The sequence below is a fragment of the Parasteatoda tepidariorum genome, chromosome 1, assembly GCF_982258835.1.
Source record: "Parasteatoda tepidariorum strain Cologne lab strain chromosome 1, Ptep-v5.0, whole genome shotgun sequence".
In the NCBI taxonomy this organism is placed as follows: domain Eukaryota; kingdom Metazoa; phylum Arthropoda; class Arachnida; order Araneae; family Theridiidae; genus Parasteatoda; species Parasteatoda tepidariorum.
In genome coordinates, this window is record NC_141755.1 from 123,431,190 (window position 1) to 123,575,368 (window position 144,179).

At 33.0% G+C, this 144,179-nt stretch overlaps 3 long non-coding RNA genes across 18 annotated transcripts; 2 read left to right on the top strand and 1 right to left on the bottom strand.

Moving 5' to 3' along the window:
- Nucleotides 1-1,900: 1,900 nt before the first annotated feature.
- Nucleotides 1,901-41,612, top strand: LOC147816868 (uncharacterized). 2 transcript variants are annotated; one of them, XR_015429387.1, is made up of 4 exons: nt 1,901-2,020; nt 2,621-2,744; nt 39,590-39,739; nt 40,094-41,612. It is a non-coding gene; the product is annotated as an uncharacterized LOC147816868 (long non-coding RNA). The 2 variants fall into 2 exon arrangements; XR_015429388.1 differs by lacking the exons at nt 1,901-2,020; nt 2,621-2,744 and having other exon boundaries at nt 29,341-39,739.
- A 1,727-nt stretch (nt 41,613-43,339) lies between these two features.
- Nucleotides 43,340-54,883, top strand: LOC147816869 (uncharacterized). Of its 5 annotated transcripts, none has more exons than XR_015429379.1 (5): nt 43,340-47,066; nt 48,779-48,808; nt 50,339-50,372; nt 50,995-51,039; nt 54,714-54,883. It is a non-coding gene; the product is annotated as an uncharacterized LOC147816869 (long non-coding RNA). The 5 variants fall into 5 exon arrangements; XR_015429386.1 differs by lacking the exon at nt 43,340-47,066 and adding an exon at nt 47,073-47,477; XR_015429381.1 differs by lacking the exon at nt 48,779-48,808.
- Nucleotides 54,884-126,358: 71,475 nt separating this feature from the next.
- On the bottom strand, nt 126,359-137,284 carry LOC147816870 (uncharacterized). Of its 11 annotated transcripts, none has more exons than XR_015429308.1 (6): nt 136,868-137,284; nt 136,296-136,431; nt 135,929-136,109; nt 132,807-133,005; nt 128,548-128,637; nt 126,359-127,528 (listed from the first exon to the last, which is right to left on the bottom strand). It is a non-coding gene; the product is annotated as an uncharacterized LOC147816870 (long non-coding RNA). The 11 variants fall into 11 exon arrangements; XR_015429300.1 differs by lacking the exon at nt 126,359-127,528 and adding an exon at nt 134,042-134,102 and having other exon boundaries at nt 128,291-128,637; XR_015429311.1 differs by lacking the exon at nt 136,296-136,431 and having other exon boundaries at nt 136,868-137,283.
- Between the last annotated feature and the right edge of the window lie 6,895 nt (nt 137,285-144,179).

Sequence of the window (144,179 nt, forward strand, 5' to 3'; positions counted from 1 at the left end):
GTAAAGAAAGCGTAATGGAATAATAAAAAAAAGGAATAAAAAAATTAAATTTCATGAGAAAGGTTCAAATTTCAAGACCCCCTAGCTCCCTTTAATATCCAGGTATAATTTTCAAACTCAGACCCTAGGTAGTGGTCTATGGTCCAAACAAGTCTACTGAAGAGAATTTTTATAGGCCAATATGGGGGTCACAGTGGGCCCCTAAAGGTATATTGCGAAGATGAGAGGAGAGAGCTTTTGAAGCGAAATTTTGTTTGGCTTCACGTATCACCGTGGACTGGAAGGTAGGCCACCAGACAAACAAGGTAGCTGCAGGAGGGAGGGGTCCTGGGTTTAAATCCCAGGAACGGTCAAATTTTCAACAAAAAAAAATTTTTTTGTTTATTTTAAATTATATTATTTTTTTTTATGTGTTTTTCGATATTCTGGAGGTTCCTGCATGCAGAAAAAAATTTTTTATTGGGAAAATGGGAAAAAACTGGATAAATCCAGGAAAATCAGTTAATTTTCTCTTCTTCGACTTCTCTTATAACATTTTGGATATTCTAGCATGCATGGGGTGTTTTCTGTGTGTGAAGTCCAGCAAAGAAAGCGTAATGGAGTAATAAAAAAAAAGAATAAAAAATTAAAATGGCTCGACAATTGTTCAAATTTCAAGAACCCCTAGCTCCCTTTAATATCAAGGTATAATTTTCAAACTCGGACCCTAGGTAGTGGTCTATAGTCCAAACAAGGCTGCTGATGAGAATTTTTATAGGCCAATTAGGGGGGTCACAGTGGGCCCCTAAAGGTATATTGCGAAGATGAGAGGAGAGAGCTTTTAAAGCGAAACTGTGGTAGGCTTCACGTATCACCGTGGACTGGAAGGTAGGCCACTAGACAAGCAAGTTCGCTGCAGGAGGGAGGGGTCCTGGGTTCAAATCCCAGGGACGGTCAAATTTTCAAAAAAGTTTCGTTCTTTTTTTTTGTTTATTTTAAATTATATTATTTTTTTTATGTGTTTTTCGATATTCTGGAGGTTCCTGCATGTAGGAAATTTTTTTTTATTGGGAAAATGGGAGAAAGCTACAGATGAATATGCAGATATGTGTGCACATTATAGAATATGGCTTATAAGATTCAGTTGAAAAACATATAACATAAATTAAACAACGTCATTTCAAAGATACATCCAGGTTACAATGGGATTCGAATCCGTTACCAATACACTACACATCGTTTGATGGAATGGTGAGATTGTGTATCCAGGGCGGATCCGCGTAAAACTATGAAAGGTGCTATAGTATGGCTAGGTGATGTAATGAGTAAGTATTATAAATAACGGATGCATAATAAAGCATAACTGAATGTTATAAATAAATTTATAATATTCTATATATAATAGTGTGTTGAAAAGCGTTAAAATGAAGAAATTCGAAGTGTACCCTACCAGAGGAAATAATTATAAGCTTAATAAGGGACCCACAAAGTCGTCCTATTGGCTACAATGTATGTATATATATAATAGCCTTAAAATGAAGAAACCCGCAGTGGACTGGTCGTTAAGACACGGTTCCTAGCAGATCACCGAAGTCAAGCATCACTGGCTGCGGTCAGTATGCGGGTGGATGACCACTTGGATCAGGACTTATCATCCACTTGGATTTATCATTAATCAATGAACATCTTTTCCTTTCGTTATCCCTCATTTGCGATGAATTTTAATTTAATTTATTTTAAATATTGCTTCGCCATCAGTTATCGCAATAGTACAGGTGTCATTCTCGCGTGAGAATGTTTAGAAACTACATGTAAGAGGATGTGCTCGTGCATTTGCAAGAAAGAGCGTAACGTGAAGGCCACAAGTATCGAGATTTCAGGGCCCCAGAGGTTCAAAGCGAATGGTTCAGATCCTTTTCATCCCGAATACAGCTCAACTCATCTCAATTCGAAAAATTACTTTCCCGCCTACGCGGTAAGCTGTTTATATTTACCTTTACTGGCGTGCTGGTAATAAGACGGTTTCTGTTGGATCTTTAAGGTTTAGCATTTGATTTTCCTGCTTTTATCATTTAAATTATAAATAACAAATTTTTTCAATTGTTTTTCTTTAAAGCGGCAATTTAAATATTATCTTCGTTTGATTCTGAATCGTGTAAATCTTTGCTTAACCCGAGGGATAGTTTGCCTTCAGAACTTCAAATTCTTTTTCTCAGGAAGATTTCTTAATTTCGGACGTTGAGAAAATTTTATATTTTTTTGGAAGATAAGAAAAAAAAGGAGACGCCCAGCATAATTGTACTTTTTCTAAGATTATAGCTTTTTCTAATCGTAGAAGTGAAAGAAATGCTTTCGAAAGTGTTTTAATATTTTACTGGATGTTATGTATACACATAGTTTTAAGTTAATTAGTAATTTATTGATTTTTAAACTATTCTTGATAGAATTTGAAATTCGTGTAGATTAATGACCATGGCTATTTATGAATGTCGCATTTCATTAATACTCTTTTTCTTTCAGGATTTATCTTGAATATTTGTCCTTTGACACTTCAGATTTTTAACTTGTTTTTACTACGGTTTGACATTTGTGTATAATTAATAAGATAATTTATTGTCAAGTATTATTAATTCTTTTTTAGCTATTTCACCCGGGACCTGATTCAGATTGACTTCAGTATATAACTTGCACTCTGCGTAGTAGAGCACAGCTGCTGAATAAAGACATCTATGAACTGCTTGTGATGTGTGGGGCTGGGTCATCGGGTGAGTGGCATTTTCGTCTCTTTTTGTTTTTCTTTCGCATACTGTTGATAAACTATAGTGCATTTATTGTAAAGTACACGATGTCCGTTGCGTTATTTGACCCTAGTTCATACACTTCTACTTCAGGGACACATGCATCCCATTTTAGCACGTGCGTGTCAGGTAGCTTTTGCTCCAAGGTATATGTATTTGTTGTAATATCTATTGTAGGAATTGTATGTATCCAACCTGCCAAGTATTGTGAATACATTGAGGTATATGGTGGCACGTATTTTTTAAAGCCTTTAACATGAAACTTAAAAACCCACCAGATTTTTGCTGAGTTCGAAAAAACCTTATTTAGCTATCTGGGTATAATGTTTTGTCTTTAGTCTGGTTAATGTAGATGTAACATCTCTAGGACAATCGAAGTCTGTGGTCAATTGTAGTATAAATTTGTAACTGTTTATGTTACGATAAGATTTATATTTTTCAAAGTACTCCAGTAATGAAATATAATATTTACTTTTGCGAGTGTTAAGTTGGAGACTAAAACTACTCATATGGAAAAATTTTGAATTAAAAATAGATCAGCATGTTAACTTGATTGTTTTCGTTTTAGTTATTTTTAGCACATGTTTTTCTATAATAGGTCTTTGACTGTAAATTCTTTGCTTATCTCAAAAGGTCTTTTTCCTTACCACTTTTTTTTAACTGTATGGTGAGGTGTTCTATAGCATCGTGCTTTTCAAAAACATTGAAAATAAAAACGTCATACTATTGAATTATTTTTAAAGTTTATTTTCATTGTTTAAATTGAGGTTTTGCTGGTGCTAAAAAACTATTCCTTCAGTTCTCAAGTAAACAAAAGGGTTTTTAGCGGTAAGACAGTAAGCCGCTTAGAAAATTCGTTTCTTGACGTTTATCTACTACTCTGCTACCAATCGTGCTAATATATTTTAAGTTTGAATAATATTCAATCCAACATTCGAAATTTTAAAATTATAATCTTTTTATGTTTTTTTACTTTCTGTTCAATTATTCGGTTTAATAATTCGGTGTGAATTACTTTGGTCTGGCACCATTTTTTGTGAAAGGGCACTTCGCAATAAAAGATTTGTGAAAGAAAACGCTAAGTTAAAATTTCCCCCGAAATACTTTAATACCAATGTAATATTTTATGCCAGAAAACGCATGGTAATATTTTTGAAAGCTAATTCGGTTCACAAGTGATAAACTGCAAAAAATTCCGCAGTTTATCTTTTGTGAATAGAGCTAGCTTTCATAAATATTGTCTGATCAAAAATGATAAACAGCAAAAAACTGTTATCGAGTTTACGAGGACCACTATCTTAAGTCTCAGTCTTCAAAGCTATTTATTAATTTATATTGTTAATAAAACCATTCGATTACAAATAATCGTATTTATTTTATTCAATTCAATTCACAATTCCACCTTTTGTAAATACTTCGAATTCTATTTACAATAACTTTTTTCCGTTATATATCTACGGTTACTCTTTTTAAAAAATAGTTCAACGTTTAATTAGGTAATTAAAACTGGGCATTTAAATAGTCATAAATTAATTCCTTAATTATTACTCATAAAAATATGATTGTACTTCAGAGCTCATTCTAGGCAAAAAAAAAAGGGCAGGGTGCAAAAGTTTAAAAAAAGGGCATTATTATTCTAAAAAGGCAATAATTTCTTTCCAGGGGCTTTACACGTTTTATTAAAAAACATTGTCTATTAGTAAAAGAAATTTTTTTTTACTTAACCAGAGTGCGTAGCGTTTGTAAAAAGTACTTAAAGGTGCTTTTTTGGGGATTTCGTTTTTAAAAGCTTTTAAAGGTGCTTTCAGCTGGCGTTTTGAAAAAGTGCTTTTTTTTTTTCAAATAATTTTTTTCTCCCTTCAGTGATATCTGGTGGATCCCATGCATTTCACGAAAAATTGGGAGTTTGCTACATAATCATTCACGCGGACTGCATGTCGTACCCACGTTATCACTTGCGCATGCGCCCGAGTGCTCCAATTCGAATAGAGAATATCAGATCCTTATGAAATGTTTTTCTTTTTAATTTATTTTAATTTTGTTCTTGTCTATTTTATTTTACTTCTTAACACTTTTTTTGACGTAGGGGGTAAGGGTATTTTTGTTCTGAGTTCAGGGTCAAGTTGAATTCACTCGGAAAGTACTGATTGTTTCGATTTATGCCTGTTTCTTTTTGGTTTTTTTTTTAAGGCTAAAACTGTTTATGAAAAGTTTTTGTTTTTCAATAATATTGATTGAATATGAATTTTTTGAGTGCTTGAAAATTTTTGTAAAGTGCTTGAAAAGTTTTTAAAAAGTGCTTATTTTTTATTCAAAGATTTGGCTACGCACCCTGTTAACTAAAAGTAGCAAAGCAATCATATTAATTACTAATTTTCATTAATAAATTAACATGTATCGAGCTAATTAGCTTGGTAATTTATTTAAAATGCATGCATATATTAATAAAATAATAAATGTATGTTTTTAAGTGTGTATAGATAGTTATGATTTAATAATTAAAATGATTAATAATAATTAGGATTTAATGATAGTGAAAGTAACTGCAAACTTTCAAAGACAAGTGCAACAAGGGGGTTTGTTGGCTATTTTTCCTTTTTCATATAAATCTTTGTATTGACAGCAATGACAAACTAAATAAAAAGAGTTAAAAATAAAAGTTTGAAAAATCCACTGTAGAGTTTGGGAAAAAAATAAAGAGTTGAGGAAAGAAAAAGCAAAAAGGGTATGGAGTCTTAATACATCAGGACACTAATTTACTTCAGGGGCAACAGGGTGGATTCTTTTGACTAAAAGGGCAGCAGGGTGCTGCGCCCTGTTTACCCTGCCTAGAATGAGCTCTGGTACTTATACACTTATCTTTGATATATTCTCGGATTTTGTCTCAAATTCAGGATATGTCTGTATTACTGTTTAGGGGATTAAAATAATCCTAATGGAATAACATTTTTTCAAACAAACATCAAAATAAAGTAATTTGTAAATAAACAAAGCATTTTCAAATGTTTATCAATTACTTTAAAATATTTTAATAAGATCATTTTTATTTAGAAAAAAAACAATGTTCTGTCCTTTAAATCAGTAGTTATAATGAATCGATCATAATTAGATATTTAAAAAAACAATATTCTGCTACAGTATTCAATTTAGTAAATGCATGTAATTATATAACATGTAATTATATATCATGTGATATAACATGTAATATGATACAGATTAATTATATACATGTAATTATATATCACTGTTATAAATAGTTAATCAATTATTAGCATTCTCTTAGGGCCTTAATCCTTTGAGTTAAAAATATTAACAAAAAGATATTTCAACTTAATACAATTTTTTAGGAAATACCAAGTAAGAGAAAGTTATTTGTATGTACAATATAATGAGTAATTATTGAAGTTTAGAACTGTATAAGTCTTAATTTGGTTTCTAAAAATAGAATGAGGAAGAAAATGTTTTTATTTTTGCAAGCTTTAAATAAATTTTATATTTTAATTTAAGGAATATCTAAATACATTTAGATAATTATTTAATTACTTTATTGATTTGATTTGGTAACTTAGTTAGGTTTGATTAACATATTTAGATTCAACAGCCTGATATGCATTTACACAATAGTTAGTGGGTGCTTTTTTCAGGTGATGTTTAATTTCAGTCAACAGTATATTAATGAGTTACCTGTCAAAACATGTTTGTTGTAGTTATTATTTTATGATCTTATTAATTTTGAAAGAGAAAGGTAAATGAAAAATAACATTTCTCTTTGAGAGATACATTTTAAGCATTTATTTTTATTTAATACTGTGCAACGTTTTTCATATTTGTTATGATACGAACATTACGGTTAGAGCAGAATTTTTTTGCTGGTTATATAGAGGTTATTTAGCATTAATGCAAATATTTAATTCTTAATATTATGACAGTTTTTCACTTTTCATTATTTTAATTGCATAAGTAGAGTTGAGGGAACATCATGTTAGTATGATCATTTGCAGACCTGCCAACTCTCCTGCTTTTGTCTCAAATCTTCGCCCTCAGGCCTTCAGGGTGGTTTCTCCTGCTTTTTTCTATTTAGTGCAAGATAGAGGAAAAAAACAACAATTTGTGCAATTTCCTTCCCAACTTGTGCTTCAGATCATGCTGGGCATTTATTTAGAAAAACCTTGCCCCGTAACATCACTAAAAATTATGGTGAGTGTGAACCAAAACAGCAGCAATAACCAATGAAATGGCAAAATTGGAGATATCTTGGACACCATTAGGCAAAATGTTTTTTTACTTTCTATAGATGCCAGTTTTTTTTTTTAAATAATGCTAAATCAGCAACATCTGCAGTTTTAAAACAGTAGCAGTTAAAAAAAAAATTAAGAAATTGCATTTATAAAGTATTGTATTCATTATTGACATATTTTGTTAGTTTTGAACTTCTTCCTAAATTTGAAAAAATCAAAAGATATGTTTTAATATAATTCTATAGAACATTATATTTTATAGTAAGAACACGTATCTTTATTAGTCAGTGTCAGAATCTTATTGTGGTCTATTTTATGTAATGTAAATAATATTTTTTGAAATAAACTTCTTGTAGGAAGTGTGAATCAGGTTTAATTTTCAATATTGCGCTATGTCGTGATACAGAAAGAGTCTCCTGCTTTTTTATTTTCTAAGGTTGGCAGGTCTGCATTTGCTATTTAAGAAAAAAGGAACAAAAAATAGCAGAAATGACAAAATATGTTTAATACATATAACGTATCTACCAACTTGTCTGGGAAGTAAAGGAGGTCTGAGCGTAATAATGATCACACCGCCACAAACATGGCGTTGGTCACGAAATTTTGAACCTTTTGACCTCTTTGGCTCAGCCATAGCCTTCGGTGGACTGTTACCAGAATATTTTACAGTTCTTTTAATTTTTGTACATAGCATAATAATAGTTTAAAAAAAGTATGACTGTTCAAGAGTTATGAATAAAATATCACTGTATTCAAAATAGAACAATAAAAATGCTGTTAAATAAGCTAAACTTACTGGCAATTACCATAATTTTATAAATTTGTAAATTTTTTTCAGTATTTGTTTATTAGCTTTAAAATAATGATTTAATTAACTTGGAAAATGTGTTTTATTGTAACGAAATGTATAAAAACGTTTCATAAGTCGAGTAGTAATCTCTCTTATTTTTCGTTCTTGCATCGCTTTTGCACTGAGCACAAGTTATGACATGTATTATAATTTTTTTTTTTGAGTAAATAATGTTGATTGCAGCTATGTAGATTTTTTTTTCTGCTTCTAATCGCAGTGATTCCTGTCATTATCTTATAATTCAAAGTTATTAGTTATAAAGCAATCAATTTTCTTCATTGTTTTTGCCATAGGAATAAGTAAGATGGTGACTGATACAGATTAAATCCGTCGAGTCGCTAAGCCCTCCATGTTCCCATAACAAATCAAAACCTCTGGGGGTACTGAATTGGGGATTGATCATTCTCTGATTTAGGTCAAAATTACAATCTGTGGATGAATGAACGGATGTATCAATAGGTTACACCCTATAAACGGGTGAGATGTATGGGTGTGGCAGAAGTCGAATTCTTGGCCTTAGATGGCATCACTGGAAAACAAGAACAATCTCACCCCTCAGCCTGAACAGGCATACGCCAACAACAACAACAAATTAAATTATGAAATGAAATTTTAATAGTCACCAAAATAAAAAAAAAAGAACGAAATAACAAAACAATTAAAAAATTAATATATTTTTACTAGGATTTAAAAAAAAAATGAAGTTGCATATTGTGACAGCTTGAAACTTAGATCTATAATTATGAATAAACTAATAAATAAGACTGTTAAGAATTTATTAAAATAAAAATTTCTTCATTTAAAATTAGATAACGTTTTTGAATATTTTTTTTTCATTCGTTTGAATTAAGAGTGAGAAATGGTCTCTTCAGTCCTTGTGTTAAGGTAAGTAGTCAGTTTTAGTTACCAAAATAAATTACATATCCTAATGTAATTTATTTTCTTTGTTTTTAAATAAATGTTTTGTTAAATTTTTAATAATGCACATTTAATTCGTTAGGTACTTTAACAGTATAATTTTTAAAAGTTGAATTGTCAGTACCTTATATATTTAAAATAGTTGGTTCCACTTTAAAAAAGGCTTTGGTTATCTTTATTATTGGAGGATTTTTAAATTTAATTTAATCATTGTACCTCTTTTTGGAACTTGTTACATTGTGGTTAGCCTTCCATCAGACGAATATGGATTGTCGAGAGCCTCCCTTCTCTACTACTTGTTATTCAAATGATCTGAATAGTTGTAATTTCAGCGAATTATTTCAATTGATTGATTACTCTAAGCTATTATCTCTATAGTATGTTTTATGTTGATAACTATAAATGCAGTCCCTGGCCAAATTATTAGACATACTATAAGATTCTATGTAAAATCTTAATTATCAGGTGATCCCTGTGGCAGAATCACAGCGACATTGTCGCAGAACATTACAAAGTTCTTGCAGAAAGATTTTCTTTTAAGAAGTAAAAAAAAAAAAAATTACTATTCTTTTCAACAAAAGTTAACACGTAATATTTGAATGATGCATTTAGGTAATCACTTTTTGACTATCTCAATTTACGTCGATAGTATCGTAAATAGATGTAATGTTTCGATTGTATATTATTGATTGTTGATTTTCACGTGGATTTAATATCCAGTTACATTTCAAACAATATGGAAAATTCGAATCGTGCATTTGAGTATTTACTTTTTAAGGCAATAATTCTATCGATTTTTGACAGTTATTGCTATTGATTTCTCCATAATTTTTAAATTCAATATTTTTTTACGGTATTATTTATTATAACAACCTAATCTCCAAACGAAATACGCATTTGAGAACTCTGTTTCGCATGATTTCGTCGTCAATTTTTTTCGGCTACTACTACTAGCGATTTCATGATTTTTAATTTTTTTTTATTGTGATGATTATTTACAAAATGCGAAGAAGGAATGATTTGTGCATTGCTCCCCCCCCCCCCAAAAAAAATATTTTTTTTTTGAGAATATAACCCATAATATTGGAATAAAAAATTATTACAAGTTCTATTATAAAGTTAAAAAGTTTTTTTTTTGTAAACACAGCGCTTTTGAGATTTTAAATCAGTAACATATTAGTAGTTATTATTAAAAGTATCTTGCTGAACGATAATAGTGCTAGAGAATTTTGTCGCAAATAGCTCGAAAAAATTCTGCCACAGGGCAGGTGATACTGTTTAACTGTATTGTTTTTATGTGACTGAAACCGGTTTGCACTTGTTTACGTTAGTGTATCAATGGGTTAAATTAGGCGATATATAATCTAAATTTGACGATAGGATAAATTAGACGATATATAATATAGAATGTTTATTATATTAAGCATTATATTAGTATATTATAATAGTTAGATCAAATTATTAGACGAGCTGTAGTTTTTAATAATGACATGATTTACACTAGTTTATAGGCAATACTTTTATATTTAAACGTACATTTAATGGGTTTTAATTCAGGAGATTTTTTATATACTTATCAGTGCTTTCATTACAGAAAAAAAATGAGAGAATTTCTCACCCTTTTTCTAAAACACGGTGAGATCTCAAAAAGATTTCTAAAAATTAAAAAAATGCGAATAGACTTGGAAAAAAAATATCTCTTTAATTATAATACATTTTTAACATCTTCTAATTTTTAAAGCATTGATATTGCTGCATCATCATATCGAAAACGTTCTATATCTACTTTTTCATCAGCTTTTCTCATTAGGTTGCTCAAATGTTTATCAGTCATTTCTATAAGATATTTTGTCTTAATTCGGTTTTGAGTGCTAAATGACCTTGCAACAGATGCTGAACAATTCGGAATCATTTAGTAAATTTGTAGCATTGAAAAAAATTTAGACGTGTTACATGAAGAAATCTTACCTTCCGTTAACATGTGGTTGCAGAAAATTGTGTTCTGCTGTTCGCACCAGTTCTGAACAATACTGGTAAATAGGGAAGCTAGATAACATGGATCCATGTTGAAAATAATGAAAGATCAAGGAAGAAAAGTGAAACGAATTTTATTCAAAATGGCAGAAGACTAATTTTTTTCCAAAATTCACTCATTTTGAATAATAGAGTGCACGATTTTCTCGCGTTAATAATTTTTTAATGTAATGCGCTGTAGTGAAAACACTGCTTATATACTTCCTATTTGTATTTATTTTTAACATATTGCATTACAATGTTGACCAAATGATACAAGGTCGTGAACCTGTTTCATCCGAGTAAACCCAATACAGCTGTATAGTATCACCTGATAATTATATTTTTGCATAGAATCTTATAGTGCGTCTAATAATAGAGCCAGGGAATGTAGATGTTTTAAATATCCTTACAAAAAATGTAGTTTGAAAAATCATGCATATTTGGTATTCGCAGCACAAAAATGCTTTTAATGTCTTGAGAAACTATGATTTTGTTTAATAACAGGAAGGAAAGGTTCTCTTGCTTTTAGCGTTCCAACAAGGAAATGTGAGGAGGATTTCAATGAAAATAACTTTTAGTAATCAATAAATATGTTTAGTCAGGGTGACCATCCACCTTGAAAACCTGGAATAATCAGGGAATTTTTTTATACTGAAAAAAAACCTGGAAATATCAGGGAAATTTGGATAAAAACCTGGAAAAATCAGGGAATTTTAAAGAAAAGCTGGAAATTTTTCTTTGATTTTTTTAATTTTACTAATTTAAATTATTTGCTAATTTTCTTAATTTAAATTATTTCATCCACTTTTTTTTTTAACGGAAATGTATCGCCAAACAGGTGAAATATCATCAATTTAGCGATACTTTGCTTGCATCAAAATTTGCTCCATTATAGTTCTGTTAAACTAGAATGCCATATAAAATTCTCCCACGGTTGCTAAACAAATGTGGAAACCTTTGACTGCTATGGGAATTTAGGAAAGATTTTGGTAGAAAAAGGGATTAGGATATGAGCTTCTGTTTTTAAATTCTGTCCTTGGGCTGAATCCATTTATGGCTCAAGTTTGTTCCGATGCTTTGGTGGTTATTTTTTTTTCTCTATTTTGACAAAATGTTTTTGTATTTTTAACTTTATAAATTCTCCAAAAATTAGTTGGTTATAATTTTATGATAATAGATTTTATATCGCACTCTTTTTCTGAAAGCTTTTCTACTCCCATTCAAAGAAATCTGTGAATTATTTTTTTTTGAGCAAACCAACCAATCACACATTTTTTTTACAATCGCTAACAGCAATGTTTGTTGACAAATTGTTACAATTGTTGCATTAATGCTAATTTTTTCTATTTCATTTTAACCTCTTTTAACATATTTTAATTTTTAAAAAAAGGCTCCTTTGTTGGTCAATATATGATTTTTGATTCAAAATTTTGTACCAAAACATTAAAAAATAAATAAATAAATTATTTTTTTCAAGATGATATGTTAAAAAAATAGCACTTTGAATAAAATATTTTATAATATAGACACTTTTTTTGTACACATCCTATACTTTATAAGAAAAAAGAAACAAAAACCTGGAAATTTTAAGATTTTTATCTGGAAAACCTGGAAAAATCAGGGAAATTTGAAATCTGATTTGAGTGGCCACCCTGTTAGTGGTCAAGGTAGGAGGTAGATATAAAGTTCAGAGTGGCAAGGAAGAGGGCTAATTTTTTGAACTTTGACCTTTACAAAAGTAGCTTTTTCACGTAAACAACCCAGATTCAACTGTCATTTTTTCGCTTACCTTGTTTTTAGAAAAAATGTCACAATATCGATTTGAAAAATTCACAACATTTATGCAGTTTTAATAGGTACTAGGTACCTAATTTACTCATAAGATACTTAGTTTCTATATCGGTACCAAAACTGCACAAATGACTGTAATAAAAGTAGTGTATATTCACAAAAATAGTTAAACATCATTGTCGTCAGTGTGGCGTTTTTTTTTCCCCATGTCTTTTAGACAAATTGGTACCATTTTTCCATTTCTTTTGTATTTTATCACATAACTTATGTTTTGTTTGAATAAATACCTATTGATAAAATAAAGATCAATAATAGTTTGACGATTTTTTTACCTTCTCTTAAATGAATTTGTGGCATTTCTTTTGGGTTTTTTTGTACAAGATTATATTTTTAATTTCAATTAGAAGCTATTAATAGTACCTATTAGCATCAGTGACATAAGAAATGGTATGGCAATTTTACTTCTCTCCTTTATGAATTGGTTTTATTTCTCCATTAGTATTTCCCATTATAAATTTATAAATTTTTAAATATTTTCCAATTATCTCCTATTGCCAAAATTAACCAAGCATCATTGGTGTCTGCAACTACATGGTGATTTTTTACGTATCTCCTGAACTAATTAGTACCATTTTCCCATTAATTTTGCCCTTTAGTACATAGATAACTTTTTATTTCAAATATTTCATATCACCAAAAGTAATAGAGTATTATTGGCGTCAATAATTAAATTTCAATTTCTTACAATTCTATTAAAAGAATTAATATTTCTCCATTAATTTTGGTTTTTAATACATATTTTTTTATTTCCTTTACCATTAGATTTTAAATTATTTAGTTTTATAATAAATTCGTAATAATAAAACGTAGCTGTAATTAAATATCAGTCAATAATCAGTGGATAGCTATATAAATAAAACTTTCATTAACATACTCAGCTTATACTACCGCGTTCAATTTTTTTCTTATAGCTATTGTTGAACAGCCAACTGAACTTTGAGTTTACGAATATCAATGTTAAACACTGAAGTCTTGTCATTTTGGACCCAATCCAGAAGACAAGGGAACTTTTGGACTAAGAATTGGAAAAAATTTGCCTTCAAAGTGGTTTTTTAATGACATTAACCAGGGTTCGCTGATTTAAATCACAATTTAAATCAAATGATTTTTTTAAAAAAAATCATTGATTTAAATCAACTGATTTATGTAAATGTATAGATATATATTATATTTATTTTAAAAGTTAAAAAACAGTGGTTTAAATTATTGATACTTTTATTATTTTCTTTTCTTAGTTTTAAAATTTATTTTAAATTAATTGCTGCGTTTATTAATTTTAGTTAACGAAATTACTTTTTTTCTTGGTGTGTGTTAAATTCCAGCACATTTGAAATTACATTAAAAATCTTTCGATTCTTGAGAATGAAAGTACAGATTAAAGTACACATTTAATGCTGTCTTAATATAGACTTGCATAGCTGTAGAAAGTTATTAATATACATGAATTTCGAAGGAAAAAAATGCAAATAATCTTAATTAAAATTCTACCTTTTGATTGAAATAGCTTGGAATTAAAATCTACATTATATTTTATTTGTGGAAAATGTATATTTCTAAAGCTTGAGGTTATATTAAAAGGAAATTACCCTAATATGCCAGAAATAGAAAGAAAAATAAAGGATAATGTATTCAGATATTTTTTTCCTGATATAGTGTCATTCTTCCCTTTCAAAGTTTATTTGAGGCAGTAGAGTTATTAACTGGTAACTGGTATTTTTTTCCTCATAATATGTTTACAGTATCTTTGACATCATCAGATTTTCTATAAGGAAATTTTGTGAAAGAAAATTCAAATGAGTGCGTAGATTTTTTAAAAATTTTTTTAAGCTGATCTATTTTGATATAGAATTAAAAATGAATATTTTGATATAAAAATGTATAGATTAAATATTTATTTATTTTTTGGTGAATGACTACATTTATAAACACAATCTGTTACATTTATTTTGTCATATTAAAAATCAAGAGAGAAAAATCACAATTTTAAATTAAAATTATGGTTTGCTAATTGAAACTTTAGTTTAATGGTTAAAGAGTCTGTCCAAGCCAAATTTGCTAGGATACCTTCACAAATTCAACTTTAGGAAAAATAATACACTGGTTATCATAAATTAAGGAAAAATCACAAAAATAGCGATAACTCTTTCAAAAGTAAGCCAAACCGTGCAAAATTTGCATATGTTGTCCACTAAGAGTAGCTGAGTAAAATTGCAATATGCAAATTAGTGGCGCTGCACTCGGCTTACGTCATCTGCCTGGAGCATAAAAGTCCAAGTTTGAGAGAAAGCACACAAATTTTACTGTGATTGCGACATTGAAAATCTGAGATAGCCAATTCGTAATAATGACCTCTAGACATCATTTGCCTGAAGAACTACGATGGAGAGCCATCGGGAGACTAGAGGCAGGGCAGAGTCAATCAGAAGTGGCCAGATGGCTAAATGTGAGTCCATCTGTGGTTCATAGACTTTGGAGGCAATTTCAAACCACAGATTCGGCATCTAGGAGGTTCAGTCAAGGACGGCCAACTGTTACGACCAGTGCCGATGACCGATATTTGACATTAAGTGCACGCAGGAATAGAACCGCTACTCCGACACATCTTAGATCCTCTCTTGCTGCAGCCACCGGAAGGTTGGTGTCAACGTCAACTGTGCGCAGAAGGCTCCACGAAGGTGGTCTGTATGCGAGACGACCAGCCATTTGCGTGCCGCTCACATCACGCCATAGGAGAGACCATTTGCAGTGGGCCCGACAACATGTCCACTGGACGTCAGATCAATGGAGGCCTGTTCTCTTTACGGATGAGTCCAGGTTTAGTCTAGAAAGTGACAGTAGACGTTATTTGATATGGAGAGAACCTGGGACCCGTTATCATCCATCAAACATCCGTGAAAGAGATGCATACGGAAGAGGCAGTGTCTGTGTTTGGGGAGGCATATCCTTAGGAGGGCGCACATACCTCCATGTCTTTCCAAGGGGAACCGTGAATGCTCAGGTTTATCGAGACAACATCCTTGATGCTTATGTGCGCCCATATGCCGGGGCAATTGGTGATTGCTTCCTGTTACAGGACGATAATGCAAGACCACACAGAGCTCGCATTGTTGATGATTATCTTCAACAGGAAACAATTACTCGCATGGAGTGGCCAGCTCGATCCCCGGACTTGAATCCTATCGAGCACGTTTGGGATGCTCTAGGGAGGCGTGTATCTGCCATCAATCCGCCCCCTCAGACCCTTGCCACGCTTGCAACTGCTTTACAAGAGCAATGGCTCTCACTTCCTATTGAACTGATAGACCGCATAATTGAAAGCATCACACATCGCTGTTTGTGCTGTATTGCTTCTAGAGGCAATCATATTCCATATTAAAGGTACTTTTTCTATTGCAAACCGATACTTCCAATTTGTTTATTTTATACATGTGCTAATTTCTATACTACTATTAATGTCTGATAATTTCTTTTTATGTTGTTTAATACCTTACTATGTGTTGTATATTGTGGGTAAGTTTCATAAAATTCCATGTGTAATTTCTTGAGTTATCGCGATTTTTGTGAATTTTCCTTAATTTATGATAACCAGTGTAGTTTCAAAAAATAGTTTTTTTAAAAATTCTATTTTTGTGTTTCGCAAGAAAGGAATAAATCTATATTTTTGTGTCGACCATTGAATATTATTTTTAATTTATTATGTCTAATTAATTACTTTTTAATTTATTATGTCTAGACACAAATTATGTCTAAATTTTCACAAAATAAGTACCTCTCAGAAAAACCTAGATAGACCCCTTTCATTAAATTCTCTATTTAATTTAGTCTTCAAATTTCAACTATGCATTTGTTTTAAAATGGTTGCTATGCATTCAAAACTATATATTATAATGAAAAATTATATTAGTAAGTTAGAGCTTCTAAAATATTGTTATAATATTGTTTTAATATTAATTTAATTTTGATTAAACATTTATAAAGTATTTTTTAATCATAAATGAAAGTTCTTACAGTGTGTTTGAATAAAAATCAAAAAAATCTGATTTTAAAAAAAAAAAAAAAAAAAAATCACGAACCCTGAAATTAACCCAAATTTGCGTTTAATGGAAAGGAAAAATTTGAAAACCTCCTACTGTTAGCCTGAAGGAGAGAGGACTCGAACATATGATCCGCCTATCATTGAGGATATTTTAATTGAACACAGTGGACGTTGCAAGAATTCGTATCGACCAACCATCGTTGGAATTTGAACTCGGGGCTCCTCATTTGAGGGTGAGTGCTCTATCTTCTGAGCTGCCACGGCTCTGGTATTTATCATTTAGCTTGTTAGCTATAACGAATAAAAAATTATCAAATCTTAAAGAATGTGCAATAAACTACTTTCGTGTATTTCTATGTTAAATTTCTCCGCTAATAACACATTTAAAAATAGGAGACAAGAATTTTGAAATACTCCTTTCGGAAGTTTGAAATATATTGCTCCGTTATGTGTTCTCAAAAATGTGAAACTGCGGACTGAATTTTGATAAAAAACTGGTTTCTAATTGGTCCAAGATTTCAGATATCTCCCCTCTATTGATAATTTAAATTTTCAGTAAATAAACATGTGATTTAACAAGGTATTAGAGAAACCCTTGTCAAAGAAAATAAGTTTTTAATGTTTTGAAAATATATTAAAATGCAAACGGGCAAAAAACTTTTCCATAAAAAGCCTTAGCTGTGGTCATGGAGAGGGGAATTATAGAGGCCTCTTAAGGCTCTAACTCTCTCTTTTAATACACACGTACTTGAGTTCTGTTAGGGCTCTCTCAAATTCAGCTTAGTTAAGGCTTTCTTCAAGTGAGCTCTCGGACTGGGGCTCAACCCACCTGAGCTGGAACTTGGGCTCTACCCAGTTTGTGTCGGTACGGGACTGGGTCACTACCCGGTTGTGCAGGTTCGGGGTTGGGCCTCTACATGGCTGTGTAGGATCGGGATTGGGCTTTCTCAAATTCAGGTTAGTTAAGGCTTTCTTTAACTGGGATTGGGACTCTACCCTCCCGAGCTGGAACTGAAGCTCTCTAACCTCCCGAGCTGGAACTGAAGCTCTCTACCCTCCCGAGCTAGAACTGAAGCTCTCTACCCTCCCCAGCTTGAACTGAAGCTCTCTACCCTCCCCAGCTTGAACTGAAGCTCTCTACCCTCCCCAGCTTGAACTGAAGCTCTCTACCCTCCCCAGCTTGAACTGAAGCTCTCTACCCTCCCCAGCTTGAACTGAAGCTCTCTACCCTCCCCAGCTTGAACTGAAGCTCTCTACCCTCCCCAGCTTGAACTGAAGCTCTCTACCCTCCCCAGCTTGAACTGAAGCTCTCTACCCTCCCCAGCTTGAACTGAAGCTCTCTACCCTCCCCAGCTTGAACTGAAGCTCTCTACCCTCCCCAGCTTGAACTGAAGCTCTCTACCCTCCCCAGCTTGAACTGAAGCTCTCTACCCTCCCCAGCTTGAACTGAAGCTCTCTACCCTCCCCAGCTTGAACTGAAGCTCTCTACCCTCCCCAGCTTGAACTGAAGCTCTCTACCCTCCCCAGCTTGAACTGAAGCTCTCTACCCTCCCCAGCTTGAACTGAAGCTCTCTACCCTCCTCAGCTGGAACTGGGGCTCAACCGTGCCGGGGCCGGGCCTCTACCCAGTCTGTGTCGGTACGGGATTGGGCCTCTACCTGGCTGTGGCGGGTGGGGATTATGCCTCTACCTGGCTGTGGGGGTGGGGATTGTGCCTCTACCTGGCTGTGGGGGGTGGGGATTATGCCTCTAACTGGCTGTGGGGGTGGGGATTGTGCCTCTACCTGGCTGTGGGGGGTGGGGTATATGCCTCTACCTGGCTGTGGGGGGTGGGGATTGTGCCTCTACCTGGCTGTGGGGGGTGGGGATTATGCCTCTAACTGGCTGTGAGGGTGGGGATTGTGCCTCTACCTGGCTGTGGGGGGTGGGGATTATGCCTCTACCTGGCTGTGGGGGGTGGGGATTGTGCCTCTACCTGGCTGTGGGGGGTGGGGATTATGCCTCTACCTGGCTGTGGGGGGTGGGGATTGTGCCTCTACCTGGCTGTGGGGGGTGGGGATTGTGCCTCTACCTGGCTGTGGGGGGTGGGGATTGTGCCTCTACCTGGCTGTGGGGGGTGGGGATTATGCCTCTAACTGGCTGTGGGGGTGGGGATTATGCCTCTACCTGGCTGTGGGGGGTGGGGTATATGCCTCTACCTGGCTGTGGGGGGTGGGGATTGTGCCTCTACCTGGCTGTGGGGGGTGGGGATTATGCCTCTAACTGGCTGTGAGGGTGGGGATTGTGCCTCTACCTGGCTGTGGGGGGTGGGGATTATGCCTCTACCTGGCTGTGGGGGGTGGGGATTGTGCCTCTACCTGGCTGTGGGGGGTGGGGATTATGCCTCTACCTGGCTGTGGGGGGTGGGGATTGTGCCTCTACCTGGCTGTGGGGGGTGGGGATTGTGCCTCTACCTGGCTGTGGGGGGTGGGGATTGTGCCTCTACCTGGCTGTGGGGGGTGGGGATTATGCCTCTACCTGGCTGTGGGGGTGGGGATTATGCCTCTACCTGGCTGTGGGGGTGGGGATTGTGCCTCCACCTGGCTGTGGCGGGACTGGGACTTTTTTTAAAAGCATGATTTTTCTTGTTGAAAATATGAAAATTGCTTAAGAAAATTGCTAAAAAGCTTAACGAAAATAGAAAACATTTACGACTTTTGCTCCGTTTTTTAACCTTTTTATTCGAAAAGTCTTATCTAAATTTCTGAAAAAACCTCTTAAATGTCCGTTGGCGTTACCATTAAGTTCTAATTTTTGTTCAGGAATTAGTGAAACGAAAATGAAATATTTGATAATGTTCTTTTTATAACAAAGTATTATAAAGATTTATTTTTCAATGCTGACCCCTCGACGTGCAAGATATTTAATCAACGATCCCTCTATTATATACCCCGCCCATCCTTGGTTTCACCATGACTTTAAAAATGAGCTGAACTTATTGAATTGTCATCCTACTTATGCCATTGCACATTAATTGCGTTTGACATGCGAGGCCTTTTGGGTAGGATAGCTCAATTGGAATTTTAGAATATACTATTTCCAAACCAAAACGAAAGGGGGTTGTACCGAAGGTGAAGAAAATCCCTCTCCCTGGGTGCAAATTTAATAATTTTCAGTCTTTCCCTCAATTGTTGAGTAATTTGATTGCGCAAACATTGGAAGAGACTAAAGTGTTTTTGAAGGAAAAATTATAGTCCATGCGGTTGATTATGGTTATGATTACAGAGCAGGCGAGTATAATTAGTGGGGTAGGCAGCATTAGTTTGCGAGAGATGTCCTTCCTTATTAGGGCTATATCCTCTGAATGGTTGAAAAGCGTGTGGCATCAAATATTATGCGTCAGTTCTGGCGAAATGCGCATGCGCCCGTGAAAAGATGTCGAACTTACGTAAGTGAAAATAAGAGTTTTTAAAAATCCTTAAGTTAAAAGCTCTAATGTAGTGGAATATCTTTTTAACTTGGACCACAAAATCAAAACAAGCATTTACAATTGACGTAGACTCTATTTCATTAAAGCTATTTCTTACAATTCCAGATGCTTTGCTCTACCCAAAATTGCGGATCTATGAGCAGAAAAATTCGGTAGATCAGGGTTGAAGAATGCAGCTTAATTTTATTATTATTAATATTCAAAAAATCTTTTAACTTCTATTGAGAATTTAACTAAGTTATATATTTAAAATAAATAAAATTTAAATAAATTAAATTCATACTTAGGGAACAGAGCACTCACCTTTCAAAGAAACAACCCAGATTAAAATCCCAGCGATGGTTAGTCTATACAAATTCTGTTTGCAAAAACAGTGGTGACAAAAAATTTCTGCTGTGACAAAATGGATCACAAGTTAGGATCCTCATGCTGTTTGACTAGCCGTCATAGGTTGTCATGATTTTCCTCTCGATATGATGCGATTTAGTTTCTTTGAAATAATCCTCTAGGAAGACTATACTTTACTCCATTGTTAGATCAAAGCGTTCCTTTAATCTCTGGGCTGAATTCAAAATTAAAAGGCAGTAGGGCTTAACATTGATGGCTGAAAGCCCTAAAAAAGGACAGACTGTTCAACACTGGTTATAAAACAATTAAATAAGATGAAACTCGCTAGATACTGTTGTATGTAATATTTTGTCTGAAAACCATATTTCTTACTATACATAAAAATCTATTAACTGTGTTGAAGTTTTCCTTTGCTGTCCGTGCATTTTTATTGGTCAGAAAATTGCGTGGCCGGTTCCAGTTTTTTCTTATTTATTTCCATGTTATTTTGGTTTTCAGACTGCCTAAAATTTATAAAAGTCATAAAGATAATGTTTTTCTATAAATATTTTTGTAACCCTAATTTAAAGTTATTTTTCCTGTACTGCTCATAATACAATTTTAATTAAAGAGTTTAAAACTAATAATTTTTTTTTTTTTTTTTTTTTAAATTATTATTAAAATATAATTCTGCTCTACATTTTAAGATAGTTATTTAGAAAGGTGGTCTAATCTTATTAACCGTTTTACAATCATTATTTTTGTACAAATAACATAATATACTGTTATAAATTACAGCTAGACCTGCTAAATGATTTAGAAAAACGATGAACGTCATTCACAATGAGAAGCAAGCAAAAATAGCTTTTAATATTTCTGCCCGTTTGGTGAGCGAAAATATAAAATTAGGGCTGTGAACTCATATTTGTTTGAACAATATGTTTTAAAAGAAATGATTGCTTAGAAAAATTACTTTTGTTCACCAACAGATCTAAATATTTATATTACTTATCTATATATAAATGAATGTTTCTGTGTGTGTGTCCTTTATAGACTTTAAAGCCATCTGACCGAAAACTATGAAACTTGGCACACAGTTCAAAGCACTAGGAAGGTCACTATTGACATTATAACATTCGACGACTAATCGTTCTAGCGGGGTGAGCAGAAAACGAAATGGAATTTTCTGATTGGTTAAGCGTTAGTCATTGTCTTAAATATAACTGTAGACGATTCAATTCGTCACATATTTTAAAGAAAACGTTCGTTATTATTTCTATCTTATAGTTCTATTTGTTCAAAAAATAATAGTTAATTACACGTATTTAAATACTCACTTTTAAATTCACTATGTCAGATGGATTCAATGTTCGACATTACGTGGTATCACGCGTGGGCTATGTTGCCAAATTTATAGTTTTAAAGTTTTCTGGTACTTGTTGACTTGTTCTTTTCTATTTATTAAATTTCTTTTGAAACATGTTTCTAAAAAATTTGTTTGTTTAAAATCAGCCTCAATAGAAAAAATACTTAGGTATTTAAAGGCAAAATTAATGGGAATGTGGCACTGTGGTACTAATTCGTTCAGTAGAAACATAAAAAGTCACCATATTTTTGACACCTTATTACTGATATAATTGAAGTAAAAGAAATAAGCCATGTACTAGAAAGCAAAAGTAATGGAATTTTTTTTTTCTTTTAAAGAAACCTCAGAAATCATCACACTATCATTGATTACAACGATGCTTAAATAATGTTGGTAAAATTTTAATTAATATAAAAAAATCTTATGTACTAAACAGCGAAATTAATGGATTAGAGATAGTTATTTTGGGAAGTTATAGAAAGTTACCGTATTATTATTGACACTAATGCTATATTGATATTATGTATTAATTTTTTTTTAAAAAAAAGCTATGTGCTAAAAAGCAAAGTTAAGGGAGAAAAGGTAAACTGGAAATTCATTTAGGAGAACTGTAGAATATCGCCATTCTAAGCTTAATTATTGTGTACTACAGACTACTTGGTAATTGGTGCAGTTTTGAGAAGAATTTCCATAGTTTCAGAAAATATTTTTTCCAGTGGTAGCAAAGACAATGCATTAGTATTTTAATGAATTAACAATAAAAGAACTTTTCCGCCACAACTTATATTTTAATAGTAAATAAAAGGGCTGATATAGAAATGGCCATGCTCCAAAGTCCTTTTCAAATTTTAACAACAGTTCTATTTTTTTAAAAAAAAAAAAAAAATTCAGATTTAGTTGGTTGCCACTGATGAATGTATTTTTCACTAAATTCAAATGTTGAAGGATTATGTAAGAAGTACCTAATATACTAATATAAGTATAAAATATTATATTGATAGATATATAGTTATTATTAAAACAGCGCCAATACTAAGCAATTTTAATAGCGATACTTTTAAAATAACTGTTTTACGGCCCCTCGAAAGGGATATGTTCATGAGAATATTACTTGCTATTATTAAATTTTAACTATTATGAGTTGACTGCGAGCAATAGTATCATGCCAAGTGATGCTAAAAACATTTTATAGTTATTCGAATGGGAAGAACTAAAAAAAACAAACTTAAAGCCACCGAAAAGGGCAACAAATATTAAATAAAAAAAATTAATTATTTCTAGCCATATTAGTTGAAAAACGTAGTGGAAGAATCAGGTAAGTGACTTTTTTAGAACGAAAAAAAAGATGTATCTGAACTATTTCCTTACCAATTTCTTAAAAGGCGGACTAATAATTTTTTGCTTCATTTTATTTACCACTGACTAACTTGATATATCAAGTTAATATGGGTTAATTATGCTAAGATTAAACTGATGGCAAAAACAGTTACATTAAACAAACCCATATTGATGCAACCACTTTTTGCTATTTTCTCTGAGTCACTAATAGCCCTAAAACTTTCTTACTCAGTTTTTCGGCTAATCTCTTTAATTATATCGGTATTGGATTTTCAGTTTTGAACTGGATTTCGCAGTGTTTCTCAGTACTGATTTATTGATTCTTTTTTTTTTAATCATCCCGAACCAAGAACGGGTATTCAGCTAGTAGATAATAAAAATTTGGACGAGGGAAGTAGAGGCAGAAGCTTAAGCAAACATGCCCTGGCCATATTATTAGATGCCCTATAAGATTCTTTGTAAAAATATAATTATCTGGTGATACTATACAGCTGTTTTGTTTTTACTCGGTTTACATTTATTTACTTTCGTGAATCAATTGGTTAACATTTCAATTTAATACGTTAAAAATAAATACAAATAGGAAGTATATGAAAATTCTCCTGAATAAAAACCCATTGCAGTACATTTGGAGTAGAAAAGTACATTTGGAATTTGCTTACGATTTTGCTAGTCAATTGCAATTTTTGTTACAATGCTTGCAAAATCTTAATGAATCACTTAAACAAGAAAATCCAATCATCAGCTGAACGATGCAATGTCACTTTCGTGGCTGCCGTAACAAAAATGTTAATTTTAGAGACAGAGGTTATATCACTCCTTGGAATAAATTTTTGTTGAATGATAGTAGTATCAATAATGAGGAAAAAAATCCATAACCAAAATAGAAACGCTACTGTATGAAATTCTAAATATGGAGGATTCAGTTTTCTCACATTAATTTTCATATGGGTTTGATTGTCAGCGGATGTGTAATAGTAGTAGGATATATAAGGTCTTGTGCCCTAAAATATCGCTATAGTACTTAATTTTTGTAACAGGCATTTACTGATAATTGAAGGCGCTTATTGAAAATGAGTAAATAAAAACTGAAATTTGAGTGATATTTCAAGTAAAAATAGGAGGTCATAATAAAGTTGTTATTATGTATTCTTTGTTTAGATGGTTAATAAGTAGTACATGGTTGTCTCTGTTTTAAAAATAACTTTGAGTTACGCAATGTCGAATGAAAAATACTAATTGTGAGGATCGAGTTAAATGTACATTTTTCTTTGCAGTGGGAAAAATCATTCGCTAATACTTTCGCCAAATTTATGATTTTATCGCATTTGGCGAGATGGCGAATGCTTAGCGGGGGCCCTGCTTATGGAAATGTACACCATACATTTATGGTAAGCTTATTGGCCATATTTTTATTCATGCTAGGAAAGGGTATGTTATTCATATAATTTCAAGGAGCAGAAATAAAAAATAATGCGTAATGGAAAGAAACATTAAATGTCAAGTTTTTATCAATTACATGTTCAGAAAACTACAGATTTTTAAAAAAAATAGATTAGCAAATAAAAAGAGCTGAAATTTTGTAAATATAATTCTTGATCAACAAATTTAGCTAATTCAGGGAAATTATTTAAAGTTTATATTCTTTTCATAGAAAGTGCTTCAGAATCATTTTAAATGTGTTCGAATTCATCTTTGTATTGCATTTTTTTTTCCAGTCGACAGTAGTTTGCTGAGCGTTCTGCCAAAATTGCCCAATGTTACGTACGTCACAGTACGCAACGAAACAACAAAAAACTCAATTTTAACCTGTATTATTAAAGATTTACTTAAAATGAAAAAGTAAAACAATGTTTCTGTAAGAGTTACTATTAAAAAAATTTCCTAAATTTATCGTAGTTATTGACAGCTAAGAATGCGAAAATTGTTTTTACAAATTGCTGTATTTCATGCAGTGAATTCGACGTTCATAAATTCCATATGTACCATAATTTCTGTGCTTTTTATGCATATTATTTTCCTTAATAATTGAAATCGAACATAATAAATATCTCTCTGGTCAATCATTCAAAGTTTCAGTATTTTTTATTTGATCAAGATAGGTTATTTTATAGCATATGGGTGTTCAATTTTCTTGAATTCCTACTATTAATGCATTGTTTTATTTCGGTAAAATGTAATACTGTCTTTATACACATCCTCTTTCAATTTAATTGTTAATTTATTTCTAAATTAAAAAAATATTTTTTTGAGTGATGATTTTGTTTTGTGTGGTCCATTTAAGTCGAATGTTGTGTTTTATATTTTTTAAATATCACCTTTTCTTTCTCCTTTTTTAATTTCTTTTCCGTGCTTGTAAATCTAACATTTTATCATTCTTGTGATCTTATAATTTATTGTATCCCAAACTACATATGCAATCGGGTCAGAAGGTTTGTGAATCAACTTTTTTTGGCTGTGTTGTGAACTTTCTTTTTATTCATTATCTATCTGTCACGCACGTTCAATACCTATCTTTTAGATTTATTCATTCGTTTCATATCCAGAAATCAAACATTTAAATTTTTCAAATTTCTGAAAATTTAAAAAACAGTTTTTTTTGTTGATTCTTTTAGCACTTTTCTTTCTGTTTGTGATATATCTTTTGAAAAGAACCTAAAATACATTGAGTATTTATGAATTAAAATCCCTTGTATGAAGTTTTTTGTTTGTTTTCAAAGTCTTTTAATTTACCCGAAAAATTCACCCTAACTTCTTAGTATACTACTAACTGAGCAGTTATTCTAACTACTTCTTATAACTTCTCAGATATTCATAATCTATATTTTGCATTTAATTTAGTAGTTAAATGAATTTGATTTTATCACATATTTAATAAACTTGGCAAATCTACCGATTTTCAGTGTTTTCTTTTTTGAAAAAGTTGCTTCAAGAAATTCGTTCAATTCCTTGAACAACTTTTTAAAACAACTTTTTTTCCCCCTAAATTTAAAAATTTATGTAATTGCTTATAAGAAAAATCCCATCTTTCCTGCAACATACGGGGCAGCTATTTAAAGTAATTTCAACAAAATTTCCTTAACAAAAATTTGTTTAATTTCACTTAAGCATAATGAAACAGCTTGTATAGTCGATTAACCATATCAAAATGAAATTTAATGGATTAAAGTTGAAATCGCACATTCTAAATCTTTTAGAATATCAATATTTGACAAACTGCTCAACCACTTTGAATTTTTAACAGTTGGAAATAACACATTTTTCTATTCATTCAATTCCTACTATTAGTTTACACTCTCCCTATATCTTGTATGCTCGACTCCAATGTTACTTAGCCTCACATCGACTGCAGTTGAAGCAATGCCTGTAAGCATGGGTGCAAGTTTGAAAAAAGGCCAAGACTGAAATTTTTTTAACTGAAATACCTAACATACACAATACCCCCTCGACATATGCAAACTGTCTAAGAAAGCTTTACCATAATACATCAAGTTTAAATACTGTACAAAAAATATTTATTCATCTGTCTTTTGATAAAATAACAACAGGACATAAAAAAGTAGACCAATAACGTAGACCTAAAGAATATTTTTATGGACAGAAAAAAAAAAATCCGATTTCCGTCTTCGAGTCAGTCTTGTTTCCGTCTTACTTCCGTCCGCGGACATTTTCGAAAGACGGAAATCCGTCCTGGGGACGGAAGACTTGCACCCATGCCTGTAAGTTACAGTGCTGGTAGCTCCCGGAGTTACTGCTCGGCTTGTACGTTGCAGTGCTGTATCTTCGATGGTGGAGGTGGTTTATGCTCGGCTCTAACGTTAATTAAAATATTAAGGAAAGAACTATTCGGCAGAATTTATTAAAACTTAATATAATACTTTAGAGATCCTTGCAAATATGTTACTGTACTAATAGTTTGAGTAATGTAAGATAAACTTTTTGTTGATATTAAAATAATGATTTTTCGATAAAATTAGATTCAGTATCATTAAAAAAAACTAAAGTATTAATTTCTGCTTTTGTAAAATATATCATAACTTTTTTTTTAATTACCGTTACATTCCGGTAAACATCATATAAAAGGTAATACCTCAATCAAAAGAATTTTTCACTTCAACATTTACATAATCTTACAGTTATGTAAATGTGGAACATACACTGTCCCAATTTGAGGATTATTTTGTAACTGCTTTTTGCTATAGCTTAAAAATATTGAATGAAATTGAATAAAAGATTCAAAGCAATTTTAAATTAATTACAAGATAATGATTTTAAAATTGAACAAAAAAAAATCGTTAAAAATTGAGCGAGATGTGAGCGTATTAAGTATTTATTTTCATATTGCCCATGCGCAGAAAAAAACAATAAAGAAAACTTTTTTTTCTTCAAAATTTTGTCGGAAATTGTAGTTAGCAACTCGTGAAAGAAAAACTGATTTGAAAATTTTCAAAAAATTATACTGCAAAATTAGGAAAAATTATTTTTGTCAGCGCAGGTGGGAAAGAACTACTTTAAAAATGTATGTTTTCCTCAATTTTAATGGAGTTTTTTTGTTGTCTATTTTTAACGTGCTTGTTGTTAATGAAAAATTGCTCCTAAAACTTTTATTTTATTGAATATATTTGATGTTTTAGGAAAAAAATCGTATAACAAAAGTTTTTATGATTTATTTATTTTATAAAAATTTCCGTATTTTCATAATATGCGAGCTAAGCTTACGAAATTTTATGCAACTATTACAAAAAAATAACACCGTCCTTTGAGTTAATAAATTTTTTGTTATAATTAAATAATTAATATACAATTTTATTATTGCAAGTGAAAAATGGTATGGAATGAAAAGCGAACACTTTTAAAATGTATTAAAAAGTTTGCTTTTAAATATTTTTATGCTACATTGCGTCAATCTTTAATAAGTTTGTTTTTTTAAAATGGTACTTTAAGACTACCTATGTGTAGTTTCTCTACATTGTCAAGAATTCAAAAAAAAAAAAAAAATTTGTGGATCTCGTAATTATGAAACATCCAATTTACAATTAAATTGCTAATAAATTAATATTAAAAAATGAGTGACGAAAAGAATGCTGTTCTTCGTCTTGTTCAGTTCCTAGCATGTGGCTGCAGGCTGCATTAAATCACACTAATTTACTAATTATGCTGTAAATAATCAATAAATTTTAATAATAAACACACTAAAAAAATTTCTAAAGAAATTCTATATTTAATTTACTTTATGTTTTATAAAGTGCTGAGAGCAAAAGGGATTAAAAATGTTACAAAATAAATCTACAATATTGATATTTTAATTACATTAAAAAAATATTTAAAAATAATAGCGTGGAAAAGAAAGCTATTTAAATATCCCGAATTTTATTCTTGTTTTGTAAAATCATAACATTTTGTAAATAATAGATATTAACGAAAACAATAAATTAATTTTTAAACGAATTATGATAAATAAGTTTTTAAAAATCACGCGGAAAGGAAAGCATTCTTTAAAAATCCCGAATTTTATTCTTTTGTTCAATTCATTTGTAGCAAGTTGTAGCAATTCTAATCACTTTAATCGCGATTTTTCAACTTTCTTGCTTCAAATAATGACTGCTTATCTATAGTTGTAGAAAACTTAATTCATCTCTTGTGCGATTTTCATTTCATAAACTCGTGCTTTACTTCATGTCTAAAGTGAATATGAATAAATGTAAATATGAAAAAAAATGAATAAATAAGATTAGATGTTACTAGTTATAAATGCTAACATATACATCGAAATTCTAATAATGCTGCCTGTAGAAAAATAAAACCCTGGATAATAAAACAGCTTCCAATTTGAGCTGTTAGAGTGATGTAAGATTATCGTTTTTCATCATTAACAAGTAAAATGTCTTCTCATCAATTATTATTTTTTATTGAATCAACGTGTTTTGTATTTCTAAGTTTAAATTTTTTTTTCAAGTATTGCTGATTTATCCTCAAACATATAAGGGCATATAAGCCCTATCCTTCAAACATATAAATCCTATGTTAATCTTTCATTATGCAATGATTAACATATTAACAAAATGTTCCTCTCTAGAAATATAAAACTTGCACATTTTATGAACAAAATGATAGTAATTTTTTATGAAGAAAAAAAAATCGACTTTTAATGTTAAAAAAAAATCGTTAGAGACAAGCTATCTCGGGGGTTGTAGAGCGGATCGATCTGAAGTGGTGTCCACTATTACATTAGAAAATCATATGAAGCCAATTTTAAAGGTTCAGAGACTCTCACTGTTCAAGTTGACCCTTAATATCATGTGTCGGAAAACCGAGAATAAAAAGTAACTTAGAGCAGTATTACTCGAAAATGATTTCAGCTAGCTTTACAACAATGTGAAAGCAAAGACGTTATTTTGAATTGCTCTGTTTGTTTTCTTTTAGTTTTGTTCGTCTATGTGCTTTACATTTAAATGTTATTAATTAAAATATCTTTTTTCATTTATAAAATCGAGTAGAGTTTCTTATGAAAGATTTAGGTGCTTGTAATTTATATAAATTCTCTATAAGAACACAGTCTAATCCCTGATATCGGAAAGAAGACACTCATCCAAATAAAGGTAAGGTCTTTTATTTACCTTTTCTAATGGTGAAAATTACCTTCTCGTGAAGTTGGAACATCATGCATTCAAAGTTGATGCTTTCCGACAATAAGGTGTCCCATAGTGGACTGGTTTTACAGAGTTCCGAGTAGAACACCGAAGTCAAGCATCACTGGCTGCGGGTAGGGTGACCACCTTGATCACTCTGCTTAGAGACCGAGAATGCGTCGTATCAGTCCTCGTTAAGCTGTTCTACCGTAAAGTTCTCGACTTAGGGTGCAGGTCGTCTGGTTACCGAAGGGGAGGTACCATTCCCTCTGCAGAAAATCAAAATTGTGAAGGCATGTCTTGCTGATCATCCTCAGAGATGTTTCCCAGATCCGTCGCCAATAGCCCATAAATTAACTACAACAACACCAATAAAATTTCCCCTATTAAAGCAACATTAAATTTAATATAGGCTACGATTGAACAAGCTAATAAATGTTTAGATGTGTATTAGACACATGTTTTAACTAAAACTCCATTAGTATGATTTTCGTTCTTAAAGGATACCCTTCTGAGTAGATGAAGCAGGTAATGTCTTTGAGATACAAATTTCTTCATCCATCTCTCTCTTTCAGACATACTGTATCCATTATTTTACTCGTCTCTTGGTCAGATCGAAGAATCCCCACACTCAAGGCAACAAATAAATGTCCATCTACACTGGTCATCTTTATTTAACAAACTTTTCTTCTTGATTGGCACATCATAGTTTTATAAATTCTCTTTTTTTCTTTTCTTGTGAAAGTAAACTGTTTTTAAATTGCAAAGCGTGCATCTTTTTTCCCTACCAGAACGCGTAACAAAGCGCAGTTGAGCGAAAAACGGTGGCACTGGGGAGAGAATCACGTCAATTTTACTCTGCAGGTAAAGGGTTAATTTGAATCTTCGTTCTAATTCACTTGATTCTAATCAGTTACTCAAATCATGTTATTTAGATAAACTATTCGAATCAAGAGATTCAGATCAACGGATCAATGATTCAAATTATGCGATTCGGATCAAGGGTTCAGACTATGCGATTTGGAACAATGATTCAAATTATGCGATTTGGAACAATGATTCAAATTATGCAATTAAGATCAGTGATTCGAATTATGCAATTAAGATCAGTGATTCGAATTATGCAATTAAGATCAGTGATTCGAATTATGCAATTAAGATCAGTGATTCGAATTATGCAATTAAGATCAGTGATTCGAATCATTATTTGGATCATTGATTCGAAATTAGTTACTCAAATAACTGATTCTTATAAGTGATTTGGATCACTATTCAAATCAAGTGACTCAAATTAGTGATTTGAATCACATGATTCAGATCACTGATTCAACTCATGTGATTTGAATCGCTTTTCGAATAAAATGATTCAGATAAATTATTCGAATCGTCATTTTCTTCAATAATTCGAATTAATTTATTCAAATCATTGTTTCAAATCAAATGATCTGATTATCAGATTCTTATGAAGTGATTCACATCACTATTCAAATTATGTGATTCGGATCAAATGCATCAAATAAATTTTAAATTTCAAAAAAATCGAAAATAAGTTTGCTTAACTACCACTATTTTTCTTTTATCAAATGTGTTAGAAAAAAATTTATTATTCTTTCTCATTAATGAACTATACGAAAATTATAATAAGTAAATAATTAAACTTATTATAGCTTTCATATAATTACATTGCATACGTTGTTAATTGCTATAGATACTTTAAACTATGGTAAATTTGAAGTAACTCCAAAAGAAATGTTTTCTTCAATTGGATAATCTTACTTCCTTAGTAATGAATGCGTTAGGTTTTACAAGAAATGTTTAACTTATGGCATATCATAGTGAAACAAAACAAACTGAAATTTAAAAAACAATTATCCATTATAATTTTAATTTATTTCGATAGAAACAACTGTTGATTCAAATCAGTACCAAATTCTACTGTCCAACACATGAATCAATCGTAATGCAAAGAATTTATAAGTTTTAAAATATTATATTTAAAGGGACTAGCTTAATATTATTTTTTTAATATCTGAAGTAAAGACAAATAAAAAAATTATAGAAACACAGTTTTGAACTTAAACGATATAACAACTTTTAATCTGTCCTGTTATCCATGCGAAGAGCACTTGATTACGTATTTATACGGATCAACTTAAAAAATTTCTATTTGCTATGCACGGTAACAGCTTCCGAACTCAATAAAATAAACTGTCTAATATTTTTACTCAAGAATGTCACTAAGATTGAATCCCGTAGGATATTTCTTGTTTGTGACTCGAAGATGTATAAATACTGGAACAATTTTGAGTAAAATTTAATGTTAATTCAGTTGTGCGAATAGAGAATTATTTCGAATTAGTATTCTTCATCAAATTTAAAATTTCTTTACAAAGTTCGTCAACAGATAGCTCTCCTAACTGATTTGAAAGACCAGTTATAGGAACATAAAAAGAGATATGAATTTAAGGCTGCTATGTTCTGCTTAGGGAAACAAAAAAATATTTTTATATTAAATTTTGAAATTTGTTAGAAAGTTCATCAATAAACAGCTAAGCTAGCAAAGAAAACTTAAGAACAATGTTTTCTGTTGCATATCAGAAAATTCTAAATAAAATATTTGTACAAGCGTTGTGTTAATTTTTTTCTCAGACTACCCAGCATTTTTGCTGCATGTGATATTTGTTTCGTAGTGTTAATTTTGATCTCGCGGACTTAGCTGCGTTGTTGTCGCGTGGAAATGATGGCCGCGTAGCGTAGAAATGATGGTGACTTAGAAAAAATAAATTGCTACACATAGATTGATGAATTTTGCTTAAATTTTTATGTGGTTTATTTTCTTTTGAGCTGAATAGAACGCTGCAAAACCTTAATTTTTTTTCTAATTCTGTTCGTCATTAAAAGGTTCTTTGAATTGCCGGTAAATTTTTAGGCGTCCTTTGCCCCATATATGTAACTCACGGTGTCATATGTATTACGGTGAATTAGTTTACAGTGTCACACAAATATTGGTGTTGTGTTTCTAATTTATACGTACCTGTTTTTGTGTGCATAGATGACGGTTGACATGGTCGGTAACAACTCTCCCCGCATTGGTGACCTTCGGGCGCGATGTGAACACGCCTACCTTGGCAGAAACGCCCACTACGATTTGATCACTCCTACTTCGATGGATGGTTCACACTGAACAGTTAACTTGCTATTTGTGACTGCGACATTAACCACATCCTCGTGCTGTTGCTACTCAGTTTCGATCATGCGCATATCAGCACTCAAAAGTACGGTGATCTTAATACAGCTCTCCCGACTTCTCACAAACCAGCAATGAATCACAGGTATAATACTGGTGGGGGAGTACTGTAGTGTATCTACCACTACAAAAATATAATTCCAATTCATTAGTATGCAAGACATGTTAACTCGATTCTATGATGGGGTACCTTTTCATAGATGAATTGTCGATATCTACTCTCCCCACATCCTCATAGACATTTCTTAGATACTCATGAACACCAGCTGTGTCCTCGTTTACCCATTAGTTTTTGAGTTCAACATAGTTTTGAAGACATTGTAAAGGAGATAATGAAAGACGAACCGAACTCAATCTTATTCTTACGTGGACCTAAATATGATCACATTCATAAATTCCTTTTACACTTTTTTTTTTAAAATTGGGTATTTATACTTCAAGAAGACCTCCCATATCCACGCTCATGACCTATGATGTCAGCGCCAGCTAATCTTTATCAGAAAAATGGCGTATTAAAGTCGAGCTAAGTTTCTCTACATGAGTTAGAATGTTAATTAACGATCAGTTAATTAAATGTAGGGCCGTATCACACATCAAATTCGTTGAAAAATCATTCTTTCTCGCCTACTTCTTTTACTTAACTTAGATCTATTACTTGTTTATGTATTTTATTGTAACTGTAATATATGCAACTGTAAATATATTTTTGTTTTGTGTACCTGGCAACTTTGATGCATAATTTGTTTGTTTATATTGCACATGGCCAGGTGCCTGTCTTTGTGTAACGCCTCTTTGTAAATATATAGCGAAAAAATTGAAATATTTAAGAAAGAATTTAGAATGTGCCATTGAAGAAAATTGATAGTTGACGGGCTTGACTTACTGGAAATATAATGAAAAGAGCAGTTGCTAACGTAAACAAATGGCGCAATTCAGTAACCAAGCAGGGTCGAGCACACTACATCACTTGCAGGTATCCCCTTTTTATTTTTAATTGTTATTGTAAGTTCCTGCTTCTACTATCACTTTTAACGGGGCTACATTTTCACTTAGTAACTTTCATCAACTAATTCTACTAGTGAGTTTTTACTCAGCTTTAGTTTTGTACTTTCTTTCTGTTTTGTTTGTTTTTCATTTACATTTCTACCATCCTATACCTACATTACTATTTGCCACTAAATTTTAAAATGTTTTATTACCCATTAGCAAAATGGGTGTTATGGGTTTGATGGCGTGAGGACCTTATTTGCACGTCATCACACTTCTCAACTGTGTTCAAGAGCAATAGTAAACAGTGCGCATGTGTCGTCATTGCATGCGGTGCCATGGAGACGACTGCTGTTTGATAATTTACTTTAGAATTCTTTTATTTTTTTTCACTTTTAACTTTGCATTAAGTGGATGAGTTTACTTTCGAGATATGGGGCCAGAGAAATCCCATAAATGCTTCTTGAGTTGTGAATAAAAGAGAATGTTCTCATTTGGGATGTATTTATGAGGAATGTTTTATATTCATAGTCACTCGAAATTCAATAAATGTGCAAGTATCAGTACATAGCAACTTTTGTGTGACTTAATTTTGTAATTCATTTTGTGAGAATGTAATTTTGCAATTCATTTCCTGAGAATGTAATTTTGTAATTCCTTTTGCGAGAATGTAATTTTGTAATTCCTTTTGTGAGAACGTAATTTTGTAATTCATTTGAATGTAATTTTGTCATTCTTTTTGTGTAAATGTAATTTTGTCATTCTTTTTGTGTAAATGTAATTCTGTCATTCTTTTTGTGTCAATGTAATTTTGTCATTCTTTTTGTGTAATTGGGTATAATATAAAAAAAACACAACTACTTCCACTTAGTAGGAATAACATTCACCATGACGCGATGCTAAATTCTATGCCGCTATCCACATAAATGCCACTATCCACATAAATCAATTATTAATCAAAAATCGAACTTCAATTACTTTTCTTTATAATGCAATAAAATCTGGCGAGCAGCTATTTAAACGATCAAACACTTCGTTTGTTTATTTGTGGCTTGAAGTTTGGCTCGCAGAAAATGCCGTTCATGGGTTAAATTTAGTAGGAATAACACAACCTGTGACGTAAGCTATAGTATACCCAATTGTAATTTTGTCATTCTTTTTGTGTAAATGTAATTTTGTCTTTTTTTTGTGTAAATGTAATTTTGTCATTCTTTTTGTGTAAATGTAATTTTGTCATTCTCTTTGTGTAAATGTAATTTTGTCATTCTTTTTGTGTAAATGTAATTTTGTCATACTTTTTGTGTAAATGTAGAAGAGAGAAAACCCAAGCACTAGTGTAGAGCTTATTGCTTCAGCAAATTTTGGCTGTTTGAATTGGCAGCCAAGTGTGTTGCCAATTGGTGAAAAACATTAAAGCCTGAAGGAGAAACAGAAAGAGTTGTTGGCAATTTCACCAATAATGAAACCCGTTGACCATGCTAATGAGAGAAGCCTTGCTTTGTTAGAGGCAATGTTTTACAGCCAGAGTAAAGAGATCAACAGTCTGAAAAAATGTTTCAGATTTGTTAAGTTCCTGGCCTCTACTTTTCACGGAGAAAGGATTCTTTCTGCATTTTAAATTGTTGACTGGGGTTAATATTCCAGAGCTCTTTGAAAAAGGCTTCAGAAACAAAAATTCCTAGAATCATTAACTTTTTTTAAATCTTTGCCTAAGAAAAAAAAAAAAACAGTATACAAGACATATTGAAGAAATTTGAAAATGATGATGAAACTTGCAATGAACTGTTCTTAGTCATATCTCTGCTTTTGGAGTACGTTAATTGAAAAAGGGAAGCAATTTATATTTCAGTTGACATAAGTATTTATCATATATTTTTCTATAATTTTTTTGTACATATTGGGCAAATCTCTTAATTTCAGACATCTTCCTATAGTCAACCACAATAAGATAAAATATTTGCAGTTATTGACTTACCTTTTTTTTATTTCCAAAGACAATACAAAAAGGAACAACAGTAAGGCTAAAGATGTACCAAAAAAAAATACTAGAAATTTTAGATCACAAAGGCTGACCGACGTCATTGCCTCATTAAAAGTAATCTTTTTCGCAATACAATGACTCCTCAAAATCGATATGAAGTGGTGAGTTCGATTCACTGGCCTTAGCGAATCAAGCAAATACAGATTATAAAGAGAGCAGTTTGGATGTTCTCCTAGACAGTCATTACTACCATAAGGCAGAATTTAGCAACAGTTGCGCAACATGAGTTGGGAATGGACAAAAAACTGTCAATTCTCTGCAACATAATTTGTTTAATATACAGCTTTACAGAATGGAAAGGTATTTCCTTCCTCCCAAAGTAGTGAGCTTGTTCGTTCTCATAAATTCTACAGTTGCCAGGTATCCACTGGTGTGCAACCCGCTTCTTTTTTAGGACCAATCTTTGCAAGTAATCTCGACATTGAAGGATTTCGTTCGATGAAGAAGCGCTATTTGAACTAATGACCTGGATTGCTGCTTGAAAATCAGAGAATAGAACCACTTTCGAAAATTTATCTTCAAAAACCAAAAACTGCTTTAGCGCAATGCGAATGGCTTCCACCTCTCCGTCAAAGACTGTTCTGTATTTCTCTACGGGAGCATCAAAAGGAAAATAGGTTCCATAAACTCTTGCTGTCATAATTGTTAGAGAAGGAGCCATTTGTATACACAAGTAGTCACTCAGAATCCGGAGGTGTCATGTAAATTGTTTCAAGGGCATAACATCTCAGCACAGCTGGAGAAGTATTCTTTCTTGTGCAAAGTGTCTCTAAGATATAAACTTGATTTGATCTCTACAATCTTCAGAGGATTTGCTGGCTTTGTTATTTCCTGAATATCATCAGATAACTCATATTCTTTCCGGATAATATTAACAAATTGAAAAAAAGCTGGATTTTCAAATTTCTGATGAAATTTGTGTAATTCGTCCAATAAGGATCACCTATTCTAATCAGCTTCTCATATAAAAGCAATGTTTTTTCTTCAACAGTAGCTGTAATAGATTTATGGTTTGTCAAATTGTTGCCGTTCTAAATAGTATTATTATAACTGATTTATCACTTTCCCATAAAGATACATCTAGTCGTTTTGAAACAGTTACCTAATTTAAAAAATGGCTTCAGACTGCATCTACATGTGACTTCCAGAAATTACACTTTCAACTTTTTAATATCTTAAAAATTTGATTATTTTAACACTGAGCGTAGGTTAAATATAGAATTTATAAACTGGAGAATAAATAAAATTTATGAAACATAACCAAAATTATAAAATTCTATGTTTAATGAAATTTAACTTCCTTGCAAGATAATGACATTTTTTGTTAAATTAATCTTTTAATTATTATGTCTGAGTTCTAAGAATTCTACATTTTCGATGGTAACACGTTTAAGTAAGAACACATTTTAAAAGTTATTGTATTTTTTGTATAAAAAATAAAAATTTGAAATTTCATCAAATCCATACTGTTATCAAAATTCTTCATTTAAAATATAGCCATTTGTTATTTTAAGAGCTCCTTACCTGCCATAAAGGTCGGAGATCTGGGCATAATGCCTAGTACTCCATGTCCAATTTCTTCTGGTAATTATAATAAAATTTTAACTTGTAGTACGTTTATTTTAAAAAATATATATATACTGAAATAAGTTTTGAAAAATTAAGTTAATCATTTAAAATTTGAGCAATCTTATTCTTAATGAAACTGAATTTTTAATTATATCTCAAATATTATAACATGCTTGTTGATAAGTGTGTTTAACTGTGATGAAATAATTATATAAATCAGTTAAAGTTATCTGATCTGCATTTTCCTTAGTTTTAAAATGAAAGAGCTTCATAAAATTCATAACAGCCTAGCTGTTTCTTAACGAAAGCAAAACTTATGTAGTTTGTCAAGAAAATATGTTGATTAAATTTCATGATTGGAGGTTCTTAATTAGTTTTATTGATTTGCTTATTTTTTTAAATCAATGATTAATAAGACTAGCTTAAAATATTAGGGTACCATATAGTAGCACCAATACAGTTTCATTGGTTGACACCACATTGACATATAGCTATAGAGTATTATCAGAAAGAGTATGCAAATAAAGTCTTAATTACATATAACTTCTAAATCATGCAGAAAAGTCAGCTAACATCAAAGCATCAGTATTATTGTACCTCAGTATTGTACATCAGTACACCCTACTTACAGTGAAGGTATTTCTTACTAATATAAAAGGATATATCTTGCATCTATGTTAGAGGCTCAGAAACACAATGCCAACATAGTTTTATTGCAAATAATACACGAGGCGCATCCAGAAAGTAAGTTTCCCTAATTTATAAAAAAAAAAGAACTCGCATTTTCAGGAACATATTTATTAGCAAAAAGTATTGCAATTTTTCAACATGTCCACCACAAGAATTGAGACACCTGCCGTATCGTGGAATCAACTTTTGTATCTCTCTGTCGTAGAACTCTGCCGCCTGTGAATGAAACCAGCAAGTGACAGGCGTCTTCAGCTTTTCATCATTGCCGAAATGCTCACAGGATTACAGGAATTTCTTGAGGTGCAAGAAAATGTAAAAATTGCTGGAAGCAATATCAGAGCTGTAGGCTGGATGATCAAACAACTGCCAGCCAAATTCCGTCAAAACAGCTGCTGAGTCTCGTGCCGTATGTGGGCAAGCATTGCCATGGAGGAGCGCAACACCTGCATTCCACGACTCTTGTTTTGAATGGCACGTCACAATTTCCGGAGTGTTTCACAGTAACAGTAGACGTCTGTCACACGCTGGTTCCATTCACAGGTGGCAGGATTCTACGACAGAGGGATACAAAAGTTGATCCCACGGTACGACAAGTGTCTCAATTGTAGTGGCGTCTATGTTGAAAAATAGCTGAAACATTGCTGTACTTGTTGCCAAAAAATATGTTCCTGAAAGTGTGAGTTCTTTTTTTTTTTTTAAATTCGGGAAACTTACTTTCTGGATGTGCCTTGTAGTTGTAACAGTTTAAAATAAAACTTGATGACATTTGTAATTAAACTAAGTGTAACTATAAGTTTTAGTTTACACCCAACCCCAAAAAAAAATCGAACTCGCCGCCGCGACATATCCCCCCCCTAGAGAGTGGAGCGCAAAGGCGCCCGACTCGGCCAAGCCTTCATGTGGCATTTATTAAAAACTCAAACATTTAAAAGTATGTCGGATGGCAACACCACTATAAAAAAGCTTTTAATGGATAGTAAAAGTTGAACTTGTGCGGTTACAGAAGTGACGGCATTAATTAAAAAATTTTATATTTAGGTTAAGCAATTGGTTCAAATTAAAAGCAGAATGCTTAATATAAATGCAATCTTTTCACCATCACTCAGCAATAAATAAGTGAACTATGTATTATTATAGGAGCTTATTACAATTATTTTCTAAAATATATATTTCATTTTTAGCTTTAAAGTAATCATTTTTGATAATATAATTGCATTATTAATTTCTGCTCAACTTTCAGGTGATGATTTTTTTGCGAACTCCTACATGGTTGCAGTCGACAATAAGGTCAAATGAAGAAATTCAAAGTGGCAAAAATGTTTGCTGCATACTACATTTTAAGCATTGAGTACGCTGAGATGGCTTGTAGAACCCTGGAGTTTATTCAAAGGTAAAAAATAAAATATATTCATTTTTCTGTTTTTATAAAGGATAGTGTTATTCGTAGAAATACATGGGTATATTTTCCTCAACGTAAATCTTTTAAAATTATTATTTTATTTACTTTGAGTAACTTTTTTATTTATTGAAAGCATAGTAGTAGTGGATAAAACATTATATACTGAAGGAAATTTAAATAAAAATTATTTTAGTTTGTCTAAAGACTGAAATTGCCAAATTTTGTAGGGGTAAAAAAATTTCCAAAACGCATACTATCAAGCAAATAATAAAAATTTCTGACTTTTTTATTAATAATTTTAAATCTGAACTTAATTAACAAAATGAATATTCATTTATTGTGCAGGTGTTTCCTAAAGGTGAACCCCGATAAAGGATCGAAGGCTTTAATGGATAGTAAAGAACGTAGAGAAAAAAAAGAACCGTAAATCCAAAAGTTTTATTGTTAAAAAAGCTAATGGACTTTGAATGGTGTCAATAGTGATTTTATACTGTATTTATTTGTATTTTTATTTTAACCTTCTTTATTCTTTTCTTATTTCCTTGCCATTCTATTTTTAATACTAATTTCGAAAGTATCAGCTATACAGGAATCAGTAAAAGGGTTTATAAGTTATAAGCATTTATAGTTTGCTAAAATGATTGGTAGCATTTGTAAATTGATTGTTAGTATAAAGCAGCATAAAATTACAACAAACCGGGGAAAAAAGGAATAATTTATGTAATGAAATCAGTAAAAAGAAAGAATAAAAAAAAAGGTGTACTTATATCATTTGACAAATTTTATAAATTCCTGTACCTACTTTAAAAATACATGCAAATTAGTGATTTTTATTGTTACCTTTCTTAAGTAGTGTAAAATGGTAAGAGCGAAATAAAGCAATAATGAAATGAAATCATTTTTTTCTTTTAATTTTATTCTTCCCTTTATGTTTTACGGAAGAAGTAAAAAAAAAAAAAGAAAGTTTGAGTTTTATTAATCATTCTTACATTGAAATAGAAACAAATCTGTCTTTAATCAATGTGAGATAAACCTCTTTTCTTTTCTTTTTTTAATTGAAATGTACCTAATAATTAATAAGTTTCTGTTAAAAGATTTTGAACAGACTAATCTGATCTTCAAAGGAAGAGGTGAAAGTCAAAATTTATTATCAAATGTTGAAAAAATATTCAACTGTTATTGATTAAAATTTAAGAGAGTGAGCTGCCCGATATCATATCTCAGCATTACACAAATCCACTGATCAAAAAACTGCAAAATAGTTCCATTTACTTTAAAAGTAGGGCACTAATTTGTATGAAATCATGTTTAAATGACAGATTATTTTATCCTGAATTAAATAAAATTATTGTTCTGAGATAAATATAAGATGATTCATTAGTCTTTAATGTGTGAATCGAAATAGCAGTAAAGAAACTATTTAGGTAAAAATATAAATGTGTACAACTTTTAAACGATTTTATTGATATTTTTGGTTTTCTTCAAAACTCTTAAATGATTTATTTTATAAATTATGTATTATCATTTAGTTAACTTTACATTGTGTGTAATTATATATGTATATATGTCATAATTAGTTTTTAATGTGTGAATCAAAATAGTGGTAAACAAATTATTTAGGTAAAAATATAAGTGTGCATAACTTTTAAACGATTTCATTGGCATTTGTGAAAATTTATGGTTTTCGTAAAAACTCATGTGATTTATTTTATCAATTGTGTTTCATCATTCAGTTTACTTTGCATTATGTGCATTATACATGTATATGTATCTTTTTTTTTTTAAACAATGCCTAGCAACTTCAGTTATTTGATATAATTTTGTAAACAATTATACATGACATAATAAACTTGTTCATTGCAAACATGTGGTATTTTGTTGTTTAAAAAAATAAATAAAAAAAAACAGATTGTAACGTCAATAATTCCACATAGTTTAAAAATAAAAACTTAATCAAATTTATACTATGGAAAAAAATTTTACTTCACTGATTAAATATTTTTCTGCGAATAGTTTAAAACTATAAGACATACATAATAAACTTGTTTTCATATTGTTAAAAAGAATGGTTCAAGTGATTTGCTTCACTGATTAAATGCATTCATATAAATATTTCAAAACATACAGATAAAACTTGTTCATTTTAGAAAAACTTGTTTTCATATTGGCTACGGATTTTCTTGTTTACTTTTGCGGAAAAATTTGTCCCTGAAACACCGTTGTGACTGCAGATTTTCTTTTTAAATTTTACGGGAAAAACTTGTTCTGTTGTGGTCCAAAGCTGTTGAAGGTACGGACTTCTTTCATAATTTTTACGTCGAAAACTTGTTTTTGTTTGGGTAAATACCGTTGTGACTATGGCTTTACTTTGTAACTTTTACGGAAAAAACTTGTACGCATTTGGTAAAAAGCCGTTGAAGTTACGGATTTACTTTTCCACACTGTTTTAATTTTACTGTTTTCCACAACTAACCCAACTGCCGGTTTAAAACCGTCAATTTTAAAGAATATTTTTTACAGTGTACATGTCACCGAAAAGGAAAAAACACGCATCTTTTCTGGATAATCTTTCTCCATTGAAGAGTTCGTTTGCGTCATTTTAAAGTTATGAATCACATGCATACTATGATTTGAGTGAGTGCCAGCTATCATTAATAATGCCACACATTCTGACATGCTAATCTCATAAAACTAATATATGTGCAAATTGTAACTATATACAAAATAACATAATGTATGATAATTTTTTAAGTCCATGCACAAATAAATAACTCAACTTTTATATCATCATAGAAGTAAAAATTATAACTAACGTAATATGGAACTTCGTTTAGCATATCTCAGCCAAAAAATTTTATTTTGTTATATTTTCTGGTAATTCTAATTTTTGTTTCTAATTTTGTCTCTCACTAGAAATTTTGGTAAATAATTCTGCTGTTACTATTAACATTTATGATCGCTAATTTTTAAATTTCATGACTTGTATCATGAGTTCATTATTTCTAAATCCAGAATTTTCTCGACATTTTTTTTATACTTCCATCATCTATTTTCTAAATCTACATTTTTCGTCTACATTAATCATCTAGATTATAATTTTTTTTTACTGGTTCGGGCGCAAAATTTTTCAACCCCGACAATGAGATATTTAATTTTACATCTCGGCATTTATTGTCCTAACTATCATGCCCCCAACATCGAGTTTTTTCTATATCTTTTTAAGTAAGTGTTTCAAATTCGCAAATTTTTCTTCATATACCGACTACTTTTTTGATCCATCATCATTTTTGTTAACGTTTTTTTAATTTTTTTATTCTTCTCATTTTTTAGACCCTCATATTTTAGTTACCGTATTTTTTCGTTGTAAATCTAGAGACTAAAAACTTTTTTTTTATACTTTTAGAGACTAGAGCACTTAAAGTTTGACCTTATATTTCTACTTATCTTTTGCCATCCAGCAAATCTTGTATCCATAAAATCGAACTCCCAAAGCACATGAAACGATTGGTTATTGCATTGAGGAGGGGAGATTCTTCAAACAGAAAATGAAAGTGTGTCAACCGGGTGTGACCAATTCGAAGACAGGTAAGTTTTACGTCTGCAAGCGCAGCACTGACAAATGGACCAAATTGGATTTTATGATCTTTTCTTTGTTATTCAGAGACTACCCTTTATTTGTCATTTTCCTTAGTATCTTCTTTAACCATCATTTTGCGTTTTATAACTCTACCTGCATCTTGATGTTTAATTCGTTTTTTGTTTTCTACTTTATATATAATGTCACTAGATGCTGGTATGCCATTTTCTCGCTGATTGGCTTATGTAGTTTACCTCCGCTTGTTTTTCCGTTTTCTTTTTCATCATGCTATCTACCAATGCTTCACTTTTAGCAAGCAAGTATGTACCTCTACATTATTTCCATATCATCCAGATAATACTTTAGGTTTTCTAAATTATACAGCAACCTGGTTTCCTATTTCTTAAACTAGTTTCATTACTAGGCGTTAATTTTCACTTCGATTTTTTTAAGCAAACTGTCGTCTCAACTGTTTTGGTGGATTTTCAATCGTTTTCTGCTTAACATCAGTTGTCACTCTGCAGCTATCAATTTTTCGAACAGACTATTTCTTGCATGGTACAGTTTTGTTTCCAAAACATTTAAAACTCCTCTCATCCTTGCGAAATCTATTTGTTTCAAGGTTCTTGTAATTTCAGACCATGCTTTAAGAACTTCATTTTTTGGAATACTGAACTTCTTCTCCTCACATAGATCTGCATGCTTTAACAATTTATCAAAATTTGATAAAATAGTAGCAATAGTGTAAGTTACAGAATAAGAGAATAAATTAAGATTTATCTTGTGCTGATTCTATCATTAAAATCTAAGGTAAATAGTAATTTTCTTTTAGCTTTATATCATGTATAGGTACACTGGTAAATTTATTACGGCTTATCAGTTTGAAGGTTTAGATTATAAAACTAACATAAATAAATTCGGTAATTATCAAGACAAATCTATTAAATTCCTACTTAATAAAAATGAACGAATTAACCCAAAACACAACCAGTTACTCAACACATCGTAATTTAGTTTTTACAAACTTTGTTTATATTTCTGTAAAAACCCAAATACTTGAAACAAAAAGAGACAGTTATTATAAGAGCCAAATTTATTTTATACCCGAACCTAATAAGAACATTTTACATAAAAGTTTTCTGTACTAAAACAAGCTTTAATTTATTCCTTGCTGAAATTCAAAAAACAAATAGTTTAAGTAAATTCTAAAACTTTTACTATTCTACTACATAATGTTGAAGATATTTTATCACAAAAATTCCGTGAACCCTTTTTTTTTGTATATTTATATCTTTTTTCATAGTTAATTTCTTGAGATTTTATGACTGATTTAACTTGCTTTAAACCAGACACTCTTGCTTGCCAACTTCAATATTTATATATAATAACAGGGCTACATCCTTGTTATCATTGCTGTATTCAGCTTGAATAATTCAGTCGTAAAGCACATACGTTCTCAAAAGGTTTATTCAAAGGTAGGCTGGTGGTTATAACAGTTCACATCCACACTCCACAAGGGAGGGGGTGTGGACAAAGCTCCGGATGGTTCGGTCAGATCTTACAAGGAACACATTATTCAGCAAGAAACATGCGAAAACCATCGTTCCCGCATTAAATACTAATAGAAAATGAGTAAAAAGGCTAAGTCTTGTAACCTTACGCATTAAGGAAAATCATTTAATGCTTCCTAATATGGATGTGAAAGAGGGACTATATAGGGAGGGAAATATAAATCCAATTATAATTCAATGGTATGTTTTCAGCCTTGAATATCTCTATGCTTATTCCTTAACAAAGACATTTTATGAAAACGAAAGAGTTTTAATGCTTTTATTAATACAAAAGTATTTATAATTCTTGTATTACATCCCCCCAAAAAAACAATTTTGGTAAGCCAAAAATAAAAAATTTAGAATACTTTAAATTTAAGGTTGGTACGACTGTTCCTTTTCGCTACTCGTTCAAATAATTATTTCTGTTTTTTTTTTTCCCCTTCTTTGTATCGTATTGCTAGTCTTGAATAAAAGTTTTTGGAATTAATAAGAAACATAAACTTAATATATATATTATCATTCGTCACTCTATTGATAAAAAGGTCAAAATATTCTGCCTTTTTTTTAACATGTCAGTTCAAATTTTTTTTTTTTGGAGTGATTTAAGTTTTGAAAAAGTAGATCCGGATTCACAGTTTGTTATGTGTATCACAAGATATACTTTAAAAATTTTGTGTAACTTTAGTATTTATGGGGCAATAGGTCTATATGGGAGAAATGTAGTGTAGAATCTACAAATAAAATGTTTAGATTGGTTCAGTCGATTACTTTAGGTAATTAGAACCTTCCTCATTGTCTGTGGAAATTTTTTACACACTGTTTTGGTCAAATTTATTTCTTAATTTTCAATATGATCTTTCAAAAATGAATCAAATTCTTTAATTGGTTAAAAAAAATTCGTTTTACCATGAAAGATTTCATTATTTCGAGGAAAGCAAGTCCTCTTTTTAGTCTAACATTTCATGGACAACACCATTTTTTTCAATAACTCACGTCAATATTTTAAATCAGAAATAATTTGCTTTATTAGTTCTTTTTCATTGAGTTATTACTTTTATTAGTATATTTATTCTGCCAACTACTCACTTCTACAATGTTTTCAAAATATTGCACCATTAATAAATGTACTATTAAAAAAGTTATTTGTCTATTACGAGACATAATCCTTTGTGAATTTCTTAACTATGAAAGCAATTTTAAATCGAGAAGTCTTTTCCGTAAACATAGGAGTCGTAAAATACTAAGCTGTTAGCAACAGTTTTTATCCTTTTTTTTTAATTTGTTCCTATTTTTAACTTCTCTCATATATTTTCTATTCATATTACTAACAGCAATAAAACTAAATTTTTTACTTTTCTTAAAGTTCCTATCACAGGATGCGTAGCCAAATCTTTCAACAAAAAATAAGCACCTCTTAAGTACTTTTTAAGCACTCAAAAAATATTTTTAAGCACTATATACATTAACAAATGCAAAATAATTTTGAAACACTTCAGATGATCATAAAATAACTAGTTCCTGACAAAGAACTCTTTTCTTAATTATATTACCCTTTATAAAATAATCAAGAGATTTTTCGGTTCATAGTGTCTTCCAATGTTAAGATGATCATGAACAACAACCATCTTAATGTAGGAATTCGGACTGAGTTGTGATGGTCTACCGTTTAAAAAAAAAACAATTGTTTTGATGATATATTGCTGTTGAATCAATAAGAATTCCCATTAAACGATCATGGAAATGCATAGTTTTTACCATCATGAACCATCACGGATCGTAGTGGGTCCATGAGAGTCAAACTTCTCTTGATGGTTAACCATTATAGTACCATTTTCCATCATGGAATGGATCTGACTGATTTATGATGGTGATTATGAGTAGCAACATTGCCCAGCAAAAACATAAGTTCTGGCCATCTTCGAAATTACTGACGGTACTGATTGAAAAGTGAAGGTGCAAATTACTGTCAGCTGGGTTGATTGCTGGGCCACCCTATGAACTTTTGCCAACATTGTAGGAAGTGTTGGGCCTGTACATTACAAACAGCCGCATCCCGTCAGTCTGAATCTACCCAATGGGCCACCAAGTTAAAGTTGTCTGCTGCCGCCAGTGAAGCGGTCGAGCGAGTAACTGTGAATTTATTGTTTAGAAAAAGAAGCACGTTGGATTCTTATAATTTTCAAAAAAGGTAAGGTTTTATATTTTTCTATTACATTGAAGTTATTATTTTAATCATTTTTGATTTACTATTGTTCAAATATGTTTACGACGTGCAGATTTCGGTTTACAAAGAACCGTGTTTGAAGTGCTGTTTTGGCGCTATGTTTTAGATTGGCAATCATCTTTATTCAAATAATACATCATAATTAACACCTTTCTAAGATAGAATAATAAAAAATATTAAATTTAATTCAATGAAAATGTACAGACAAATGTTTTATCAACACCAAGATCGCCGCCAAATTTTTAGCGACAATCGAGCAGTAGCACGCCAAAAACAAATATAAATTCTGTTGTATGATGACTCTTTAAGTGCAATTCATAATATGTTGTAGCATATGATATAAATCAGGTTTATCTAAGTATATTATGAAAATAGGTTTGTATAATAATCAAGAATTTTCATTAAAACTTATTTCTTTATGTTAAATAATATTTAGATTTTAGTTAACTAATTGCTGTTAGTAATATTAAAAATTGTTTCTGTTATATGTATTTCATTTTAATGAAATTTTTGAGCTAAATTCAAGTGTAAAAATAGGTAAAGGTTTAATAATTTATACTAAATAGTTTAAATTAAGATGAAAAATTTATTTGTACATGTTAATATAAATAATTGCGAAGAATCGTGCTGTGAATTCTTAAACAACCTAAAAAAAATATAGATTATGGAAAGTTTTTAAGCACGCAGTTGCTCATACTTAATTGTATATTGGCTAACCCCACTTATACAAAAAAAATATATTACAAAATTCTTTTATATTTTGAAATCAATGTTAAGTTACTTCATAATTTTTGTTAAGAGTTAAGTGAATAATGTTTTTATTGTGAATTTCAAGTTAATATTCATATAAAATAGTGCCCGATTTTTATAGGGATTACAAAAATATATAAAAGTTCAATACAATATGAAAACAAAATTCATACTCAATAAAAATAACAAACAACTCTTTTTCTATTAGTTTTAAAAATGTTAGAAAACCTGTTAGCGCTCTCCATGAATTTCTATAGGTTTTCTTATTTCTTGCTGTGTTTATTATTAATTTAATGAACTCGCACTCGTATTGGTAACATGCGATCAAAATTTCTACTTTTCGACTAGTTAGAGTACTAAAATCTACAGGAGCTCTGTACTTGTTGACAATTTAAATTACAATCATTTCCTGACCGCTATAGACAGAATATAATACCATTTTATTTACAAGTACAACTTCTTAAAAGGATGTTTGACCACTTTCGAAGTAGCCGAGGTGCTTCAAATTTAACTTGTATTCTATTGAGAAAACAAGTTATAACTGCTTCCAAATCACTGAAAGCTAAATTTATAATAATTTTTTGCAGAGAATCTTTCAGTGGAAATAAAAGTTTTTCAATTAACTCCTTGAAAGATTTTCAATGCTAACCTTATATTTTGTGATCCTAGAGCCGAACTTAGAAAATTTTGTTGTTTTATTGTTGACAATTCTGTTAAGAAAATTTCCTGACCTACAAGTTATTTTTCTCATTCTAATTTCTGAAAAATATTATTCTAATTTTCATTCAAACGTTTTGAGTGCCCGTTGTGTAATGCTTTTTAAATTTTTGCTGAAAGTTAAGCGAAATTTTTTTTACTGTATATCTCAAGTTAATATTCACATGAAAGTAAGACCTTTTTTTTTCTTTTACCTCTTTAAATGTTAGAAAACCTGTGCCAGTCCTCCATGAATTTCTGTAAGTTTTATTACTTAATGTATTTATTATTTATTGAATTATCTCGCTTTCATGTTTGTAACAATGGTAACTTGCAATTGAAATTTCTACTATTTTCCAACTGAGTGAAGTACTGCGTCTCTGTTCTCATCAACTTCACTTTCCAAGTAGCTGAAGTGCTCCAAATTCAACTCTTATTCCATTGACAACTTACATCTTATCACTTAAAGGAATTTTTTTTTTTCTTAAACTAAATATCAAATCCTTATATTGAGCTTTGTATGGAAGTGCTAGACTAATATAATTATTAATAATAGTTTATTAGACACAATATGCTTTAATATTAGATTCCATTGAACACTAATTTAAACGTAAATTAACGAGTAGTTTGAAACACGGCTTAACGAAAAAATCTAGCCGCTTTTTTTTATTGATAATTTTCTTATTTTATTTTCATAATCTGTTTTGGCTTGAGCTTAATAATAGTTTATTAGACACAATATGCTTTAATATTAGATTCCATTGAACACTAATTTAAACGTAAATTTACGAGTAGTTTGAAACACGGCTTAACGAAAAAATCTAGCCGCTTTTTTTTATTGATAATTTTCTTATTTTATTTTCATAATCTGTTTTGGCTTGAGCAAAATAGTTGTTGTTTGCCTGTCAGTCTGACCACAGCAAAGTGAGGGTTTAAACGCACATATTTTAAATTATTGTACTAGGGGGCGAACCATATGGAAACGACAAAAATTTGATTATAATCAATTTGAAAAGTTTTTTTCAAAATAAATTAAATTTCAAAAATGACTTTTATGTGAAACTGTTCTATTTTACATAAATTAAATTGAGAAAAGCAACTATTACCAACCAATTCCCCTGATACAAATTTTTAAATTTATTAATAGTTAAAATGATTTATCAATTAACTTATTTTTTTTTTCATCATCTGCAGAATCTTTGATGTGCATAAATAATTTAATATTATTTTGAGAAGTAATATTTTAATTATTATTATTTGAATTATGATTTTAAAGAAGGATTAAGGACATTTTAATGTATTAAGCGAATTCATTTATAAAGTACAGTGAATTCTCACTTATGCACCAGTCTTTGGGACCAAGAGAAAAAGTGTATAAGATTTAAAAAACAGTAAGTTCATGCAAATAAGAAGAGCTTCAGATTCAGCAAAAGCTAAATTTACAATAATTTTTTGCCGAGAATCTATTAGTGGGAATAAAAAAATAAATTTCAATTAACTCTTAGGAAGATTTTCAATGCTAACCTTATATTTTGTGTTTTTTTTTATTGTTGACAATTCTGTTAATAAAATTTCCTGGTCAAAAAGTTATTTTTCTCATTCTAAATTTCCTGGCCTACAAGTTATTTTTCTCATTCTAATTTCTAAAAAATATTTTAATTTTTATTTAATCTTTCTGGGTGTCCATTGGGTAATACTTTTTAAATTTCTGCTAAGAGTTTACCGTAAAATATTTTTACTGTATACAAGGTAATATTTACATAAAAATATGACCTTTTTTTTCCTTTTAGCTTTTCAACCTGTGCCAGTCCACCATGAATTTCAGTAAGTTTTTTAAATTTTATCATATGCAGAATCTGTACATAATTAATTTAATATTAGGTACTTTGAGAAGTAGTATTTTAATTATTATTACTTGAATTATGATTTTAAAGAAGAATTAGGGACATTTTAATGTATAAAGCAAATTTATTTATAAAGTGCAGTGAATTCTCCCTTATGCATCAGTTTTTGGGACCAAGAGAAAAAGTGTATAAGATTTTAAAAACAGTAAGTTCATGCACATAAGAAAAGCTTCAGATTCAGCGAAAGCTAAATTTACAATAATTTTTTGTGGAGAATCTTTAAGTGGAAATAAAAAAATAAATTTCAATTAACTCTTTGGAAGATTTTAAACGCTGACCTTATATTTTGTGATCCTAGAGGCGAACTTAGAAAATTTTGTTGTTTTATTGATGACGATTCTGTTAATAAAATTTCGTAGCCTGCAAGTTATTTTTCTCATTCAAATTTCTAAAAAATATTATTCTAATTTTTACTTAATCTTTCTGGGTGTCCGTTGTATAATGTTTTTTAAATTTCTGCTAAAAGTTTACTGAAAAATTTTTTTACTGTATATCTCAAGTTAATATTTACATAAAAATAAGACCCTTTTTTTCCCTTTTAGCTCTTCAAATGTTGGTAAACCTGTGCCAGTCCACCATGAATTTCTGTAAGTTTTATTACTTTTATCATCTGCAGAATCTTTGATGTGCATAAATAATTTATTATTTTGAGAAGTATTATTTTAATTATTATTATTTGAATTATGATTTTAAAGAAGGATTAGGGACATTTTAATGTATTAAGCGAATTCATTTATAAAATACAGTGAATTCTCATTATGCTTCAGTCTTTGGGACCAAGAGAAAAAGTCCATAAGATTTTAAAAACAGTAAGTTCATACAAATAAGAAAAGCTAGATAGAAAAGTTTCAATAGCTGAATAAAACTACAAATAGTCGTGAATAGCGGCTAAACCTTCTAATTGTTTTTAATGATATCGAGTAATGTTTTTGTCATCTCTGTTTTCGCGTAAACTGAGTAATAGTAATCGCTATAGCTTTACATTCCTTGACCAAAAACTAACGTTTTAATTGGTGGTGGGAAAGACACTGCTAGATAAATTTTGAAAGCATATGGGTGGTATATATGGTGGTTTCAATGTGGGTGGTGTGATAGATAAGACACCTTATTCAAATTCATATAAAAAAATGTCTTCCTAGAAACAATAAAGGTGAAAAAAATCCCATAGGGAAGAAAAATGAACTGTATTACTAGATCCAGTAACTTATTTCCTTTTATCTGTAACGAAGATTGTTTATTTGCTTTAAACTGAAAACTTTTTCTAAAAAATGGGATTATTTTTTTCTATTTAAACAAAAAATAAAATCAAAATTTTAGACTTTTAAAAAAAAATTGTGTGCTGAATTGAAATATTTATTTTCTGAATGATGCATAAAGAATTATAATTATTATTATTTTCCTATATAATGATCAAGGGCCTTTGAAAACCTTTGTATATATGCAAAAGGCACATAAAAGAGGTGGCGCAGAAGTGATTGGTCACTGTATGTAGTTTTATATTTTAATAATGGTTATTAATTTTCATTTTAATCGTTCACTTCCCTATTCAATGAAAAAAAGTGTTATATTTATAAATTTTATTGAGTACAGTAAGATTTTGATTGTGAAAACACAATCATATTTAAAAACCTACCTTGTTAACATAGCTTAAAAACGTGTAGGTTAAAGAGAAAAAAAAAAAGTAACGACAAAGTACTGATTTGAAGCATCTTGAAACTAACCTGTACAATATTGAATGCCTTCTAAGACATTATTTGGTAGAAAAAATTTTTGCGATAAGAACAATTTTTTAGTCCAAGCAAATAAAATGCCCCGTAAAAGTTAAAAAATTCTTAATAAAATGTGTAAGTAAATTTAATTTATGGTAACTAAGAAATAATGTTAATAACACCTACATTTCACTTATTTATCTATTCTTCAATAGTACAAAATATTTTTATTTGGCAAAAATATATACACCTACCTTTTTAAAAACAAAAAAGTTTTCTTGAAACAGAAGTTTAAAATGTAAACACATTAGGAATCTCTAAAATAACATTTAAGTGCGACAGAAGCAAAAAGATTATAGAAATCTTACGATTTTATGAGTTAAACGAGATGAAAAACATCAGAACCAGTTTAATTGCATATTGAAATGTTGAAGTTTTTAAAGATTCTTTTTTAACTTTCCGCCCTATAAACGGGTTGTGGTTGTGTGACGTGGGCGACCCTGCTTCACCACAGGTGCCCACTGGGTAACGAGAAGAAAGTAGTAGTTCTGGCATTCCTGTGGCCAATGGGACAACCCCCCAATGCCTGCAATTTAAAAAAAAAAAGTGAAAAAAGTCTATAATAAGGAAACGCCCATTGTAACGCTCCTGTCCTTGGGCAATCAAACAGGTTTAAATGTTTTCAGTCTAATTTTTCTCTGAATTATTCATTAGATTTAAATAAGTTTTGTTTCTTTTTATTTGTGGCCCATAATGTGTGTATCCTATTACAGAGTTTATTTGCTAGAATTCGAAAAGTATATGTTGAAAGTGGTTAATGTGCAACTCCTGCTATTCTAATCTACAGAAAATGACAACTAATTTTTCTGTATCAAATAAAAATGCAGTGTACCTCCTCGAGAAGGGCCAACCGTCCTCACTGCCCTTTGACGACACTGTCTGATAATATTCCTTTTAAAAAATTTAATGTGTAAATGATGATTACACACTTTTAAAATTATTCGTGTTAATAAGTTTGATTCAGATACCATTACAAATATTTACTTTGTTAATTCTCAACTGGTTAAATTTTTAAAAGATTTTTTTAGTATCAATAAGTTTATTAAAAGATTTTTTAAAAAAATTTGAAATGAATATTTTTTTTAAAAATATGTACCTTTCAATATTTATTTTTAATTAATCGTTTATTAGTTAATAGTTTAAATTATGGAAAAAGCCTTCAAGTATAACAATATTTTTTTCTATTGCACAATGTTTTCTATTGCACAATGATTTTCTATTAGCATGTTTTTTTTCTTTGTAAGCTACAAATTTTTCTCATTTTGATAATGGGTGAGAACTACTTTTTGAAATATACATGTAAAATAGTAGGTATAGGATGGTAATTTTACAGTCGTTAAGAATCGAATTCAGCTGTTACATAATAGTACACATTTTGTTAACTATTTACGGTGTTAATTAAAAGCCCTTTAAAAACTCGGTGTACCCTTTTTTTTTAGGAAGCACCTTTCCCTTTTTTATTCCTAGGCATAGTAATGGAGTATTTAACAAATATTTTTTGTTAAAAGAAGGAACTAAATTAATAAAAAAATTTGAAGAAAAGAAATTTCATCAGAGATGTAAACAATGTTATTAATATTTATGTAAACTTTTCATTTTTTGTCTTACATCTATACCAGTTATATAAAGACATTACGGAAATCGTGACATTGGTCAAATCTGTCGTTATTCTTATCTAGTTTTTGTGTTTTTTTTATGAGGAAAATATTAATTTCACAAAGCATCACCATTAAAGTAATTTAAGAATTTATTGATTTATAAAGTTATTACAGAATTGTAAAATTATCTGCCTTTTTAACTAGCAAATTTTGAGCAACCTTTTTTCATATGGTTTCAATTCAATACATATTATTGTTTTAATGCCTATTTTAATATGAAAAATGTTGTAAATTTTGAAATTTTTTTTGTCAAGGGTATACAATTAAAAATTTAATCATAAAAGTAAAGCGAAAAAGAAATACTATTGATACATTCGTGCATGTAAGTAATATATATTTAAAAGTAATTTTTCTTCTATACCTTTCCTTGAAACAATAATTTACATTAGAATATCATAATTGTTTTAAATATTAAATGCAATAAAATTGAGCACCATAAAATTAATGAAGAAAAAACTGCATGTTTTTTAAAATTAAATATTTTCTGAGAAAAGGTGAGCACAAAATTAAACACCCTGAATAACTTTTCATTTAACAGTTAGATTTTCATGTACTAGTTGTCAATCTTAATGGGTTCGTGAGTCAATATTCAATAATTTCATTCAGAAAGGAATTTTATGTTCAAAATCTTTCTAAATTATAAGACAGGTGTATGTTTTGCATGGTGTTACTAATTTGAAGACTAATTTGATGAGTCAAAATTTATCAATGAAATGATAAAAGCAAAAACTTTTCGATAGAAATTTTAGTTTTAAAAGCTCATTTTCACAAAAATACTTATGTTTTTAAAATATACGATTTGCATAATTTTTATTTTATTATCCTCTCTTTCAGGAGAACTCTTCTGTGCTATTCCAAGTGATTCTATGTAGACAAAGATATGATTTCTCTGTTGTTTTTATTATTTTTAAAATTAAATTGAAATTTGTGTAATATTTGTATTGATTAAGGTTATGTCTTTGTATTTATATGTCTTTGTATAATAAAATGTTTGCAAGAGACAATGTTGATTATTCATTTAACTAATTTCAGGGTACATTCAATTCATTACATGACTGGCTACATTAGTACATTGATGGTTTCTTCATCTTGAATCGTCACGAATTTCATCACAGTGTCTAAGAAATCCAACGTTGGAACGATCATGAACAACCATCCTCCTAATGTAGGAATTCGGGCTCTCATGGTCCAACATAAAAAAAATCCAAATTGTTTTAATGGCATATTCCTGAGAGCCAACAAGAATTCCCATTAAACCATCCATGGAAATGCATAGTTGGAACCATCACGGATTGTTGGTCCATGAGAGTCAAACTTCTCTTGATGGTTAACCATCAATAGTATTAAAGTAGCATTTTCCATCATGGAATGAAGGAAGTTTGTTGACATATCAAAAAACATGAACACGTAATGGAAAATGTTGGATGATGGTGACCATCAAATGATGTTGGACCATCATGAATCGCACTGAAACCAACATAAACCATGGGACCATCAAGAATTTTGACTTGGGATCTAAGACATTACTTGCCTTTAAAATTTAAGCTGATACCCACCAATTCTCACGCCATTTTAAATAGAACGGTAAATATTTTATTTAAGTTTATTTACTATAATAGAGATAAGATCTCATTATTTACAAATAAATTTGATCCAAGAAAGAAATTATTGCATAAAACCATCTTTAAAATTAGTGCCTAAATTTTAAAAATATGATGTTCTGAACGATAAAACATTACATGTTTTCACTGTTTTTCATTATAAAATGTGTAGTTCTTGATGTACAATGTCCAATAGAATATGTAATACTTTCCAATTTTAGAATAATGAAAAAATTAGAACCAGGCATTATTTATTCGGTTCCCGGGTGATAGAAAATAGAATAACGAAATGAAAAAAGAGTCACACCTTCATAATTTCTCACATTTTTGGCCGCCACCTCATGAAGTTAATTTGTAAAGAAATATAAGAATTCCGGCAACTTTACTTTCAAATATGCATTTTTTATTTGTTTATAAACACTGCTAAAACATTACTAAAAATTATGATATGTTTTAAAGTAGATTAAAATCTATGATCACAAGTGTTCTAAACATATAAAATATGCTTTGGCTTGTAGTGTATCTACCACTACAAAAATATTATTTCAATTCACTAGTATATAAGACATGTTAACTCGATTCTGTAATGGGGTACCTTTTCATAGATGAAGGTTGATATTGTCGATTACAACTCCACGCGGCACATTGGTGATCCGGACGTGATGTGGGGATCTACTCCCCTCATTGGCGACTTTCGGTTCATTGGACGTGTTCGAAACACGCCTACGTTGGCAGAAACGTCCACTACGATGTGAACATGCCTACTTCGATAGACAGTCCACATTGATCACTTGACTCGCTACTTGTGACTACGACGCTGTGCTGTTACTGCTCAGTCTCGATCACACAGAGCGTCGGCCTGTATACACTCATGGCAACCATGACAGTGAACTTTATATAGCTTTCACTATTAGCACTCAAAAGTAGGGTGATCTTAATATAGCTCTATGAAACAACTAGTCGTATTCGTTCGTCAAATTCTATCACAAATATAATACTGGTGGGGGAGTACTGTAGTGTATCAACCATTACAAAAATATAATTCCAATTCATATAAGGCATGTTAACTCGATTCCATAATGGAATACCTTTTCATAGATGAAGGTTGACATCGTAGATTACTGCTATATTCCCACAGTCTTTTGATAAACATGCTTCAAACATTTAGCTACTTAACAAGTTAAAAGAGGAAAAATATTTAGAAAACTTTTTTATTGCGTGATATGAAACAAAACAAGCTTAAGGGAACATAAAAACTGAAAAGCACGAACAAATCGCTAGAGATCAAATAGAGCAAAGGAGGGATTAAAAACATTGTATGTGTAGTTTATTTTAAAGTTTGACTTAAATAGTGCGGATGTTTTTATTTATTTTAATCGCCCTCTCTTTGTTTCCGACTCTTTTTCTTGGCTTTAAGCTTTCAAATGCTTTGGCGGAAAAGAGAGTATGAGAAATAATAAATTTTAATAATATGAAAACATTTAGCAACCATGTAAATTACTTCAAATTTTATGCTAAAATGTTAGGCTCGCGCCGACCACAGTGCTGACGTGAAACATCCTCAGTAGATCATGGGTTAGAGTCCCCTTGCCTTCAGGTTAACCGTGAGAGGTTCTCGTGCTCTTCCTCTCTATGTAACGCAAATGAGGGTTAATTCCACCAAAAAATCCTCCACGAAAGCAAATTTCTCCCAATATTTGATCCAGGACTTCTCTTGTCTTCTGGATTGGGTTCAAAATAACAATGCTACGGAGTTGAACATTAGTGGCCGTAACCTATAAAACTCTGTGGGGCTGACATTGCAACGAGGGAAACCATAGATTATCTGGGATTTAGATTGCATTATCAGCTTTCCTGGTTGCCTCACCTTGACTTTATCTATTGCAAAGTTACTAAATTTCAAGCTAAACTAAATAGAATCTCTGGGGGATTGGCCCGGATGTTCGGAAATTCATCTACCTAAACAGCACTCAGAAACTTATCTTCTATGGAGAGGAAATTTGGTTTTCCCAACAGGTAAGAATCATTAATAGATTGAAAAAAAAATGGAAAGAACTTCTTTACTATCTATCACTAAGGCATACAAGACTGCATCTACTGACGCTCTCCAAGTACTTGCAGGGACAATTCCTCTAGATATGGCAGTAAACGTAGAAGCTCAACTAAATAATATTTTTCAACGTGAAGAACATATAAACCAATACCTACACCTTATATTTATCATCCGGCTGAAGAAGTTTTACTTAAAGTATCAACTAAATTTACCTACTTATAAAGGACTAGAATTATTCACAGATGGATCGAAAATTTTAGTTAACAATGAATTTAAGACAGGATGCGCATTCGTGGCCTATCCGGAGGGAGAACCTGTTGAAAGAAAAACCTTTCGCATCTCTGATCACGTTTCCGTGTTTAAGGCTGAATTATGGGCCATTCTCCAGTCGATTCGTTGGATTAAAGAACAAAGAATTACAGACAATATCTCAATTTATATGGATTCCCTGTCTAGCCTGCAAGCTTTGGAAAACAGCAACTCTAAAGAGTATTTAGTCCTTTTAATTAAACAAGAATTCACAAACAATATTGTTTTACATTAGATAAAAGCACATGCAGGCCATATGGGCAACGAGGAAGCTGATAGGTTAGCCAAATTAGCCTGTGAGAGATCAACGGTCGAGCTGTTTGAAGATCCTAGCAGGCGGACTGCAAGAAAAACTTTGGAACGCGAAAAATTGATTGAATGGCAGGAGAGATGGAGTGACAGCTTTACAAAGGGAAGGCACACATTCGAGCTCCTCCCGAAAGTTCAAACGACGAAGATCATGGGGAATTTCTTTTTAAATCAATTCCCAGCTAAGCACATTAGAGAGAAATTTTTTCATTCAAAAACCACCTATGAGTTTATAAAGCAGCATTGGTCAAACCCTAAAATAAAAAAGGAAATTGAGGAAATAATAAGAAAATTGTTTGGTAACAAGGCACCTCCCTGAATCCTGATGGCCTTTTGCTGCCTCTTGTTAGGAAAGATACACTTTAAATCACGGCTTATTAATTTACCTGTTATGATTTGATTTTTACTTGAATTTTCTCTTAAAATGTTTTTTTTTGTGTGCTTTAGTTTCATGCTTTTGTCAATCTCTGCCCCTATGTGATTCCTCATTTTGAAAATTTTAATCACTTGTGTTTCTAGAATTTATATATATATATATATATATATATATATATATATATATATATATATATATATATATATATATATATATATATATATATATGTCTTTTTTGTTTAAAAAAAAATTCCTGGAATTTGATACTTTTAGTACTGTTGTGCCAGCCGTAAACAAGAGAAGTTCTAGATTAAGTAAAGGGACAACCTCGTGAAGAACTCACCCTCATTTGCGTTATACAGTGAAGAAGACCACGGAAATCTGTCGTGGTTTAGATAATGCAAAGAGACTCAAATTCGTTATCTGTGCAAGGCTGATTGTGCTCCGGAAAAAATCCGGATTTCCAGATTTTTCGCTAACAGTGATCCGGAAGTTTCCGGAGATCGAAGGTCCAGACGTTTCAAAAAATTATTGATCACGGAATCAAATTTTCAAAGGTGGAACTTTTACACAGTTTATTTTATCTGTTCGTAAGGGAGAGTCAGAGATATAAGCTTATATTCATGATTAATATTCATTTTTTATCACTAAATAGTTGTTATAATCATAAACTCAAGAAAGAAAGACATATTTGTACATTTTAATTACTTCTCCGGGTCATCATAGGTATGTGTAAAATTTTAATTATATTTTAAATAAACTAAGAAATATTGAGAAAAAGGAGAAAAAAAACTTGTTTAAAATTTTTTTCTAATTTTTCAGTTTAAACCGTTTTTTAAAAATTTTTTTACTCAAGAAATTTTCCGGAATTTTGACTTGGACTCACAATCACCCCTGTCTGTGTCTACCACTGAGAAAATTTAATTTAATCACAGCGATCAGGGCTAGTGGCCTAAGTCAAAATTCTTGATGGTCCCATCTGGTGGTTTATGTTGGTTTCAGTGCGATTCATGATGGTTCAACATCATTTGATGGTCACCATCATTCAACATTACGTGTTCATGGTTTTTGATATGCCAACAAATTTCCATCATTCCCTGATGAAAAATGCTACGTTAATACTATGATGATTAACTATCAAAAGAAGTTTGACTCTCATGAACCAACTATCAATGATGATCCGTGGTGGCTCCAACTATACATCTCCAAGATGGTTTAATGGAAATTCTTGTTGGTTCTCGGAAATATACTCCATCAGAAAAATTTGTGTGTGTTTTATAGGACTGTCATAAATCAGTCCGAATTCCTGCATTGGGATGGTTCCAACATTTGATTTCTAAGATGGAAATTCGTGATGGTTCAACCCGAACAAAGCAAGTTGGAGCATAAATCAGTCCTACATTGAGGGGATAATCACTTATGTTGGTTACCATCAAAAAATATAATGGTTCATGATAAGGGGATAGAGCCTTCCAATGCAGTGGACCGAGTTCAAATCCCAGCGACGTCTAGTCGATACGAGTTCTGCATTCGGCTTGCACCGACCACAGTGGTGACGTGAAATATCCTCAGTCGTAGACGGATCATGGGTTAGAGTCCTTTTGCCGTCAGGCTAACCGTGGAAGGTTCTCGTGGTCTTCCTTTCCATGTAAAGCAAATGCGGGTTAGTTCCATAAGAAAGTCCTCCACGAAGACAAATTTCTCCCAATACTTGATCCAAGAGTTCGTTCCATTGTCTTCTGGATTGGGTTCAAAATGACAAGGCTACGTAGTTGAACATTAGTATTTTAATTTTAGCCTTTGCATTTTAATTTTATTTTATAACCGTCGTTGAACAGCCGACCCAAGTTTTGGGTTTACGACTACCAATGTTCAACTCCGTAGCCTTGTCATTTTGAACCCAATCCAGAAGACAAGGAAACTCTTGAATCAGCACCCCCAGAGGTATGATTTGTTGCGGGAACATGGAGGACTTTGAGATTCGACAGATTTAACGTGCATCAGTCATCATTTACTACAAGGGGAGTCTTCGGTCGGAGGGGATCGAACCTACGACCTCTTAGGCATGGGCACAGTGCCCTACCATCCAGGCTTAGCACTGTGATTTTGAATTCAACGCAGAAGGCAAGAGAACTCTTGGATCAAGTATTCGGATAAATCAGCGTTCATGGCATAATTTTAGCCGCATTTGCGTTATATAAAGAGGAATAAATCGGAAATCATCCACGGTTAGCCTGACGGCAAGGGGATTCTTACTCATAAGCTGCCTACCACTGAGGATACGTCAGCACTGTGGTCAGTGCGAGCTGGGAGTAGACTGTTAGCCATCCCTTTGATTCGAACCTGGGTCAACTCATTATCATCAACTCATACGCGAGCGCTGTATCCCCTGATATAAGCATAGCTCGGAGCAAACTAATCATCCGTGCAACCTTACCAACTTCACCTGTTTTCGCGCCAACCATAGTTCATGTTTTCGGTTGAACCATAGTTCGAACCGAAAAATCTTTTTATGGTGACTTACATAATTAAGATCATCTTCTGAAACTAGTTATTTTAGCATGATCATGTAAAGTCTTTGAAAACTATTTTGCATTTCGTTATCGTGCATAGTGCTTAAAATGTGCTTATTTTTTGTCGAAAGATTTGGCTGGCAAGGGAACTCTAACCTATGATCCGTCTACCAATGAGGATATTTTACGTCAGCACTGTGGTCGGTGCGAGCAGGATGCGGAATTTGAACCCGGTTCACCTCATTGGAAGGCGAAAGCTCTATTCCCTGCAGAAGCGTATCCAGAGCCTGACTTAGGCAGGGACATAGTAGTTGCCTCGGGCCCCCAAATCGAGTAGAAATTTTATTTTACGTTCCCTTCTTTAATGAACTTTTTTTTAAACAAAATATCAGTATAATGTAAACTCCCGTCAGTCTTGCGTTCATTAATCTATCATATGAGCGCAAAAAATCTATTTTTCGTAAATCCATGGCTTCCTAGGGCGTAATTCAGCTAAATATTCGCAATTACTTCGGATAAATTTAGCCTATCAAAAGCTTGTATTTTTACGTATCGCAAAATGCATTAATCCTTGCAAAAATACGGGATTTTAATTGGCACTATTGAGCCATCGTAATTGCGAAAATTTTGCTGAATTCTGTTCTAGTGTCAGCAATGATATGTATTTTTCACAGCTAGATAACAATCAGAAAAACTGCATTCGACATGATGGACATGGAATTGTCAATCAATTAAATGGACGGAACGATTTTTTGTCTGACCATTGGAGGAGGGGGGGGGATTTTACAGCCATTTTAGGTTCTAGTCAATTTCCTTGTTTTGTTATCTATAATGAGGTGAAAAATTCAAATACCTCCATGAAGTTCGGTTCTTCATTACCGAAAAAGTGAAGCAGAGAGGGGGCCTCCCAAAGAAGTTTTTTCCCCGGGCCCCAATTAGGCTAAGTCGGACAGTGGGCGTATCTATGGAAAGAAGCGCCTATGCTTTGTATTTAAATAAAGTTAGATTAATAAATAAATAAAAATTAACTATAACAATAAAATTATCTCTTTTTAATTGTAATGTATTCAAGTGTATTCAAAATCATCATTGGTTAGAAATAAAAGTCTGTTTTAATCAGATTTATCTAAGATTCTATTGCGTTTTTTCAATTGTCAATAGAAATTTTGACAATTAGTTTAAATGAGCACAATTATATTTGTTCAGTTTATAAAACATTTCGCCGATAGATAGAGTGATATTTAATATCAATGAAAAACTTTTATTTTTACTTTAATGTTATTTAAAAAAAAAAAAAAAGATTCAGTTTTATTGATTGCCATTAGAATCAAAAGCAAATCGATATTGTTACTAAATGTCTAAATCAAGATGTGAATCGAATTGAAATAGTAAAATTCATAGTCTCATTTCTTGGTATTTATAATTTATACTTTCAGATAAATCTTTTTATTTATTTATTTTTTTTTTTGGCAGCAAGAAATCGCAGGTAAGCCTATTTTAATAACATTTCAAAAACTTGCCAATCGAAATATTTTAAAGTTTTACAAATATAATTTGGTAACAAAAGTACGCACACACGATAAATATAGCTCTGGGTTAAAAAAGACCTATAACATAAACTGATGATTACCCAATATTTTTAAAATTCAAATTGAAGGAAATTGATTTTTTTTTTAAAAATAATCATGCTTTGCTAACATCAAAACAATAAAATCATCGCGATGTAATAAAAATTTTTAAAGATCACAGTGTAAATAATTACGATTAGTTATGACAATCACAAGAAAAATAGTTACAGTTAAATGATATATTTTGGTTAGTTTATTTACTGTTCAATAAACAAAAAGTATAATTAAGTTTTATAAACAGATAATAAGAAAAAATATACACATAATTACATACAAAACGGTGGACTAAATAGTGATGATAATAAACTTTTATGAGAAATAAATTAGATGAAGTTGACGTTTTATTTTAAGAGTATCCAGAGAAATAATTAATTTGCTAACAGTGAAAAAAAAGGCACAAAATAAGGAAATAAATCAGAATACATTCGGATCTATTTAATAAAATCAAATTTTAAATGTACGCCGGGTTCATGTTCGTGGGTTCGAACCCCACCGACCGAAAACTCCCAGTGTAGTAAACTGGTGACTGATGCACTTTAAATCTGCCGAGTCGCAAAGTCTTCCATGTTCCCATAACAAATCAATACCTCTGGGGGTACTGGATGGGAGATGAATCGTTCTCTGATTCATGTCTAGATTACGATCTGTGGATGAATGAATGAGTCCTCCCTATAAACGGGTATGACTTATTGGTGTGGCAGAAGTCGAATTCTTGGCCATAGATGGCGCCACTCAGCCTTAACAGGCATACAAAGAGAGAAATTATGAATGATCCTCGTCGCATCACAATGGAACAAATTACAGATAAAGCAAAAATATTAAAGAGATGCGAATTATAAATTTTTAGACGTTCAGTGCGCGAAAAAATATTAAATAGAATAAAACGGACAACCCTGATAACTGATAACTTTTGATTAAATGAAGAGATCTCCACGTTCTAGGATTCATTCTTAAGGGGTGGGGGTGACTTCAAATGTGCTAATTAGTAAGTGCAGGGGTTATATTTAGTTTACGAAATCAGACACTAAAACGGATTTCTGAACCCCAAAATATAGGGGTTAGTCGTAATCTGAGAAATAATTCGAGAGCTTTTCAAGCGAATTGAAAAAAATTTTGGTCACAATTATGAAGATCGTTTATAATTGTGCAAATTGTCTAAAAATAACTTTTAGTAAATATTCATTATTATATATAATAATGGGGAAAAAAATTGAATTGTAAGGTATACCATTTTTTACATCGTTATAAAAGAAGGTAATTTAACAAGGTAAAAAGTACAAAATTTGAACGAAATTGATCGAATCAAATATCCTGAGATATCAAATTTTAAAATATATGACTTTTTAAAATTCGATTTTGCAGGAATTCGAACTATGAATTTAGACCAACCTGATTTAATAAATTTAGATACATAACAAGTTTTTTTTTTTTTTTATTTTTTTTTTTAACAAATTACATTATAAGAATATATATGCTTCTTATTTAAACAAGCTCTATTTTTTCTATGCATAAGATACTTATTGTTTTTTCTTTATATTTTTTAAAATAAAGTTAAAGATTTAATGTAAAAAATTACTGTTATTGTTCCTTCAATGATGCTACTTTTTTTTTTTCAGACACTAAACTGTTATAATGGTTGGTTATAAAATACATATTATAGCCTTAATATTATTTTATTTTCATTTTACTTTGAGTATAAGAAACAAATATAATATATCAGTAAATGACACGTTATGAACCCTTTTAAAAACAGTAAAACAATTTTTTTCAAGTAATGTAATATTTAATGATATAAATGTAAGTGATACAGATAGTAAAAGACTTATAAAATTTAAAAAATAGTAATCATTTGATCGAATTTTTTTTTCGAAAAAAAGAAAATGCAATCAGAAATAAAAGGAAAGATTACAAAATTTTGTGCTCGAGATGCTATGGAAGCGTGTTCCATAACTCAAAAAAAAAGTTTGAGAAATATTAAACAGAGATGATTGTGCTAAGGAAAAAATCCGGATTATTCGCTGACCGCGATCCTGAAATCCAAGGTCCAGAAGTTTCAAAAAATCATCGAATAAATTTATGTATAAAAATTCTTGTTTATTTTATTTGCAAATATTAGAGCTAGAATTTATACTTGGCATCTCTTTCATTTGTAAATATTTTTTCTGGTAGAATAATAAATGTGATCAGAGATATAAGTAAATTTCTGCATAATTATTAGTTTAAATGATGCTGCATATAATTTATTTAGAATTTCATGTTGTGAAAATATCAATGATTTAAATTTATAAAGACCTTAATTTTTTGAAATGCGTCATTAATGATTTTATTCGAGAAATTTTCAGGATTTTCGAGTTGGGCTCAAAATCACCCCTGATTAAATAAATGTAATTTAAAAATACTAAGCAAAATTTTTTTTATAAATTAAAAAAAAAATTTTTTTTCCTTCTAAATTGTAAGTAGAAGGATTATTGGAACTTATACTTAAAGCATTAAAATATCATATTTCTGTGGCTTTTGTGGAGGCGAATATATCCTGTTATGGAAGGATTTGAAATCAATTCAACAGATTCCGAAAACGTTTTTTCAAAGAGATTTTAACCCCTGATAAAAATTTGATGGAGATTTACAAGCCTTTTACTACTGACATACATTTTACTATCACATAATAATTAGTCTAGTATTAGAGTGGAACACCCCATGGTTTTCTTTGTTCTCTAGTCATCACCAAAGATCTATCTGTGCTTGAAGGGGTTCCATCCATTTCCTCCCCGGAAAATTGCACTTTGATATGAAGAGGAACAAATTGTTTATCTTGTCTCTTTGCTTGTGGAAAAATAAATAAATTAAGGATTTATTCGAGATTTATGGATTCTCTGCATTCTGGTCTCTTTTTTTTACATTCTGCATTATTTTGTTAAAAAAAATGCCCTTTCCGTCTGGCAAATCGTGGGTAGTTCTCGTGGTCTTCCTCTCCAATTCGGGTTGGTTTCATCAAAAAGTGGCTCGTTGGTCTAGGGCAGTGTTTCCCCAAGACGCGTTCTTATGCGAAATATCTTGCAACAAAAGAAAATTTTATTTAAGAACAAAGCTAGCCATGAAAATTTAAGCTTACGTATTTTTCTGTTGGCTATTTTTTGCAGAGTTAACATTTAATAATTAGGGGTATCAACAGCCAGTTGTGATTTTTAACTTTTGGGCAATCTTTTTGCAGTAAAAAATATATTAATTTTGTATTAATGGTACACAGCGTTACGAAAAATTTAGAAAGGGTACACAAAAGTCATAAGTTTGGGAAACACTGTTCTAGGGGTAATATTCTCGAGTAGGGTGCGTGAGGTTCCGGGTTCAAATGCCGTCCAAGCCCTACATGCTATGTTTTAGTAGGCCGGGACAGCCTGGTTGGTAGGGCACTGGGCTCATGTCCAAGAGTTCGTGCGTTCGATCCCCGCCGGCCGAAGACTCCCCGTGTAGTAAATGGTGACTGATGCACGTGAAATCAGTCGACTCGCAAAGTCCTCTATGCTCCCATAACAAATCAATACCTCTGGTAGTATTGATCCAGGAGTTCCTTGTCTTCTGGATTGGTTCAAAATGACAAGGTTACATAGCTGAACATTAGTAGTTGTAAACCCAATAATTGGGTCGGCTGTTCAACGACGGATTTAAAAAAAAATTATAAAATTCTTGGAATAAAAAAAAAAAAGGTTGATTCTGATCGATTTTCCGCCTTTTTGAAATAATGCACATATGGCATTCGCCATGCTTGCCGTACCCGTAGATACGCTACTGATTCCCTGAGCCATCACAGCTCCTGCACGTGCATTATCAAATGTCTTTAATTTTACTAGACATGTCATGTTAATATTCTGTATGCACAAATGTATCTTATTATTCCATTGCCGATGTTTGCAGGGCTTCCTTTTTCCTCTCAGTGCATTTTCCCCTCCACTGTCTCAACTTCAATGATACAGCAACTTCAAGTGGAATAAATTTAAAATATTACAACACTTTTAATGAATTTAAAGTAGTTTGCCAAGCAATAAACGTTATAGTGCCCAAAATTTATAATTAAATATATAAATTTGTTTAGCTACCTGTCTTATATTAAGTTCATTGTTATTTAGTTTTTTTTATGAATTTTAAACAATAGTACTTACCTGGCGCCGGGGATGCCTTGTTCAACAAGGAGGCTCCCCCAAGCTGACCGACTGTACGCTGAAATGGATTGTGAAAACGTTGAATGGAACAATGTGAAAAGCACGCTTTTGCATAATATGGGGTGAAAAGCGAACGAAAAAAAAATCTCATTTTTGAAAAGAGAAAATTAAGTACTTTTTAAAAACACTCAATGAAAAAAGCACCTTTAAGGGCTTTTAAATAACGAAAATAAGCACTTTTTAAAAACGCTACGCACCATGTATCAGTAGTTTTTAAATCGAAATTAGGATTTCTCTAGTAAATTAACTTTATCATATTGGTGATATTAAAGACGCATCCATCCAAAAACTAATAACTTCATTGAAATGCATATTACTTAACATGGAGGGTAGGTACCAGAGGGTTTTTTCTCGTTCAGGCAAGAATTGATTCGACATTGAAATTAAAATAATTGTCTTTTTTTTTTCGATCTCTCTCACTCCTTAGTAAACACTAACAAAATGTTCTAAGAAAACAAATGTTAAACTAAGACATTTTTATCATAAAAAGCCACAAAAGGGATTGCTGTAAAGCAGGGGTGTCAAACTCAAAAGCTAACTCGGGCCAAATAAACAATGCTTTACTTTAGGTGGGCCGCAAGAAAAAAAAAATTTATGTTCATAGAAACAAATATTTTTATTTTGAATAGTATATTGTAATAAACATATATAAAGTTAAATTATTGTTTGATACTTGACATCTCTTCTCTGCTACTATCTTTCCTATTTCGGGAGAAATTTTATTGGCCGAGACTACTTTCAAAATTGACCCAACGTGAGTGTTATTAATACAGTTTCGGACAGGAGATTTATTTCCATTCATAACAGAAAATAATTGCTCGCACTGATAAGTACTTCCAAACATGGAAATAATTTCATGTGCGAATTTTCGAGTATTTTCAAACCTTGCCGGTAAATATTTGTAAAATTCAGTCACACTAACTTCAATGAATTTTGCCTTCAAATTTGAGTCGTACTGAATCTCAATCACATCTATTTGCATATTACTGGGTACTGAGTCTATATTTATTGAGAAAATTGAAGAAAACAAACAAAATTTGTCTTCCAAAGAATTAAAATCTTTAAATCTTGTTTTAAATTCTGTTCTAAGATTTGAAATTTTTTCTGCTAATTTTTGATACGATGCAGTATCCCTGGAATGGCAGGTGCCGCAAGCCAATTAGAACTTTACATTTTCGCGCGTACAATTTAAAATGATCCGTATTGTTTATAAATAAAGTATATTCTAATTTTATATGCTAGTTTTCTTTCTAATTCACATTTCTATTTTATTTTTACTTTGCGTCGGATATATTGACTGGGCCGCAAAAATGTTCATCTCGGACTGCATGCGGCCCGTGAGTTTGACACCCCTGCTGTAAAGGGTTTTTATCAAATTTATTTTAATTCAGCCACTTTTTAACATTATTGTATATCGTGTTGGCCCTTGCAGGACCCTGAAAATCTCAGAATCAGAATAAAGATTTCGTTTCCTGCAAAAATGTACAGAAAACCGTTTATAGTTGCGCATTTTAGCACTTCATTGATTACAGTCGTCCTTCCATAGTTCTGATATGTGTGGCCCTAGAGTTATAATCGAAAATTATCAACGAATAATTGATGTGTTTGGTAAAACTGATAAAAATCTAGCTAATTTTTAATTCTCTCCTCACTTTTATTTCTGTTTCTAGTAGTAAAATATCATCTAGTGGCTTACGACATTTTCACTGTCTATCAGATAAAATGTTGCTACTCTCAATGAAATAATTTAGTCAGGCATTTATTATTTTTCTAATAATTTACACAGGCCTTAATAATTTACGAAAACCACTCTATTTGCCGATTATAATGTTACGAGTTTGAAGCAAAAGCCAGAGGACTATTTCAGCGGTCTGGTTCAGATTGGTGTTTGAACATAATAAAGTGAATATCGTCATGTCCAAGAGAAATGTTTTTGCCTCACTCTAAGGCTGGTATTAATTCAGTGGTGCATTGCATTCATCCAAAGATTGTAATGGGCTATTTAAGAAATTTTTTTCCTTCCAATTGTAGAATCTGAATTTATAATTTGACGTCATTTTCTTGACACATTATATTTAGGCCTTTTAGGTTTAGCTGCAAATGTTTCTTGCTGGTGCCTTTTTAAAAGTAATTAAATTTTCAAGTGTTGGTTGGCAACGCAACTCTCTCCAGCCACTCTTCTGCATGGCAGCCTTCCTTCATGACTTAGGGGATGACAGTTTGTTTTGAGTTACTTCTTCAGAGATAATATTATTTCGTTAAATGCAACAGTTGTGCTTGAGATGTGACAAGTTTGCTTCAGATGGCTATTAATATGGGATCATCCTTCATTGACTTTTACATCTATGTATCTCTTCAAGAGGGAAATTTATTCTATGAATACATCGTTGCGTGTTATAAACAAAAGCATACTTTTTGTGTACATTTGACACACACAACATGTAAATAAATTTTAAAGGCTATCTCATTTTATAGCCTTTTTCCCCCTTCAATTTGTGCATCTACAAAACTAGAAATTTAATAAGTATTTGAAATGTGAATATATTTCAGTTTTAAACTATCTTATTTTAGGTGTAAATAAATACTTATTTTTTTTCTAGATATATAAACTTATTCTTTGCTCTTAGAGAGGGATAATTTTGCTACATATATTGCTGTTTGAAAAATAGTTATTTATCTATTCGCTATTGTGTCTGTATTTTTTTCAATAATTAAGTAGATAAAAGTTAGCTTTAAGAGTGCTGACGAAAGGTTTGAAGAATTTTGAAAAGATCTATGAAAGCAATTTGGGGGTTGTAGAGCGATAGATAGCAGGGTGTGATAGCTACCTAGTCATATCATGAATAATTACAATTGTGCAACGGATAGTTAATTCGTAGCAACAGATGGCGCTACCTCTCTATCCGCAAAAACAATAGTCTTTGTTCTGACTCTTACCTAGTGAGATGACGCAAGATAGAGAAACCCAAGCCTTCCCTGGTTCCCGTTTTACCCCAATCAGTTTAATGGGTAAAACTTTAAGTTACTTTCTATTTTAGTCAATGTTATGTTGTTACTCATTATTGTAAAAATGTATGTGTAAATGTATAATTAAAATACTGAGCTCTTCTTGATGGTGTTCCCTTCCCTGATGGTAATAAAATAATGCACATCTAATCGCGTTTAGGTGTAACAGCGCTCTCTCTCTCTCTTTTTTTTTTTAATTTAGGAAAAATTCTTTTAAACATGTCCTGCATATTGTATCATCCAAAAAGAAAAATTAGTTTGACAGCATTTAGTATGAACTTAATATTATCAAACTGTCTTAAATCAAAATCACTTTAATTTCTTAAATCATTCTAGGCGCAGGAAATCGTATCCGTAATTCATATTCTTAAAAACATATTTTTTTTCTCCAACTACAAATTTGATAAAATTCTTTTTAATTTTAAATTTTTACTTTAGAGAAAACCGTAAAAATTTAGCTTCGGTTGAGCGCGAATTATATGACTTGCACATAAATATCAGTTATCATCATCATAGTTGGCCAGACAGCCCAATGCCTTCACCTGCAGATTTCTCCTTCACGACTTCTGATTTATCTTCGATCTCCAATTCTTTTCATTAATTGCAATAAAATCAGACTCTGCGACTTCCCCACTTTTTTGTCCCACAGAGTCTAAAGAGCGATATCTTATTTATTGTATTGACATCACTCATTCGAATCACATGGGCCATCCAATTCATTCTATTTATTTTTATGTATTTAATAATATCAGGTTGTTTATAAATCGTGAACAGTTTAAAGTTAAATCTCCAGTTATTGTTTTCATATTTCTCAAATATTAGTGATTATAATTTTCTTCCAGTTTTGTCATTGTCAGAAGCATATGGTCAAAATCAACCTGACAAGAGTTTTGTAAATTAAGAACTTTGTTTTTCTAGAAAGAAAATTTGATTTAATAAATCTTCTCAGCCCACGGACATCAGGCTATTAGCTACATCAAGTCGGTTTTTTATTATGTATATAACTTTTTATAATGTTACGTACATATTTACTATGTATATCAGCGTTTCTCAACCTTTCAGTATTCGCGGCCCAGTTTTCAATCATAATTTTCATCGCGCCCCCCACTTACAGTAAAATGTATACAAAAATAATGTATATTGAGTATTTTGAATTCTGTCTTTAAATTATTTTTAACTAACTGCCAAAACAAAAGTAAAATAAAAGCTAGCAGCGATTGAGATTGTAGAAACTGTGTTTGGAGTTAATTTTTCAAAACTATTACGGTCCATACCTCTTTCAAATGATACTGTTGCTTGTCGAATTGGTGATACAGCTGAAAATGTAATGTCAGCTTTTCTCGATGGTGCGTGACAAAATGTTTTCAATACTGTTTGATGAGGCAACAGATATTAATAAAGATGTTCATTTAATTGCCTATGTTTGATTTTGTGATAATATGTCAGTTGCAGAACTACTTTTCTGAAAATCCATAGAACTCAAAGCATCAGCGCTAGCATTATTAAATGATGTTATGAATGTGGCAAACATAGAATGCAAATATTGCATCGGAGTATGCACCGATGGTGCTCGTTCAATAGCCAGAATTTTCGAAAGTATACATGCACTTGTAAAAAACAAAAATCGCCACAATGCGTCTGGACACATTGCATAATCCACAAAGAAGCTTTGGCTTCGAAAGAAATGCTGGTTTAAATATTGTGTTAACTACGGTTGTAACCGTTGCAAATTATATAAAAATGAGAACAATAAGATCGAGAATCTTTTCCGCTCTTTGTAACGACATGGGTTCAGTACATTCAGAGTTGCTATTTAAGTGCTGGGCAAGATGTTTATCACGTGAGAAATTTTTGCAACGTGTTATGAATTAAGAGAAGAAATCGCCATTTTCCTAAAAGAAGATAACAGAACGGAAACCGAGAATTTTCACTATTGTTAATTTGTGATGAAATTGAGCTACTTGATCATCATATTCGAGAAATTAAATAACTTGAATCTTTAACTCCAAGGAGCAAATACACATATGTTGGATACGAGTGATAAAGTTAATGCTTTTTGTGGAAAATTTGAATTGTGGGGCAGAAATTTAAAGCAAAAAAACTTAACAATGTTTACAAATGTGGATAATTGTACTAAAACTTATAAGGCTGAAGAAGAACATGTAAAAGTTCTTTTTGTAACCATTGAAAATCACTTAGCCATGATGGCAAGGAATTTTAAAAAGTATTTTCCTGCTGACGACAAACTTATTGCAAGTTAAGAGTGGGTTAGTAATCTCTTTCATAAGACTCCCGAAGGACTCTCAATTGATGAGGAAGAAAAATTCATAGACTTCACGACAAGTGGCAAAACCAAAATACAATTTAGTAATAAATCACTATTTGAATTTTGGGCAGGAGGATGATTTTTCTGCACTAAAAACAAGGGCATTTCGCATTCTATTACCATTTTCAACATCTTACCTTTGTGAAACTGTATTTTCAGCTGTGGCTTCTTTGAAGACAAAATATAGATCATGGTTAAATATAGAAACAAAACTGAGAGTGACTATTTCTAATATTAAGCCTCACCTCAAAAAACTTTGCTCTGCAAGACAGGCCCAAGGAAGTCATTAAAAATTACTAATTTTTTAAAAACATTTTGTATGTTTTGATTAAGTAAGGTGGGTAAGCCAAAGGTGGCCAGTGTTTCTAACGTAATCCACCCCCCCAAAGTAAAATTAAATTTATTTTGAACCATAAGATGTCCCTGCTGCATTGTAAATCTTGTATCTGAGGTGCACGAGGCTGAAATGTAAAATATTTCATTGAATGGCCTCCATTGTATGAAGTGATTTAAGTTTTTGCAGATGTCGTTCTGATTTCCGGGTGAGAAGATATTGTAATTTATATGTGTTTAAATTCTTAGAACTTTGAGTTAGGATATGTTTTCCGAAAGTTTATTTCTTTTTCTTTAACCACATTACTTTAATTCAAATTAATCTATCAGATTAATAGTTTTAAGTCACCAAGGTGGCCCGACACCGGTGCCACCTTGGGGACACGTGGGCCACCTTCGGAAACAAAGGGAAATCCATAAAAGAGTTAATTATAAATCATTACGTAGCATATTATTTCTCAAAAAGGAATGATTGAATTGAATGCCAATTGATTTATTTCATTTTAAGCAAATGTGGAACTTTGGTATTTTTTGAACTTTTATAATATTTTGATGTTCTCTGCACTTTAGTAGAGTTTGCGATATTTTGTTTCAAGTTTTTTGTATTGTTTGCATTTTAAAGTAATTTTTTATTTTTGTGGTGATTATGAGTGTTTTTGTGGTCGATTCTGGTATTTTCTTGTAAATTTGAGTATTTTGATACTAGTTATGGGTTAGGTTAGTTAACTCTATTATGGTTATTTAATTCGTAATAGTTAATCCTTTGAAAAAATCAACTCAGAAATTCTTGAATAATTCTAATGAGTTAACTCAAGAGAATCGCTAGTGACTTCACACAACAACTATGTATATAATATAAATATGGAGATTTTATGTTAATTGCTAAATTAAATTTTATTTTAGGATATGTAATTTTTGGTTTGATTTGTTACATTATATAAACTAATTATAGAATTATTAATTAAATGTTTGATGACCTTTTTCATGTAACTCCACAACAATACACTATTAATATAATAACAAACCTTTATTAAAAAAGACTAATATTTCTTAATTAAAAATCTGTAAAATTCAAGAAGAAAAATAATTTTCACAGAATAAATACTTATTTGTTAATAAATTATGTAGTTAAAACATATTATTATAAGCTTCATTGATTATTATTAAAAACACCAAGAGGATAAATTAATAAACATTTAACGGTGTATTTGAAACATATAAACCTGGTTGCATTTTTTAAAAAGGTACTATTTTATTCATTTAAGCTAATTATTCCCTTTATTTATTAAATTCTTTGCTTTATATTGTTTAATATTCATATCAAATGATTAAATATAAAATTAACATTTCCAAGTATAACATTTTGTAATTTCTGTTTCAAATATCAGACCTACATTTTTTAGAAATATTGCATGTGCTAAATTAATACTTTAAAGTAATGTATTTCTTTAAAAAAAAATGCCATTTAATTTTTATAATCAAACAAAAAACTATACTAAAAACTTCACTCTAAACAAAAATTTTTGAAAAAATAGGCAAATAAAAAAATACTATTAGGGCATCATTTCTTAATACCTTAAAAAAATTATTATTTTTGAAAATTTTTTTATAACTGTTTTAAATTAAACCAATGTATAGGATATTTTTAAAATATATTTTTAGTTCTGAAAACCCTAAATAACTTTTTTTTTCACTTAGTTGTAACTTGAACATTGTTTTATTGGACTTAAATGTGATTTACTTTTAATAAAGAAAATTGAAGGTTATTTGAAGAAACTGTTTCAGAGATTTTGTATTTAGAAAACCTCCAAACACAATTGATCATGAAAAATATAAATAAAATAAATGAAAAAAATGACAAAAAACCATGCATAATAAAATAAAAAAATTTATTAAAAATTATAATTTATTAGCAACAAGAATAGGAAAAATATAGAACACAGTAAATAATTAAATGTTTAACAAATATAAATGAAAGAATGAAAAAATTATAAAGATTAAGTAAACATACAAGAAGGATTGAAAAAGTTGTAACAAGAAATTGTTTAAATTTATGCTCAGTATGTTGGGGAGGTTAAAACAAATTATAGTCAAGGAGTGGCTCTAATAGATTTCTTTTTTTTTATTTACTTAAATTGAAGGTAGGTTTTAGCTCATTTTTAAGTTGGTAAAAGACAAACTAAAAATTTTGAAATCAAAAAATGCTGCAGATATTTCATGCAAATATAAATAACTTTATACCATAAAAGGGCAAGAGCATTTAAATATAACATACCAAAATGGTTGCAACAGCTTAAGAAAAATTTCTTAAATATTTACAATACTAAAGGTAATAATTTTCAAATAAAAAAAAAAACAGTACAAGAAATAGATTACACAGAAATAAAGGAATATTTTAACTCTATTAAGGTGAAATGAAAATTTTTTTAAGCATTGCTACAGAATACAGGCAATTTTCAAACTTAAAAGGAAAGGAGAGTTACCCAGCACCTCAAAATTTTGGAAAAGTCACTAACTGAAGCAGATTCAACAATACAAATTTTGTTCATACAAGCAGATGTTGAAATCCATTACATTATTTTGTTGTGGTGTGATATCATTTGCAATTATTATGAAAAATAACAAAATTTTCATAAAAAGATTATTTTTATTTATTTATTCTCACATGCATTATTGTATTTTCTAAAGAAAAAAATGTTTTTTTAAGTTTGTTTTGAAAACTTAATTTAAAAAAATTACAAATAAATATTAATTCCAGGAGAGAATTCAGCCCATTGATCTTTTCTCAAGACTGATTTCAGTCCTTAAGACAAAAGAGTGGCAGGTGAGAGTGTAACAGGTGTGGTCAGTTAATTGTTTAAAACACCATAGCCAAAATTATCATACCAAATTTAATAATACCTTTAATTCATGAGAAATATAACTAAACTAGGATGCTTCGCCCCCTGCTCGCTGGCGCTCGCCAACCCCCGGAACTGCTTTCGCAGTTCATTTCGGATTGCTTCGCAATCCAAAGCTCGCTTTGCTCGCTCATTGGATACGTTCTCAACGTCTAGCTTTTACATACTTTTTTGAATACTGAAGTTCCGAAAACTTTTCACTGTAGAAAATTCTAAACCTGTACAGTTCAATATTAATCTGAAAATGCAATCAGTTCACATATTTTTCTTAATCACACTATTCTAAATTTCAGTTGTTGAGAAGAGTAACTGTTGTAAGTTTTGTTTCAAAGTCTTTCCCACCAGAGGGCTAAAGCCATGTGTTGTAAAACAATATGAAATAGTAGTCTGCCACTGAACGCCGGATGTAAAGCATCAGCTTTGATGAACATAATTTTGTATTTTTAATTTACTGAAGGGCGCCATCCTATTAATATGGAATTTGTAAAATAAATGTAGATATTTTTGATTGTTGATGAAGCCCATCATTTTGTGTTTTCATCAGTGTTCAGAAGCAGAACAACTATAAGTTTTTTATTTTATCACAAAAATATAAAATGTATAAAAAACAAAGAAAACAGTAAGAAAATGAGTATAGTCATAGAAAAAGTTAAAATTATAATATATTATTTGTCAGCTAAAATTAAACTTTTTGTTTAAGTCATTTCTAACAATCAAATTTCTCCGAGGCAATTCTAAAGTATAAATTAAGGTAGTATTGTTAAGTTGAAACACAATATTTTTAGTTTTGATGTCAACAATACAATTTAATTTTCACAAAAACGATTGCTTCCATTGTTAAATTCAATGTCAACAATTCAAATTTTTCTGAGGCAACTCTTAATCTCTAAATATTACTTTTTTATGTACACATTTCTAAACGTCAGTATTCAACCACAAAACTACTTAAAGTCCTCAAATTTAGCATGAAATTGTAAAATGTAATGAAAGAGGGTCATAGCAATAATAAAAGTAGAAGTAAAGTTAGTACTGTAAAATTAAAACAATATTTTTAATCAATGAGCCAAGTTCTTCAAGAAGCAGTTGTAGAAGTAGGTTGTTTATTTAAAACTTTTTATAGAATTTCTTTAAAAACACAATTGTTAATTTGGGCATTTGGCGATACAACACTTATAGAATTGAAGGATTTGTTACGTCAAGCGCTCAGGTATCATAATTTTGATCTAGTTGCGCTTCTATGTCATTTTGATTTATGTTGCTAAGTTGACTTTCAAAAAATTCTATGGCTGGCAACAGCATTTTTATTTTTTAAGTTGTTTATTTTTATTTCTTTTAGAATTTGTTATTTTTTTAGCTAAATGTTTTTTAACCTAACAGAATTCTTTGCCGACAGATACATGAAGAAAATAAAGTAAATATTTAAGTGTTGTGAAAAGAATCTTACTTAGCTGTACAAAGTACTTCAGCCAAAATTTGGAAGCCACGTAAGAGAATTATATATATTAGATCAGAAACACATCATTAAAAGGCAGAATGCTTTGGTGTTTTCAAAACGTAAACAAAACAAAGCAAACGTTGCCACCGGCGGAAAAGAAATACAGCCAAAATTTGGGAGCCACGTAAGAGAATTATATATAATAGATTTTAATTTCATTTTAGCGATTCCACAAATGTATTTTTAAATTTTTAAGATCATCTATTACCAGAAAAGCATAAGCAAAAGATGTAATTAGAATTTTTTTAAAGTTATGAACTGATAGAATAAAAACAAATTTTCTAAATAATAGAGAGAAAAAAATTGTGACGAATAAATAAATTAAAAAAACTTATTTTACTTATCTTGCAATAAATTTGGTAATAAAGGTAAGAATTATTGATACAACAAATCATGACTACCACCTCCTATAGACCGAAACAAGGCTCTACAAAGAAGGAAATAATTATATGGTTATTTAGCACTTAAAGCTAGCTCCATGGATCTATTTACTATTTGATGTAAATAGAGCTAGAAAGGGGAAAAAAGGTTACTTTAACAATTAAAAGCAACAACAAAAAAGTATATTTAAAATATTTTTTTAAATACAAGTAATTATTAAAGAATGTAAAAATTACTTTTAGCATTTCCTCATTTTAAGCAGGAAACAAAGACACTGATCCAAAAACCAGTTCAAAAAGCTTCAAGTACAAGTTAGATCTGTCCATATTTGCTCTGAAGAATATATAATGTTATGAAATAAGTTCACTTGTTTAAAAATAAAATGTGCAGAATACATATAAAAAATTTTTATACATGTAAAAAATATATTTGTTAATCACAAAACCTTACGAAATTCATTTTACAAAAAATATTTTAAACGAAATTCCTACTTAACAAATATACGTTCACATGATAAAAATGTATCATTTTGTTGTCTATCATCAGTACCCAAATGACAATTATTTGTTTAAACATCATAGAAAATAACTGATTATAAAGGAATTGAATATACAAAAAAATTGTAACATTTGTTCAATGACAATGCAGATAATGCTAAGTAGATAAGTGTTAATAGTTATGCTTCATAATAAGTAAATATATAAGCATTTATCACTTTTAATGTGGTAATTATTATTTTGTACTTTGAAAGTTCACCAGTACACATTTAATTTTGTGAGACACATATGTTAAAATAATTTTTTGCAAAAAAAAAAAAATTAAAAAAAAAGAAAAAGAATAAACAAAATTATTTGAAAAAGTTATCACAGTAAATATTACTTACATCCATTTCTTCCATTCTTTTTAGAACATATTCTACCAGCATTGTTGCAAATATGGGGGAGGTGGCAGTATTAGCAAGAGAAGAATTTGCTAGAATCTGAAATATAGACACACTCTATCTTATCAAACCAAAAGAGGTTTTGTATTTACAAAAATATTATGACTATAGTTAAACACTTTTAACTGATTGACTGTTTCACATTAGAACAAGTCTGCATAGAAATATATCGCAAACACATAACTTTTTCATTTAATTACAGAATAAAATAATAGCTGAAAGAACATTTTTAGTTACTTGAAATATTCACTGTTACATATAGTTTAATAATCTATACCATAATAATTATTATGAAGGCAATAAACATACTCGCAATGCAGGATTCTTGAAAATTTGTTCAACCATGTGCTGAAACAATATAAAGTTTAAAATTATAATGAATAGTATTTAAATTGTAATAAATAGCATTGAAATATTATAAGGCATTTAGAGCTTACCTGTATAGATGTTGAAAATACTTCTCTATGTTAATGGATGCATGTTACTGTGTTAATGGATGTATCATGGTATACTGAAATGAAATTTTATTTTAGACAATCTAAACAATCTAAAATAATTTTTTTTAATAAGTAATATATAGTAGAAGATCAATAAATTCAATTCTAAAAGCTCCACAAATCTCCATCACCTATATTAACTTTACATTATTTCTAATTCTCTTGATAACTTTAAATATAAAAGTGGATATTTTTGTGTTATAAAGTATTTTTATTTAAATACTATTGTACGCTTAGCGAGACAGAAAAGCGTAAATTGCAATTGACTGGTAACTCTGGCAACGAATGAGTGGAATAGTATCTAGATATTAGAAAACTGAATTCATGGTCTCCCAATTCAAAATAGGATAATCATTTGCCGCTGAGATATTCCTAGTTAAAATTTCTGATGGTTTTCCATTGATGGACCAACATAATCTTGATGGCAACCATCAATAATTCCATCAAGAACCATTATATTTTTTTGATGGTAACCAACAATTAGTAAGAATTCGGATCGATTTATGACGGTCCAACCTAAGAATAGCTGGTCCAACATGAACAACACACCATCAACTTGATTTGTTCATGTTGAATCTTCACGAATTTCCATCATAGTGTCTTAGAAATCCAATGTTGGAACGATCATGAATAACCGTCATCCCGCAATGAAGAAATTCGGGATGTTTCAACATAATTTTTGATGGTCCAACAAGAATTCCCATTAAACCAGCATGAACCACCACAGATCATCATGGATTGTTGGTTCAATGAGAGTCAAACTTCTCTTGATGGTTAATCATCATAGTATTAAAGTAGCATTTTCCATCATGGAAATTTGCACTGAGTGGAAAAAGTCACTGATTAGTTGAATTATTTTAAAGATTGTAGCCTTCCATCTACAGCTTTACATATTTGTTAAGAATAAGCTTTTAGTTCTTGTTGAAACTAATCATTAATAAGAGACTTTGCGAATTTGCATTTGCTTAAGCCGTTGGAGTAAAAATTGCACCAATTAAAATTCAGCTGCACTTTGGAATTTGATAAGTGCAATGTTTACACGAGTTCGGTTTATCACAATATAAAGAAAATTTGAAATAAAAAAATGCCTTTTTTGAGAAAAACTATTTCTTTCAGTATTAAAAAAAAGTAATATTGTGGAATTTTTATTAATTTTTGAGGCCCCCCCAGAAAGTGTGGGCCCTAGGCCCGTGCCTACAGGGCCTAGGCGATAATCAGGCACTGATTTTAGGCTAGGATTTTGTATTGTTGCTGAAAGGTGACTTAATAAAGCCCTCAGATATGATGGCTCAGCCGATAGAGCGGTTCACCTACTAATGAGATGAACCGGGCCCAGTGACGGCTGGATGATATATCTGCACTCGGCCCACAATGACCTCAGTGCTGACGTAAAATATCCTCAGTGGCAGACGGATCACGGGTTAGTTCCCTTTTCATCAGGCTAACCGTGGGGGTTTTTCTTCTCCATGTCACGCAAATACGGGTTTGTTCCATCAAAAAGTCCTACACGAGGGTAAATTTCTCCCAATACTTGATCCAGGAGTTCCCTTGTCTTCTGTATTGGGTTCAAAATTACAAGGCTACGGAGTTGAACATCAGTAGTCGTAAACCCATGAATTGGGTCGGCTGTTTAACGACGGTTAAAAAAAATTATGCTAAGAAATTTAAGACAAAAATATTAAATGCAAGCGCTTAGCAACTAAAAATTGAAATTCACCTGAAAAAATAGGCCTTATTTTGATTCCTTGTTCATTTATTTATTCTTTTTCTTGGGCACTAATAAAGTTTAAATTTTTAAAAGGCCTGGTTGATAGGATCATATCCAAGAGGTCATGGATTTGATCCTTCCGGTGAGTTCCATTCCGATCCGATGAGTGCTACCTTTGATAACTCGGAAACAGGTTTACTCTATGACGATCCAATTTCGCCTCTATTTATTTCAAACTTGCACAAGATTCGTAAAGTTCTTAAAAGAGTTAAAAAGTGATAGGAAAATAAAGTGTATCTTAAAAACGTTTTATTCGCCAGCACATTTAATTACTTAAATAAATATATCTAGTCTCAAAATGAGCTAATTTTTAATTTTAAGAAAAAAATTGATAGAAATAAATGCGTGCTTGTCACCTGTTCAGCATTTTTTTTTTTTTTTGTAATTAACTCACTTTGTCTTATAGCGTCTCTTTATCACCAGATTTACGGGAAGCGTCATTTTGACGCATTTGGAATTTTATAAGGAAAATTACAAAACCCGCTTGCATTTTTATTTATTACATTATTTTTGTTGTTTCTAATGTCACTTGCCTCACGGACAAGCCTGCTCGGTGAAACCGAGCAAATTTAAGGCAGAGTGTGCGCTTCTTGTTTTTCAGTGGCGCCATCGATGGCCTAGAATTCGACTTCTGCCACACCATACGTCGCAACCGTTTATAGGGCGGACCCATTCATACAACCATTCATTCATCCACGGATCGTAATTTTGACTTGAATCGGAGAACGATCGATCTTCAATCCAGTACCCCCAGAGGTTTTGATTTGTTATGGGAACATGGAGGACTTTTGCGACTCAACAGATTTAACGTGCATCAGTCACTTAAATTTAGTACGATAAACAGTCTTCGACCGGCGGGATTCGAACCCACGAACTCTCGGACATGAGCCCAGCGCCCTACCGACCAGGCTATCTCGGCCTGCATTTTTATTTTATCTCTGGTAATGACTTTTATCCATTGATTGAGGTAAATATATATTGAAGTCTATTTTCTTCAAAAGCGTTGAAATATTGAAATTCTCTTTGTGGTATAACTATCTCGACGGATATGCGTCAATTTGACCTTCGATCGTAATTTAGACAAAATTTTGAGTAAACATGCAAACACCACATTAATAATAAATAGGAATGTACCAACAGTACTTCGATCCGTTATCTCAAATGAAACAAGCGATAAACAACTGTTGCCGATGAGCAATAATAGGAAGAACAAACGCAGAATGTCAATTGATGTTAGATTTTGAAGGTTTCAGTTTCTTAGTTCGAGTATTGAAAAATAAAATACTGGAATATTTCATAAATATATATCTCATATTTTAATTTTTTTTCTTATAGTAAATATGTACAATGCCTTCTATGTTTAAGGGATACCAACTGCTCCGGACACGCCTAAAAATTATTTTTTAAAAAATCGGTAAATAACTACTAAGTAAAATTTGCAAATACAAAGAGATGAATTATATAAGCATGCGAATTATTTAGAAATAGTGGTGGATAAAAATCTACTAAATTAAATTTATAAAACCAAGAGTCACAATTGATAAACTACCACTTTAAAATATATATTTGCTGTCCAGAGTAAGTAGGCATCTTCAGTAAGTGCTGTTATATATATTCGTTCATGCGTCAAATTGACGCGTGTTCGTAGAGATGGGTATATAAGAAGCGTCCGTAAACCTAGTGCTAAAAGAACAGTTTGTTTTGAAAAAAGGTGTTGAACAATTGATTTATTGCTAAGATTTATCTTGCAGAAACAAGGAAGCTCGGTCTACCATAATACAATATAAATAAGTATGAAGCAAGTCATATTACCTTTATAAAGTTTAAGTCAGTGACTCCCTAAATGGTCTCTATCGACCCTCAGGGGTCAACGACAACCTGCAAGGGGTTCATGTCAAATGGAAAAAAAAATGGGGGTCAACGATAGTGGATCACATATGAGCAGGTCGTGACTTTTAATTTTGGTCTCTATCAGTGTAGCAGGGCTCGGAGAGTTCGTTTTGCAACTTAACTTTGCACATTAGAGTATTCTTAGTGTTGCCTTTGTCAAGTTAATAAGCTTCCGGGGAATACCAAATTCCTCCATTGCTTGCATACTACTTATTTCGTTTAATACTGTCGTATGCTGCCTTAAAGTTAATAAAAAGATGGAAAGTCTCAATACTAACCAAAATATAACAAAATATATACCAAATATAAATATTAAATACTTTTTTCTTTGATATTTTGTTTTCTCTGTTATTCAATAGATGACGCCACAGTAGAAAAAATTAATGTTACGAAATATAAATAATAAATGTTTTTTTTCTTGATATTTTGCTTCGTTTGTTATTCAATAGATGTCTCCCCAATGGAAAATATTAATATACTACAAAATATCAATAAAAAATATTTTTTCCTGGTATTTTGCTTCCTTTATTATTCAATAGATGCCGCCACAATAGAAAATATAATACTACAAAATATTAATATTACAAAATACAAATAATAAATATTTTTTCATGATATTTTGCTTCGTTTGTTATTCAATAGATGTCGCCACAATAGAAAATATTTTTATTACACAAAATAAATAATAAATATTTTTTCATAATATTTTGCTTCATTTGTTATCCAATAGATGCCGCCACAATAGAAAATAAAATATTACGAAAATATTAATATTACAAAATATTAATATTACAAAATATTAATATTACAAAATATTAATATTACAAAATATTAATATTACAAAATATTAATATTACAAAATATTAATATTACAAAATATAAATAATAAATATTTTTTTCTTTGATATTTTATTTTCCCTGTTATTCAATAGATGCCGCCACAATAGAAAATAAAATATTACAAAAATATTAATATTACAAAATATTAATGTTATAAAATATTAATATTGCAAAATATAAATAATAAATATTTTTTCTTAATATTTTGCTTCCTTTGTTATTTAATAGATGTCGCCACAATAGAAATTATTAATGTTACAAATTATATATATGATATTTTGCTTCATTTGTTATTCAACAGATGTCGCCACAATAGAAAATATCAATATTACAAAATATAAATAATAAAAGTTATATTTTTTTCTTGATATTTTGCTTCATTTGTTATTCAATAGATGTCACCACAATCGAAAATATTTATGTTAAAAAATATAAATTCCTCTTCTTCTTGGGCACTACAGCCCATGACAAGTCAAGGCGGACCCAAGTTTTTGCCATCTTGATCTATTCTGTACCATGGCCTTCCAGTTAGTTATTCCTGTTATATTTTTTTTGTCCCTCCCAACTGCGTCCAGCCACCTAGTCAGTGGACGACCCCTTTTCAAGTCTTCAGATCTATAAGGGTGTCCCAGCCATCTATTGCGATTGGTCTTAATAACACGAACTATGTCTGGTTTTTTTATACTTATTATATAACTCATGATTGTAAAGGGTGCGCCATTTGCTATTCTCATAGACTGCACCAAAAATTCTTCTAAGTGTTCCTCTCTCAAAAATCAGCAATTTGTTCTCCTCGTTTTTATTAAAAATCCAGCACTCACCGCCATATAGAATCACAGGCCGTAGAATCACAGGCCGTTTTGCATAGGCTAATTTTTGTCTTTTGTTTAAGAAATTTACTTTTCAGTTGACTTTTTGAATCAAAGTAGCACTCGTTTGCCATTGCTAAACGGCTATCGATTTCGGTATTAACATCATTTTTGTAGGTTACAGTAGTCTCAGGATGTTTAAATTTATCAACAGCTTCAAATTCATAATCATTCACATGCAAGGATATTGCCTTTGTGAGCCCACTGTTTATATCCATTTATTTAGTTTTGTCAGCATTAATGGTTAGTCCCATTTCATAAGCTGCTACTTCAAGAGCTTTGAAGTTCTCCACCACTGATTGTCTAGATCTTCCTATAATATCAAGAGCACCTGCATAAGCAAGAATTTGCGTAGATCCTTGAAAAATAGTGCCTCTTACATTGATTCCAGATGCTCTGATTACTTTTTTAAGTGCGATAATAAATAGAAAGCAGGTAAGCGCATCTCCCTGCCTCAGGCCTCTATCAGTGTAGAAGGGCTCGGAGAGTTCGTTTTGCAACTTAACTTTGCACTTGAGAGTATTCTTAGTGTTGCCATTGTCAAGTTAATAAGCTTCAAAGAAGTACCAAATTCCTATATTGCTTCATACTACTTATTTCGTTTGATACTGTCGTATTCTGCCTTAAAGTGAATGAAAAGATGGAAGTATCAATACTAACCAAAATATAACAAAATATATACCAAATATAAATAATAAATATTTTTTTGTTTGATATTTTGTTTTCCCTGTTATTCAATAGATGGCGCAACAATAGAAAATATTAATACAAAATATAAATAATAAATATTTTTTCTTGGTATTTTGCTTCTTTTATTATTCAATAGATGCCGCCACAATAGAAAATATAATACTACAAAATATTAATACTACAAAATACAAATAATAAATATTTTTTCATGATATTTTGCTTCCTTTGTTATTTAATAGATGTCGCCACAATAGAAAATATTTTTATTACACAAAATAAATAATAAATATTTTTTCATGATATTTTGCTTCGTTTGTTATTCAATAGATGTCGCCACAATAGAAAATATTTTTATTACACAAAATAAATAATAAATATTTTTTCATAATATTTTGCTTCATTTGTCAGCCAATAGATGCCGCCACAATAGAAAGTAAAATATTACAAAAATATTAATATTACAAAATATTAATGTTACAAAATATTAATATTACAAAATATAAATAATAAATATATTTTTCTTTGATATTTTGTTTTCCCTGTTTTTCAATAGATGTCGCCACAATTGAAAATATTAATATTATGAAATATGAATAATAAATATTTTTGTCTTTATATATCGCTTCCTTTGTTATCCAATAGATGCCGCCACAATAGAATATAAAATATTACAAAAATATTAATATTACAAAATATTAATGTTACAAAATATTAATATTGCAAAATATAAATAATAAATATTTTTTCTTAATATTTTGCTTCCTTTGTTATTTAATAGATGTCGCCACAATAGAAATTATTAATGTTACAAATTATATATATGATATTTTGCTTCATTTGTTATTCAACAGATGTCGCCACAATAGAAAGTAAAATATTACAAAAATATTAATATTACAAAATATTAATGTTACAAAATATTAATATTAAAAAATATAAATAATAAATATTTTTTTTCTTTGATATTTTGTTTTCCCTGTTTTTCAATAGATGTCGCCACAATTGAAAATATTAATATTATGAAATATGAATAATAAATATTTTTGTCTTGATATTTCGCTTCCTTTGTTATCCAATAGATACCGCCACAATAGAAAATAAAATATTACAAAAATATTAATATTACAAAATATTAATGTTACAAAATATTAATATTACAAAATATGAATAATAAATATTTTTTTCTTAATATTTTGCTTTCTTTGTTACTTAATAGATGTCGCCACAATAGAAAATATTAATGTTACAAATTATAAATAATAAATGTTTTTTTCTTGATATTTTGCTTCGTTTGTTATTCAATAGATGTCACCACAATCGAAAATATTTATATAAAAAAATATAAGTTCCTCTTCTTCTTGGGCACTACAGCCCATGACAGGTGAAGGCCGACCCAAGTTTTAGCCATCTTGATCTATTCTGTACCATGGCCTTCCAGTTAGTTACTCCTGTTATCTTTTGGTCCCTCCCAACTGCGTCCAGCCACCTAGTATTGCATGAACATTGCACGAGCATATAAATATGCCTAAATATTGCATGAACATTTGAGCGTAAAAAAATTGTTCGCGTTGGATCCCGCATAATCTGACAAACACTCAAAAAAAGGCTCGTGTCGATTGGTGCAAAGAAATGTTGGAAAAATACATTCAAGGTACATCAAAGGCTGTGTATAACATCTACACAGGTGACAAATCATGGATCTATGCATATGAGCCGGAAACAAAACAGATATCAACTGCATGGGTCTTCCAAGACGAGGCAAAACCAACAGAAGTTGTTCGAGGAAGAAGCACATCGAAACAATTGATTGCCTGTTTCTTCGGCATTAATGGTCATGTGGCAACAGTGGCGTGAGAGCAACGCAGGACGGTCAATTCTGAATGGTACACGACCATTTGTTTGCCAGAAGTCATCGGAGAAATTCGAAAAAAGCAGAAGAACAGGCGAATCATTCTTCATCATAACAATGCGAGCTCTCACACATCGACTCAAACAAAGGCATTTCTGACGGAGCGAAAGATCGAACTGATGGGTCATCCGCCGTACAGCTTTGATTTGGCACCCAATGACTTCTTATTCCCACACATCAAAAATAAATTACGTGGACAACGATTTTCGACCCCCGAAAAAGCGGTTGATGCATTCAAAACGCATGTTTTGGAGTTACCTCAATCGGACTGGAAAAAGTGCTTTGAAAATTGGTTCCAACGCATGCAAAAGTGTATTGATCATCATTGAGAATATTTTGAAAAACAATAAAACCAATTTCGGTCCTACATATTTGTTTTTTCATTATTAGGCCAGAAATATGAATAGCAACCCTCGTATTATTCAATAGATGCCGCCACAATAGAAAATTTTTTTATTACACAAAATAAATATTAAATATTTTTTCATAATATTTTGCTTTCTCTGCTATTCAATAGATGACGCCACAATAGAAAATATTAATATTACAAAATATGAATAATAAATATTTTTTTCTTGATATTTTGCTTCGTTTGTTATTCAATAGATGCCGCCACAATAGAAAATATAATATTACAAAATATTAATATTACGAAATATAAATAATAAATATTTTTTCATGATATTTCACTTTCTTTGTTATCCAATAGATGCCGCCACAATAGAAAATATAATATTACAAAATATAAATAATAAAAGTTATATTTTTTCCTGATATTTTGCTTCATTTGTTATTTCATAGATGTCACCACAATCGAAAATATTTATATTAAAAAATATAAATTCCTCTTCTTCTTGGGCCCTACAGCCCATGACATGTCAAGGCCGACCCAATAAGTTTTTGCCATCTTGATCTATTCTGTACCATGGCCTTCCAGTTAGTTATTCCTATTATCTTTAGGTCCCTCCCAACTGCGTCCAGCCACCTAGTCAGTGGACGACCACTTTTTCTTGTACCTTCTGGTTTAAAAAAGTTATTTTTCAAGTCTTCAGATCTGTAAAGGTGTCCCAGTCATCGATTGCGATTGGCCCTAATAGCATGAACTATGTCTGGTTTTTTATACTTTTTATGTAACTCATGATTGTAAAGGGTGCGCCATTTGCTATTCTCATAGACTGCACCAAAAATTCTTCTAAGTATCCCTTTCTCAAAAATCAGCAATTTGTTCTCCTCATTATTATTAAAAATCCAGCACTCACCGCCATATAGGATCACAGGCCGTAGAACTGTTTTGTATATGTTAATGTTTGTCTTTTGTTTAAGAAACTTACTTTTTAGTTGGCCTTTTAAAACAAAGTAGCACTTATTTGCCATTGCTAAGCGACTATCGATTTCGGTATTTATGTCATTTTTGTAGGTTACAGTAGTCCTAAGATATTGAAATTCATCAACAGCTTAAAATCCATTGTCATTCACATGCAAGAGTAGGCATTGCCTTAGTGAGCCCTCTGTTTATCTCCATGTATTTAGTTTTGTCAGCATGTATGGTTAGTCACATTTCACTAGCCGATACTTCAAGCGTTTTGAAGTTCTTCGCAACTGATTGTCGAGATCAGTGATTCCCAAAGTGGTCTATATAGATGAAAAAGGGGTCCCAAGATAGTGGATCGCTTATGAGCAGCTCGAGTCTTTTAATTTTGACATTTCATGAATGGAATAATCAACATACACTGATTGTACCTATTTACTTACATTAAACTACCTTATGATACAAAGACATCTATCTACATAATTTATAAAAGTTGTTATGAAGTAAAAATTTTATTAAAATTTAAGTTATCATTATAAGTAATTATTATAAACTAGTAGTTGCCTGCAGCTCTGCCCGCGTACGTTTTTATTTTCTCAGCGTGTAAAGTTTTATTTTGTAACTAAAAGTATTTTTCCGCGGTAAAACGTAGCCTAACCTGCGTCAACTCTTTAGCTAGCTAGACTTATAACTTTATCTGCGCGCAAGATCACGGACAAAAAAAAATCAATATCCGAAACTGAAAAACATGGCAAAGGGACAGAGAAACAAAAAAGTTCAGGAACCACTGGTTTAAGTGATACGAAAGAAAAAAAAATATTCACTTGGTATACAGATCTGCCGACTTTCTACGCTTTTGGTAAAAATGTATTCTAGTAGTGGCTAAGTAAATGCTCAAAGTTATTGTTTTTTATTCATTTAAACATATTTTCGGCACCACTACACATAAATGATTCAAAAGTTCATATAAAACACCACATTTTTCCAGACCGACTCAATCTTGAGTTCACGCCCTATCAACCAGACTATCCCGGCCAAATTTATTAGTTTATTTTATAACAGTCATTGCACAGCCGACCTAATTTCGAGTTTACGACTACTAATATACAACTCCGTAGCCTTGTAATTTTGAACCCAATCCAGAAGACAAGGGAACTGCTAGATTTGTATCCAGAGGTGTTTATTTGTTATGAGAATTTGGAGGACTTTGTGACCCCGACAGATTTAACATGCACCAGTCACCATATTTTATACATGGGTATTCTTCTGCCGGCTGGATTCAAACTTCCACTCTCACCAACACGAGTCCAACGCCCTATTAACTAGGCCAAATTTATGAGTTTATTTTATAACAGTCATTGCACAACCGACCCAATTGCGAGTTAACGACTACTAATAGTCAACTCAGTGGCCTTGTAATTTTGAGCCAAATCCAGAAGACAAGGGAACTGCTAGATTTGTATCCAGAGGTGTTTATTTGTCATGAGAACATGGAGGACTTTGTGACCCTGACAGATTTAACTTGCACCAGTCACCATTTTATACATAGGTATTTTTCTGCCGGTTGGATTCAAACTCCCACTCTCACCAACACGAGTCCAACGCCCTATTAACTAGGCCAAATTTATGAGTTTATTTTATAACAGTCATTGCACAACCGACCCAATTGCGAGTAAACGACTACTAATAGTCAACTCCGTGGCCTTGTAATTTTGAACCAAATCCAGAAGACAAGGGAACTGCTAGATTTGTACCCAGAGGTATTTATTTGTCATGAGAACTTGGAGGACTTTGTGACCCTCACAGTTTTAACATGCACCAGTCACCATTTTATACATAGGTATTTTTCTGCCGGTTGGATTCAAACTCCCACTCTCACCAACACGAGTCCAACGCCCTATTAACTAGTCCAAATTTATGAGTTTATTTTATAACAGTCATTGCACAACCGACCCAATTGAGAGTTAACGACTACTAATAGTCAACTCCGTGGCCTTGTAATTTTGAAATAAATCCAGAAGACAAGGGAACTGCTAGATTTGTACCCAGAGGTATTTATTTGTTATGAGAATTTGGAGGACTTTGTAACCCCGACAGTTTTAACATACACCAGTCACCATTTTATACATAGGTATTTTCTGCCGGTTGGATTCAAACTCCCACTCTCACCAAGACGAGTCAAGCGCCCTATTAACCAGGCCAAATTTATTCGTTTATTTTATAACAGTCATTGCACAACTGACCCGATTGCGAGCTAACGACTACTAATATTCAACTCCGTGGCCTTGTAATTTTGAACCGAATCCAGAAGACAAGGGAACTGCTAGATTTGTACCCAGAGGTATTTATTTGTTATGAGAATTTGGAGGACTTTGTGTTCCCGACAGTTTCAACATGCACCAGTCACCATTTTATACATAGGTATTTTTCTGCCGGTTGGATTCAAACTCCCATTCTCACCAACACGAGTCCAACGCCCTATTAACTAGGCCAAATTTATGAGTTTATTTTATAACAGTCATTGCACAACCGACCCAATTGCGAGTTAACGACTACTAATAGTCAACTCCGTGGCCTTGTAATTTTGAACCAAATCCAGAAGACAAGGGAACTGCTAGATTTGTACCCAGAGGTATTTATTTGTCATGAGAACTTGGAGGACTTTGTGACCCTGACAGTTTTAACATGCACCAGTCACCATTTTATACATAGGTATTTTTCTTGCGGTTGGATTCAAAATCCCATTCTCACCAACACGAGTCCAACGCCCTATTAACTAGGCCAAATTTATGAGTTTATTTTATAACAGTCATTGCACAACCGACCCAATTGCGAGTAAACGACTACTAATAGTCAACTCCGTGGCCTTGTAATATTGAACCGAATCCAGAAGACAAGGGAACTGCTAGATTTGTACCCAGAGGTATTTATTTGTTATGAGAATTTGGAGGACTTTGTAACCCCGACAGTTTTAACATACACCAGTCACCATTTTATACATAGGTATTTTCTGCCGGTTGGATTCAAACTCCCACTCTCACCAAGACGAGTCAAGCGCCCTATTAACCAGGCCAAATTTATTCGTTTATTTTATAACAGTCATTGCACAACTGACCCGATTGCGAGCTAACGACTACTAATATTCAACTCCGTGGCCTTGTAATTTTGAACCGAATCCAGAAGACAAGGGAACTGCTAGATTTGTACCCAGAGGTATTTATTTGTTATGAGAATTTGGAGGACTTTGTGTTCCCGACAGTTTCAACATGCACCAGTCACCATTTTATACATAGGTATTTTTCTGCCGGTTGGATTCAAACTCCCATTCTCACCAACACGAGTCCAACGCCCTATTAACTAGGCCAAATTTATGAGTTTATTTTATAACAGTCATTGCACAACCGACCCAATTGCGAGTTAACGACTACTAATAGTCAACTCCGTGGCCTTGTAATTTTGAACCAAATCCAGAAGACAAGGGAACTGCTAGATTTGTACCCAGAGGTATTTATTTGTCATGAGAACTTGGAGGACTTTGTGACCCTGACAGTTTTAACATGCACCAGTCACCATTTTATACATAGGTATTTTTCTTGCGGTTGGATTCAAACTCCCATTCTCACCAACACGAGTCCAACGCCCTATTAACTAGGCCAAATTTATGAGTTTATTTTATAACAGTCATTGCACAACCGACCCAATTGCGAGTAAACGACTACTAATAGTCAACTCCGTGGCCTTGTAATATTGAACCGAATCCAGAAGACAAGGGAACTGCTAGATTTGTACCCAGAGGTATTTATTTGTTATGAGAATTTGGAGGACTTTGTGTTCCCGACAGTTTCAACATGCACCAGTCACCATTTTATACATAGGTATTTTTCTGCCGGTTGGATTCAAACTCCCATTCTCACCAACACGAGTCCAACGCCCTATTAACTAGGCCAAAATTATGAGTTTATTTTATAACAGTCATTGCACAACCGACCCAATTGCGAGTTAACGACTACTAATAGTCAACTCCGTGGCCTTGTAATTTTGAACCAAATCCAGAAGACAAGGGAACTGCTAGATTTGTACCCAGAGGTATTTATTTGTCATGAGAACTTGGAGGACTTTGTGACCCTGACAGTTTTAACATGCACCAGTCACCATTTTATACATAGGTATTTTTCTTGCGGTTGGATTCAAACTCCCATTCTCACCAACACGAGTCCAACGCCCTATTAACTAGGCCAAATTTATGAGTTTATTTTATAACAGTCATTGCACAACCGACCCAATTGCGAGTTAACGACTACTAATAGTCAACTCCGTGGCCTTGTAATTTTGAACCAAATCCAGAAGACAAGGGAACTGCTAGATTTGTACCCAGAGGTATTTATTTGTCATGAGAACTTGGAGGACTTTGTGACCCTGACAGTTTTAACATGCACCAGTCACCATTTTATACATAGGTATTTTTCTTGCGGTTGGATTCAAACTCCCATTCTCACCAACACGAGTCCAACGCCCTATTAACTAGGCCAAATTTATGAGTTTATTTTATAACAGTCATTGCACAACCGACCCAATTGCGAGTAAACGACTACTAATAGTCAACTCCGTGGCCTTGTAATATTGAACCGAATCCAGAAGACAAGGGAACTGCTAGATTTGTACCCAGAGGTATTTATTTGTTATGAGAATTTGGAGGACTTTGTGTTCCCGACAGTTTCAACATGCACCAGTCACCATTTTATACATAGGTATTTTTCTGCCGGTTGGATTCAAACTCCCATTCTCACCAACACGAGTCCAACGCCCTATTAACTAGGCCAAATTTATGAGTTTATTTTATAACAGTCATTGCACAACCGACCCAATTGCGAGTTAACGACTACTAATAGTCAACTCCGTGGCCTTGTAATTTTGAACCAAATCCAGAAGACAAGGGAACTGCTAGATTTGTACCCAGAGGTATTTATTTGTCATGAGAACTTGGAGGACTTTGTGACCCTGACAGTTTTAACATGCACCAGTCACCATTTTATACATAGGTATTTTTCTTGCGGTTGGATTCAAACTCCCATTCTCACCAACACGAGTCCAACGCCCTATTAACTAGGCCAAATTTATGAGTTTATTTTATAACAGTCATTGCACAACCGACCCAATTGCGAGTAAACGACTACTAATAGTCAACTCCGTGGCCTTGTAATATTGAACCAAATCCAGAAGACAAGGGAACTGCTAGATTTGTACCCAGAGGTATTTATTTGTCATAAGAACTTGGAGGACTTTGTGACCCTCACAGTTTTAACATGCTCCAGTCACCATTTTATACATAGGTATTTTTCTGCCGGTTGGATTCAAACTCCCACTCTCACCAACACGAGTCCAACGCCCTATTAACTAGGCCAAATTTATGAGTTTATTTTATAACAGTCATTGCACAACCGACCCAATTGAGAGTTAACGACTACTAATAGTCAACTCCGTGGCCTTGTAATTTTGAACCAAATCCAGAAGACAAGGGAACTGCTAGATTTGTACCCAGAGGTATTTATTTGTTATGAGAATTTGGAGGACTTTGTAACCCCGACAGTTTTAACATGCACCAATCACCATTTTATACATAGGTATTTTCTGCCGGTTGGATTCAAACTCCCACTCTCACCAACACGAGTCAAGCGCCCTATTAACCAGGCCAAATTTATTCGTTTATTTTATAACAGTCATTGCACAACCGACCCAATTGCGAGTTAACGACTACTAATAGTCAACTCCGTGGCCTTGTAATTTTGAACCGAATCCAGAAGACAAGGGAACTGCTAGATTTGTACCCAGAGGTATTTATTTGTTATGAGAACTTGGAGGACTTTGTGACCCCGACAGTTTTAGCATGCACCAGTCAACATTTTATACATAGGTATTTTCTGCCGGTTGTATTCAAACTCCCACTGTCACCAACACGAGTCCAACGCCCTATTAACCAGGACAAATTTATTAGTATATTTTATAACAGTCATTGCACAACCGACCCGATTGCGAGTTAACGACTAGTAATATTCAACTCCGTGGCCTTGTAATTTTGAACCGAATCCAGAAGACAAGGGAACTGCTAGATTTGTACCCAGAGGTATTTATTTCTTATGAGAATTTGGAGGACTTTGTGATCCCGACAGTTTCAACATGCACCAGTCACCATTTTATACATAGGTATTTTCTGCCGGTTGGATTCGAACTCCCACTCTCACCAACTCGAGTCCAACGCCCTATTAACAAGGCCAAATTTTTTAGTTTATTTTATAACAGTCATTGCACAACTGACCCGATTGCGTGCTAACGACTACTAATAGTCAACTCCGTGGCCTTGTAATTTTGAACCGAATCCAGAAGACAAGGGAACTGCTAGATTTGTACCAAGAGGTATTTATTTGTTATGAGAACTTGGAGGACTTTGTGACCAAGACAGTTTTAACATGCACCAGTCACCTTTTATACATGGGTATTCTTCTGCCGGTAGGATTCAAACTCCCACTCTCACCAACTCGAGTCCAACGCCCTATTAACTAGGCCAAATTTATGAGTCTATTTTATAACAGTCATTGCACAACCGACCCAATTGCGAGTTAACGACTACTAATAGTCAACTCCGAGGCCTTGTAATTTTGAACAAAATCCAGAAGACAAGGGAACTGCTAGATTTGTACCCAGAGGTATTTATTTGTTATGAGAATTTGGAGGACTTTGTGACCCCGACAGTTTTAACATGCACCAATTACCATTTTATACATAGGTATTTTCTGCCGGTTGGATTCAAACTCCCACTCTCACCAACACGAGTCAAGCGCCCTATTAACCAGGCCAAATTTATTCGTTTATTTTATAACAGTCATTGCACAACCGACCCAATTGCGAGTTAACGACTACTATAAGTCAACTCCGTGGCCTTGTAATTTTGAACCGAATCCAGAAGACAAGGGAACTGCTAGATTTGTACCAAGAGGTATTTATTTGTTATGAGAACTTGGAGGACTTTGTGACCAAGACAGTTTTAACATGCACCAGTCACCTTTTATACATGGGTATTCTTCTGCCGGTAGGATTCAAACTCCCACTCTCACCAACTCGAGTCCAACGCCCTATTAAACAGGCCAAATTTATTAGTATATTTTATAACAGTCATTGCACAACCGACCCGATAGCGAGCTGACGACTACTAATATTCAACACCTTGGCTTTGTAATTTTGAACCGAATCCAGAAGACAAGGGAACTGCTAGATTTGTACCAAGAGGTATTTATTTGTTATGAGAACTTGGAGGACGTTGTGACCCCGACAGTTTTAGCATGCACCAGTCACCATTTTATACATAGGTATTTTCTGCCGGTTGTATTCAAACTCCCACTCTCACCAACACGAGTCCAACGCCCTATTAACCAGGACAAATTTATTAGTATATTTTATAACAGTCATTGCACAACCGACCCGATTGCGAGTTAACGACTAGTAATATTCAACTCCTTGGCCTTGTAAATTTGAACCGAATCCAGAAGACAAGGGAACTGCTAGATTTGTACCCAGAGGTATTTATTTGTTATGAGAATTTGGAGGACTTTGTGACCCCGACAGTTTTAACATGCACCAATCACCATTTTATACATAGGTATTTTCTGCCGGTTGGATTCAAACTCCCACTCTCACCAACACGAGTCAAGCGCCTTATTAACCAGGCCAAATTTATTCGTTTATTTTATAACAGTCATTGCACAACCGACCCAATTGCGAGTTAACGACTACTATAAGTCAACTCCGTGGCCTTGTAATTTTGAACCGAATCCAGAAGACAAGGGAACTGCTAGATTTGTACCAAGAGGTATTTATTTGTTATGAGAACTTGGAGGACTTTGTGACCCCGACAGTTTTAACATGCACCAGTCACCTTTTATACATGGGTATTCTTCTGCCGGTAGGATTCAAACTCCCACTCTCACCAACTCGAGTCCAACGCCCTATTAAACAGGCCAAATTTATTAGTATATTTTATAACAGTCATTGCACAACCGACCCGATAGCGAGCTAACGACTACTAATATTCAACACCTTGGCTTTGTAATTTTGAACCGAATCCAGAAGACAAGGGAACTGCTAGATTTGTACCAAGAGGCATTTATTTGTTATGAGAACTTGGAGGACGTTGTGACCCCGACAGTTTTAGCATGCACCAGTCACCATTTTATACATAGGTATTTTCTGCCGGTTGTATTCAAACTCCCACTCTCACCAACACGAGTCCAACGCCCTATTAACCAGGACAAATTTATTAGTATATTTTATAACAGTCATTGCACAACCGACCCGATTGCGAGTTAACGACTAGTAATATTCAACTCCTTGGTCTTGTAAATTTGAACCGAATCCAGAAGACAAGGGAACTGCTAGATTTGTACCCAGAGGTATTTATTTGTTATGAGAGTTTGGAGGACTTTGTGATCCCGACAGTTTCAACATGGACCAGTCACCATTTTATACATAGGTATTTTCTGCCGGTTGGATTCAAACTCCCACTCTCACCAACTCGAGTCCAACGCCCTATTAACAAGGCCAAATTTATTAGTTTATTTTATAACAGTCATTGCACAACTGACCCGATTGCGAGCTAACGACTACTAATAGTCAACTCCGTGGCCTTGTAATTTTGAACCGAATCCAGAAGACAAGGGAACTGCTAGATTTGTATCCAGAGGTGTTTATTTGTTATGAGAACATGGAGGACTTTGTGACCCTGACAGATTTAACTTGCACCAGTCACCATTTTATACATAGGTATTTTTCTGACGGTTGGATTCAAACTCCCATTCTCACCAACACGAGTCCAACGCCCTATTAACTAGGCCAAATTTATGAGTTTATTTTATAACAGTCATTGCACAACCGACCCAATTGCGAGTTAACGACTACTAATAGTCAACTCCGTGGCGTTGTAATTTTGAGCCAAATCCAGAAGACAAGGGAACTGCTAGATTTGTATCCAAAGGTGTTTATTTGTTATGAGAACATGGAGGACTTTGTGACCCTGACAGATTTAACTTGCACCAGTCACCATTTTATACATAGGTATTTTTCTGCCGGTTGGATTCAAACTCCCATTCTCACCAACACGAGTCCAACGCCCTATTAACTAGGCCAAATTTATGAGTTTATTTTATAACAGTCATTGCACAACCGACCCAATTGCGAGTTAACGACTACTAATAGTCAACTCCGTGGCCTTGTAATTTTGATCCAAATCCAGAAGACAAGGGAATTGCTAGATTTGTACCCAGAGGTATTTATTTGTTATGAGAATTTGGAGGACTTTGTGACCCCGACAGTTTTAGCATGCACCAGTCAACATTTTATACATAGGTATTTTTTGCCGGTTGTATTCAAACTCCCACTGTCACCAACACGAGTCCAACGCCCTATTAACCAGGACAAATTTATTAGTATATTTTATAACAGTCATTGCACAACCCACCCGATTGCGAGTTAACGACTAGTAATATTCAACTCCGTGGCCTTGTAATTTTGAACCGAATCCAGAAGACAAGGGAACTGCTAGATTTGTACCCAGAGGTATTTATTTCTTATGAGAATTTGGAGGACTTTGTGATCCCGACAGTTTCAACATGCACCAGTCACCATTTTATACATGGGTATTCTTCTGCCGGTAGGATTCAAACTCCCACTCTCACCAACTCGAGTCCAACGCCCTATTAAACAGGCCAAATTTATTAGTATATTTTATAACAGTCATTGCACAACCGACCCGATAGCGAGCTGACGACTACTAATATTCAACACCTTGGCTTTGTAATTTTGAACCGAATCCAGAAGACAAGGGAACTGCTAGATTTGTACCAAGAGGTATTTATTTGTTATGAGAACTTGGAGGACGTTGTGACCCCGACAGTTTTAGCATGCACCAGTCACCATTTTATACATAGGTATTTTCTGCCGGTTGTATTCAAACTCCCACTCTCACCAACACGAGTCCAACGCCCTATTAACCAGGACAAATTTATTAGTATATTTTATAACAGTCATTGCACAACCGACCCGATTGCGAGTTAACGACTAGTAATATTCAACTCCTTGGCCTTGTAAATTTGAACCGAATCCAGAAGACAAGGGAACTGCTAGATTTGTACCCAGAGGTATTTATTTGTTATGAGAATTTGGAGGACTTTGTGACCCCGACAGTTTTAACATGCACCAATCACCATTTTATACATTGGTATTTTCTGCCGGTTGGATTCAAACTCCCACTCTCACCAACACGAGTCAAGCGCCTTATTAACCAGGCCAAATTTATTCGTTTATTTTATAACAGTCATTGCACAACCGACCCAATTGCGAGTTAACGACTACTATAAGTCAACTCCGTGGCCTTGTAATTTTGAACCGAATCCAGAAGACAAGGGAACTGCTAGATTTGTACCAAGAGGTATTTATTTGTTATGAGAACTTGGAGGACTTTGTGACCCCGACAGTTTTAACATGCACCAGTCACCTTTTATACATGGGTATTCTTCTGCCGGTAGGATTCAAACTCCCACTCTCACCAACTCGAGTCCAACGCCCTATTAAACAGGCCAAATTTATTAGTATATTTTATAACAGTCATTGCACAACCGACCCGATAGCGAGCTAACGACTACTAATATTCAACACCTTGGCTTTGTAATTTTGAACCGAATCCAGAAGACAAGGGAACTGCTAGATTTGTACCAAGAGGCATTTATTTGTTATGAGAACTTGGAGGACGTTGTGACCCCGACAGTTTTAGCATGCACCAGTCACCATTTTATACATAGGTATTTTCTGCCGGTTGTATTCAAACTCCCACTCTCACCAACACGAGTCCAACGCCCTATTAACCAGGACAAATTTATTAGTATATTTTATAACAGTCATTGCACAACCGACCCGATTGCGAGTTAACGACTAGTAATATTCAACTCCTTGGTCTTGTAAATTTGAACCGAATCCAGAAGACAAGGGAACTGCTAGATTTGTACCCAGAGGTATTTATTTGTTATGAGAGTTTGGAGGACTTTGTGATCCCGACAGTTTCAACATGGACCAGTCACCATTTTATACATAGGTATTTTCTGCCGGTTGGATTCAAACTCCCACTCTCACCAACTCGAGTCCAACGCCCTATTAACAAGGCCAAATTTATTAGTTTATTTTATAACAGTCATTGCACAACTGACCCGATTGCGAGCTAACGACTACTAATAGTCAACTCCGTGGCCTTGTAATTTTGAACCGAATCCAGAAGACAAGGGAACTGCTAGATTTGTATCCAGAGGTGTTTATTTGTTATGAGAACATGGAGGACTTTGTGACCCTGACAGATTTAACTTGCACCAGTCACCATTTTATACATAGGTATTTTTCTGCCGGTTGGATTCAAACTCCCATTCTCACCAACACGAGTCCAACGCCCTATTAACTAGGCCAAATTTATGAGTTTATTTTATAACAGTCATTGCACAACCGACCCAATTGCGAGTTAACGACTACTAATAGTCAACTCCGTGGCGTTGTAATTTTGAGCCAAATCCAGAAGACAAGGGAACTGCTAGATTTGTATCCAAAGGTGTTTATTTGTTATGAGAACATGGAGGACTTTGTGACCCTGACAGATTTAACTTGCACCAGTCACCATTTTATACATAGGTATTTTTCTGCCGGTTGGATTCAAACTCCCATTCTCACCAACACGAGTCCAACGCCCTATTAACTAGGCCAAATTTATGAGTTTATTTTATAACAGTCATTGCACAACCGACCCAATTGCGAGTTAACGACTACTAATAGTCAACTCCGTGGCCTTGTAATTTTGATCCAAATCCAGAAGACAAGGGAATTGCTAGATTTGTACCCAGAGGTATTTATTTGTTATGAGAATTTGGAGGACTTTGTGACCCCGACAGTTTTAGCATGCACCAGTCACCATTTTATACATAGGTATTTTCTGCCGGTTGGATTCAAACTCCCACTCTCACCAACACGAGTCCAACGCCCTATTAACCAGGACAAATTTATTAGTATATTTTATAACAGTCATTGCACAACCGACCCGATAGCGAGTTAACGACTACTAATATTCAACACCTTGGCCTTGTAATTTTGAACCGAATACAGAAGAAAAGGGAACTGCTAGATTTGTTCCAAGAGGTATTTATTTGTTATGAGAACTTGGAGGACTTTGTGACCCCGACAGTTTTAACATGCACCAGCCACCTTTTATACATGGGTATTCTTCTGCCGGTAGGATTCAAACTCCCACTCTCACCAACTCGAGTCCAACGCCCTATTAAACAGGCCAAATTTATTAGTATATTTTATAACAGTCATTGCACAACCGACCCGATAGCGAGTTAACGACTACTAATATTCAACACCTTGGCTTTGTAATTTTGAACCGAATCCAGAAGACAAGGGAACTGCTAGATTTGCACCAAGAGGTATTTATTTGTTATGAGAACTTGGAGGACTTTGTGACCCCGACAGTTTTAGCATGCACCAGTCACCATTTTATACATAGGTATTTTCTGCTGGTTGTATTCAAACTCCCACTCTCACCAACACGAGTCCAACGCCCTATTAACCAGGACAAATTTATTAGTATATTTTATAACAGTCATTGCACAACCGACCCGATTGCGAGTTAACGACTAGTAATATTCAACTCCGTGGCCTTGTAATTTTGAACCGAATCCAGAAGACAAGGGAAATGCTAGATTTGTACCCAGAGGTATTTATTTGTTATGAGAGTTTGGAGGACTTTGTGATCCCGACAGTTTCAACATGGACCAGTCACCATTTTATACATAGGTATTTTCTGCCGGTTGGATTCAAACTCCCACTCTCACCAACTCGAGTCCAACGCCCTATTAACCAGGCCAAATTTATTAGTTTATTTTATAACAGTCATTGCACAACTGACCCGATTGCGAGCTAACGACTACTACTATTCAACTCCGTGGCCTTGTAATTTTGAACCGAATCCAGAAGACAAGGGAACTGCTAGATTTGTACCCAGAGATATTTATTTGTTATGAGAATTTGAAGGACTTTGTGATCCCGACAGTTTCAACATGCACCAGTCACCATTTTATACATATGTATTTTCTGCCGGTTGAATTCAAACTCCCACTCTCACCAACTCGAGTCCAACGCCCTATTAACCAGGCCAAATTTATTAGTTTATTTCATAACAGTCATCGCACAACTGACCCGATTGCGAGCTAACGACTACTAATAGTCAACTCCGTGGCCTTGTAATTTTGAACCGAATCCAGAAGACAAGGGAACTGCTAGATTTGTACCCAGAGGTATTTATTTGTTATGAGAATTTGGAGGACTTTGTGATCCCGACAGTTTCAACATGCACCAGTCACCATTTTATACATATGTATTTTCTGCCGGTTGGATTCAAACTCCCACTCTCACCAACTCGAGTCCAACGCCCTATTAACAAGGCCAAATTTATTAGTATATTTTATAACAGTCATTGCACAACCGACCCGATTGCGAGCTAACGACTACTAATAGTCAACTCCGTGGCCTTGTAATTTTGAACCGAATCCAGAAGACAAGGGAACTGCTAGATTTGTACCCAGAGGTATTTATTTGTTATGAGAATTTGGAGGACTTTGTGATCCCGACAGTTTCAACATGCACCAGTCACCATTTTATACATAGGTATTTTCTGCCGGCTGGATTCAAACTCCCACTCTCACCAACTCGAGTCCAACGCCCTATTAACCAGGCCAAATGTATTAGTTTATTTTATAACAGTCATTGCACAACTGACCCGATTGCGAGCTAACGACTACTAATAGTCAACTCCGTGGACTTGTAATTTTGAACCGAATCCAGAAGACAAGGGAACTGCTAGATTTGTACCCAGAGGTATTTATTTGTTATGAGAATTTGGTGGACTTTGTGATCCCGACAGTTTCAACATGCACCAGTCATCATTTTATACATAGGTATTTTCTGCCGATTGGATTCAAACTCCCACTCTCACCAACTCGAGTCCAACGCCCTATTAACCAGGCCAAATTTATTAGTTTATTTTATAACAGTCATTGCACAACTGACCCGATTGCGAGCTAACGACTACTAATAGTCAACTACGTGACCTTGTAATTTTGAACCGAATCCAGAAGACAAGGGAACTGCTAGATTTGTACCCAGAGGTATTTATTTGTTATGAGAATTTGGAGGACTTTGTGATCCTGACAGTTTCAACATGCACCAGTCACCATTTTATACATAGGTATTTTCTGCCGGTTGGATTCAAACTCCCACTCTCACCAACTCGAGTCCATCGCCCTATTAACCAGGCCAAATTTATTAGTTTATTTTATAACAGTCATTGCACAACTGACCCGATTGCGAGCTAACGACTACTAATAGTCAAATCCGAGGCCTTGTAATTTTGAACCGAATCCAGAAGACAAGGGAACTGCTAGATTTGTACCCAGAGGTATTTATTTGATATGAGAATTTGGAGGACTTTGTGATCCCGACAGTTTCAACATGCACCAGTCACCATTTTATACATAGGTATTTTCTGCCGGTTGGATTCAAATTCCCACTCTCACCAACTCGAGTCCAACGCCCTATTAACCAGGCCAAATTTATGAGTTTATTTTATAACAGTCATTGCACAACCGACCCGTTTGCGAGTTAATGACTATTATTATTCAACTCCTAGGCCTTGTAATTTTGAACCGAATCCAGAAGACAAGGGAACCGCTAGATTTGTACCCAGAGGTATTTATTTGTTATGAGAATTTGGAGGACTTTATGATCCCGACAGTTCCAGCATGCACCAGTCAACATTTTATACATAGGTATTTTTTTGCTGGTAGGATTCAAACTCCCATTCTCACCAACACGAGTCAAACGCCTTATTAACCAGGCCAAATTTATTACTTTATTTTATAACAGTCATTGCACAACTGACCCGATTGCGAGCTAACGACTACTAATAGTCAACTCCGTGGCCTTGTAATTTTGAACCGAATCCAGAAGACAAAGGAACTGCTAGATTTGTACCCAGAGGTATGTGTTTGTTATGAGAATTTGGGGGACTTTGTGACCCCGACAGTTTTAACATGCACCAGTCACCTTTTATTCATGGGTATTCTTCTGCCGGTTGAATTCAAACTCCCACTCTCACCAACACGAGTCAAACGCCCTATTAACAAGGCCAAATTTATTAGTTTATTTTATAACAGTCATTGCACAACTGACCCGATTGCGAGCTAACGACTACTAATAGTCAACTCCGTGGCCTTGTAATTTTGAACCGAATCCAGAAGACAAGGGAACTGCTAGATTTGTATCCAGAGGTGTTTATTTGTTATGAGAACATGGAGGACTTTGTGACCCTGACAGATTTAACTTGCTCCAGTCACCATTTTATACATAGGTATTTTTCTGACGGTTGGATTCAAACTCCCATTCTCACCAACACGAGTCCAACGCCCTATTAACTAGGCCAAATTTATGAGTTTATTTTATAACAGTCATTGCACAACCGACCCAATTGCGAGTTAACGACTACTAATAGTCAACTCCGTGGCGTTGTAATTTTGAGCCAAATCCAGAAGACAAGGGAACTGCTAGATTTGTATCCAAAGGTGTTTATTTGTTATGAGAACATGGAGGACTTTGTGACCCTGACAGATTTAACTTGCACCAGTCACCATTTTATACATAGGTATTTTTCTGCCGGTTGGATTCAAACTCCCATTCTCACCAACACGAGTCCAACGCCCTATTAACTAGGCCAAATTTATGAGTTTATTTTATAACAGTCATTGCACAACCGACCCAATTGCGAGTTAACGACTACTAATAGTCAACTCCGTGGCCTTGTAATTTTGATCCAAATCCAGAAGACAAGGGAATTGCTAGATTTGTACCCAGAGGTATTTATTTGTTATGAGAATTTGGAGGACTTTGTGACCCCGACAGTTTTAGCATGCACCAGTCACCATTTTATACATAGGTATTTTCTGCCGGTTGGATTCAAACTCCCACTGTCACCAACACGAGTCCAACGCCCTATTAACCAGGACAAATTTATTAGTATATTTTATAACAGTCATTGCACAACCGACCCGATTGCGAGTTAACGACTAGTAATATTCAACTCCGTGGCCTTGTAATTTTGAACCGAATCCAGAAGACAAGGGAACTGCTAGATTTGTACCCAGAGGTATTTATTTCTTATGAGAATTTGGAGGACTTTGTGATCCCGACATTTTCAACATGCACCAGTCACCATTTTATACATAGGTATTTTCTGCCGGTTGGATTCGAACTCCCACTCTCACCAACTCGAGTCCAACGCCCTATTAACTAGGCCAAATTTATGAGTCTATTTTATAACAGTCATTGCACAACCGACCCAATTGCGAGTTAACGACTACTAATAGTCAACTCCGAGGCCTTGTAATTTTGAACAAAATCCAGAAGACAAGGGAACTGCTAGATTTGTACCCAGAGGTATTTATTTGTTATGAGAATTTGGAGGACTTTGTGACCCCGACAGTTTTAACATGCACCAATTACCATTTTATACATAGGTATTTTCTGCCGGTTGGATTCAAACTCCCACTCTCACCAACACGAGTCAAGCGCCCTATTAACCAGGCCAAATTTATTCGTTTATTTTATAACAGTCATTGCACAACCGACCCAATTGCGAGTTAACGACTACTATAAGTCAACTCCGTGGCCTTGTAATTTTGAACCGAATCCAGAAGACAAGGGAACTGCTAGATTTGTACCAAGAGGGATTTATTTGTTATGAGAACTTGGAGGACTTTGTGACCAAGACAGTTTTAACATGCACCAGTCACCTTTTATACATGGGTATTCTTCTGCCGGTAGGATTCAAACTCCCACTCTCACCAACTCGAGTCCAACGCCCTATTAAACAGGCCAAATTTATTAGTATATTTTATAACAGTCATTGCACAACCGACCCGATAGCGAGCTGACGACTACTAATATTCACCACCTTGGCTTTGTAATTTTGAACCGAATCCAGAAGACAAGGGAACTGCTAGATTTGTACCAAGAGGTATTTATTTGTTATGAGAACTTGGAGGACGTTGTGACCCCGACAGTTTTAGCATGCACCAGTCACCATTTTATACATAGGTATTTTCTGCCGGTTGTATTCAAACTCCCACTCTCACCAACACGAGTCCAACGCCCTATTAACCAGGACAAATTTATTAGTATATTTTATAACAGTCATTGCACAACCGACCCGATTGCGAGTTAACGACTAGTAATATTCAACTCCTTGGCCTTGTAAATTTGAACCGAATCCAGAAGACAAGGGAACTGCTAGATTTGTACCCAGAGGTATTTATTTGTTATGAGAATTTGGAGGACTTTGTGACCCCGACAGTTTTAACATGCACCAATCACCATTTTATACATAGGTATTTTCTGCCGGTTGGATTCAAACTCCCACTCTCACCAACACGAGTCAAGCGCCTTATTAACCAGGCCAAATTTATTCGTTTATTTTATAACAGTCATTGCACAACCGACCAAATTGCGAGTTAACGACTACTATAAGTCAACTCCGTGGCCTTGTAATTTTGAACCGAATCCAGAAGACAAGGGAACTGCTAGATTTGTACCAAGAGGTATTTATTTGTTATGAGAACTTGGAGGACTTTGTGACCCCGACAGTTTTAACATGCACCAGTCACCTTTTATACATGGGTATTCTTCTGCCGGTAGGATTCAAACTCCCACTCTCACCAACTCGAGTCCAACGCCCTATTAAACAGGCCAAATTTATTAGTATATTTTATAACAGTCATTGCACAACCGACCCGATAGCGAGCTAACGACTACTAATATTCAACACCTTGGCTTTGTAATTTTGAACCGAATCCAGAAGACAAGGGAACTGCTAGATTTGTACCAAGAGGCATTTATTTGTTATGAGAACTTGGAGGACGTTGTGACCCCGACAGTTTTAGCATGCACCAGTCACCATTTTATACATAGGTATTTTCTGCCGGTTGTATTCAAACTCCCACTCTCACCAACACGAATCCAACGCCCTATTAACCAGGACAAATTTATTAGTATATTTTATAACAGTCATTGCACAACCGACCCGATTGCGAGTTAACGACTAGTAATATTCAACTCCTTGGTCTTGTAAATTTGAACCGAATCCAGAAGACAAGGGAACTGCTAGATTTGTACCCAGAGGTATTTATTTGTTATGAGAGTTTGGAGGACTTTGTGATCCCGACAGTTTCAACATGGACCAGTCACCATTTTATACATAGGTATTTTCTGCCGGTTGGATTCAAACTCCCACTCTCACCAACTCGAGTCCAACGCCCTATTAACAAGGCCAAATTTATTAGTTTATTTTATAACAGTCATTGCACAACTGACCCGATTGCGAGCTAACGACTACTAATAGTCAACTCCGTGGCCTTGTAATTTTGAACCGAATCCAGAAGACAAGGGAACTGCTAGATTTGTATCCAGAGGTGTTTATTTGTTATGAGAACATGGAGGACTTTGTGACCCTGACAGATTTAACTTGCACCAGTCACCATTTTATACATAGGTATTTTTCTGCCGGTTGGATTCAAACTCCCATTCTCACCAACACGAGTCCAACGCCCTATTAACTAGGCCAAATTTATGAGTTTATTTTATAACAGTCATTGCACAACCGACCCAATTGCGAGTTAACGACTACTAATAGTCAACTCCGTGGCGTTGTAATTTTGAGCCAAATCCAGAAGACAAGGGAACTGCTAGATTTGTATCCAAAGGTGTTTATTTGTTATGAGAACATGGAGGACTTTGTGACCCTGACAGATTTAACTTGCACCAGTCACCATTTTATACATAGGTATTTTTCTGCCGGTTGGATTCAAACTCCCATTCTCACCAACACGAGTCCAACGCCCTATTAACTAGGCCAAATTTATGAGTTTATTTTATAACAGTCATTGCACAACCGACCCAATTGCGAGTTAACGACTACTAATAGTCAACTCCGTGGCCTTGTAATTTTGATCCAAATCCAGAAGACAAGGGAATTGCTAGATTTGTACCCAGAGGTATTTATTTGTTATGAGAATTTGGAGGACTTTGTGACCCCGACAGTTTTAGCATGCACCAGTCACCATTTTATACATAGGTATTTTCTGCCGGTTGGATTCAAACTCCCACTCTCACCAACACGAGTCCAACGCCCTATTAACCAGGACAAATTTATTAGTATATTTTATAACAGTCATTGCACAACCGACCCGATAGCGAGTTAACGACTACTAATATTCAACACCTTGGCCTTGTAATTTTGAACCGAATACAGAAGAAAAGGGAACTGCTAGATTTGTTCCAAGAGGTATTTATTTGTTATGAGAACTTGGAGGACTTTGTGACCCCGACAGTTTTAACATGCACCAGCCACCTTTTATACATGGGTATTCTTCTGCCGGTAGGATTCAAACTCCCACTCTCACCAACTCGAGTCCAACGCCCTATTAAACAGGCCAAATTTATTAGTATATTTTATAACAGTCATTGCACAACCGACCCGATAGCGAGTTAACGACTACTAATATTCAACACCTTGGCTTTGTAATTTTGAACCGAATCCAGAAGACAAGGGAACTGCTAGATTTGCACCAAGAGGTATTTATTTGTTATGAGAACTTGGAGGACTTTGTGACCCCGACAGTTTTAGCATGCACCAGTCACCATTTTATACATAGGTATTTTCTGCTGGTTGTATTCAAACTCCCACTCTCACCAACACGAGTCCAACGCCCTATTAACCAGGACAAATTTATTAGTATATTTTATAACAGTCATTGCACAACCGACCCGATTGCGAGTTAACGACTAGTAATATTCAACTCCGTGGCCTTGTAATTTTGAACCGAATCCAGAAGACAAGGGAAATGCTAGATTTGTACCCAGAGGTATTTATTTGTTATGAGAGTTTGGAGGACTTTGTGATCCCGACAGTTTCAACATGGACCAGTCACCATTTTATACATAGGTATTTTCTGCCGGTTGGATTCAAACTCCCACTCTCACCAACTCGAGTCCAACGCCCTATTAACCAGGCCAAATTTATTAGTTTATTTTATAACAGTCATTGCACAACTGACCCGATTGCGAGCTAACGACTACTACTATTCAACTCCGTGGCCTTGTAATTTTGAACCGAATCCAGAAGACAAGGGAACTGCTAGATTTGTACCCAGAGATAGTTATTTGTTATGAGAATTTGAAGGACTTTGTGATCCCGACAGTTTCAACATGCACCAGTCACCATTTTATACATATGTATTTTCTGCCGGTTGAATTCAAACTCCCACTCTCACCAACTCGAGTCCAACGCCCTATTAACCAGGCCAAATTTATTAGTTTATTTCATAACAGTCATCGCACAACTGACCCGATTGCGAGCTAACGACTACTAATAGTCAACTCCGTGGCCTTGTAATTTTGAACCGAATTCAGAAGACAAGGGAACTGCTAGATTTGTACCCAGAGGTATTTATTTGTTATGAGAATTTGGAGGACTTTGTGATCCCGACAGTTTCAACATGCACCAGTCACCATTTTATACATATGTATTTTCTGCCGGTTGGATTCAAACTCCCACTCTCACCAACTCGAGTCCAACGCCCTATTAACAAGGCCAAATTTATTAGTATATTTTATAACAGTCATTGCACAACCGACCCGATTGCGAGCTAACGACTACTAATAGTCAACTCCGTGGCCTTGTAATTTTGAACCGAATCCAGAAGACAAGGGAACTGCTAGATTTGTACCCAGAGGTATTTATTTGTTATGAGAATTTGGAGGACTTTGTGATCCCGACAGTTTCAACATGCACCAGTCACCATTTTATACATAGGTATTTTCTGCCGGCTGGATTCAAACTCCCACTCTCACCAACTCGAGTCCAACGCCCTATTAACCAGGCCAAATGTATTAGTTTATTTTATAACAGTCATTGCACAACTGACCCGATTGCGAGCTAACGACTACTAATAGTCAACTCCGTGGACTTGTAATTTTGAACCGAATCCAGAAGACAAGGGAACTGCTAGATTTGTACCCAGAGGTATTTATTTGTTATGAGAATTTGGTGGACTTTGTGATCCCGACAGTTTCAAAATGCACCAGTCATCATTTTATACATAGGTATTTTCTGCCGATTGGATTCAAACTCCCACTCTCACCAACTCGAGTCCAACGCCCTATTAACCAGGCCAAATTTATTAGTTTATTTTATAACAGTCATTGCACAACTGACCCGATTGCGAGCTAACGACTACTAATAGTCAACTACGTGACCTTGTAATTTTGAACCGAATCCAGAAGACAAGGGAACTGCTAGATTTGTACCCAGAGGTATTTATTTGTTATGAGAATTTGGAGGACTTTGTGATCCTGACAGTTTCAACATGCACCAGTCACCATTTTATACATAGGTATTTTCTGCCGGTTGGATTCAAACTCCCACTCTCACCAACTCGAGTCAAGCGCCCTATTAACCAGGCCAAATTTATTAGTTTATTTTATAACAGTCATTGCACAACTGACCCGATTGCGAGCTAACGACTACTAATAGTCAACTCCGAGGCCTTGTAATTTTGAACCGAATCCAGAAGACAAGGGAACTGCTAGATTTGTACCCAGAGGTATTTATTTGATATGAGAATTTGGAGGACTTTGTGATCCCGACAGTTTCAACATGCACCAGTCACCATTTTATACATAGGTATTTTCTGCCGGTTGGATTCAAATTCCCACTCTCACCAACTCGAGTCCAACGCCCTATTAACCAGGCCAAATTTATGAGTTTATTTTATAACAGTCATTGCACAACCGACCCGTTTGCGAGTTAATGACTATTATTATTCAACTCCTAGGCCTTGTAATTTTGAACCGAATCCAGAAGACAAGGGAACCGCTAGATTTGTACCCAGAGGTATTTATTTGTTATGAGAATTTGGAGGACTTTATGATCCCGACAGTTCCAGCATGCACCAGTCAACATTTTATACATAGGTATTTTTTTGCTGGTAGGATTCAAACTCCCATTCTCACCAACACGAGTCAAACGCCTTATTAACCAGGCCAAATTTATTACTTTATTTTATAACAGTCATTGCACAACTGACCCGATTGCGAGCTAACGACTACTAATAGTCAACTCCGTGGCCTTGTAATTTTGAACCGAATCCAGAAGACAAAGGAACTGCTAGATTTGTACCCAGAGGTATGTGTTTGTTATGAGAATTTGGGGGACTTTGTGACCCCGACAGTTTTAACATGCACCAGTCACCTTTTATTCATGGGTATTCTTCTGCCGGTTGAATTCAAACTCCCACTCTCACCAACACGAGTCAAACGCCCTATTAAACAGGCCAAATTTATTAGTTTATTTTATAACAGTCATTGCACAACCGACCCGATTGCGAGTTAACGACTACTAATATTCAACACCGTGGCCTTGTAAATTTGAACCGAATCCAGAAGACAAGGGAACTGCTAGATTTGTACCCAGAGGTATTTATTCTTTATGAGAACTTGGGGGACTTTGTAACCCCGACAGTTTTAACATGCACCAGTCACCATTTTATACATAGGTATTTTCTGCCGGTTGGATTCAAACTCCCAGTCTCACCAACTCGAGTCCATCGCCCTATTAACAAGGCCAAATTTATTAGTTTATTTTATAACAGTCATTGCACAACTGACCCGATTGCGAGCTATCGACTACTTATATTCAACTCCGTGGCCTTGTAATTTTGAACCGAATCCAGAAGACAAGGGAACTGCTAGATTTGTACCCAGAGGTACTTATTTGTTATGAGAATTTAAAGGACTTTGTGATCCCGACAGCTTCAACATGCACCAGTCACCATTTTATACATAGGTATTTTCTGCCGGTTGGATTCAAACTCCCACTCTCACCAACTCGAGTCCAACGCCCTATTAACAAGGCCAAATTTATTAGTTTATTTTATAACAGTCATTGCACAACTGACCCGATTGCGAGCTAAGGACTTCTAATAGTCAACTCCGTGGCCTTGTAATTTTGAACCGAATCCAGAAGACAAGGGAACTGCTAGATTTGTACCCAGAGGTATTTATTTGTTATGAGAATTTGGAGGACTTTGTGATCCCGACAGTTTCAACATGCACCAGTCACCATTTTATACATAGGTATTTTCTGCCGGCTGGATTCAAACTCCCACTCTCACCAACTCGAGTCCAACGCCCTATTAACCAGGCCAAATTTATTAGTTTATTTTATAACAGTCATTGCACAACTGACCCGATTGCGAGCTAACGACTACTAATAGTCAACTCCGTGGACTTGTAATTTTGAACCGAATCCAGAAGACAAGGGAATTGCTAGATTTGTACCCAGAGGTATTTATTTGTTATGAGAATTTGGTGGACTTTGTGATCCCGACAGTTTCAACATGCACCAGTCACCATTTTATACATAGGTATTTTCTGCCGGTTGGATTCAAACTCCCACTCTCACCAACTCGAGTCCAACGCCCTATTAACCAGGCCAAATTTATTAGTTTATTTTATAACAGTCATTGCACAACTGACCCGATTGCGAGCTAACGACTACTAATAGTCAACTACGTGACCTTGTAATTTTGAACCGAATCCAGAAGACAAGGGAACTGCTAGATTTGTACCCAGAGGTATTTATTTGTTATGAGAATTTGGAGGACTTTGTGATCCCGACAGTTTCAACATGCACCAGTCACCATTTTATACATAGGTATTTTCTGCCGGTTGGATTCAAACTCCCACTCTCACCAACTCGAGTCCAACGCCCTATTAACCAGGCCAAATTTATTAGTTTATTTTATAACAGTCATTGCACAACTGACCCGATTGCGAGCTAACGACTACTAATAGTCAACTCCGAGGCCATGTAATTTTGAACCGAATCCAGAAGACAAGGGAACTGCTAGATTTGTACCCAGAGGTATTTATTTGTTATGAGAATTTGGAGGACTTTGTGATCCCGACAGTTTCAACATGCACCTGTCACCATTTTATACATAGGTATTTTCTGCCGGTTGGATTCAAATTCCCACTCTCACCAACTCGAGTCCAACGCCCTATTATCCAGGCCAAATTTATGAGTTTATTTTATAACAGTCATTGCACAACCGACCCGTTTGCGAGTTAACGACTATTATTATTCAACTCCTAGGCCTTGTAATTTTGAACCGAATCCAGAAGACAAGGGAACCGCTAGATTTGTACCCAGAGGTATTTATTTGTTATGAGAATTTGGAGGACTTTGTGATCCCGACAGTTCCAACATGCACCAGTCAACATTTTATACATAGGTATTTTTTTGCTGGTAGGATTCAAACTCCCATTCTCACCAACACGAGTCATACGCCTTATTAACCAGGCCAAATTTATGAGTTTATTTTATAACAGTCATTGCACAACTGACCCGATTGCGAGCTAACGACTACTAATAGTCAACTTCGTGGACTTGTAATTTTGAACCGAATCCAGAAGACAAGGGAACTGCTAGATTTGTACCCAGAGGTATTTATTTGTTATGAGAATTTGGTGGACTTTGTGATCCCGACAGTTTCAACATGCATCAGTCACCATTTTATACATAGGTATTTTCTGCCGGTTGGATTCAAACTCCCACTCTCACCAACTCGAGTCCAACGCCCTATTAACCAGGCCAAATTTATTAGTTTATTTTATAACAGTCATTGCACAACTGACCCGATTGCGAGCTAACGACTACTAATAGTCAACTACGTGACCTTGTAATTTTGAACCGAATCCAGAAGACAAGGGAACTGCTAGATTTGTACCCAGAGGTATTTATTTGTTATGAGAATTTGGAGGACTTTGTGATCCCGACAGTTTCAACATGCACCAGTCACCATTTTATACATAGGTATTTTCTGCCGGCTGGATTCAAACTCCCACTCTCACCAACTCGAGTCCAACGCCCTATTAACCAGGCCAAATGTATTAGTTTATTTTATAACAGTCATTGCACAACTGACCCGATTGCGAGCTAACGACTACTAATAGTCAACTCCGTGGACTTGTAATTTTGAACCGAATCCAGAAGACAAGGGAACTGCTAGATTTGTACCCAGAGGTATTTATTTGTTATGAGAATTTGGTGGACTTTGTGATCCCGACAGTTTCAACATGCACTAGTCATCATTTTATACATAGGTATTTTCTGCCGATTGGATTCAAACTCCCACTCTCACCAACTCGAGTCCAACGCCCTATTAACCAGGCCAAATTTATTAGTTTATTTTATAACAGTCATTGCACAACTGACCCGATTGCGAGCTAACGACTACTAATAGTCAACTACGTGACCTTGTAATTTTGAACCGAATCCAGAAGACAAGGGAACTGCTAGATTTGTACCCAGAGGTATTTATTTGTTATGAGAATTTGGAGGACTTTGTGATCCTGACAGTTTCAACATGCACCAGTCACCATTTTATACATAGGTATTTTCTGCCGGTTGGATTCAAACTCCCACTCTCACCAACTCGAGTCCATCGCCCTATTAACCAGGCCAAATTTATTAGTTTATTTTATAACAGTCATTGCACAACTGACCCGATTGCGAGCTAACGACTACTAATAGTCAACTCCGAGGCCTTGTAATTTTGAACCGAATCCAGAAGACAAGGGAAATGCTAGATTTGTACCCAGAGGTATTTATTTGTTATGAGAATTTGGAGGACTTTGTGATCCCGACAGTTTCAACATGCACCAGTCACCATTTTATACATAGGTATTTTCTGCCGGTTGGATTCAAATTCCCACTCTCACCAACTCGAGTCCAACGCCCTATTAACCAGGCCAAATTTATGAGTTTATTTTATAACAGTCATTGCACAACCGACCCGTTTGCGAGTTAATGACTATTATTATTCAACTCCTAGGCCTTGTAATTTTGAACCGAATCCAGAAGACAAGGGAACCGCTAGATTTGTACCCAGAGGTATTTATTTGTTATGAGAATTTGGAGGACTTTATGATCCCGACAGTTCCAGCATGCACCAGTCAACATTTTATACATAGGTATTTTTTTGCTGGTAGGATTCAAACTCCCATTCTCACCAACACGAGTCAAACGCCTTATTAACCAGGCCAAATTTATTACTTTATTTTATAACAGTCATTGCACAACTGACCCGATTGCGAGCTAACGACTACTAATAGTCAACTCCGTGGCCTTGTAATTTTGAACCGAATCCAGAAGACAAAGGAACTGCTAGATTTGTACCCAGAGGTATGTGTTTGTTATGAGAATTTGGGGGACTTTGTGACCCCGACAGTTTTAACATGCACCAGTCACCATTTTATACATAGGTATTTTCTGCCGGTTGGATTCAAACTCCCACTCTCACCAACTCGAGTCCATCGCCCTATTAACAAGGCCAAATTTATTAGTTTATTTTATAACAGTCATTGCACAACTGACCCGATTGCGAGCTATCGACTACTTATATTCAACTCCGTGGCCTTGTAATTTTGAACCGAATCCAGAAGACAAGGGAACTGCTAGATTTGTACCCAGAGGTACTTATTTGTTATGAGAATTTAAAGGACTTTGTGATCCCGACAGCTTCAACATGCACCAGTCACCATTTTATACATAGGTATTTTCTGCCGGTTGGATTCAAACTCCCACTCTCACCAACTCGAGTCCAACGCCCTATTAACAAGGCCAAATTTATTAGTTTATTTTATAACAGTCATTGCACAACTGACCCGATTGCGAGCTAAGGACTTCTAATAGTCAACTCCGTGGCCTTGTAATTTTGAACCGAATCCAGAAGACAAGGGAACTGCTAGATTTGTACCCAGAGGTATTTATTTGTTATGAGAATTTGGAGGACTTTGTGATCCCGACAGTTTCAACATGCACCAGTCACCATTTTATACATAGGTATTTTCTGCCGGCTGGATTCAAACTCCCACTCTCACCAACTCGAGTCCAACGCCCTATTAACCAGGCCAAATTTATTAGTTTATTTTATAACAGTCATTGCACAACTGACCCGATTGCGAGCTAACAACTACTAATAGTCAACTCCGTGGACTTGTAATTTTGAACCGAATCCAGAAGACAAGGGAACTGCTAGATTTGTACCCAGAGGTATTTATTTGTTATGAGAATTTGGTGGACTTTGTGATCCCGACAGTTCCAGCATGCACCAGTCAACATTTTATACATAGGTATTTTTTTGCTGGTAGGATTCAAACTCCCATTCTCACCAACACGAGTCAAACGCCTTATTAACCAGGCCAAATTTATTACTTTATTTTATAACAGTCATTGCACAACTGACCCGATTGCGAGCTAACGACTACTAATAGTCAACTCCGTGGCCTTGTAATTTTGAACCGAATCCAGAAGACAAAGGAACTGCTAGATTTGTACCCAGAGGTATGTGTTTGTTATGAGAATTTGGGGGACTTTGTGACCCCGACAGTTTTAACATGCACCAGTCACCATTTTATACATAGGTATTTTCTGCCGGTTGGATTCAAACTCCCACTCTCACCAACTCGAGTCCATCGCCCTATTAACAAGGCCAAATTTATTAGTTTATTTTATAACAGTCATTGCACAACTGACCCGATTGCGAGCTATCGACTACTTATATTCAACTCCGTGGCCTTGTAATTTTGAACCGAATCCAGAAGGCAAGGGAACTGCTAGATTTGTACCCAGAGGTACTTATTTGTTATGAGAATTTAAAGGACTTTGTGATCCCGACAGCTTCAACATGCACCAGTCACCATTTTATACATAGGTATTTTCTGCCGGTTGGATTCAAACTCCCACTCTCACCAACTCGAGTCCAACGCCCTATTAACAAGGCCAAATTTATTAGTTTATTTTATAACAGTCATTGCACAACTGACCCGATTGCGAGCTAAGGACTTCTAATAGTCAACTCCGTGGCCTTGTAATTTTGAACCGAATCCAGAAGACAAGGGAACTGCTAGATTTGTACCCAGAGGTATTTATTTGTTATGAGAATTTGGAGGACTTTGTGATCCCGACAGTTTCAACATGCACCAGTCACCATTTTATACATAGGTATTTTCTGCCGGCTGGATTCAAACTCCCACTCTCACCAACTCGAGTCCAACGCCCTATTAACCAGGCCAAATTTATTAGTTTATTTTATAACAGTCATTGCACAACTGACCCGATTGCGAGCTAACGACTACTAATAGTCAACTCCGTGGACTTGTAATTTTGAACCGAATCCAGAAGACAAGGGAACTGCTAGATTTGTACCCAGAGGTATTTATTTGTTATGAGAATTTGGTGGACTTTGTGATCCCGACAGTTTCAACATGCACCAGTCACCATTTTATACATAGGTATTTTCTGCCGGTTGGATTCAAACTCCCACTCTCACCAACTCGAGTCCAACGCCCTATTAACCAGGCCAAATTTATTAGTTTATTTTATAACAGTCATTGCACAACTGACCCGATTGCGAGCTAACGACTACTAATAGTCAACTACGTGACCTTGTAATTTTGAACCGAATCCAGAAGACAAGGGAACTGCTAGATTTGTACCCAGAGGTATTTATTTGTTATGAGAATTTGGAGGACTTTGTGATCCCGACAGTTTCAACATGCACCAGTCACCATTTTATACATAGGTATTTTCTGCCGGTTGGATTCAAATTCCCACTCTCACCAACTCGAGTTCAACGCCCTATTATCCAGGCCAAATTTATGAGTTTATTTTATAACAGTCATTGCACAACCGACCCGTTTGCGAGTTAACGACTATTATTATTCAACTCCTAGGCCTTGTAATTTTGAACCGAATCCAGAAGACAAGGGAACCGCTAGATTTGTACCCAGAGGTATTTATTTGTTATGAGAATTTGGAGGACTTTGTGATCCCGACAGTTCCAACATGCACCAGTCAACATTTTATACATAGGTATTTTTTTGCTGGTAGGATTCAAACTCCCATTCTCACCAACACGAGTCAAACGCCTTATTAACCAGGCCAAATTTATGAGTTTATTTTATAACAGTCATTGCACAACTGACCCGATTGCGAGCTAACGACTACTAATAGTCAACTCCGTGGACTTGTAATTTTGAACCGAATCCAGAAGACAAGGGAACTGCTAGATTTGTACCCAGAGGTATTTATTTGTTATGAGAATTTGGTGGACTTTGTGATCCCGACAGTTTCAACATGCACCAGTCACCATTTTATACATAGGTATTTTCTGCCGGTTGGATTCAAACTCCCACTCTCACCAACTCGAGTCCAACGCCCTATTAACCAGGCCAAATTTATTAGTTTATTTTATAACAGTCATTGCACAACTGACCCGATTGCGAGCTAACGACTACTAATAGTCAACTACGTGACCTTGTAATTTTGAACCGAATCCAGAAGACAAGGGAACTGCTAGATTTGTACCCAGAGGTATTTATTTGTTATGAGAATTTGGAGGACTTTGTGATCCCGACAGTTTCAACATGCACCAGTCACCATTTTATACATAGGTATTTTCTGCCGGTTGGATTCAAATTCCCACTCTCACCAACTCGAGTCCAACGCCCTATTAACCAGGCCAAATTTATGAGTTTATTTTATAACAGTCATTGCACAACCGACCCGTTTGCGAGTTAATGACTATTATTATTCAACTCCTAGGCCTTGTAATTTTGAACCGAATCCAGAAGACAAGGGAACCGCTAGATTTGTACCCAGAGGTATTTATTTGTTATGAGAATTTGGAGGACTTTGTGATCCCGACAGTTCCAACATGCACCAGTCAACATTTTATACATAGGTATTTTTTTGCTGGTTGGATTCAAACTCCCATTCTCACCAACACGAGTCAAACGCCTTATTAACCAGGCCAAATTTATTACTTTATTTTATAACAGTCATTGCACAACTGACCCGATTGCGAGCTAACGACTACTAATAGTCAACTCCGTGGCCTTGTAATTTTGAACCGAATCCAGAAGACAAAGGAACTGCTAGATTTGTACCCAGAGGTATGTGTTTGTTATGAGAATTTGGGGGACTTTGTGACCCCGACAGTTTTAACATGCACCAGTCACCTTTTATTCATGGGTATTCTTCTGCCGGTTGAATTCAAACTCCCACTCTCACCAACACGAGTCAAACGCCCTATTAACCAGGCCAAATTTATTAGTTTATTTTATAACAGTCATTGCACAAACGACCCGATTGCGAGCTATCGACTACTTATATTCAACTCCGTGGCCTTGTAATTTTGAACCGAATCCAGAAGACAAGGGAACTGCTAGATTTGTACCCAGAGGTACTTATTTGTTATGAGAATTTAAAGGACTTTGTGATCCCGACAGCTTCAACATGCACCAGTCACCATTTTATACATAGGTATTTTCTGCCGGTTGGATTCAAACTCCCACTCTCACCAACTCGAGTCCAACGCCCTATTAACAAGGCCAAATTTATTAGTTTATTTTATAACAGTCATTGCACAACTGACCCGATTGCGAGCTAAGGACTTCTAATAGTCAACTCCGTGGCCTTGTAATTTTGAACCGAATCCAGAAGACAAGGGAACTGCTAGATTTGTACCCAGAGGTATTTATTTGTTATGAGAATTTGGAGGACTTTGTGATCCCGACAGTTTCAACATGCACCAGTCACCATTTTATACATAGGTATTTTCTGCCGGCTGGATTCAAACTCCCACTCTCACCAACTCGAGTCCAACGCCCTATTAACCAGGCCAAATTTATTAGTTTATTTTATAACAGTCATTGCACAACTGACCCGATTGCGAGCTAACGACTACTAATAGTCAACTCCGTGACCTTGTAATTTTGAACCGAATCCAGAAGACAAGGGAACTGCTAGATTTGTACCCAGAGGTATTTATTTGTTATGAGAATTTGGAGGACTTTGTGATCCCGACAGTTTCAACATGCACCAGTCACCATTTTATACATAGGTATTTTCTGCCGGTTGGATTCAAATTCCCACTCTCACCAACTCGAGTCCAACGCCCTATTATCCAGGCCAAATTTATGAGTTTATTTTATAACAGTCATTGCACAACCGACCCGTTTGCGAGTTAACGACTATTATTATTCAACTCCTAGGCCTTGTAATTTTGAACCGAATCCAGAAGACAAGGGAACCGCTAGATTTGTACCCAGAGGTATTTATTTGTTATGAGAATTTGGAGGACTTTGTGATCCCGACAGTTCCAACATGCACCAGTCAACATTTTATACATAGGTATTTTTTTGCTGGTAGGATTCAAACTCCCATTCTCACCAACACGAGTCAAACGCCTTATTAACCAGGCCAAATTTATGAGTTTATTTTATAACAGTCATTGCACAACTGACCCGATTGCGAGCTAACGACTACTAATAGTCAACTCCGTGGACTTGTAATTTTGAACCGAATCCAGAAGACAAGGGAACTGCTAGATTTGTACCCAGAGGTATTTATTTGTTATGAGAATTTGGTGGACTTTGTGATCCCGACAGTTTCAACATGCACCAGTCACCATTTTATACATAGGTATTTTCTGCCGGTTGGATTCAAACTCCCACTCTCACCAACTCGAGTCCAACGCACTATTAACCAGGCCAAATTTATTAGTTTATTTTATAAAAGTCATTGCACAACTGACCCGATTGCGAGCTAACGACTACTAATAGTCAACTACGTGACCTTGTAATTTTGAACCGAATCCAGAAGACAAGGGAACTGCTAGATTTGTACCCAGAGGTATTTATTTGTTATGAGAATTTGGAGGACTTTGTGATCCCGACAGTTTCAACATGCACCAGTCACCATTTTATACATAGGTATTTTCTGCCGGTTGGATTCAAATTCCCACTCTCACCAACTCGAGTCCAACGCCCTATTAACCAGGCCAAATTTATGAGTTTATTTTATAACAGTCATTGCACAACCGACCCGTTTGCGAGTTAATAACTATTATTATTCAACTCCTAGGCCTTGTAATTTTGAACCGAATCCAGAAGACAAGGGAACCGCTAGATTTGTACCCAGAGGTATTTATTTGTTATGAGAATTTGGAGGACTTTGTGATCCCGACAGTTCCAACATGCACCAGTCAACATTTTATACATAGGTATTTTTTTGCTGGTTGGATTCAAACTCCCATTCTCACCAACACGAGTCAAACGCCTTATTAACCAGGCCAAATTTATTACTTTATTTTATAACAGTCATTGCACAACTGACCCGATTGCGAGCTAACGACTACTAATAGTCAACTCCGTGGCCTTGTAATTTTGAACCGAATCCAGAAGACAAAGGAACTGCTAGATTTGTACCCAGAGGTATGTGTTTGTTATGAGAATTTGGGGGACTTTGTGACCCCGACAGTTTTAACATGCACCAGTCACCTTTTATTCATGGGTATTCTTCTGCCGGTTGAATTCAAACTCCCACTCTCACCAACACGAGTCAAACGCCCTATTAACCAGGCCAAATTTATTAGTTTATTTTATAACAGTCATTGCACAAACGACCCGATTGCGAGTTAACGACTACTAATATTCAACACCGTGGCCTTGTAAATTTGAACCGAATCCAGAAGACAAGGGAACTGCTAGATTTGTACCCAGAGGTATTTATTCTTTATGAGAACTTGGGGGACTTTGTAACCCCGACAGTTTTAACATGCACCAGTCACCATTTTATACATAGGTATTTTCTGCCGGTTGGATTCAAACTCCCACTCTCACCAACTCGAGTCCATCGCCCTATTAACAAGGCCAAATTTATTAGTTTATTTTATAACAGTCATTGCACAACTGACCCGATTGCGAGCTATCGACTACTTATATTCAACTCCGTGGCCTTGTAATTTTGAACCGAATCCAGAAGACAAGGGAACTGCTAGATTTGTACCCAGAGGTATTTATTTGTTATGAGAATTTGGAGGACTTTGTGATCCCGACAGTTTCAACATGCACCAGTCACCATTTTATACATAGGTATTTTCTGCCGGTTGGATTCAAACTCCCACTCTAACCAACTCGAGTCCAACGCCCTATTAACAAGGCCAAATTTATTAGTTTATTTTATAACAGTCATTGCACAACTGACCCGATTGCGAGCTAACGACTACTAATATTCAACTCCGTGGCCTTGTAATTTTGAACCGAATTCAGAAGACGAAGGAACTGCTAGATTTGTACCCAGAGGTATTTGTTTGTTATGAGAACTTGGGGGACTTTGTAACCCCGACAGTTTTAACATGCACCAGTCACCATTTTATACATGGGTATTCTTCTGCCGCCTGGATTCAAGCTCCCGTTCTCACGAACACGAGTCCAACGCCCTATCAACCAGGCTATCCCGGCCAAATTTATTAGTTTATTTTATAACTGTCATTGCACAGCCGACCCAATTTCGAGTTTACGACTACTAATATTCAACTCATTGGCCTTGTCATTTTAAACCCAATCCAGTAGTCCCTGGAGCAGGTGAGGGTCGTTACATTAATACTGTTTGTTAAAATAAAAAGAACATTTCGTAAGATGATATTACTTAATTGATGTTTATATTGAAAATATTTCTTCATTATTTTTGCTTTCCTTTTAATTATTTGAAGTACATTTTTTAAATTTTAGTGCAAGAAATTTTTTTTTCATTTTTTATGTAAATTTTTGGCTTATAAGGGTTTATTAAAGGGTCTATTAAATATCAGAGAGAATAAATGTCATCCGTGTTTGAAATATCAGCTCTGCTCTTGATGGTGTATAGTGGCTAGGATGTGAAAGAGCGACTGTTCCGGGCATCCAGCCAAAACGAGCATTCAACATATCAGTGGAACACACTCAAGCTTTATATCAATTAGTTTTAGATAATTACAATTGTAGAATAATTATCTTATTATAGAATGAAATGTTTTAAAAGACAAATATCTGTTAATGTTTAACATTTAATCAACAAAAAAACAGAACCAATATTGAAATCTAAAGAGTTTATTATTTTTAATTACTGATGAAGTTTGTGATAGAAAAAAAAATTAAAGCCTGATAGATTTCAGAATTTTAGAAACAACTTCTATTTATACTATTACAATCAAATAGGTTTCGATGTCTTTTATCCCGGTCTCATCAGTGATTCAGCATATTTCGATAACATTTTTGTTTTGTTCTTACTTAATATTAATTTGTTTGCGACAGTTAATTTGTATACCTCTTTTACTACATTTTCGAGGAATTTAAAAATATGATATTGAGGATTTTAACTGAAATGAAATTTGCTTTTTTTGTATGCCTCTTTTATTACGTCATCATCACACCCACACGCAACTGTCTACTCTAAATAATGCTATATAGAATGCGATAGCAAAACAAACGTGTGTAGTTATTTAAATTCTTATTCAAAAGTATTAGTTAAATTTTTTTCTTTTTTTTGAACTGACAATTTCTGTACTTTTTTAGATATTTTAAAGTGCTATTTAAAACCCTGCATATCACATGAAAGCATTAAATACATCATTTGTACAATTTTAAAGTAAAATAAAAGGGAATTCTGATCCTTAAAAACAAATATTAAATAGTCTGATGATCGAATGATGGGGCAAAAAAAAAAACTTTTTTACCTTTAAATTATTTACATATAAATAATTTATTGATACTCAAATTGCTTGAAAGATGATATGTTTCCTACTAATGACAACGAAGTTTTTTGTTTTATTCAGTCATTTATTTATATTTATTATGTCCGACAATGTAAAAAAGAAAAAAAATGCATTTTGGGCTTCTGAGGGCCCCAGCTCCGAATAAAACTTTAAAAAAAGAGGGGGGGGAATTAGGATCTGGGGCCCTTGTCATCTCGGGGCACTAAGCAACAGCTTATTTAGCTTATACGTAAATCCGGCCTTGGATACAGTGAAGAGTAATCACATCTAAAAGTGACCTCTTTTTTAGAAGCAAGATACTGCTCAGAATACTTACGCATAACCCTTCGTCTTCACCCAGATTGTCACAGTGACGTCATAAAGAGTCATAAATATCACAGCAGTCACAGGTATGACCGTTCTGAAATGTTTCTCAGAGGCCATAAGGTGACTGATGATACTCTGTCTCGTGAAATCGCATAAAAGTCTCCATGATTGTGACTTTTGTTACTTCCCAGTTAGCAAAATAAGGTTCATTTTAACTCAGGAAACCTTTTAACATAAACCTCAAAAGGTTTGTTATGTGGTTTACATGTAAACTTTCTAACCTTAAAACGAGATCTGACAATCTGCTCCATTCTACAAACATTACCCTAACCCAAAACCTTGGAAAACATCCTTCGATATAAAAACCTCTAATCGAGGTTTTAGGATGAAATTAACCTTAAATCAATGTGTGTACTTAGGGTTTTCAAGCGTAAAAACATCCTTTATCAAAGCTAGTCTCAAGGTAAAAATAATCTTAAATCTAGGTAGGGTAAACTAACCAGTGAAGGAACACTTAAGCTTCGCTTGCCTTTTAAAAAATCATATTAATTTCAAAACTCGTAATTTTTTTTAAATGACAGTGTCAACATATTTGTTACTAATTGCAAATTATGTAAAAAAAATTGTAGAGAACTTACATAATATTGTTTTAAAGTTTTGGAGGTTCAAATAACAAGTAGTAAGAAGACCCAGTGAAGGAACAGCTCTTACCAGTGAATGAACACCCAGTAAAGGAACACTTAATTTTGGTTATTTTTTAATGCTCTTTATGAATTTATAAGCCATACAAATATTTAAAAACAAGCCTATTCTTGAAATTATGACATATAAATACTTGGAAAATGTTAACTTTTTTTTTGTAATCATGAATTGAAAATTAAAGTGTCAACATATTAACACATACTGTTCATTCACTGGGAAATCTATGCCCAGTAAAGGAACATGCCTGTTCGCTCACTGGTTAGAAGTTATTTTTCGTATTTTTAACATACTTTTGATACGGAACATCACTAAAGGTACAAGAAAATTAAAGTTTATCTTTTATTTTCATTAACTTAGAAAAAAAAAACCCAGTAAAGGAACACTTGTTCCTTCTCTGGTATTTCATCCGTTTGGTGATCCAGTGAATAAACACTCCCTTATCTAAGTACTTTATCATGCTATAATGCTTAAAAAAAATAAACGCAAGTTCAATAACTATATTTTGAATTCTCTTTTTCACAGTGAGAAAAATAAAATTATTACATGCAATTAATTCCACTTCAAACATATAAATACAAACACTCACCTTATATTTTTTTCAAAGAAACAAGGTGTTGCAGAGATAATAACAAATTCAAAAATTTTTCCAGAGAAGTCTATTTGACCAGGTAGTCCAAAGCATTGCTAGATGACTTCCTATTGTTTGGCAGTAAGCTATTGTTACCAATCAATCTAAAGAAAAACTTTCAAATTCTTATTTTTAATCAATATATATGAAATGTTCCTTCACTGGTTGGTTTACCCTAATTACAAAGTTTCTTTTTGCAAAGTCTTGTATACTCAGCTAAAATCCACCTTGTCATGAAATTTTAGTGGACAATGCCATTTGATCCTATCGCTAGTGTGACGTTAGACATTATGGATCTAAGTGACCATTTTACTTAAACGACAATAAAAAAAGCTTTAAAAAATAATTTTTAAGCCTTTTAGGATGAAAGGTTTGAAACAGCAATATTTTTGCTTTATTGAAAAAAGGTTTTTAGTACAAACGTTTCCGTGACAATAAAAATAAAGCATGCTTTCTGGGGAAAATATCACATGACCGTTCTGAAATGTCCCCGAGAAGCCATAAGAAGGTGACTGATGATACTCTGTTTTGAAATCCCATAAAAGTCTCCATGACTTTTGTTAATTAGTTGCAGCAGTTGTTTCAATTTCTAATCTTTTCTTCAATTATAACTTTTATTACACTAATATGCCAAAAATTTTAGGGTACTTATATAAATTTCACAAACAGCATGTTGGTGACAGCTTTTCAGATTAAACAACCAATAAGAACATCAATTTCTATTTACCGATTGGATATGATTATCATCAAGTATTCTCAAAAAATCTGATATACTTTTGTTAAATTTAATTCATATTTTTACATGGGTCGATATTTTTATTGCAACAAGTAAAATTTCTAAAGACTCGCAATATCGTATTCAAAAATTATCACATAATATTTAAGATGTTATCATTGACATTTAATTTTTCTAACAATCGATAATTATAGTTACAAATAATGATAGTGACTTTTTCGTATTCAATATCATTGTAGGCGATATTCTCGTATTTGATGCACATATGTTTATCAGGATGTACTTTGAAAATACCAGTAGAGATATATTTTTCAAATTTACTAATTTATTTTGATATTTGCCACTATTTCTGTAGTTTGGATAGCGTATAATACTCATATGCATTTAAGTAAGTATCCGCTATATTTTGATGGCAGAATTTATTAGCAAAAAGTGCAAAAAAAAGCACGATGTGCAAAACGAATTCTATCACTATGTGCTTGAAAACATGAAAATTTAATGCAAAATGAGTATTAGACTTTCTGGAAGGCTGCATTTAGTAGTTTAATTGATCAATTTTATTAACTATTCGAATTTATAAGGGGTCGTTCGAATATTACAAAAGCAAAGCAGATGGTTTTGAGATTATTTTGCCCACAAGGGTGAGGAGTTTGAGAAATGCTTACCGATAACATTAAAATCACATTTTCAAAACTTTTCAATTTAAAAAAATTGCACTTAGTAAACTTTATTTCAAATTTAAAGTTACGAAATAAAGAATTGGACTAAATTTCCTTTTCCCGAGGTTAAGACTTTACCACTGAAAGTAAACTCAAGATTCCTAAAGAGACAGGGAACTTTATAAAATGAAACTCTTGTTTTGCTAACTTGCATCGCTTATTTTAGTTTGAAGCTGATTTTTCACAAAAGTATTTTATTTTCAAGTTAGTAAAAAAAAAGTTTTAGACTTTCTTACATAAGCGATGGAAGTGCAACTCTTATTTTGCTAACAAGAGGGGGGTGAGTGCCAAATTTACGAAAACTCGCTTATAAAATATTTGAACGGCCTTTAAAAATCGAAATGTACTATATAGAAGTAATATTAAGCAACAACACTAAAAATAATTTCAAAATTACAAGTTTATTCACAAGAGTTTTTACAAGAGTTGTTTGCCACTTAATAAAACAATGTATTTGTACAAGAGAGGGTTTAAATATTCACTTAAAAAAACTGTTACAACATATGATCCGGAAAATAACAATTTCTATTACAGTTCATCTATACAGTATCATTCCCAAATGTCTAGGTGCAAATCTTAATTACCATCTCGAAAAGCAGTTGTACAGAAGTTTTTTACTATTCTGAATATTCTTTAAAATTTTATCAGTATATTTATTTAAAAAACTGTTTACATGTTTTGTTATAGAAAAAACCTTGCTGCAGGCAGTATTGTGAAGGTTTTGCATCTGGGCTCTTTTACAATAGCGCATGAATACATTGTTTATTTCAAAATTGACAATTCAATAAAATGATACACAAGTATGAAAACAAAGTTTGAATAAAAGAATATAATTTAGAATTTTCACACTAAACGAATCAACTCAATAGCTTCCAAACAATATTACAGGTTGCAGAAACAAATTTTAAGAGTTAATATTTAAATTCTCTATTCCAGGCAGATTTAACGAAACTGAGACATGGTAACCATGTTAAAATTCCTTCCCTACTCTGAAAGTGGGCTACTATATCTTCTATCAAAGTTATTTCGCGCTCGGCAAAGAAAAAAAGATAACAAAAAGAGAGTGGGCCTTTTTTATTTTGATGCAACAAACCTAAATTTTGTCTGACAATTATGTATAGATAAGATACCTAATGAAGGAAGTTCAACAAAAGCAAATATAACGATGATTAACATTTATTAAAAACGAACGTTATACGAACATTATTAAAAAAATGCGACATACATAAAAAATCATCATTCATACATCACTTGGAAATTTTTTATTTATGAAAACAGTTAAAAAATTCCAAACTTTAGTAATAAATAAGGTTTACCAACAAATGTTAACAGGTTTCAAAAAATAAATCTTAACATTAATAAACTGAGCAACCTGAATGTTCAAACTGAGTAATAAATGTTAAAATATAAGATGTTTGTTGCATATTTTACTTGAGAGGAAAATAATTAAAAATTTCAATCATTTAAAAAAAAATCAATAAGGGACAGTTTTATTGTTAACTAAAGACATCTAAAAAGTCCTAACATCTTTTGTTGTGAAATTTTTTAAAGCCTGAAAATTAAAAAATTTGTTACATAAATATCAGTTAAATCAATATAAACTAATTTTAAAACAATACAATTCCTGATTTTTACCAATTAAATTTAAATTCCAAATTTCTTAAATTTTCAACCCAAGTGGAATAAACCCCTTTTCAAAAAGAAATATCAAATATCTAAACAGTGTAAAATAGCAATCTAGTTTAAATAATAATATTAATTTTGGAGCTTTTTAATGTCATTCTCAAATAAGTGAAGAAAAAAAATTATGAATTTCTTAAAAAATGAAAATAAGTGATATTTTTAATATATCTTATATAAAATAATTTAAGTTATGTTTTCAATATTTTACGTAAAATTGTATTATATATTACTTAAAAGAACATAATCAATTTATCAATACCACTAAATGAACTAATCACATATTAAACATAGATACTACTAAAATCATATATTGAATTCACAATTACAAATAGCATAATAATTTTCATTATCAAATAATTTTAAGTATGAATACCCAAAACTCTTGTCAGAAAAGATGGAAAAAATTAGCAAAATATGATAAAATAAGATTTTTTACATTATTTGAAAACCAATAACAAATAGAGAAAATAAGGTTGAAATTTGGAAAATAAATAGTTTTACAGGGGTTTATTGCTTCAGAGAATATCGTAGTAATGAGAGGAGCATGACATTCATTCACATGCAAGTTTGTCGGAACCACGAAATATTATCGTAATAAGGGAATTATTGTTGTATGGGATATCGTAGTAGCAAGAGTTCACTTTAATTTAAATAATACATAGTTAATTTTGAGTAGCAGTTTATTGCTATGCAATAGTTATGTAATGCTTAACTTTTACAAAGTCTAACTATGGAACAAAAGAATTTTGAGATAGTTTTCATGATTTTTAAATCTAACCAACCACAGTTTTTAATGGCAAATTTCACCAGCCAAAAAATTCCAAATTCTGAAGATACACAATTCATATTTATTATTATTATTCATTTTAAGAAGCAAATATTTCCCACCTGTTTTATTAAAACACAAGCATTTCAATGTTCAGTTCATAGAGATAAAGAAAACCTTCTACAACCATCACATACGGATCATTTCATATCCTGAAATAATTCAGTGAAGTTAAACATCGCAATATGTAATAGAAAACTGAAGAATATACAATATTTATTTTAAATTTTGAAACTTTTATTACTTTATTAAGCAAAAAATTTTAAAATAAATGTTGAGTACAAAATGTAAAATGGCAGCAAAAAAAAAGCTTTATTTTTCAAAACACTTGATTTCCAAAAAGGAGTTTTGTGTAAGAAGAAAAAAAATATACATAAAATTAAAATTCGTAGACATCTATTTTACTCCCAGACGAGAGACTCAAAGCTTTAACAAACTTGCTTTTTTTTAATGATTATTTCATGGCAGTAAGTTTCAAAAAATAAAATAGCAAGAAATTCATATATTTCTCATTTTTCAAGCACTTACTTTCGGGGACATAAGTGATTATCATCAAATATTAGTTTTTTACCCATCAGCATAGATAGGAAAAAATCCAGTAGATTTCATGAAATATTATAAATTTCATAATAACTGATGCATAATGTACTAAATATTTTACACATAAGGAATTTTTATAGTAATAAAAAAATAGAAAAAATTTAATATTTTTCAGTTATGATTGACATTAAATATACTTAAAATGATTAGTATTATATTCACTCATAATTTTGAATACTAAAAGGCATTTAATTTATCAAAGATAACTAAAAGAGTTTTTTCATTAATTTCAAATGGAGTCCTGAATAAAAATAAACTGAACGATTTTAGAACAAAAAAAGTTTTGAATTGATATCTCTAAATGAGGCCTACTTCATTATGTACTTGTTTAAATAATTAAACAAGCATTAATCTATTTCAATGGTGATTTTTTTAAGAAACTTACACAATTTTAGGGAATTTTTTAAATGTACAGAAACTAGGAAAATTTTTATTAAATCAGTAGACCAAGAGAAACTGGCAAAAATCCAGTAGAGTTGGCAGCTATGTATCAGTGTTTTTCTTTTCACTTGAGACTCCTTTTTTTTTATACACTTTAGTGTTTTGAAAATAAAAACTCAGTGCACCCTAATATACAATCAGTATTTGATCAGGGTGCAGAGCCAAATATTTCAACAAAAAATAAGTATGTTTTAAGTACTTTTTATGCACTCAGAAATATTTTTCAGCACTATATACTTTAACAAAATACAAAATAATTTTTAGAAACTTTACATGATTATGATATAAGAGGGTGGAAAATGAAGCCTGAAATTGAGAATATTTCGCAAAATGCAGCAGAGTTGTACATGAGAGTGCAATAATTTCCCCGAACCTAGCTCAGCAAAAGCACATTCAGTTTCGCAAGTATATTATCAAACATGTAAAATGTTTGGCGCTTTCGTACGCTGTAGACAGATGGTACACCGAAATAGATTGTAGGTGAATGAATTAGAAAAACGTTGAATAGACCCCAATGTAAAAAATATGCCTTTGCATAATACAAGACGAAAATCGACAGGGTAAAGAAAAAAATGTCATTTTCGAAAAGGGAAAATTAAGCACTTTTAAAAAAACACCCACTGAAAAAAGGACCTTTAAGCAGGTCTTTTAAAAAACGAAAATAAGCGCCTGTATGTACTTTAAAAAAACGCTATGCACCATATTTATTAATTTGACTTGTTAAGGTTGGAGTTCTTATGTAACAGTATTAAGTAAATAGTATTGTAAAACATAAATTAGATAAATGCCAGAAAGCTTCTCATTTTTAAATTCAAAAATTATATGGAACAAATAAATGTTTTGCAAATTTATATTTTGATTATTAATTATAAATAATTTATTCAGCATAGTGTAGTAAACTTTTATGCATATTTTCCTATCAGTTCTTTTATTTCAGTTGTTTTGTAACAGTTTCTTTTTATAGAAACTCATCAATTTCAACATCGAATTTTAAATTATGTGAGTGTATGCTGAGGATAAACTAACTCATAAATTGTTCCAAATTATTTTTACATGAAACGGCGAAGTATTGTTAAAGATGCGCCCCTTGAAAAATTGTTTCAAGCCTTTAAAAATGTTACTTTCTTTAACTATGCTGACGTAAGTTAATTGTAAACATTTTAACTCAAACAAAAACATAATGTAGAGGATAGAGTTTGAATAGCAAGGTTAGAGAATTAAAAAAAAAAGATAATAATTTATAATAATTTAGTTTTCGGCTGCTTACTAGGGTCAAAGTTTTTGCTTCATCAAGGGAAAACTGATGGTCAATGTGAAAATTACATAAATAACCATTTAAAAAAAATACACACGTTTTGTAACATTTGTAAAATTTTCCGAATTAGAATTTTTAAAGAAGTTAGCTACCTACTAATATAAGAGTTCACTCTTGTAATTTCCAATCCTGTATAAAATATCCCACTACCCTACACGGGGGCACAAAAATGAGCACTTCATAAGATTTGCGAATAATACTAAGTAAACTTGGTTTGCAGTAAAAATAATGGATATTATTTACATACTCATTTCCTTAGTTCATTAAAAAATATAATTTATAAAATTAAAAGAAAGGAAAATTTAGGTTTATAATACCCCTAATTAAACAGGAGTAATAATTGTTACAGTTTTTACAATACTTTTTTAACTGACATTCTTCTCATGAGATAACTTCTATTGCCAACGATTTTGTCCTGTCTCATGATCAGCACTCAAAAGAACAGTGGTCTTAATACAGCTCTTCCGGCTTCTCACGAAACAGCAATGAATCATCTAGTGGCATCCGTTTGTTGAATTCTATCACAGACATAATTCTGGTGGGGGAGTACTGTAATGTATCAACCACTACAAATATATACAGTTGAACCTGTTTATCTCGAACCTCTTAATCTCAAAAACCTCTATATCTCAAAATTTCTAAAATTCCCGATATTTACTCTCTAAAATCAATGTATTTTCCATGTTCATGTCGAAATATTTTTTTAAAACCTCCGTTTCTCGAATTTTCAGAGCTGGTTTTAAGAATAGCTGTGATGATGATGAATAAGAGTTTGAAGGCATCAGTAAAGATGAAGAAACTGTTAACTCTGAAAATGCAGTGCCAAATTTGCCAGAATGAAGCGCAATAAAATCTGGATTTAATGTTGACATAAATTTTGGAGGTTTTTATAAGTGGACAACTGCCTGGCAACATGCGGAACATTAACAGATGCAAAAGTCATAGATAATGTCAAAGGAATATCCAATGAAGAGGAAGAAGCTGAAGATCATATTGATGAATCAAAAGTGAATGCAAAAGAAGAAGAAAAAGCTGTAGAATTCTTATAAACTATTCTTGAATCCCAGGAAAAATGTTGGCTTTGATGGATTTGCGCTCTTTCTAACCTCATAAGAATAATCTAAACAAATAAGGTTATACGTCAAAAATCATGGAAAAATAATTTTCAGTGTTAAATGTATGTTAAATTTTTTTTATGTAAATAGATATATGTGGTATAATTAATTTAAAGAAATGTGTATATTTTTCTACTAAAAACAATTAAAGTACTTTTAATAGAATTTCCTAATTAGTATACCTGTATAACCTCTTAATCTCAAATTTTTCGCCTTTCCTGTGAGATACAACAGGTTTGACTGTTCACTAGTATAAAAGACATGTTAACTCGATTTTATGTACCTTTTCATAGATGAAGGTTGATGTTAACTACCCCCAATGTATACTAATTGAAGTAAAATAATGCACTGAAAGACAAAATTATGGAGAAATATTAATAATTTGTTTAAGAGAGGGTAAAAGGGCTCTAGTAGCGTAAGGGATCCTAAGGACCCATAGCTTCCAAAAATCTAACAGGATCACTGATGGGTTTTAAATGAAATATCAATCTTCTCAAATTCTTCTTCTTATGACAGATCATTATTATCCCTTTAATTCAGAGACAAGGATTGTGTTTTGAGAAATAATGTTAAGAAATAATGAACTGCAAAGATCAATCTAGAATAATTTATTTTTTTTGATGTTTTCTAATCTAAATTTATTTACTTTTCATTTGATATTTAACTGACAAATTGGGTTCCTGTCTTATTTCTACAGTAATAAAGTTGCAATTTTTTTTTAAACCATTTGAGCTAGTAATATTGAGTTCTTTAGTTATAATATTGTTTGTAAATAATATTAAGCAATATTAATATGTTTTATATAATTAAGCAATATTTATAGAACTTTTAAAAGGTCTCTTTTACATACCATATGAGAAAAGACGAGGTTCGAAAGTGATGAGGAAAGTATTCCCATCTAACAATCCTATTGGAGATAGCACAGGCTGGTGTCGTAGATTGTGTTTTCGCAATGGAACATAATCAACGAGCAATTCTTTATGAGGCTAAATAATATTATTGATGCTTGTATTTCTAACTTCTGCAATTACTTTCAAAGAATGCATAGCCTATAAATATTCAAACTGAATTAACTCACGTAAATATGTATAAAAATTTAAACAAAACAGTTTAGAGGCCGTCAATGTTACCCAGATAATTAAAGCTAAGAATATATTTGAAATAAAAATTACAAGTTACAATCTATCAATCATCTTACACAGTTTCTCAATGTTCTAAGTTTAAAATTTCACAAATTGTTGTAAAATTTTATTTTTTAATTTCAGTAGTCATCAAAAATAAAAAAAACTGAGAACGTATTTCACAATTAAAAATCAATTAATTTCAATTAAAAAATCAATTAAATCAATTAATTTAAAATCAGTTAATTTAAAAGTTAAGTTAAAAACAAAAGTTAAGTTAAAAACAAAAAAATCAATTAATTTAAAAATCAATTAATCTCCGTAAATGCAACAGCTCACTTTTTAATTTCATGTAACTAAACTAAATATAATTCAATTCTATCCCAACTGCGTACCAAAATCAATTTATAATCTTTTATTTTTTCTTCAACCACATTGAACATCGGTATAAATATTAATAGGTTTACTTTGATTTTTAACGAGCTTCCTGGAATTAAATCTCCAGCCAGCTTAATTAACATTAGACATCGTGAGATTAGTACAATTGGCTTGAATTTTGACTCTGTCCATTTTTAATGGATCTCTTTCGGTATTCCAAACCAACAATTAGATATGCACTTCTTAACTGGCATTTAATCAGACAGGTCATAGTGAGTTTATCACCCATGGCTTATTCTTATTTATATCATTATTCAAAATATATTATTGTTCCTCAAAATATTAAGTGTAAACTAAGTAACAAGAGCTCTGCATTATTTTATGAAATATAAGTTTCGTACAGTCATCCTGCTCCTGTTTTTCATCACTTATGATTTATTTTATTTTCAACATATATCATCGGTAATTATTATCGAAGCAACATCCACCTATTCCAACTGGAATTGTAAGGTTTAAGTATACTATTTCACTAAGTTTGTTTTCTGTTAAAAATCAACAAAATCATCAAAGTAAATTTTTTACTTACATCAGCTTCAAAATAATCGCCACATGCAGAATTTGACCAATTTGGTGATCAGCTAGCTAAGCTAAGAATGAGTAGTTTCAAATTCCAAGATTAAAGTCAATTTTTTTCAGTAAATAAGACAAGTTTCAAAATTATGAATATGTTCTACAACGCCTGTATTTCAAGTTTAAATACAGATTTCAATGAAATTCACTTATAATTGGATATTCAAAGGAAACTGAAAAGCAATGACTACAGCAATTATCAGCAACTTGTAAAACAATAGTAATTGTTCTGCAATTAAACCAGGTATGAGATAATTACCGCTCACATGCCAGTCTGAAAATATTTTTTTATGACTTGACATAAATAAAAACTTGAAATAATTGAGCTACAAGTTACCAACTAATAATAGCCTCAAACAGTTTCTCAATGTTCTGAAATTAAAATTTCCCATATTCTTTCAGTGGTAAAAGTTTCAATCTCACTTTTTAAATACTAAGTAAAATAGATCCACGCTTTTAAAACTTCGCTGTCGATATCTTTAATTTACCGGTTACATCATTTTATCCAAATTAGAAATTTAAGAATTCGAACAAAGCTGAATTTTAATATATTTAATATTTCTAAACATTTTTCCTGCGTGAATTTCACTATTGTATAACTTCAAAAATAACTGAAAATGATACGAAATTGCATAATTTCATAACATTAATTATGCAAAAAATTTATCTCGTGATTTGTAAAAATTTTAATAGCTTATACCTAGTCATTATGCCCCATTGTTTAAACTTACTTAGCCGCCGAGTCAATGAATTAATGTTAGCTTGTGATTAAAATATATGTTATAGTAAGTCCTATGTTAGTAATTAGCCAGAAATAATGTACGTAAAATATGAATGCATAACGAACTTCCTTAATCATGAACTGCTTTAAATTTGCTGATCCAGGCATATTTGCATTAAAGAAGGGAACATTCAAAAAATTTTCCAAATTTATTTACTTTTTGAAACTATGGCTAGATAGTGTGTCATGTTATTTTACCTTTTTAAAATATCCTTTTATCATGTGCTATACTTAGCCAGTTTCTCAACTAAACTAACCGAATCATCTGTAATAAATATTGTTCAGTGTTGAAATTTTTAATTCAACAGATACTTTTGAGCACTGAATATACATCAATATACATCAATAACATACAATATATATCCATTAAAAAATTTTCGATCTGCAAATAGAATCGGCAGAGAAATAAGATTAAAAACAGGACTAGTTTTGTAGAAGCCCATTTATAAATATTTAATCTATTTTAATAGAAATTTGATTTCTCGTTAATCGAAAGAAATCACCCGACAAATATTTGTTAGCCTACTACCAAATTTCTTACTTACCTAAATCATTAAAGGCCAGAGTGAGCATAATAAGTTTTAAGTACAGATAAGTATTTAAAAAGATTTCCACTCATAAAGAGTGGAAACATTTATCACTTTTTCAGTGACAAAAAGGGGAACATTTCTTGACCCAACGATAACTTAAATATACTAAACAGTTTAGTTTTTTTATTTAATTTTTTTTAATAGTTTAGTTTTTAAATTTGATATAGTACACATTAATTTTTTTAATTAATAGAATAATGTAGAGCTATTGCCTATAGATACTACATAAATGCTAGACACATTATAAAGTTAGATTTCTTTGTTCAGTGAAATTTATCATAACGCAATTATAAATACGTAGATAAAAATAAGACAGACGTGAAGTATTAACACGACAAACATACAACAATTAAGTGTTTTCATCTGAGGTATACTATGATTTGGGAGAAAAGAAATTTTGAAAAATGCGGTGCTATGATATGACAGCGATTTTTAAGCTCTAAGGGTTTTAAATAATGTAAGCTATAATTACACAAGCAGACGTTGAATTGTCAGTTGTAGTTCATTTACGTCGCACTAGAGCTGCACAATGGGCTATTGGTGACGGTCTGGGAAACATCACTGAGGATGATTCGAAGACATACCATCACAATTTCGATCCTCTACAGAGGGGATGATGTGAAAAACACAGGAGGGTGGTATTTAATAAATTACTAAAAAAGAGAGGTAGATTTTATGAAACACAGTATTTCAATGTTGTAAATCTGATTATCAAAAAATTATTTTATAAAACATATTTTAAAGAAATTTTTAAAAAAATAAAAAACTATGTTTAATTTCAGTAGCATAATCAAAAAAGTAAGTATTATTGGTATATTATATCAATAAATTTGTCATACTTCACAAAAATCATAAACTTCATTTATTCAACTTAGCTGAATAAATTTCTGTCGCAAAGCTTTTTGACTGAGAACAAGTTAATCAATTACATAGCTGCAAGCAGTATACCAGGTGAGACAAAACTGATGGTTTCAACTGTAAAGAGTAAAAGAATTTACCAAAACAAAAAAAATTTCACCATACAATGTCCGCTCAAAAATCAAATGGCAATCTGAAAGAGGGTTTTTCTTGAGAAAAAGGGAAAATATAGCAAACAAGTTTTTTTCCAGATTGTCAAGAAATTTTGGATTTGTAATAGTTAGGGATATTTACTGAAAAAAAACTTATCTCGTCCAGGACATTGAAAAAAAAATGAATAAAACCGAAATAAATTGAAAAAAAAAAAAACTCAATGAAAAGGGTGTTACTAAAAAAAGCCAAATAAATTGTTCAGCAATAATTACATAAACATATTTGAATTTAAACAAAATACAATTTAATATAACAACAGAAAGTTCAATTTTTTTACATTTCTTTTTCTAAATAACTAAATTTGTATTATTAAGGCCGTATACAGAATTATAAAACTTACATAACATAGAATCCAAGAGTTGGTTTGAGTATTCATACTTCACATTATTAAAAATTACTATATTTGCGATCGAGATATAAAAATGTGATTTGCAGTAGAATATACAATATGCATGGTATACCACAAAAAGTTTAAATTAGTTCCGTGACTATTTTTAACATTTTGTGGGTGGAAATAAAACTAACCAAGCATATAGCTTCATCAAAAACATACTCCTTTATGTTTTTTAAAGGAATTCCTAAGATACGAGGGATTTCTTCAACGAGGTTCTTTCTTCATAGTCCTATAAAATCAGAAAATTTGAATCTTATTTCTCGAACCTTATTGAAAGAAACAAAAATTTAAATTTTCTGCCTAATTTTATTCTGTTTGTTTTGATTACGACGTTTATGACTTCCTATTTCTGTTACATGAGTTCTTCAATCTTAAACTAATTGGTCAACCTATTGAAGTAGGGCAACTAGCTCATCCATTGTTTAAATTAAAACGAAATTCTCACTGCATGAGAAAAATTTGCAAATGGGAACTCTCAGAAATGTAAAGCAAAATCTGAGCAACTTTTCAAAAAAATTTCTTTTTTTTTCCTCCGCTTATTTTGCATTATATAATTTTTTCAAGGTGTTTTTCCATATTTTAGAGGGTCCTACATATAGGAACGAACGCATAATGGAAAAATAATAAAAATATAATAAATAAAATAAAATTGCGGGATGGGGTTCGAATTTCGAAGCCGTCTAACTCCCTTTAATATTAAGTTGTAATTTTGAAACTCGGACGCTGAGTTGGGGTCTATGGTCCAAAAGTATCTGCAGCAGGAAATTTTTAAAGGTGAATTAGGGGGGCCAGGGGGGCCCCTCAAAGTTCTATTGAATAGCTGACAGAAAGAGGACTTTTGAAGAGAAATTGTGTCCGGCTTCACGTGTTCTAGTGGTATGGTGGTTAGGACACGGGACAAGTAACTGACGGCAGGAGCGAGGGAGGGAAGGTTCGAATCCCAGTTTTATCAACTTTTAAAAAAAAATTTTTTTTTTTTCTTTTTCCGATTATTTTGCAATATATTATTATTTCAAGGTGTTTTTCCAAATCATAGAGGGTCCTACATATAGGAAATAATTTTTTTTAAATTGAGAAAATGGCGAATAATGGGTAAAAACTGGAAAAATCCAAGGAAATTGGCTTATTTCCATTGTTGTAAATTATTTTTGCAATATATTCGACAGTTTCTAATGCGTAAGGTGTTCTATGAGTAAAATTGTGCATCTTTCTTTGTTAAAGAGCGCTTAATGGAATAATAATAAAAATATAATAAATAAAATAAAATTGCGGGGTGGGTTCGAATTTCGAAGCCGTCTAACTCCCTTTAATATTAAGTTGTAATTTTGAAACTCGGACGCTGAGTTGGGGTCTATGGTCCAAAAATATCTGCAGCAGGAAATTTTTATAGGTGAATTAGGGGGAGCAGGAAGGCCCCTCAAAGTTCTATTGAATAGCTGACAGAAAGAGGACTTTTGAAGAGAAATTGTGTCCGGCTTCACGTGTTCTAGTGGTATGGTGGTCAGGACACGGGACAAGTAACTGACGGCTGGAGCGAGGGGGCGCAGGTTCGAATCCCAGTTTTATCAACTTTAAAAAAAAATTTTTTTTTTTTCTTTTTCCGATTATTTTGCAATATATTATTATTTCAAGGTGTTTTTCCAAATCATAGAGGGTCCTACATATAGGAAATAATTTTTTTTAAATTGAGAAAATGGCGAATAACGGGTACAAACTGGAAAAATCCAGGAAAATTGGCTTATCTCCATTGTTGTAAATTATTTTTGCAATATATTCGACAGTTTCTAATGCGAAAGGTGTTCTATGAGTAAAATTGTGTTTCTTTCTTTGTTCAAGAACGCATAATGGAATAATAATAAAAATATAATAAATAAAATAAAATTGCGGGGTGGGGTTCGAATTTCGAAGCCATCTAACTCCCTTTAATATTAAGTTGTAATTTTGAAACTCGGACGCTGAGTTGGGGTCTATGGTCCAAAAATATCTGCAGCAGGAAATTTTTATAGGTGAATTAGGGGGAGCAGGAAGGCCCCTCAAAGTTCTATTGAATAGCTGACAGAAAGAGGACTTTTGAAGAGAAATTGTGTCCGGCTTCACGTGTTCTAGTGGTATGGTGGTCAGGACACGGGACAAGTAACTGACGGCTGGAGCGAGGGGGCGCAGGTTCGAATCCCAGTTTTATCAACTTTAAAAAAAAAATTTTTTTTTTTCTTTTTCCGATTATTTTGCAATATATTATTATTTCAAGGTGTTTTTCCAAATCATAGAGGGTCCTACATATAGGAAATAATTTTTTTTAAATTGAGAAAATGGCGAATAATGGGTAAAAACTGGAAAAATCCAAGAAAATTGGCTTATTTCCATTGTTGTAAATTATTTTTGCAATATATTCGACAGTTTCTAATGCGTAAGGTGTTCTATGAGTAAAATTGTGCATCTTTCTTTGTTAAAGAGCGCTTAATGGAATAATAATAAAAATATAATAAATAAAATAAAATTGCGGGGTGGGTTCGAATTTCGGAGCCGTCTAACTCCCTTTAATATTAAGTTGTAATTTTGAAACTCGGACGCTGAGATGGGGTATATGGTCCAAAAATATCTGCAGCAGGAAATTTTTATAGGTGAATTAGGGGGGCCAGGGGGGCCCCTCTAAGTTCTATTGAATAGCTGACAGAAAGAGGACTTTTGAAGAGAAATTGTGTCCGGCTTCACGTGCTCTAGTGGTATGGTGGTTAAAACACGGGACAAGTAACTGATGGCAGGAGCGAGGGGGCGCAGGTTCGAATCCCAGTTTTATCAACTTTTCAAAAAAATTTCTTTTCATTCTTCTTACGATTATTTTGCATTATATTATCATTTCAAGGTGTTTTTCCAAATCATAGAGGGTCCTACATATAGGAAATAATTTTTTTAAATTGAGAAAATGGCGAATAACGGGTACAAACTGGAAAAATCCAGGAAAATTGGCTTATCTCCATTGTTGTAAATTATTTTTGCAATATATTCGACAGTTTCTAATGCGAAAGGTGTTCTATGAGTAAAATTGTGTTTCTTTCTTTGTTAAAGAACGCATAATGGAATAATAATAAAAATATAATAAATAAAATAAAATTGCGGGGTGGGGTTCGAATTTCGAAGCCATCTAACTCCCTTTAACATTAAGTTGTAATTTTGAAACTCGGACGCTGAGTTGGGGTCTATGGTCCAAAAATATCTGCAGCAGGAAATTTTTATAGGTGAATTAGGGGGAGCAGGAAGGCCCCTCAAAGTTCTATTGAATAGCTGACAGAAAGAGGACTTTTGAAGAGAAATTGTGTCCGGCTTCACGTGTTCTAGTGGTATGGTGGTCAGGACACGGGACAAGTAACTGACGGCTGGAGCGAGGGGGCGCAGGTTCGAATCCCAGTTTTATCAACGTTTCAAAAAAATTTCTTTTTTTTTCTTTTCCGATTATTTTGCAATATATTATTATTTCAAGGTGTTTTTCCAAATCATAGAGGGTCCTACATATAGGAAATAATTTTTTTTAAATTGAGAAAATGGCAAATAATGGATAAAAACTGGAAAAATCCAGGAAAATTGGCTTATTTCCATTGTTGTAAATTATTTTTGCAATATATTCGACAGTTTCTAATGCGTAAGGTGTTCTATGAGTAAAATTGTGCATCTTTCTTTGTTAAAGAACGCATAATGGAATAATAATAAAAATATAATAAATAAAATAAAATTGCGGGTCGGGTTCGAATTTCGAAGCCGTCTAACTCCCTTTAATATGAAGTTGTAATTTTGAAACTCAGACGCTGAGTTGGGGTCTATGGTCCAAAAATACCTGCAGCAGGAAATTTTTATAGGTGAATTAGGGGGAGCAGGGGGGCCCCTCAAAGTTCTATTGAATAGCTGACAGAAAGAGGACTTTTGAAGAGAAATTGTGTCCGGTTTCACGTGTTCTAGTGGTATGGTGGTCAGGACACGGGACAAGTAACTGACGGCTGGAGCGAGGGGGCGCAGGTTCGAATCCCAGTTTTATCAACTTTTCAAAAAAATTTCTTTTTTTTCTTTTTCCGATTATTTTGCAATATTTATTATTTCAAGGTGTTTTTCCAAATCATAGAGGGACCTACATATAGGAAATAATTTTTTTTAAATTGAGAAAATTTCGAATAACGGGTAAAAACTGGAAAAATCCAGGAAAATTGGCTTATTTCCTTTGTTGTAAATTATTTTTGCAATATATTCGACAGTTTCTAATGCGTAAGGTGTTCTATGAGTAAAATTGTGCATCTTTCTTTGTTAAAGAACGCATAATGGAATAATAATAAAAATATAATAAATAAAATAAAATTGCGGGGTGGGGTTCGAATTTCGAAGCCATCTAACTCCCTTTAATATTAAGTTGTAATTTTGAAACTCGGACGCTGAGTTGGGGTCTATGGTCCAAAAATATCTGCAGCAGGAAATTTTTATAGGTGAATTAGGGGGAGCAGGAAGGCCCCTCAAAGTTCTATTGAATAGCTGACAGAAAGAGGACTTTTGAAGAGAAATTGTGTCCGGCTTCACGTGTTCTAGTGGTATGGTGGTCAGGACACGGGACAAGTAACTGACGGCTGGAGCGAGGAGGCGCAGGTTCGAATCCCAGTTTTATCAACTTTTAAAAAAAAATTTTTTTTTTCTTTTTCCGATTATTTTGCAATATATTATTATTTCAAGGTGTTTTTCCAAATCATAGAGGGTCCTACATATAGGAAATAATTTTTTTTAAATTGAGAAAATGGCGAATAATGGGTAAAAACTGGAAAAATCCAAGAAAATTGGCTTATTTCCATTGTTGTAAATTATTTTTGCATAATATTCGACAGTTTCTAATGCGTAAGGTGTTCTATGAGTAAAATTGTGCATCTTTCTTTGTTAAAGAGCGCTTAATGGAATAATAATAAAAATATAATAAATAAAATAAAATTGCGGGGTGGAGTTCGAATTTCGAAGCCATCTAACTCCCTTTAATATTAAGTTGTAATTTTGAAACTCGGACGCTGAGTTGGGGTCTATGGTCCAAAAATATCTGCAGCAGGAAATTTTTATAGGTGAATTAGGGGGAGCAGGAAGGCCCCTCAAAGTTCTATTGAATAGCTGACAGAAAGAGGACTTTTGAAGAGAAATTGTGTCCGGCTTCACGTGTTCTAGTGGTATGGTGGTCAGGACACGGGACAAGTAACTGACGGCAGGAGCGAGGGGGCGCAGGTTCGAATCCCAGTTTTATCAACTTTTAAAAAAAAATTTTTTTTTTTCTTTTTCCGATTATTTTGCAATATATTATTATTTCAAGGTGTTTTTCCAAATCATAGAGGGTCCTACATATAGGAAATAATTTTTTTTAAATTGAGAAAATGGCGAATAATGGGTAAAAACTGGAAAAATCCAAGAAAATTGGCTTATTTCAATTGTTGTAAATTATTTTTGCAATATATTCGACAGTTTCTAATGCGTAAGGTGTTCTATGAGTAAAATTGTGCATCTTTCTTTGTTAAAGAACGCATAATGGAATAATAATAAAAATATAATAAATAAAATAAAATTGCGGGGTGGGTTCGAATTTCGAAGCCGTCTAACTCCCTTTAATATTAAGTTGTAATTTTGAAACTCGGACGCTGAGATGGGATTTATGGTCCAAAAATATCTGCAGCAGGAAATTTTTATAGGTGAATTAGGGGGGCCAGGGGGGCCCCTCTAAGTTCTATTGAATAGCTGACAGAAAGAGGACTTTTGAAGAGAAATTGTGTCCGGCTTCACGTGTTCTAGTGGTATGGTGGTCAGGACACGGGACAAGTAACTGACGGCAGGAGCGAGGGGGCGCAGGTTCGAATCCCAGTTTTATCAACTTTTCAAAAAAATTTCTTTTTTTTCTTTTTCCGATTATTTTGCAATATATTATTATTTCAAGGTGTTTTTCCAAATCATAGAGGGTCCTACATATAGGAAATAATTTTTTTTAAATTGAGAAAATGGCGAATAACGGGTACAAACTGGAAAAATCCAGGAAAATCGGCTTATCTCCATTGTTGTAAATTATTTTTGCAATATATTCGACAGTTTCTAATGCGAAAGGTGTTCTATGAGTAAAATTGTGTTTCTTTCTTTGTTAAAGAACGCATAATGGAATAATAATAAAAATATAATAAATAAAATAAAATTGCTGGGTGGGGTTCGAATTTCGAAGCCATCTAACTCCCTTTAATATTAAGTTGTAATTTTGAAACTCGGACGCTGAGTTGGGGTCTATGGTCCAAAAATATCTGCAGCAGGAAATTTTTATAGGTGAATTAGGGGGAGCAGGAAGGCCCCTCAAAGTTCTATTGAATAGCTGACAGAAAGAGGACTTTTGAAGAGAAATTGTGTCCGGCTTCACGTGTTCTAGTGGTATGGTGGTCAGGACGCGGGACAGGTAACTGACGGCTGGAGCGAGGGGGCGCAGGTTCGAATCCCAGTTTTATCAACTTTTCAAAAAAATTTCTTTTTTTTCTTTTCCGATTATTTTGCAATATGTTATTATTTCAAGGTGTTTTTCCAAATCATAGAGGGTCCTACATATAGGAAATAATTTTTTTTAAATTGAGAAAATGGCAAATAATGGATAAAAACTGGAAAAATCCAGGAAAATTGGCTTATTTCCATTGTTGTAAATTATTTTTGCAATATATTCGACAGTTTCTAATGCGTAAGGTGTTCTATGACTAAAATTGTGCATCTTTCTTTGTTAAAGAAGGAATAATGGAATAATAATAAAAATATAATAAATAAAATAAAATTACGGGGTGGGGTTCGAATTTCGAAGCCGTCTAACTCCCTTTAATATTAAGTTGTAATTTTGAAACTCGGACGCTGAGTTGGGGTCTATGGTCCAAAAATATCTGCAGCAGTAAATTTTTATAGGTGAATTAGGGGGAGCAGGGGGGCCCCTCAAAGTTCTATTGAATAGCTGACAGAAAGAGGACTTTTGAAGAGAAATTGTGTCCGGCTTCACGTGTTCTAGTGGTATGGTGGTCAGGACACGGGACAAGTAACTGACGGCTGGAGCGAGGGGGCGCAGGTTCGAATCCCAGTTTTATCAACGTTTCAAAAAAATTTCTTTTTTTTTCTTTTCCGATTATTTTGCAATATATTATTATTTCAAGGTGTTTTTCCAAATCATAGAGGGTCCTACATATAGGAAATAATTTTTTTTAAATTGAGAAAATGGCAAATAATGGATAAAAACTGGAAA